The 144,179-nt window shown below is 32.2% G+C and overlaps 1 protein-coding gene across 6 annotated transcripts; it reads right to left on the bottom strand.

The window, feature by feature from the left end:
• Positions 1-25,711: 25,711 nt before the first annotated feature.
• Positions 25,712-140,388, bottom strand: LOC131852242 (homeotic protein distal-less-like). Of its 6 annotated transcripts, none has more exons than XM_059202889.1 (9): positions 139,672-140,388; positions 117,412-117,903; positions 102,733-102,920; positions 32,326-32,455; positions 31,062-31,252; positions 30,484-30,567; positions 29,833-29,922; positions 28,220-28,370; positions 25,712-27,218 (listed from the first exon to the last, which is right to left on the bottom strand). In XM_059202889.1, exons 2-9 carry the CDS (start codon positions 117,743-117,745, stop codon positions 27,175-27,177), a joined length of 1,212 nt encoding a protein of 403 aa, XP_059058872.1. In that variant the 5' UTR covers positions 117,746-117,903; positions 139,672-140,388; the 3' UTR covers positions 25,712-27,174. The 6 variants fall into 6 exon arrangements, with proteins under 6 accessions (XP_059058872.1, XP_059058875.1, XP_059058873.1 ...); XM_059202892.1 differs by having other exon boundaries at positions 28,234-28,370; XM_059202890.1 differs by having other exon boundaries at positions 31,071-31,252.
• Positions 140,389-144,179: the final 3,791 nt, after the last annotated feature.

Raw genomic sequence — 144,179 nt, 5'->3', positions numbered from 1 at the left:
TATTCGCCGTAGAAAAAGACAGATATACATTTTTTTACTCTCGGATTTTAAAAATGACATCATGTTCTTTTAAAAAAGTTAAGTACATTATATTGGCGGTGACACGAAGGTTTGGTTTCGGGGAAATGTTGAAATGATTGGTATGAAAACGTTAGGGAAAATTGCGGTTCGCTGTTGTGAGGTACCTATAGAGCTTTTTATGTGACGGTAAGTGACAATCACCACGCCATCACGTTATCATGTCACACTTAATGTCACTCCACGTCCTGTAATTTCATTGTCACATCTCATCTCTCAGTCGAAAAAGATTAAAGTTAATGATTTCTGAAATTCTCCTTATGAATTTGGTGGCAAAATTAAAGAAACGTTGACAGCGTGGTGGCTTAGTGGTTTGGTACCTTGAATTAAACTCAAGAGGTCGTGGATTCAAGACCGATACAGCCTCTGATCTGGCTCTTATCTAGAAATTTCACTTTCATTGCCTTGTCAAACAAGGCATACTATAACCATAACACAGTTTACAAAGTAAGCTGCTTGGAGACTGAAATGGGTGAGGCTGAGGTACCCACGCTGACGTTTTTGAATAAATTCAGAATCTAGTAAAAATATACTAATATGTACCTATATTTACAAAATCACTCCTATACACTACAGTCATATTAGTATTTGTTGTTTTTTTTTATTTGTTACGAACTTCTTAATATTGTATGGATTCACCAGGCGGGTGCTGGGTCCATCAGGTTGCAGATAGAGAAACTTCGAACAATTCTCGGGACTTGTGACCCGGGTGTAGGTTTATTTCTTATTTACCCACATACGTCAACACTCACCTTCACCGCTTATGTGGGTGTAAATATAATAAAATTAGTCGTAGATTTAGATTCCTTTTATTTACATCATTTTACAAATAAAAGTAATTTATAATTAAATTGCGTACATTAAATCATATAGCGGAGCAAGAGAAGTATTCAGGGAAGAAAACAGATCTATATCTGTTTTCTTCTCTGAATGAATTCACGAAGATCGCTTAATCTATTATAATCTACAACAAATTAAAAAAAATAATGTTTGCTACACTATAGTATTAGGCTAAGACCAGTGAAAAAATAAAAATAAAAAGAAACTTAGATGCAGTGAAAATCTGAATGCTAATGTTTTTTTCTTCAGTTATATTAGTTTAATTATTTTAGATTTAACATATTTTGTTATTTTCCTTTATGATTAAGTACATATTTGTCTTATTCCAAAGTTACAATTAAGTTATGTAGATAGAGTTTACGTGTATTGAACAATCTAATTGTTTCTAACACTCGCCGATAGATGGCGCTAGTTGTCTATTATGATTATAGTTTTGTCCGATTTGCAGAAAGGAGGTGGTTTTGTCTTTAAATTTTGAATTTAAACGATTTCAGAATATCAAAGTACTTTAAAATAAAATACTATTTCGCTATATAAAACCTAGGGGTATAAAAGTATTAATGTAAAACAATATAACGAATATTTTTGTAGAATATTGTTTCCTTAATGTAGGTATGATTTCCGCCTGCGCTAACGTTTTACGCTTGCGGGATGCTAGATAATAAGATCAGATCTGTTAGCCCATCGTGATAAATTTCACAATGGTTTCCAGATGAAACCGTGTGGAGGTCAACCTGATATCATATACTGTTAGCAATGGAGTTATAGTTATATATACATAGATATATATATAGTCCACATTACTAACAATCCTTTTTCCCATGTTGAATATATTAAACTGAATTATTATATAATACTCTTTCACGCAAAAATATACTAATGGTATTTTAATGAAACTTTAGAGTAATATAGCTTTATACATCACAATAACACATTGGATATAAATTTCACAAGACTGAAACTGAGGCACAGCTAGTTAAGTTATAATTTCTTGCTAACATAAGTAATTCTTTGTATTTTGAACATGCTATAGACATGTGTATTTTGTAAATGATTAAATACTGGGCTGTTATCCTGAACTTGGCCGCTTTATTGTGATAAAAGTTAGCCTTTCCTTTTACATGATACAATCTACTTCTCTGAATCTTCGTTTAAATTACTGTAATATTTGCTTAGCCGTTTACGCAGTTGTCAATGCGACAGAAAGACAGACATATGCACTTATAATTGTAGTAAGTATGTATTTTTATTAATTTGTGAAAAGAATTCTCAATAATATTAGGTACCTATGTTTGATATGAAATTACTATAATCTTCTTATAACAAAAACAATTTATATGGTGGGACATATATATATATATTACTTAAATAATTATTTAAATAAGTATATTAATGAATTATCGTTATATTTAAATGTATATTACAATAATATATAAATGATCAAATGGAAATAAACTATATATGGCGATAAAAATTAATATTAATCAACAATAATACGCGATACAGAATATGGACTGATTGCAGACTTTCTATTCGTTTCACAATTATCCCACGGGAATTTTTAATTTCTTCTTTATTGCTGTATCTGAATATGTAGCTTAATAGGGAGACATCTTCTGTATTTTCTATTGCATATATCCCGGAGAGTGTTCTTAATTCCGGGGAGTTGTTCGTATTAATACTAACTGCTGAATTTCACCACCTGAAACTAAAATACCATCCTGATCATGTATGGGTATGTAATGCATAGGAATGAAGATAATATTTTAAGGAAGGTATTACATATGAATGTGGATGGTTATAAGGGCAGAGGAAGGCCGTAAAAGAGATGGATGGATTGTGAGATGATATGGCAAGAAAGAGAGTAAATAACAAGATGACTACGAACAAGGATGAATAGAAAAGAAAAACAGATTACGCCGACCAAATAAATGGGATAAGGAAGAAACGGTGATGAATCATCGGGATGAAACTTTTTGCTACGCACAACCACATTGTGGAATCACCTTCCAGCAATGATATTCTCGAACTGATACGATATTGAAACCTTCAAGAAAAGATCTTATTCCTTCTTAAAAGGCCGGCAAACCCCTTGCAATTGCCCTGGTGTTGCGGGTGATCATGGGCGGCGGTAATTACTTACCATCAGATGAGCTGCAAGCTCGTTTGTCCCCTATGCTATAAAAAAAGATACGGTCTCGGTGGTCTAGCGGTTTAACTCGCCGCTTTACTGCCGATGGTCGTCGGTTAGATTCCTCGCACAGTCAAAGTGCTTAATATAAGGAATTTTTACATGATTCCTATTTGTTATATCGAGGTTGCACTGTAGGTACGATTTATAATAAGATGAACTAGTTGTTACATTTTATATTTGTCGTCGTTATACAATGTATCTTTATGTCAAATTTCATTAAGATCTGTTCAGCCGTTTAGTAGAGAAAATGTAACAGAGAAACACACACTTTCGCAATAAAAATCATCCGAAAATCTCAAACAATACCACAGATAGTTAATGGCGTTTTTTATCACAACATCTTATATTAATCAATTTGATTTGTTACCGCTCTGCACCCCTTTTCCTGTATTAGAGGTCAAACTTTACGTTTCAACTATCAAACAATTATCTACTTTATTATTATAAAAGATTAGTGATCAAAATCCAATATCAAACTTTACACTTCTACATTCACATTAGAGGAATAACATGACAAGTACCGTGCAAAGTGACAAATCAATTTTGACTCTGTTCCTAAAGGCATAAGAATAATATTTCTTTGTTGGTATGTAATAAAATTCAAGTGCAGTATTGAAAGGAAGAGTCAATTACTACCAATTCAGTTGAATTAGAGATGTTGAGGATTTTCGGTAGATATGGCCTCCAAGTAGATCTGTTGAATGGATGATAATGGAATGGTGCACGCGTCTGCGCTAACGGTATACGCTGGCGGGGCACCAGTGGAGCATGAGGTCAGGTCAATTAGCCCATAGTGGCATATTCACCAAGAATATATCATGATTGTTTCCAGAAGGAACCACGTAGACGTCAATTTAACATAATATATTGCTAGCAATGAGGTTATTAGTCCACTTACTAAGAATCCCTTTCCCCCTAGAAGGTCAGGTCATTTAGCCCATAGTGGAATATTCTCCAGGAATAAATTGTTTCCAGGTGGAACCGCGTGGAGGTCAACCAAATAGAGGATGCAATTACTGAGACGGGGATTGTTAGTAACGAGTATGTCAGCTTGAGCTCCATGAGGTTCCACCTGGAAATCAACATAATGAATTCATGGTGGGTTTGTCACGATGGGCTAACTGACCGGTCTTCATGCTCAATTTATCATTATCCACTGATGCCTCATCATCGTAAACCGTTAGCGCAGGAGAGTGTACCACTCTATTGTATTCTTAAAAAAGATATTCCTCATTGGGGGAAGGGAATTGTTAGCAATGTGTACCAATAAACACATTACTAGCAATGTACCATGTTAGGTTAACCGAGCCACAACACGAGCTCTTTGAAGCTCGTGTTGTGGCTCGTTCGTGGCCCTGGTCCCCACCAATATGCTGCCCACCTTCATGAAGGAGGACTACTGGCCGAAGGGGGTGGTCTATCGGCGCTACCGTGGCAGATTGCCGTTGTCAGTGCCGTGACCGTAGAGACAATTTTATTTTTCATATTTTATTATTATTTCTTATGTATGTTAGTCTATAAGGTATTTATAATATGGGCCATGTAGCCTGAATTAAATAAATAAATAAACTCCACGCGGTTCCCCTGGAAACCAACATCATAAATTTTTGGTGAATTTATCTGACCTCATGCTGCCTGCTGTCTGCAACTGATAATAAATAATTATTTACTTTTTATTGTAAATACATCTCACTAATATTATAAACGCGGAAGTTTGTGAGTATGGATGGATGAATGGGACTCTTTCTGCAAAAACTACTGCCTGAATTTTAATTAAACTTTACAATAATATAGCTTATACATCAGAATAACACATATGCTATAAATTTGACGCAGAAATTACGGAGACATTTGAAAATACGGAGACCAATGCAAACTATCCTATTTATGGACACAACAGTTTGTACCGTGCGAGGAATCGAACCCGCGACCATCGGAAGTATTGCAGTGTGTTAAACCGCTAGACCACCGAGGTCAACCAATTGACATCAAGCGACCAATTCATACACATATACCACTATTTAATTATCGTATTTATTGTATATTTGAAAGAATTAAAACTCAATAGAGCACTCCAGTTGAAACTTCAAGGGCTTTCAATGTCAACATGTGAACGTTACAACGAATTTACACTCTACACATAATAGGAACAAAGTTGAATATTATTTGTTGCATAAAAATTATTGGCAATTTGAAGTAATATTAATTTAAAGGAATTCAAATCTTATGGTAAGGGAGTAAAGGTGAGGGTGTGTGTAAAAGTGTTTGTTTCAGTGGCATGTTGTAAAGAGTGCTTGAGTGAAGTATCGAATTGAGATGCTTGATACTTGTTCGTGCATCTGTTACGAATATACCAATGTTTTGAAATATTTATTATGTTGTTCGATTATAATGAGTAAATTAATATAATTATTTCACGGCCTCAGTTCAGTACACAGTAAGACTGTCGCGGATTCGATTCCATGCACGGTGTATCATTTGCACACAGATTGCACCTTGCAAGGAATCGTATCTGCGATCATCGGAAATAAATCGGTGTGCTAAATAGCTGGACCACCGAGGCCGTCAAATAAAATTGATTATGTTGTAATATCCATCACTAGACTGCTAACTGTTTGGACGTGAAATTGTCTTCATACTGAAATTCAATTCTTTTATACATATAGGAGTTTTGCCCAGACATATAGTCATTTCGCTATACCATGTGTTTAAGATAGTTACAAATGTATATAATATTAGTTTACTCCGTGCAAACTAGATGGCGCCACATGCAAATGTAAATGGCGCTAATGAGATGTTTTTGGTTGTAATGACTGAAGGTTATAGTATTTTTTTTTTAAATCTTATCCCTATCGAATGGTAGTTTTAATTGAGACCCTCAATAGCAACTTTATGACCTCACTGTACCTATTTGTTCACCATGCATGTCTCAGGATACTCGTAGAGTTGGCGTCCCTGGTTTATAAGTGTGTATAATTCATTATTATTATTCTTATTTTATTTTTTCAGTCAAGATCTTAATCATCAAACATTCGTGTTGTCACTTTGGTCTACACAGAGTAACAATGCTGGTACATTGTTTTTTCGGACTACTCTAATGCTGTTGCCTGTAGCTCGCCAGCTTCACCAGATGATAGGGGGCGGGATGGCACTACGCGGAAGGACTTTTGGAGCGGCTGAAGACCAACTCCCGCCTGACGGATACGACTTTAGTCTGAGGGCACCACTAGAGATTCGAACCTCGGCTCAGGCCGTCGTAATTTAGATCTTCGCTTGAATTGGACGGGGGATCGATCGGAAGCCCTGTTACAGCTTATGAGCTCTGATAACTGTGACTGATTTATTTTGTTACTTATGAAACTGTTTATTTGTGTCATCTTTGCTATTTGGCAGTTTGTATTCACAGACAATTCTTTAAAATATGATTGTGAATACATTTATTAGCAACACGTTTGCTCATTCTTCTTGTGATGAGTCTGCGTTATGAACGAGTGGTAGAATAAAACAGATGACTATTGAAAAGTTATATTAAGTCTATTTGAATGAAGATTATTTCTATTCTATTCTATTATATGTTGAGTGTGAGCCGAAGTGCCAAATAATAAAGTACTATAATTTTATGCAGTTATATTTTAATTTTATAAATATATGTTATTAGTTGAGAATATATTTCTTACTCTTTTCTTTCTTACTAATTCAGTTTTCAGTGGCCCTATTTATTGATAGTACAATATATCGACTACGATGTAGGCTCTTTTCCGGACCGTATTTTGAACCCATCTAAATTTACAAAATATTTGTGCATTTTCGATGAATGGACATTGGGTATTGTTTCCTTTCAAGTGTGCATTTGGGTATGAAACACACGAGGTGATATTTCGTTACTTCATATAGGTGGTAATAAAACATCATAATCATTTCCATTATATTAATATAATATATTTTATAGATACGTTCATCAAATTATTATAAACATTCTTGACTTGGTACAAATTCCATTCATATATAGGTAGAATAGAATAGAATAGAATAGAAAATCATTTATTCAAATAAATTTACATTGAAGCACCTTTGAATAGTCATCACATTTTTTTAATCTACTGTTCATTCAGAACAAGAAATAAATGGCTTTTAATAAGAATAATTTTATGGTAAATAAAGGAATTCACATCTTTCGACTAGGTGGCATTATCCGTGATCATAAACTGACTGAAAGGTAAATACATTTATTTATCATAAAACTATTCGTTTTAAACCCGTTTAACTGCATTAATAACTGGTAAGAAAATTGTGTTTTACTGAATTGTACATGGTTTTTATTCTCTTATGTATAAAATTCTCGTATCACAATGCTAGTAAGTCCTACTCCTTGACTGATATTTATGAAATTTTATATGCATATTCAGTAGGTCTAAGATCGGCTATCTATTTTACATACCCCTAATTAACATGGGTTGTCCACCCCTAACATGTTTGTTTACCATTTTATAATTTTACATTAAAAAATACATAAACCCCTAAATTTTAACCCTTCTATCACCATACCCTATGTTCAATTTATATAGCAACGTTTGCGGGGTAAGTTGTTATACTCGTATAATAGTAAGTACAGTAAAATAGCACCCCGTGTGTGACCACAGCGCAGGTAGCAAACGTACGGACAGCAACACAATCGCTGCGCAGCCGAGCGCTATACTGCTATTGTTCACATATCATTTTGTAGTCTACCCACTGTACTACGCTTATAATATAATGTACAGATACAACACACAAGTGTTTGCAGCCATACTAGTATAAATTTGAAAGTTTGTCTGTCATTCTGTTTTGAACCCGCTTATACTCCTTATACTCCTTACGGTTGACTATGCACTGAGGGGAAATACCCTTACGTGACAACGCCGCCCGAGACACGTTCTTATTAACCCAGACTACCTGGGGGAATGTGGAATGATGATCTCATTGCTAGCAATACCATGTCAGGTTGACCTCCACGCGGTTCCCCCTGGAAACCATCGTGATGAATTCCTGGTGAATTTGTTACGATGGGCTAACTGACCTAACCTCATGTTCATCCTATCATCCTCCACTGGTGCCCCGCCAGCGTAAACCGTTAGCGCAGGCGGTGGCACCATTCCATTGTCATCCACTAAAAAAAAAACCCAGACTACCTTACAACAACAGCAAATCTCCATAGGGTTCCATCCATTTCGTTCATATCCTGCTACGATACTAATACACGACACCGTCATCGCCGGCGAAGACGATGACCCCAACCGCACCATCCAGCGCAATCAACCGGCGCCAGTACGCGCCAGGTCGCTCAACATCTGTGTCCCTAGCCCTCATTTATCCTCAATCCAATTCATACGGGAATCGAAATTACAACAGTCTGAGCTGTGGTTAGAGCTTATAGCGGTGAGACTCAGACTAAAGTCGTATCTATCAGGAGTTGGCTTTCAGATGGTCCATAAGTTCTTCGTAGGTTTGGATGGCCATTTGCACTCGCTCTCTATTGCTTCGCCGTTTTGTGAAGTAGTAAAGGCTAGCTGCGGCCAACAGCATTAGAATAGTTCGAAAAAAGAAATGTCTAATTTCACACATACTAGGTAATGGAATTAAACAAAATAGTATTTAGCCGCCTATTGTTACCGCTATATTATAATTATGTTGATTTTTCATTTTATATTTGATGTACATATTAATTTAGGCCTATGTCCAGCAGTGGACGTCTTCCGGGCTGCGATGATGATGATGATGATGATTAATTTATGTAATTCTTATATATTTCTGTGAGAGGAACTATAAAGAGTTTTCATTGTCGTTTCGCCTTTCGTCGTCGTTTGGCTAAAGTTAGTATTGCGTAAGGTTTTACAATAAAATACCAGAGTCTGTTATAAATCTGCCAGAAAAAAGATTTAAATGTCAAATAAAACACTTCCTTTGCAAAAAATCTTATTATAAAATTGAAGAAATCGTTTACGATAATAATGTTTTTATAGAAAAACTTTAAATCCATAGCACTGACAATATTATCTGATTACACTAATAATGAGTGCGTAGCGATTTCTATGTTGATTATCGCATGCCTCTTACTTGTTATACTGTAATTATTTACATAAAAAACATCTATTAAAAAGAGCAACACACAAGTTTCTTGCTCATTCTTCTTGTGATAAATCTGCATTCCGAATGAGTGGTAGAATCAAAATATGACTATTCAAAAGTGCTTGTAATGAGTTTATATGAATAAAGATTATTTTTATTTCTATTTCTATTCATTCATTCATTCATTCATCGTATTCTAATGCTATTGCCGTAGCTGGCCTTTCAAACTTCACCATACAAAGATGTCAGGTAACACAAGTTGTACTCGATTGTACATATCAATAATACTGTTTACAAAATGGCCAGATTATGACAGATTTACGCGAAATATAAAGTAATGGAAATAAAATAATGCGAATAATGGGCATTGTGCGGCGAGGGTTGCTACCCCATGAATTTCCTTGCCCCAATAAAAGGGTTGCAAGTTAATAATTACGTTTATTTGTGATTTTATAGCAGATTATGCGCTGTATGAACACGGGTTAGCGTTTAACAACTGATGTAGCAAGTCGGACTGGATGGTAGGGGTGGTGGTAAAAAATATGACGTGTATGAGAGGTAGAAAGGTTCTTTATTGCACTTGTAATCTTTACATAGTATAGAAACAATGTCGCCGCCGCTCACTGTTCGCTTATATCTTTTAAATTACGCGATGGATTTTTTTTATTCATTTGATTTTTTTATATATTGTAACATTGTTGAAAAGCACTGAATAAATATTTTTTCTTTCTTTCTTTCTAATGCAGTTTTCAGCAATAGATATATATAATCTTAAATATAAAATTCTCGTGTCAATGTCTCTCAGAAACGGCTTGACGATTTTTATGAAATTTTATATGAGTGAAAAGCTGTCCACATGAAAAAGTCAGACTGATAGAAATTATCATACTCATAAATACAAATATTTGCACCGTACGAAGAATCGAACCTGTGACCATCAGAAGTAAAGCGGTGTGCTAAACCGCTAGATCACCTAAGCCATCAATCACGGATTTAATTAAAAATCTCGGTTGCTGAATACCTACCGTTGTTTATTCGTATCTCCTTTTTTATCAACCGACACCTTGATGGGGGAATTTGATTGTTAGTAATGTGGATTGATAACCCCATTGCTAGTAATGTACCATGTCAGGTCGACCTCCACGCGGTTCCCCCTGGAAACCATCGTGATAATATTTGAATTTGTCACGATGGGCTACGAAGCTCATCTTATCATCCTCCACTGGTGCCCCGCCAGCGTAAACCGTTAGCGCAGGCGGGTGCACCATTCCATTATCATCCACAAGAAAAAAAACTGACACCTTGAGAATTTAGTAATGTTTTATAAAAAAACACGAATATGCCGTACTTTGTTCGTTTTGTCTCTAGAATTAAGTTCGGATGTTACTTGTTCTTTCACGCAAAAACTACGGATTTTGATGACACTTTACAGTAATATAGCTTATGCATCAAAATAACATTATTATAGGCTATATTTTTTTATTGAAATTTAATGGGGGTTAACCGCGGACATAGCTAGTAATAAACAAATTATTCACATTGCATGGGTGGTAACAAAACGTCAATGTCAAATAATGTTAATATTGTTAATTGTCAAATCAGCGAATCGATGTTTGTTTGTGTGCTGTTACCAAAGTAATATATGTATATATAATAATATGCGAAGCAAGTCTTTGAGAATAGAACCTTAATAATGTTCAAACTTGTGATATAAATTAATTATGGTCGAATTTCGACCACTGGGCAACCACTACTACTTATTAATTTATTAAGATAAGCATACTGAATGTGATATTTTGAGTTGGGACGTCGGGTTCTCGCTCTCAGACTGGAAGTAGAAAAAACACATTTTTGTATGAAAAGATCCATCAAAATCAAATTAATGGACGCAGAAGGTACCGGAAAGATTTCGCCTTTTTTATTTTATCTCGCTTAGGGTTGGATTGTCAAATATATGACTTCTCATAATCAACTAACATTATACGGCGACGCTGCCCGCTTGCAATACATATTGCAATATATGTTACTCACTGGAATTTATCCATATCATATTTTATATATAAAATATTTATCTATTTAAAAACTGACTCTATATATTAGAAATTAAAAAAATATTTTTATTATCTTCCAAGTTCTGATTTAGAAAACAATCAAACGATATATATATATAATTAATACTTTGGGTAGGTACCTAATACTGTATAAAAAAATTGAGAAGTCTTGTATGTTTCGTATAATTTATAAGATTAGTACAATATATGTAATTTTTTTTTATCAGTCTCATATTTTATTGAGCTTATCTATTAGAAATTGAATATAAAATTCTCCTCCACATCTTTCTCCTAAATTTCATTTAGAAAAAAAAAATTGAAACGATACGACTACAATTAATGTAGGTAGGTAGGTACTGTGTACCTAATAATATTAAAAAAACTAGAATTCGTATACGTTAGATGACATTTGTAAACTAAATACCAATTTGTCAAAAAAATATTGGATCACTTACCACCATCACCATCTGATGGTCAACTCTGCGCACTCATTGGTCAAAACAAACAGCGCGCACTTGCCTATCTTCCTTTTATTGGCTACTTTACACGAAATCTGGACACAATTGCAGGAAAAAAGATATTACATATCAATTATATTATTATACAGAACCACTATTACAGAAGCATAAACTCTAGTCCACACTCGCCAAAAAGACCAGTCAAGTTCGGGTCGCGATTAGGACGCGGCCACAATGAGACAGCGGGGCGCCGCTTATCAGCTTACTACTAATGTACCCAGCGGGCGACGTGTGAACATGGCTTTATTTACGTGGTACAAGTCACTAACTGCAGCGGATCGACGTTCCAATCCTCTGATATCGACCATCGTCACATTCAAACGGAGATTGAAATTATGACGACCTGAGCCAAGGACCGAAACTCTAGTGGTGCCCTCAGATTGAAGTGCTATCTGTCAGGAAGGATGGCCTTCAGCCGCTCCATAAGTCCATCCACCGGTTCGAAGTGCTATCTGCACTCGCCCCCTTTCGTCTGGTGAAACTCTAAAGGCCGGGTGCGGCCAATAGCATTAGAGTAGTACGAATAAAAAAATGTACCAAGTCGTCTGATTGTCTGTCTCACCTATTCCTGTCGCTAAATAGCTTACTTGATGATCTGTATTTTAGTTGAAAGATAAGGCAGTCAAATTAACAGTAACATCCTGAAATTGCATTTTATGAGTGTCCACATGGATATCACATAACGGCCTCAAACCGTGGTGATGTTCATGAATATAAGCGACGGTTATATCTTACCATCAGGGTGACAATTACCTTTCTTGCTATTCCAATTACATAAAAAAATATTGGCATTGTTACAATAAAAGGGGGTGAGTGTAAATGACACTCCAAACCGGTGGATGGACTTATGGAGCGGCTGAAAGCCAAATCCCGCGTGAAGGATATGACTTTAGTCTGAGGGCACTGCCAGGGATTCGAAACTCTCCTCAGAATGTCGTAATTTAGATCTACGTTTGAATAAGACGGGGGATCAATTAGAGGGGATGACTTGGTACAAAATCTACTTTGATATAACTTACCTGTACTAAGAGAAAAGACAAATATAATTCGCTCTCGCTGCCGCTTATAACTTAATACACATTAAGGCCGACGGTTGATCTTTTTGTATACACAGCTTTATAATGCGGTGGCACTAATGTTTTATTGCGTCCCACTGTGTTACAAAGGTGTTTATTGTTATGTATGTGTGTATATCCCTTTATTATATGAGTTCGATAAAAAAGAATTTTATTAATATTTAATACAAAAATTATGATACGGAAGTACCGTTACTTGTAGGTCACGGTCTTAGCTTGATACAATTGAGGTTACGGATTCGAGTTCGATTGATGCTATAAGTTTCTTAATTTTTTTAACGAAATTTTATAGTTTATTAATATAAACATGAACGTTTGTGATTATGGATGTTTGTTACTCTTTCATGCAAAAACTACTAGACGGATTTTGAAGAAACTTTAAAGTAATATAGCTGATATAGCAGAATAAAATATAGGCTATAAATTTAATGTGAAACCGCTGCACTTAAGGAATATTTTATTGAATGGAATTTTTAATTTTGTTTGTTATTAGATATTTACCTCAAATCCTACGCTAGATACAATGACAAACAGTCATACTAATGAATAATGTAGGTAGGGAGGGATATGTTAATCTTCCCTGGAAAAGAACGTTGTTTTTTTTAATGGATGATAATGGAATGGTGCACCCGTCTGCGCTAACGGTTTACGCTGGCGGGGCACCAGTGGAGGATAAGATGAGTAAGAGATCAAGTCAGTTGTCGTGATAAATTTACCAGGAACTTTACATAATGGTTTACAAGGGAACCGCTAGGAGGTCAAACTGACAAGTACAATTTTCTTTTTTTATTAAAAAAAAGACTACCCTATCTAGATTTATAGCCATAAAAGTATATATATTTTATTTATTTATAGTCTTTATTGCACCAAATATAGAAAATAATTTAAATAGTAAATATACATTATAAAAGTATATATACTGATATAAAAGGCGATCTTATCGCTAAACAATTTCTTGCAGAGTACCTTTACTGAGTTATTTTGAAATTGGACGTTTTTCAAACTTTTTTTTATTTTTTCATCCCTTTCCGGTCAACTTAAATATTTTTTTTCTGAATGTTATTATTCACGTATTTGCGGATTTCTTTTTATATGTTGTGCCAAAACTGGTCACATTATGGTTTAAATTAAAATTGTATTGACTATTTTGGGTGGATAGAGAAAGTGAAGATAAGAAAAGGGTATATGGTGCACATAATGAATTAGTATTTCGCGGATTTCTCTATTAGCAATGGGTTGAAAATATACATATAACTCGAGATATAAACGCGAAATTCTCTATAACAAGCTCCGGTCACAGAATACTTTTTTTCTTGACCACACCCCCGTTTTTGTTGACTGTACTATATGGGGTACGGTGCACAAAAAAGAAGGAAGAGAGGTATAATGTTTCGTATTGTGTTTTGTTTGTTATTGTGTTGGTTTCTGAATGAACGTATAGAAATGTGGAGTGTACATTTTCTTGATATTGAGAGTAAACGACTTGATAGAATAACTGAATAACAAGTTTAGTGATAAATAAATTATTTGAATTTAAATGAATCTGTATTATTGTAAACATGTACAACATTTATTTAAAAAAAAGAGCTGAGTTTCTTGTAAGTTCTTCTCATTTCGAAGTCATTCCGAACTGACGGTAGATTTGACATATCATAAGAGTCTGTAATAGACCTACATGAATAAAGATATTTTGAATTTGAATATAACTAGCTGTGCACGCAGTTTCACCAATTTTTTTTTTCACAAATTTATAGCCTATATGTTATTCTGATGTATAAGCTATATTCCTGTAAAGTTTCATCAAAATCCGTTCAGTAATTTTTGCGTGAAAGAGTCACAAACATCCATACATATTCACAAACTTTCGCGTTCATAATATTATTAAAATTTATTGCACAATATGCAGCATGTGTGTGATTACAATAAAAATGTATCTAACTATTTATATCTGTTGTCTAGTACCATAACAGAAGCTCTGCTTAGCGTGGGACTAGATGGCGCTGAGAATTGTCGTGAGATATTATTATTAATCGATATCTTCAGATAATCTTTTTGTGAATGATATGTGATATGAGTGAGATATATTATTTATTTGTCAAACAAGAAGTGAATTCAGTTTAAAATCAAATAAAAAAAACTTAATTCATTGTAATTTTTCTAAGTATATTCGACTATAACTAATTAAAATAAATCTTACTTACATTCTCCAAAACAATCTTTACTTCTCCACGCTAATAATAGATTACATACATTTTCGAATTAAGAACAAGAAAAGTTACCAATTAATTTGAATGTTCCAATTTTAAATGAATCCATATTTCATCACTTTACTTCTCCACGCGACTCGATTACATACATTTTCAAATTAAGAACACGAAAAGTTATCGAATAATTTAAATGTTGCTATTCTTACAATAATCCCTATTTCTCCACGAGAGTGGATTGTGCCAATTTATTGCCCCAAATAAAATAAACATCAATACTATTTAATACACCCGGCACGCTTCGTACAAGCGCTCATTATATGAAATACAATACCATCAAATTAAGGTGACTATATCGCACTACAATACAGTACAGTGGTTCTCAAAGTTTTTCCCACAAGACACTTGAGTTATTTATTCTTATCAGTAGGACAAAGTTTTAAAATAACACTTTCTCATCTACTCTAATATTATAAAGAGGGAGAGTTAGGGAGAGAGGATTTTGTTACGAAGAAAGTAAACTCTGGAAATACACTGAAGACAAACTGTATCAAAGGTACAGGCCATCTTTTGTCTTAAACTATAATCTAGAATAGGGTGAAATAAGGGATGAAACTCTGGCCAAAGTAATCGGTATATATTGGTAATAATTAGTATTAGAATACAGCTTCAGCGGACCATTGGACGGATCACAGTTTGAGAACCACTGGTATCTAGGGACCGCTGTACTTCAGCACGCGTCAACATCTGATACTTAAATTACTAGCCGTTAAATATGTTTTTTAATCTTTTTGTTGCGCGAAACGACATTTTTTTTTAACAACCTGATATAAATTATATATATAGATCTATTATTATTCCACTGTAAGTCAAGAGAAGTAGGTTTTTTTAGTGGATGATAATGGAATGGTGCACCCGCCTGCGCTAACGGTTTACGCTGGCGGGGCACCAGTGGAGGATGATAAGATGAGCATGAGGTCAGATCAGTTAGCCCTGACAAATGCCCATGACAAATTCACCGGGAATATATCATCACGGTGGTTTCCAGGGAGAACCGCGTGGTGGTCGACCTGAATGGCCTAATGATCCCCCAGTAGTTACCTACTTATAGATTATTATGATTACGCTTAGTCCTACTACGTAATATTATCTTATCTGTGGTCCTACTAAAATTTGCAGATTTTGCAAAGCTGAACAGGAAACGTTACTACACATCCTATGTGGTTGTAGCCCACTCATGCATAAATAAAATATCTCCTTTGGAAAATACACACTCTACTCTAATCCTGAGAAGATAAAAACCATCGCTACTAAGAATATCGTTCAATTCTTGACCCCCAGGGTCAAGAATTAAATGATAGTCTAATTGTCTAAGTAGCAAACTATGAAAAATGTCGAATTCAATAGCCCAAATTCCCATTAAAAAAAATTGCCTAACTATTATAATATTATATGGTGATGGTTGTTTGTTACTACGAAAAAACTACTGAACTGATTTTGATGATGTTGCACTAATAAAGCTCATACATCACAATAACACATAGGCCTTTACAGCTTGACCGAACGATAGGCTGCGAGTGCAGATGGCTCTCCAAACCCGTGGAAGGACTTATGGAGCGGCTGAAGGCCATCTCCCGTCTGACGGATACGACTTTAGGCTGACGGCACCGCAGATTCGAACCTCAAGCTATCGTAATCGACCAGACCGACACATTTCGTTTTCATATTAGTATATATATGGATGGTGTGTAAGAGGAGGGGAGACTAAGGGACATTGAAGCTTTAAATCATAAAACAACAAGGCTTAAAGCGAAATGAGGCGAGGCTTATGGAAGTCCTGTATCATCACGCCATAACGACCAGGTGTTGGGCAGCGCTGTAGCGAGTAATTTCAGAGCACAGGCAGAAAGTATGAAATTTATTGTGTACTCGGAGTTAGTGGCCACTAAAGTTACGTTGAAGTACTAATCCATGGACAGTGCAGTTTAATATTTCACACACTAAATATCAGATGCTATACTTTAAAGTGTATGTATTACTATTAAAAATTAATACTAACTAACAGGTGGGAAAAGGACTGTTAGTAATGTGGATTGATAACCCCATTGCTAGCAATGTACCATGTCAGGTTGACCTCCACGCCGTTCCCCCTGGAAAACATCGTGATAAATTCTTGGTGAATTTGTCACGATGGGCTAACTGACTTAACCTCATGCACATTCTATCATCATCCACTGGTGCCCCGCCAGCGTAAACCGTTAGCGCAGGCAGGTGCACCATTCTATTATCATCCATAAAAAAAATACTAACACTATTAAGCTAAAACTAAAAAACCTTAAAATATATAATATAATAATTAAAATATATTTTTAAAATGAATCTTTAGGGATGGTTCCATTTTGCTATACTCTTATATTTCAAAAGTTTTGTTACGTCTTTACATTATACGATGGCGTTGGTGGTCCAGCGGTTTAGCAGAGCGCTTTATTTCCGATGATCACGGATTCTGTTCCACGCACGGTATTATTTGTATCGGTATGGGTAGTTTTTATCTACATTATGTATGTATTTACGAAAAAAATGTATATCTATGTATTTGTATCATCTAGTACCCATAACGCAAGCTTTAGCTAGTTTTACTTGGGTCTAGATGGCGCTGTGTGAATTGTCCTGAGATTATTATTATTATTATATAATCTCCCGTTTTCCCTGGACTATTCATTGTTGATATTTATTTGGATTTCTTTCTTAATTTTATTATATTTATACCTACTTCCTTTTATTATTTTATTTCATTTTATATACTTAGTTAAATTGCACTGTCAACTAATCTCTGTTTGCCCTATGGTAGACTGGGAGAAAACGCCTTATGGTGTTAAGTCCGCCATATGCACAGTATTTTTTTATTTATTCATTAAAGTTTTATTTTTAAATAAATAATAAACAACCTTACACAATTAATACAGCGCCATCTAGTCCCATGGTAAGCAGAGCTTGTGTTATGCGTACTACACAAGTGATCTAAATACTTAAATGATTTTTTTTTGTAAATACATATTTAATGTATATAGAAAACACTCAGAGCGATACTAAACATTCATACTCGTGAATACAAATGTTTGCACCTTGCGAGGAATCAAACCTGCGACCATCGGAAGTAAAGTGGTGTGTTAAACTGTTAGACTACTGAGGTCGTCAAATAAATAATATGGATTTTATCCGAAATAAATAAATGCGACCTCTATACTACATTGGTAGCTCGGTGTTTTTCAATGTCGGTGCTCTCTTTGTGCTCGCCGCGGTCATCCACAGTATGCTTCGGGATTTTTTTTACTACAAAAATGGCTTCTTGCGTCGTCCGCGTCTTGAGCTGAAGTATTCCCTTTTTGTCCCCAAAGGAATGCCGGTATTGTTTTGATGGGGCGGACGCGTGAGATTTTCTTGTTTCGTGTGTGAATTTGCTTTTGATTTGTCGAGGAAGTGCGCGAATTACGATCTGTTTGTTTGTTTGTATCTTTTTATACGTACTGTTTGTTCGAAGTTATTGATTTATATATATATTTAATAACTTTTAAATAAAATAATAATAATCATAATAATCTCAGGACAATTCACACAGCGCCATCTTGACCCAAGTTAAGCTAGCTAAAGCTTGTGTTATGGGTACTAGATAACTGATACAAATACATAGATATTTTTTTCGTAAATACATACATATTATACATAGAAAATACTCAGACCGATACAATAAATCAAACTCATGAATACAAATGTTTGTGCCGTGCGAGGAATCGAACCCGCGACCATCGGATGTAAAGCGGTGTGCTAGACCGCTATACCACCGAGGTCGTCGTCTCTAATGCATAAGTATAAATATAAAGGTACATATGGCGGACTTAACACCATTACTTTATGTATTTGTATCAGTCGTCTAGTACCCATAACACAAGCCCGGCTTAGTTTGGAACTAGATGGCGTAGTGTGAAATGTCCAGGGCTTTAATATTATTATATATCACACATATTTCTTTAATAATTTAATATATTCAATATCTACTTCCTTATTGTATTAAAAACCCATGTTGCATATGCTCCATACCATCACGCCTACTTCTCGTAAAGTGTCGTGTGTTTTAATAAAAAAAATCGTAAAAAGAGAGCTGGCGGACCCCAAAAACTATAACTGAATAACACAACGGAAGTTAACGCCTACGGAACCCTTTTAAAAATAATAAAACAGACCTCTACAGTGTGAGGGGCTCGGGAAGGGCCTTGATACAATGGCAAGTAAAAAAAAAATGCTTTTTGCGCCAGACATCTGTTTTGAACCGGAGTAAATTTTAGCGTTTTTAATTCTTCATTGTACTTATTTGGCATTTTTGTAATGAAAATATGTTTCACTAGGTGTTACTCGCGACTTTGTCTTCTTTTTTTAGGTAAAAGATAGCATATGTCCTTCTTAATGATACATATAATAAAAGTGTATTCACATTCGTTCCGTCTTTTAGACGTGAAAGGAAAACAAATTATTATTTATTATATAAAACAAATATTATTAAAATTAAAACAATATTAAATTTGATATTTTTGTTTTAAGAAAACTAGCTTCTACCGGCGATTTTGACTATGGTATAATTATTGATCTGGATTAAAGGAGGATATGCCCTTTTACAATGCCCTTCCCCTGTTCCATTACAACGGGAACTGACATTACGACGACCCAGGCCTAGGTTCGAATCCCTATCGGTGCCCTCAGACTAAGGTCGTATCTGTGTGGCAGGAGTTGGCCTTCAGTCGCTCTATAGGAACTTCCTTTGGTTGGGAGTGCTATCTGCATTCGCCCCCTATCGTTCGGTGAAGCTGTAAAGGCCAGCTGCTGCCAACAGCATTAGACTATTTACATAAGGACTGTTTTAATATTTTGTATATCTATGCTAAATTTCATGATGAATTTGATTGTAAACTGACCTGAAACTTTTTATATTTTTATTGAATCTTAATTAATGTGGGCACTAGTGATAGATAATAAAATAATCTCATACATTATCATACTTGTGAACGGGTGTGTAGCGTTCTGGTCTGTTCTGGATAGGGCTGCCGATTAAATTATTTCTTTTTAATAAAAAAATAGTACAATAATAATGCAGTGACTACATTAAAGAAGACTGCCCATTGTTGCCATAATATATGTATATATATAATTTTCGTATATATTAAAACATGAATCTGTAAAAGAATAATTTTAATTAAAGAATTAAATAATTTATTTAAACCAAAAACAATACATTGGTTTATGAAAACTGTGTTGCAGTTATTTGCGTCCATCTCCAGAGCATTGTATACAATTAAAAATAAATGAATATTACTACTTAAGAACATTTCGAGAAATAAAAGCGGAGTTTCTTGTCAGTTGTTCTTAACTCGAAAGTACTCCATAAGTAACTGATGGTAGATTTGACATATTATTATCACAAGTGACCGAACCGTGATAGACCTATATAAATAAAAATATTTTGATTTGATTTGATTGATATACAAAAATAACATTGTTTGTATTATAATTTAATTTATTTTTAACTAGCTGACCCCGCAACTTCTTCTGCATAACACTTGACATTTATCATTAAATATCGCCCAATTTACATACTAGAGATCTGCTAACTCGTAATAAACATGACTCGATTTAATTCGAGTTGACTCGAGTTCCTGGAATAAAAAGTATTGTTTTTTAGTTTTTCGAACAATTCTAATGGTTTTGGGCGCAGCTGGCCTTGAAAGCTTCACCAAACTTTAGGGGGCGAGCAGAAATGGCACTTTAACGCCGCGGAAGAACTTATGGAACGCATAATCATTTTATTAATAACATAATCGGACAAATATGCGAAAAAAAAATTTACAGCACGAATTGGCAGAATTTAACTCGAGTTAACTCGAGTTGACACATCTCTACTACAGACCATCTTTTTAATTTGTAACCTACGTGTTATTCTGATATATAAGCTATATTACTGTAAAATTTCATTAAAATCCGTTCAGAAGTTTTTACGTGAAAGAGTAACAAACATCCATCTATACAGACAAACTTCCGCGTTTATAATATTAATAGGATATTACGATTATGTTTTCGAGGAAGTCAGTCACGCTACAGAGACGTTTTTACTAGGAATGAATGGCAATAATTTCCAAAGAAAACTCTGCGTAGATCAACCTGACATGATATACCGCTAACAATGGGGTCACAAGTCCCCATTACTAATTATCCCCTCTCCTCGAACAAGTTCTGTCAACGTTTACGAGGGCCATTCTAACTTCATTACTACTAAGTTAAAGATGTCAATTATACAAACAGTGGGTAGGTATCAATTTTTTTACCTTTTTAATGTAAATGTCGAACAACTTGAATACTAATGCCATGTCTGATAGTTTAGGGTTCCGTAGAAAATTGCGGGTTTTGTCACTTTTTTTTAATTAATGAATAAATTATTCTCATAATATTTTTGACTACTAAGGAATCTGGTACTACACAGGGTAAAAGAAAAAAGGCATATATTGAACACAATAGAAAATAGACGTGGAAAAATGTTAGGACACTTGATGCGGCACGATGATTTCATGAAAATTATTATTGAGGGGAAAATAGAAGGAAAGAGGGGGAGGGGAAGATCAAGGAATAGCTACATCAAACAAATTGAGGACAAAATGGGAGTCGTGTCGTATCAAGAATTAAAGAGCATGATGGAAGATCGCGGAAAGTGGCAAGAGCTCCACCGACAAGAGCGTAGCTCTTAAATTATGAATGAATGAAGGAATCTGATGGTAAATGTTTACCGTAGCCTATAGACGCCTGAAACACAAGGGGTGCCACGTGCCCCTTGCCGACCTTTAAGAGACCTTAATATACCCTAAACTTGTTTGCTTCTTTGCCATGTGGAATAAAAAAAAATAGTAAGTACGCAGACCGATACAAACAGTCATACTCATGAATACAAATGTTTGTTCCGTGCGAGGAATAGAACCCGCGACCATCGGGAAAAGCGGTGTCCTATACCGCTAGATCACCGAGGCCGTCACTCACAAAATGATTGAACGATAAGAACTTTCTTATTAAAATCATATTGTTATACGGAATCCGTATGTTTATAAAGCTCTCACACTGTTCAGTTGCAACTATGTTGCTTCAAATCGAAAACGAAGCGACTTTTTTATAATCATACAGACAGACAAATGAATGAATTTGTACTATGCCAACCTTTATGGCGCTGGTTAATTGACCTTGCAGTTTAATTGCATGTGTCTATGAAACTTGGTGAATTCTATTCCGTTGTAATAAAGTTGAAAATTGCTATTTTTTTATTTTGCTTGCTTTTGCTGTAGTTTTTGTTTACACTATGTGAAAATCGAGTAACGTGGTTTGTTAACCGACTGTCAAAAGGATGAGCTTTCTAATTCTACAGCATTATTCTTGTACGTATATTGACTAATACGAAACTGATTTTGATGATTCTTTTCAGTTTATTTATGTAATGTATAATTGTTATCGTAATTAGTTGGGAAGTTGATAAACATATCTCTATAAGCAATTTCTTAAAGACACCCTTAAAATATAATAGTAATAATATAGAAATACTTAAATATATATTTTTTGTAAATATATATATAATATATGTACAAAACACTCAGACCAATACAAACAATCATATTCAAATTTTTACATCGTGCGAGGAATCTAACTGTGCTAAACCGCTAGACTGCGGAATCCGTCATCATTATCATTACATAGTATAAAACAAAGTCGCTGTCACTGTCTGTCCGTCTCTATGTATATATATGTATGTTTAAATCTTTAAAACTACGCAACGGATTTTGAACGGTTTTTTTTTTGATAGAGCGATTCAAGAGGAAATGTATATATGTATAAACGGGCGAAGCCGGGGCGAGTAGTAATGCATAAAACACTTGATAATTGGAGATACGAAAAGATTTTTTACGCATCTGTCAAACGATTATTATTCAATAATGTAGGTATTTTCTACATGTTTTTAGAGTATCTACCCTCTATACTTTGACATTATAGACAAAATTCTAACATTGTCGTTCGGTACCCGAGCGACAGGGTTTCTCGAATTTCTCCGAAGAAATATTAATAATCCTGGGATTTGAAGTGTACTAGTGTGTGTGTTATATGTGTTTATGTCCTTAAGAGTAAGTTAAGTGTTTGTGAGACAGAAGAGCATCGGAGAAAAAAAAAGGTAATTGATTGAATCCTAAACTTACACAATTCTCTCTCCGATCGATTCCGCGTCCAATTTAAACGGGAATCAAAATTACCACTGAGCCGAGGTTCGAACCCCCGACGGTAGGGGGAAAGGGGGTTGTTAGTAATGCGGACTTAACAATTCCTTTACTACCAATGTACCATGTCAGGTTGACCTTTTCGTGGTTCCTCCTGGAAACCATCGTGATAAATTCATGGTGAATTTACCACGATGGGCTAACTTACCTGATCTCATGGTCATCTTACCATCTTCCACTGTTGCCCCGCCACTATAAATCGTAAGCGCAGACGGGTGCACCATTCCATAAAAAAAATCTTTAGTGGTGCCCTCAGACTGCAGACATATCCGTAAGGTAAGACTTGGCCTTCAGCCGCTCCATAACTCCTTCCGCGAGTTTGCAGCTGAAGCTGTAAAGGCTAGATTCGGCCATTAGAGTAGTCCAGAAAAAATGTACAACTACACACCTTTCTTTAACAGTCGGGTAATAAGGTTACAAACCTAGTTGCGTATTTTTTCCATCGTTAGCAACAATGACATTTTTTGTCCTCTCCATACAGCGGCGCGGCAAAAACAAACATCCCTTTGTGTTCACCGCCGTTTTAAAAACAGTGCCATGCTATTTGCAACGACGTTTCAATAAAGGTACAATAATTGGGGCCTGATCGCCATTTTAATTACGTACCGTGTTTTTCTCGGCGATCGTAGGGTGGATTTCCGTTTAGTGTATATATTGATTGGCAATAAATGAATTTTATTACTCATTCTTGAATTAAATGGTGGCTTGTGAATTTCTGAAGGATTTCTGTGTTAAGGATAGGTTAATTTTATTTATTTACTCACTGACCCGGTAAACGTTTTACCATATAAATTAATATCGCTATTAAAATAAATAGAGGATCGTAAAAGAGTGAAAAGTTAGGAATGTATATATTTTTTAATGCCACGTCATAAAAATACAAAATTTAGTCCATAAAATAAAAAAGTTTTTTAGAAATAGAAAAACTATTCTCAGACCAACCGAATATACATACAAAAATTAATCAATATTGGTCAAACTGTTTCGGAAAAATATGGCATCTAATACGACTTTTGACTAGAATTTTATATATTTAGAAATTGACTTAATTTTATAGGTAATTCATTTTCTTAGAATGGTAAAAGAGCTGACGGTCCACCTGATGGTAAACGGTAACCTCCTCCTATATATATACATATATGCCATATAAATAGCACGGACATCACGTTAACATGATGCGCCCGTGATATCACTCATGCTTTACCATACCAGAAGAATAAAATATCATTCCAGCAATTGAAATAGAAGTTTTTTTTTATAGCGCAATGGACAGCGAGCTTGCGACTCAACTGATGGTAAGTGATTACCGCCGCCCATGAGCACCCGAAACACCAGAGGAATGCAAATGCGTTGCCGGCCTTTTAAGAAGGAATAACCTCATTTTCCTGAAGGTTTCAATATCGTATCGGTTCGAAAATATCGTGATTGCGTGGCAGTTTCAAAATCTTTATTTTCAATAAAGATTACTTATTAGATTAAACATAAGAAACTTAATATACCTAAGCACTGTTGAATAGCCATATTTTTTTTATTCTACCACTCATTCGGAACGTAGACACATTACAAGAAGAACTAGCAAGAAACTTGCGTGTTGCTCTTTCAAATAAACATTGTTCAGAATAAATCGTTACCCGTACTTTGGAATTAGAATTAGTATTTCAGCATCAGATTTCCTTTTTTAAACTTATATCACTTGTTGTAAGTAGTACATTGGTAGGCCATGCCGCTCTCGTATTGGTTTATACAGCCATGAAAAGAGCTGTTCACGGACCATCATAAATCGTCTATAACAGACGCATATATATATATAAGTAGTACACTAGAAATCGCAGCGGATAGTTATATAGTGCCAAAATTCTTAGTTAGTAGTTTTTTTTTAAATGAAGCACTTAAACGTGACGAATTCTTTTGTTGGTTTAGATTATGTACACTTTTAAAGTTACCTGAAGTATTCGCAACGGATATTTATATATTGCCAAAGTCATTCTTAGTTAGTTGTTTTAAAAAGAAATCACTTAAAAATGACGAATCCTTCCGAAAAAAGTTTTTATTTTGTATTAAAATTGTAAATGAAAATATTACTTAATAAAAAAACAAAAAAAATGTATTCTAATGTTCATTATAAATAAGGTTTGGCAAATGATTAATAGGTTATTACTTAGTTAGTGGTATCAGCCAATAAATTTAAAATGTCCCGTTGTTGATAAAGGTTGCTGACCCCTGTGTTACACAAGTATAAAAGATAGGTATTTTTAAAAGAAAACACAAAAATATATCTTTTTCTCTTTTTATTTGACAAAAGAAATTAATTCACTTTTTTTAGATTCCGTTTTCCTTATAATACATTGTAGTTATAAAGTAATTACACTATCTACCTATATTTATATTTATAGTTTATTTTTCTATATATTACAAAATATATTTACAAAATGTACTTCCCGTAAAGACCCCACGATAGATTATTAGTTTTGATACTTTAGTCCATTCATAATAATATTAAAAAAAATACCATTCGGCATAATAAAATTATTGTTCTGTATAATAATTTATTAGGTATAAATATTATCATCAATAGCCCATAAGTATCTTTACAGGTAAAAAACAGATTGCAATTACAATAAAATATAGCTAAAAATATTATGCTTCCAAATTTTTGTAAGAAAAAAAACTCAATAAATATTTTAGCATTCATTAAAAACAATTTTTGTTCCTAAAGAAAAAAAAACTTAAAATTATTTATCACAACAGACTGGTTTGCATTCCCGTATGTTTTTTTAAAATTTAATTTAAACTAAATAAATAAAATATTTATTATTCATTAAAGCTTACATTTATGAATACAATTTCCAATTTAAAAATTGAACAGAAAATAAATGGATATTCAAATTATCTAATTATTTATATTATATATAATTGTAATGTCTTTATTTTTGTTCATTGACATACTATTAATATAAAAACAATTGTCATAAACAAAAATCAATAAGAAGCTAAAACACATTTCCTTCAAGAAAATGCTCATTAGAATATAAAGAAAAAATATTTTCATTTTAGGAAATTCATTTTTAAATCATAAAATTTGTATCAAATAACTTTTTGTATGGCTATTGAAACAGAAGAGTTCATTAATAATTATATTCGAAAATATATGAATGTATAAAAGTACAGTACGGGAATCTTGGTTACAAAAGAAACTCAATTAAACTAAAAAAAATAGCTTAAGAAATAAAGTAGTTTCGTCATTTTATTCAGTAAAATGACACAAGACATATTTCATTTGATTTTAGCTAGTTTGATTTAAAACGTGCTCTGATGTAATGTAGTTGAACAGTTGAAATCAGAAAAGAAAGTCAGCAAAAAAGCATGCTTTTTCTGAACACTACTGATTTCCATATCCCATTTATCATGTAACATTTACAATAATTATAAACAATTATGTCCTATTCATTATTTTAATTATAAAAATGTACAATGCTTTTTATTCTATTAAATAATTTCCTTAAAATTAATGTTGGTTGTGCCGATACAATGTCTTTCGTCATGAAAATTTGGCGCCAATTTGTGCGCGCCATTTTGTGTTTCGCCTTTTTAAAAGTGAATTTACATTTCGAACATTTCGTATAATACTGAATTAACTCAAGCTTACAAACTTGGAAAATCCACTCTAAGGATTTAGCTTTAAAGTCTAATTTCAAGGTTTGAATGTTTGTAGTTAAACCAGTATTATATTACGTATGTGGTTTATTCTTTATTAACATTATATGTCTCCTGTGCAATGGCTGTTAAACTGCTGGCCATACCCTGTTAACAAAAAAAAATTTGTATTAATTTTGATATTATATTTTATAAATATACAAGTCAAAATGTATTTATTATTAATTAAGGGTAAATTGGTATGTAAAAAATTACGATAATTTCTTAAAAGAAATTCTATTAATCTAATGTCGTTTGGGAATTTTGAATAATTGGGATTAGGCTTTTTAGGCGCTTTGGTGTCTTTTGTGTTGTCGATTTAAATATAATTTAAAAGTATCCAATCATTACTATTTTAGTAATAACATTAAATGAGAGAATAGATATGAGATGTATAACTTCGAAAATCTTACTAATAATTTGATAATAGGATATAGCTCTGAACACAAATTCATTACAAATTATATATTTTTGATGTAATAAAAAATGCAATGACATTCCACACGACGGTAAGTGGAAAACGTCCCCTATATACAGTACAGCATGACGTAGTACTATGCATATATATCATGTGTCGCTCATGATACTGTTCATTCGTTATTATTCTCGAGGAATATGACGTCGAGCCTGTAATTTTACCGCCTTATCTCCGTCTACCGAAATACAGCAAAGCAAGCTGCTTATCGACTAAAATAGGTGAGTTGTGAGTACTTGGTAACAAAACTGTACCTGCCTGTACTGTACCTACTTTGGTAATTATTTTAGGGTTATATTATATGATATATTATAGATATACCCTCTATAATTTTAGAGATAGTAAACTGATTATATGCAATTAAAAAATAGTGTTAGTGTTCTTCTGGTACCAGGAGTTCAGCAGCACGTCGTAGGTGCAAAATGAGTTTATATTATTTCAATTTTACTACAATTATAATAAGGTATACCTACTTATAATTTTATATACGTGCACCTACTTAAATTTTAGGATTAGTATATACTACTAAATGAGTTTATATTATTTTAATTTTTTCACTTTACATTTTGGATTATAATAAGGTATACCTACTACCTACAATTTTAGGGATACTGATTATATACAATTAGATTACATTTGTATACTGACGTCAAGAGTCCAGGGTTGGGGTCTGTCTGGTACCAGGAGTACTGCGGCACGTAGGGCGGGTGCGGCTGCGGCGCCCCCTGGTGGTGCAGTGCGTGCGCGTGAGCACCCTTCACGTCCCAGGGGCCGGGTGGCGCACCCTGAAACAATGGAGAACCTTGTTCAAATCACCAGTTCTTTCTTTTTTTATAATTGAATGGTGCATCGCCTGTACAGACAGTTTAAGATGACCAGGCACCAATGGATGAGCAGGAAGTCAGGTCAGTTAACCCTATGTGGTGTCTTCATAGCCGACATTGATTCTGTAATTTATCAGTTTTTTCTTCCAATTGCTGGTTCGATTCTCGTTCAATAAATAGTTAGAATAATAGGTAAAATGAATATGTTAATAAATTAAATACACTTAAATACAGTTAGATAAAAAAATGTATTTTGATATGATTTAATACTTACATATAAAGTATTTAATTCTATTCAAAATTTATGATGTTTGGTTAAACATACATACAAATATAAATGTTATTATAACATATATTTTAATCCTTAAAAAGTTTTATGACAGTATTCGAATTCTTCCGTGTTTTGAAAGAATTCGAGCTTGACTTGAAGCTTGACCGATTATTTTGTATATTATACATTTTTGGAATATTCGGTAGATCTGAAAATAGGTCGTTCTTTTAAGTACACCTATATGATAAGGGTCGTTCTGTCCAGATATAATTTATGTGGCAATATAACCTATATCCTCCCTGGTATATTTGTAATACTACACTAGTGACCTGTCTTGGCTTTGCATCAGTGTACAATAATAATAATCACACTCTTTTGTGCACTGAAAAATTATTATAAAAGGAAACTTAACACAAATAAGCTAAACGATATACGGACACAATTTCCCATTTGTATGTAGACATAGAAGTTAGGATATTGAGATTTCATTTAATAGGAAAAATTCCACTGCCCTAAATATTATTAAATTAATCAAGTTAAGCGATAGGTGCGGCAGGCACGCCTCCCATCCTAATATCGTAAAAGGAAATGTTGTATACATGTATGTTTATATTGTTTTGACACGCAACAAGTGGGACAATTACACGCAAATGTAAATCAGATAGAGACCAACTGCTTTTTTCTTCTTATGCTTCTAAACCCATAAAAACACTGATAACCCAAACGCTAATCAAGTTATTACAAAAGAGTTTATATTAGAAATTCTCCTAATGCTTCTAAGTCTATAAAAAACGCTGATAATCCAAATGCTAATCAACTTATTACAAAAAGAGTTTACAGTAGCAATTCTTCTAATGTTTCTAAATCATTAAAAAACGCTGATAATCCAAATGCTAATCAACTTATTACAAAAATAGTTTACTGTATTACTGGTCTGGGTGATTTCTGTGTATAATTATAATTGATAATAATATATAAATACATACATATCATACATCGACATATATACTACAACAACAATTTATTTTTAAATTATTTTACTAGTATTTAATAAAAATTTATATACTAGTAACAAACATTACTATAGATATAAATAAAATTAATCTAGAACCATTTACCATTCCTTCAGCGAGTTTTAACCCAAGTCCTTACCTTTAGCATCCAAGGCATGGGGCGCCCTCTGGCGGGGTCATCCTCACTGGTCGGCCCTTCTACACCCTCCGAGCGAGCGTAAAAACCCTCCTACGATAAAATTTCACCCCCCTTAAGATAGGTACAATATATATAAAGCTTTAGTTGTTTAATCCGAGAAATTGCGGTGGGATTGCCTCCTATTATGTTTGGATTCAAATATACAGAGCGAAATGTGGGCATATCAAGTGTTGCGTTCAACATTTGACAGTTGACAATGCTTCTATGTACCCCAGCTGTTATAACAGTCGTGGCGATATGTCTTTATTTATTTAGGTCATACTAAGTAACTCACGAGGCAGTTATTGAATGAATCTATGAGTCAGTGGTTCTCAAAGTATAAGGTACATTTATAATGCATAGTGATTTTAGAAATGTAATTTTTATAATTCTTAAATACACTGAATTTCATAAATTGCTATTGAAAATATTAAAATATTAATAATAATTTTATAAAATACAATTAGTTTTTTTTTAAATACATCTACTATAGTACTACTCGTAACTTCGTATTTTTTACATTACTGAGTATATTTATTCTCATGACAATGAAATTGTCAATGATCCAAAATTCGTTCCATTTAGCATAACATATTAAAATATTTTACTCACATATCCGACCCTGGGGTCCCAGGACTGTTGATGAGGAGGTTTCACATCACACGAGGTACCGTCCGGCGATCGACCCGCTGTTGGCTGTAACAAAAATGATTCAGTTGATAATCTAAGTTAAATGATATACGTGACATTCCTGCTGTCATAGAGTATAAAAAAGTATAGTATGGATTTGATGTTGGAAAATTTTGATTAAGCTTTTTGTATCTGAGATATTTTTTTAAATCGACCACCAATTTTATATATAATTTTATTTTATAAATAACTACAGTTAAGAAAAACAGATAGTTAGATGTTCTTCAATTAATATTTAATTTATAATATATATTCAAATTTATATAACAGGAGATAAATCAAATCAAATCAAAAATAATTTATTCATGTAGGACATTTTAGCCGTTTATGAACGTAAATGTTTTTTTAAATATGCTTTTTATTTACAGATAAATAGACGTAAATTGAGTTCCTCTGATAGTTTTTCTTATATAACTCCTATTACATACAGTAAACAGTTACATTTATAAAATATGTATGTATATACAGTTATATGAGACAATGTGCTTAAAATTTCTTACATATCCGACCTTTACGTCCCAGGACGGCTGTGGCGGTTGCTTCACGTCCCATGGCGTCCCAGTTGGGGAGAGACCGGGGGACAGCTCCGAGACGGGCGTGGAACTCGGCGTGGGCGAGTGGGCCTGCGTTGGGCCCCCACTCTGGTACGCCGACGGCGAATGTTGAGAACCACTGGAACTGCCGCCGCCTCCTGTTAACAATAAAGTTAGTTTAGAAATATTATTACTATGTAGATATTTGTTTTTAAACTATCGTATTTATTAAACATCTTACTAATATTATAAACGTGAAAGTTTGTGAGTATGGATGGATGGGTGTTTGTTTTTCACACAAAAACTATTTAACGGATTTTAATGAAACTTTATAGTAATATAGCTTATACATAAGAATAAGACATAGGCTATAATTTAAAAAGATATTATGTAAATTTGAAAAACATAATCTGTTTATCTAGCTATCTAATCCCAAAGTAAGTAGAGCTTGTGTTATGGGTACTAGCCAACTGATATAAATACGTAGATACATTTTTTTAAATACATACATAATATATATAGAAAACACCTGGACCGATACACACAATCATACTCACGAATACAAATGTTTGTACCGTGCGAGGAATCAAACCCGCAACCGTCGGAAGTAAAGCGGTGTGCTAAACCGCTAGACCACTGAGGCCGTCACCATGTGTAAACATAAAGATTATAGAATAGAATAGAAAATAATTTATTCAAATAAACTTACATTGAAGCACTTTTGAATAGTCATCACATTTTTTTTTTCAATAATTTTTTTTCAATACCGCTCATTCGTAAATCTTTCTTATCATAAGAGGAATGAGCGTGTAACAGAAGCGAGAAACTTTCGTGTTGCTCTTTTAAATAATTTAGTTGTTATTTTACATTTCTAAGTTTAAGTTTGTGACTACAAACTACCCAATAACGCTTATTCAATGAAATACTTAAATAGAGAAAATATTAAATATACAAACAACTGGTTGAGAACTATATAAGAGTAAATCAGTCGTAGTGTTATAAAAAATTCAACATTCATATAGGTCTATTGCAGACTCTTATGATATCTCAAATCTACCGTCGGATCGGTTCGGAATGATTTCGAGATGAGAAGAACTAACAATAAACTCAGATCGTATTTTTTTCAAATTAATATTATACATCTTTACTAATATAGGTTAATTTGTACTGTTTTTAATAATAGATTAATTTTTAATATCAAACTTGGGACTATATGTAATAATATACTTGCCATGTAGTAATTGGTTATTGTTAGGGGGGCTGCCTGGGGGTAGACCGAGGCTGGGGGGTGGTGCCCCCACTTGTGCAGCCTTCATCATCTTTTTGTACTTGCTCCTCCGGTTCTGGAACCATATCTTCACCTGGAACAAATAGGATGGAATTAGTCTCTGCGAAATGGGGAATTTATACGAACTAATGGACGGTTAGTGGTCGAAATTAGACCATAATTAACTTCATTGTCAAAATATTGCTTCATGTATCGTATATATAAAATTCTCGCGTCACAATGTCAGTTACCATACTCCTCCGAAACGGCTTGACCGACTTTTATGAAATTTTATATGCATATTCAGTAAGTCTGAGAATCGGCTACTATATATTTTTATACCCCTAAGTAGGGATAATCGACCCACCCCTAACATTTTTTTTATCTTTTGAACAAAATTTTCCCTAAATTTTCACCTTCTAAATAATCAAAGTCAATATCTCTAACTACTAAATATCTTATGTATAAAATATTTAAATCATATTTTCCTCTTTTTTAAAGTCTGTTGTCAAAGAAATATATTTCAATAATAACATTATTAATCATTAACAAAATAATGAAACATGGATGTATAATTATTTTAAAATAGAACGAAAACCGTTATTAAAATGCTGTGTCATTGTATGTATCATCCCACGCAACGCCGGGGGTGTTGGTTAGTACATAGGGTAGCGTGGTTGTAGGAGGGGCTATGGGGTGACTCGCCGTTACTTCACCGTTATTGGGCGGTAGGGATGCGACGCTGTCGATAAAATGTAGGTATCGCTAAAAATATTTAATTAGTATTATTTTAGTAATTTGATTTTTTTATTATTATAAGTATTGATATATGTTTAAAATAAACTGTAAACTCTATATTATTATGTAAGAATATTTAGATACCTCAACATATGTACCTCAATATACAATACATGGGGTATTTTATTGTTGGTTGTATTAATAACCACATAAATATTTTTACAATAAAATTATTGGTCTTCCTATTTATTGTATATATTATATTCTTGCTGTTATATATTTAAAAAATACTTATTGTCTTTGTAACACTACATTATGTTGTATACCTTTACATTTACTTCTATTTGTATCAATTTTTGTAAATAAAAAAATCCTCAATTATTTACATTAGTCATTCTAATCTATGTTTTTTAATTGTAAAGTGTAGTCCGTGACGATAATTTTCAAAGTTAAGACAATAATATAATTTAGGTAATAAACTGAAATACATACATACAGTACATACACCAAAATAACAATTTTTACTATTTTTGTCTGACTGTCTGTTTGTCTGTTTGTTCCGGCTAATTCTGAAATGGTTGGACCAATTTTGACGGCACTTTTTTGGCAGGTAGCTGATGTAATAAGGAGTAACTTAGGCTAATTTTAGTAAAATAAAGTTAAATTCCACGCGGACGAATTCGCGAGTACAGCTAGTTTATAATATATTTGAAACATAAACGTCAAGTTAATCAACTGAGCGCATGTATATCTACAATATCTACAGGCGCTAATAACTCTCAGCATATTTCAAGTCAGTCACCTTGACAACTCACATCATATTAAACAAGTGATCGCTTTATCAGCAGTGTTTAATATTACCAGTCCAGCAAGTAGTGATCATATTGACACCTGTTATAATTACTACAGTTTGCAGTTCAATCTCAATTTATTATGGTGCACTGAGTTGAGTTATATGTTATTGCGTTACAGTATATTGTACTGTAGTAATATATATACAGTATAATATCATAATAATATTATAAATGCAAAAGTTTGTAACTATGGATGTTTGCTACTATTTCACGTAAATCTACTGAACGGATTTTGATGAAACTTTACAGTAATATAGTTTATGTATCAGAATAACACAGACTATATTTTATATTGAAATATAACATATATTATTGACACGATTACTATATCCTAGACAATGGATAATGGTTGTCGACATTGGATATTTAAATATTTCATAGTGATTATATCGATGTCGATAAATTGTACGTAGGTTAATTCTGTACATCCCTAATCCCCACCTACAATTTCACCCCACTCCGATTAGTCGGGTCAGAGGGCGCGATATAACTTAACCCGGCGTACCTAACCCATTGTATTTTGTATTGTATTGGTATTTGAATTCAATTCACTCACTTAGCTCAGTAGCTCGGGTTTTATAGACACGTTTTTCTATTTTTTGTTGTGGGTTTATATTACTTTATAATATTATAAATGCGAAAGTGTGTATGTTTGTCACATTTTCACCAATGGTTGAATAAATTCAATTAAATTTTAAACCATGAGGAAGTGACATAAATGTAAAATACTAGCTGTACCTGCGGTTTTACTTGCGTGACTTTTTTAGCCCATATGTTATTCTGATGTATGAGCTATAATATTATAAAGTTTCAATAAAATGCATTCAGTACTTTTTCCGTGAAAGTCTAAATAAACATCCATCCATACATCCATACACACAAACTTCCACGTTTTTAATATTAGTGAGATAAATAAACTAGCTGACACGACAAACGTTCTTTTGAAATAGATCACCTGTATCTCAGACCTAATGACTCTTTGTATAGGTACCTACTCTATGCTTATACAGCAAAAAAGCAACACACAAGTTCTTTCTCATTCTTCTTTCCGAATGAGCGGTATATTAAAAAAAATGACATGACTACTCAAAAGTGCTTCAAGTTCATTTGAATAAATGATTTTATATTCTATCTAAATATATATAACTCAAAGGCGACTGACGCAGTGATCTATCAACGCACAGCCCAAACCACTGGACGGATCGGGTTGAAATTTGGTATGCAGGTAAATATTATGACGTAGGCTTCCGCTAAGAAATAATTTTGATTAATTCTACCCCCAAGGGGATAAAATAGGGGATGAAAGTTTATATGAAACTTTTTTAATTTTAAACTGATCGGGCTGAGATGCATTTGCATGCATATAGCTACTATGACGTAGGCATCCCCTAAGACAGGATTTTGATAAATTCCACCCCTAATGGATAAATTAATGCGAGCGAATCCACGGGCAAAAGCTAGTTCTGTATAAAATTTCGGTTAAGCCTTTCCGGAGAAGTATTGCAACTAATAATGTGACACGAGAATTTTATATATACAGACAAAAGACATTTCTGGCTACACACGAGGGAGTTCGTCACTTACTTACTTTGTGTGTTCTACCGTATATTCAACGGACTGTGTTCTGATGAATTGTTTGACATGATGCCTACAGCTACCTTTTACCATCGCACCGCTCGCCATAGACAGGTAATTCATTCCCACACGCTGGAACCAAAGTGGTTCGGACAGTGCGGTTCCAGAGGAGCTTCCTCCCGCGTACACTTAGATTGTGGAATGAACTACCTGTCGAGGTTTTCTCGAGAGATATAGCATGTGGTTCTTCACGAATCGTATATTAAGGTTTCTTAAGGGTCGGCAACGCGTATATGACGCCCCTGGTGTTTCAGGCGTCCATAGGCTGCGGTAACCGTTTACCATCAGATGGGCCGTATGCTAGTTTGCCACCTACGTGGTATAAAATAAAAAAAAAAAACTTACGATATGGAAACCGATTTTAGTTACCGTGTGTACATTTCCTATATATTTTTATTAAACTATGTGTCATTGAATAAAAAATGCAGTAGGTAGGTACCAAAATTTAAGTTCACAATAATGTATTGTTCATCAAAATATTGCTACGCTCCGTCGAACGAAATGATGATTTGTATTGTCAATACATACGTTTTAATATTTACAACGGCTTATTTTTTTGAGCCTTGGCAAGTATTTTTTTTACTATTGTAACAAACTATTGTATTTGTATAGTTTGGTAATATTACTGAAAATATATAATGTGGAAATGTTGCAAGAACATACTTTGTGTAATGTTAGAGGGGTTTCCATTTTGTAATAAGTAGTTACGTGGCCATACCTCTGCTCTGATGTTGTGGTTTTGCTTTATGTTCTTACCGGTTATTACCAACGAATTTGTTTATTATTTTTGAGATAAAAGATATATGTACATGCTTGTTATACAATTTACCTTCTTGTAAAAATTCGTCAAGATCCTTTGAGCAAGAAAAGATAAAAGACAGGTAAATATACTCTTGAATATATATATATATATATTCTTTATTGCACTTTTAAACAGAGTAAAAAACTTAATTATATACAAAGTGGGCATTATATTAGTATGAAGTAGCTACCAGTTGTAAGTAATATAATTAGTAAGTAGTGGGTATATGTTAATTATTATATATTTTTAATATTAATATTACTACGTTTTTTCTCATTTCTCTAGTCTATTCTTGTGCCACCTACGATTGCTTATGCGATTATTTCTCTAATTTATATTACAGGCAATTTTTATATATATAATATAATATATGAGATGTATATCACTTGCCAATCAGGCGACAAGTAACGTAATGAAGTGGGAAAGGAAGGAAACTATCAGAATATTATACATTCTCATAAAGTTAACAAATTTTAATAGTAATAGGGATTTGTTTGATACAAACAACAGTAAAATATATACAAACGGACAATAATTCTTGTAGCAATAATAAAAAAAAATATATTTTTGTGCAACAGTCGCGACATATGGTAGATACTGTGACCACAAATTATTTCCTCTTTTCGTATTGTCGGTCACGTAATGCATTTTTTTTGCCTGCGGTATTTTTGTAGTACAAATAAAATATTTTTTTTTAATATTTATTTTCGCATGGACTTTTAAAGGCCTTCTTTGCTATGGTAAGGCTACTTTGTTATGTTGACCTCGGCGGTTTAATGGTCATGTCTCACTCATTTTCTGATGGTCGCCGCTTCAATTCCGTTTATGATTCTAGTATACAGTTCAACATATAGCTGGGTGCTTGTCTATGTATGTATATAAAAAAGACTATATTTGAGTATGTTAATGATTTATTTGGTTCCTTTAATATAATATACACTATGTTTACTTAGTGTGAGTTGTGTAGTTTTATTCATTTATTTAAGTATTTTTGATTAATAAATAGATACTAATTTCAATTATTTTAAATAAAAAGATGTATTTTTTGTACAATAAAGTCTTAAACATCGTAACAAAAATAATACACCCTATAAAGCCCATCAATTGCAAAATATAAAGTCATACCGGTTCAGTGTTGACTACTATATGGTATACATCTCTTCCATTTTGAAGTCGGTTAAAAATCGTATTCACACAATTTATAAACAGTGTAATTACATTTAAAAACAGATAATAGTCTTGTTATAGTTACTAGTTTCAAATAATAAACATCAACTTAAATATATAACCCTTCATGACTTTGGCATTATCAATTGCAGGTCTTGAGCCTGTTACTGTATTAAAAAAAAACAATGGTCTATGTAACAAAGCTGAGATCACCTGCGTCATCCGTCAAGGTACAAATATGCACGTCCGCGCATGCGTGGTATTCGCAACCAGGCGGCGAGCACAAAGCGAATGGCCAGCATGGTACGAATAACATCGAGAACTTGGAAAACTATTTCGCCATATGAAAGAAGCGGTTTATTCAACATGGGATAATTAATTTGAGATAAACTAGCATTTGTTGGTTACGACTGTTCGTTTCAAGAATAAATCCTTTACGTATATAAAATGCGCGGGAAACGACTGGCCAATTCATGCACTATGCAGGTGCGCGTCACTAGCAACGAAATAGATTAAAAGAAAAAAAAAGTTTCCATAGATTAATTTTGTAAGATCGCGTCAATTAATACAAAACAATTTTTGTGTGAACCTGTGAATCCCTGTCTTTTCTAAAACTATTATAGGTTGTTGCATAGATAAATTTTTCTTACAATTATATTTTAACGGCGGTGCCAACTGTTACAGAACGTAGTGTAGATTTTTCACACGAATTCCAAATTCAAAAATTTTATTCAATCTCTTTTAAATAAAATTTGTTACACAAATCACCGGAGCCAGAACAAGATAAAAAAAATGTTGTTAAATTTTTGAATAAAGAATTTTATGGACAGTTTCTTTGTATTTATTTGTATATGCTTAAGATAAGAAACTATATGATGAAGCCATTTGTAAACAAACATATGGCGTTTTCGGCTCTTTAGATATAGACAGATATTTTATTAAGTATGGAATATTAATTATTAAGTTTAAAAAGTACTACAAGTCTTTTTATTTAACATATTAAGATACATATTTTATTATATATGCCTCACATAGATTGTGGTTAAATATACTCTAAAACAAAAACTGAAAATAATTCTTCGGGGGATAAATATTATCTACATATATTGTCTTGTAGAGTAAAGTGTAAGGTATAGAAACTTGTATTAAAGAGTCTCTCTTTTATAAAAATAACTATAAGTCTTTAATTAGTTATTAAAATTTATTTACAAGCTTTTAATGAAACAATACGTAATAAAATTAAGTTTAATTGGTAATCGCGGTTCGTAACACAAAGCATTTCAGTTTTTGTATGTTCCAATGATTTTTGCAATAAAAACTATCTTACTTTGTTGCTAACGCGCTTCGGTGAAGTTCACTATGTGATCCTATAGTTGGTGTATACATACTTTACAAACAATAAAAACAGACTCCCGCTCTATGAATTAGGAATAGAAATGGGTTGAGTTAGGAATTTTTATTTTCTACTAGTGATTTTTTTATCATGTAATTTGAATGGCATACAAGCTTACGACTGTATGGTATGGTAATCATCGCATATATACATGAACATCACTATGACATCACGTTATCATAAGACACTTGTGATATCACTCATACGTTGCCATTACAGAGTACTAAGAGGTCATGCCTCTTATTCCATAATTTCACTGCTTAATTGACCATACAATCGAAAACTTCTTATAAACCAAGCTGCTTAGCGACTGAAATAGGTGAGACTGACGTACTTTTTTACAGTATATTTATTTTATTTTATTTACTTAACTTCAATGCACATAATATAGTAAAGTACATTTGGCGGACTTAACACCATGCGGCATTTTCTACCAGTCAACCATAGGTGGTGCAGAGAATAGATGTTAGCGGTGCAAATATAATAAATGATAAATAAAATGCGACAAAATATAAATATAAAGTATATATAATCTATCAATGTATAACTTTGGTAAAAATTCAATAAATTACTCATATAATTACATATACGAGTATAAATGACTGAGATAAACAAAATAAACTTGCTAAAAATACCAACTTGTTCCCAGTTCCTGCAACTTAGTGCTTTGTCTATGAATATGTTAATGTATAATATAGTGTACGGTCTTCCTCGATAAATGTGCTAGATAAGACTAAAATGACCTTCAAAATAGGATCAATAATGCCGGAGATTATTCTGAACATCCAAACGTACGAACTTTACCTTTTTATAATATGTTAGTATAGATTAATTCAAAGTTTATAAAGCGTATATAAATATTTATATATTAACGTATCCACTTTTTTTATAAAAAGAGTTTTCATTCGATTCTATTTCATCTACTGTTCTGTAGGTCAAAGAATTTTTAAAAACTGGCCAGTATTTTTATAATTTATCTGTTCAAAAAAAAAACAAATATAATAATTAATATTCTCGATATTCACTAAAATGTATTTCATACAAAAAAGAACTTTTACAAAATACAGATACGGCTCCAATTGAAAAGTGAAAATCACTTGGAATCTTAACAAAGTAAAATTCGTTACGTTTGTGTGTAAATCGCATATTCTTGGAAACGTTCGATTTTTAAATATAATTAGAGCCCATCTCACATGACGACACACTCCTAGTATTTATTATTATTTATTTATTTGTAATTTGAATCCTTTAGAATTATAAAATTTTAAATACATAATCAACAAGATGTATGTATCTATTTAATGTATAATAATATTTACTTAAATTTTATTTATAACCAAATTTCCTTATTATCGCAATGATATTTGTACGTTAAAATCTACTACACGAAGAACCGGCAAGAAACACAATTGAATATTTTAAACAATTATATTGAATAGCAACCTCAAATGAATATAAAATTCGTACATACTATAAAATATAATTAATATTTGTCAACTACATATAGTACATTCATATGAATGTACTATATAACTGTACATTCTAGTTATGTACAACTACATATAGTACATTCATATTAATGTACTATATGTAGTTGAGAAATATCTAATTGAGAAATATTAATTTATAGTCGCAATCTTAACATCATTTATGAAGATAAACTCACTGTTTAAATATTATCAAAAGTCATACTGCATTATTTCTATGACTAAAGAATTTAAATTTGGTTTAAATTCTTTAGTCATAGGTTGGCATTCAAAAATCTCTTCATTAGTTCCTCAGATTCACTATAGTCATAGACTAAATAATAGATAAATGAAGTTGCAAATATTATTCTTTTATGTAACATATATAATCGTCTAATGCGCGAGAGACCTTACCATTTTATTTGAACACTTTCTTTACCGCGAATAGAAAAAACAAAGAGTCGCAAATAAGTGTAGAAAAAGATGCAACTATCACACAATATCAATCATTATGGACGACTCAATCTGTTTCCAGTATAAATAATTAATTAAAAATTATATTAATATTAATGCAATGCGCGATATCGCATAAAGCGGTTCTGTTGTTTAAAAAAAAACAGTAGCCGGTACAAGACCGCATGCTTCAACCGGACACTGAATGATGTGGAGTCACTTCTTACTCTTTTTTTTCGTTTTTTCAAATGTACTAACGCTGTTGCATTTTCCTTTACTTAGAGTTATGGTAAATGTTTTTTTTTATTGGACGGATTTTATTGTATAAGTCAATCGATTTAAAGGACATGTTTAAAACACTTTGCTTGGTAAAGTTAAAGGTAGTCTGACTTTAAATACCTAATTTAGCTAACTGATAGTTTTGATCGCCTAAAATAGGTTAAAAGTATACAATGCACGAAATTGAAACGAATTGCCACGTTGGATTTAAATATACCTAGTGAAATATGGGCAAGTTAAGTTTTGCACTCATTAAAGTACGTAAGTATGTAAAAAAATTGTATATATTTTTAATAAAGCAAAATTCGCCACATCATCATCACCACCCATGCAATATCAATCTGCAGGTATTATATACTTCATACCTTGTATTTTCTATGTTACAATATACCTGTTAGGCGCTACTTTATGTGTACAAATCTCTTATTTCATCATCCCCATTGAAATTATTTTTTGATATATGAGATAGCCTATGTCCGTCTTCATAGTCATTCTAGCATCTTATCTTATTAAATTAAGGTCTTTTCAGCCTACTATTTTTACTATTACAATATTATTATAAATTTGAATATCTATTTAAATTATAAAAAAGTAGCAAAGAAGTCTCTATAGCACTTTTAGACCCGAGTCAATAGTCGAGTGTCCATCTAAAACAGTTTCTCAGTCAGATAGTCACCATTCACTGTATACACCACCTTTTTATATCTTTCCAAATGGTAAATATGCCATCGGCCAAGCCTATGGAAAGTGGTCACAGTTGCTGTTTAACATGGTAAGGGCACGGAAATCATAAATAAAATATACTAAGAATATGCATTACAGTTTTATGGCCTCCTGTGTTGATGTCAAACCTTCCTAGAAAGAAATGAGGATATTATTAGTAACGAGAATTGGTGGTTCAATTATTAGATTTGCACTAAATCAGATCCTAATGGAAACCACAGTGCCAGTAATTATTACTAGTGAATTCACTACTACGGATTAACTGATCTGACTTCATGCTCATCCTATCATCCTCTCAATTGGGTACACTATTCTATATTAATTAAAAACACCTTACTTTGAAATGTTGTTTGATAAACACAAAAATATAACCGTTACTATTTACCGAGTCTATGCAAAAAAATAAATCGTTTCATTTCGATTATAAAAGAAAACAAAGAATGAATGTGTTAAGAAGGAAGAATTAATAAAAGAATGATATAGCTATGAAGAGGAGATTGGTAGGAAGGATCTGAGGAGGATCTCCTAAGTTACTGACATATGACTGATTGATCAACTGACCGACCAACGGGAATATATAATTAAAAAGACAGGATAGGTAAACTTCGGCACTGCAAACTGACTACATTAATATTTCTTAAATAAATTTACTACAAATATATTCTTAAGAACATTTACAATCAACAATTTACAACATCATTTTTAGGAATCATAACAAAAATAAAAGACGACTCCATGAAAAAATTATATCCTTATTATGTGCCAGTATCAAAAGAGGAGATAGCTATATTATGTAATCTTATCTGTGGTTATATATTATACCAGTAGGTTCACTCGAAAGTACAACGATGTATCAACAGATACACTATTTTACAGAAGATGAGTAAACTTTAGAAAATAGTAATAAATTAAACTGTATATAAAATACACTTTCGCTTCATGCCTGCTTGCATTCTAGTTTAGTCAGTTTTTATGAGAAAAACGCAACGTATGCATGCTACGGCGGTTGTAATAGCATTCCTCGTTGACAGAGATAATATATGTATCTATCTGTGGTAATTAATTCACATATTTCTCAAAACTAACACACTAATGATTATTACATAGTTTTTTATGTCACGTCATCATGTGACCGTGGTATCGCTCTAGCGTTGCCATTCCAAAGAACTAACATGTCATGCTTATGTACTAAGGTAAATAAATGTAAGGGTATAACATTGAGATGGGTCGCGGTGCCCTCAAACATTGAAGGCAACGAAAATGCTGACTAACTGGCAAAGTTAGGGGCAAAAACTGCCCAACAGGGCCCTAAACCCGTATGTGGTGTGGTTCGTTGCCTAAAACCGGGACATCTTAAAATAATAACAAAACGGGAAGCACTGAATCAATAGCAATAATAATATGCCAGGATCAGTATATTCAAAAGTCGTAATAATAGGCTACTCGAATCAATACTCCAATAGACTACTACTATTGAGTAAAAACAATATGCATCATGACTAGGGCCTCCTCACTGAATACTGCAAATTTAATAAACAAACCAAAATTAGGCCTTAGCTTAAAATCAGTCTGCAAATTTTGCCGAGCAAAAGAGGAAACACTACTACATATCCTATATGGTTATATATAGCCCACTCATAAACGAAATATCTCCTTTGGAAAGTATATACTCTATCCCGAGGAGTTAAAAACCAGCGCTTCAAAGAATATCCTTCAATTCTTGTGCCTCACGGGTCAAGGTAGCGAACTTTGAATAAGGGCGAGGGCAATAGATCTACACAGATCGCAGTGTTACAGGTCTTAGCACCTTTCAATAGCCCAAACCACTCAATAAAAAAAAGATGCTTATAATTTTATTGTAAATTATGATATCTTGTAATTTTATTATGTTACAAAGCAAGCTATTTGGTGGCTAAAATAGGTGAGGCAGAAGTATCCAAAGGTATACCTGATGACTCTTTGTGTGAGTTAAAGTAAATTAATTTTCAATGAATTTTAATGTATTTGTGTTGATATGTTTCGTACATCTCTCAAAGCAACCTAAAATAGCTGCATTTCAGCCGCCAACTAACTCTATCACCAGACAGAGATGTCCACACAGATAATTTGGTACAGAGTGACTGTACGCTGTAAAGTCTTTATTCAGTCAATCCTTATTCTACTAAACTTGATATAAGCACTTTTGAATAGTATATTTATTATACCATTCATTCGGAAAACAAACTCATCACAAGAGGAACGAAAATAAACTTGCGTGTTGCTCTTTTAAATAAATGATGTTCAGCATTATATTTTTCAATACTTTGTGTGATGTATTCACTGCCAAATAGCAAAATTGACAAAAGTTAATAAATAAATAATAACTTGAGTAACAAATAAAACCAGTCATAGTATCAGAGTATTTAAAAGAACAGTTTGAAGAAAATCAACGAAAATGTCCACTTTTCTCATACTGTAATGTTTCTTATATACGACGGTGGAAAGTCATGTGGTGTAAAAACCTAATTTTATTCAGACCTAAAGAACTACTTGAAATGTATATTAGGAATTCCTAACAGCCATTATTAGGGATGGCAAGCGGACGAGGATCATAGGTACAATACTTTTGGTTTACAGTACAAGTATATTTTCTTGTACGAGTTTTTATGAGATTTTGACTTACAGAAAGCAGTCAAAATAAAATGAATGTTTTAAACGTGAAGTAGATTGCTTTGTAAATAGTTTCTGTTGAAGGGTAAGGCAAAACAGAGGATGGTGAAATAAGGATGAAGAAAGGGTTAAAGCAGATAAATTACAGGATATTTGTATTTCTACACGTCTTAGTTCTCTGTTGGCCGCAGCTGGCCTTTACAGCTTCACCGGACAATAGGCGGCGAGTGCAGATGGCACTACAAACCCGCGGAAGGACTTATAGAGCGGCTGAAGGCCAACTCCCGCCTGACGGATACGACTTTAATCTAAGGACTTAAGGGGGGAGCTAGGGTTTGAACCTCAGATCAGGCCATCGTAATCCTCGTTTGAATTGGACGGGGAATCGCTCGGTTTTAATGAGACAAATTGATGAATATACGTCGTTTTTGATTGTGTACCATGCTAAATACTTTAATGTTGGCAACCCTGGCCATTACTAAGTAGGTTTATGTAGGATCGATGTCGATATATGTTTTTGTTGAGTACTAACGTCACTAGTGACTAACGCAATAAGATTAATGGTGTGATTTCTATGCGTATGCGCTCATTACGATTGAAAATGCTAAATGGTTAATATGTAACGACTGACTAAGTAGAACTAACTACACAACTAACTTTATGTGACAGATTTGTTGCATCCTTTTCTTGAAAGAATAATGAAGGTAAAATAATTATTACTTTTTAGTTATTTACAAGAGACACTGATACAAAATAGGATATATTAAAATATAATTAAATTTCAATAAACGAAAGTCCATATATAATAAACTTACTATGTATATATATAATAAAAAATAAACGATTTTTAAATATATATAGGCACTGAAGTCACTCAGCTTTTACGCAATTATTACTTTTACCTATATTGTATACTAGCTACCCACCCCAGCTTCGCACGGGTGTACATGTATAAACCTTCCTCGTGAATGACTCTATGTATTTAAAAATCAATATCAAAATCCGTTGCGTAGTTTTAAAGATTTAAACATACATAGGGACGGACAGACAGCGACTTTGTTTTATACTATGTAATGACTAAGATAAAAAATATTATATAATTTATATAATTTTAAATATAATAATAAGACTGGACAGGTCACACAGTGCCATCTAGTTTAAATCTAAGCAGAGTTCGTGCTATGGGTACGTACTAAACACCTGATACAAGTACTAGGAAATACCCAGTATAATACAAAAATCATACTAAAGAATACAAAGTTTGCTCTAAAAATCTTAGAGGAATCGAACCGCATTTATTGGAAGTACCTAATGCGGCTAAAGCGCTAGACCACTGAAACATTCAAAGTTGTCGAATTAACATGTATGTTTGTTACCCGTAAGTATTGAATACTTACCAAATGACATAAAGATCATAAATATTGTATTCTCCAGTTATTAAAAACACATAATAAATTGTCTGTATGTAAAAAAAGGATACAACTCGTGTAGAATTGGGAAAAATGTCATACTGCCAAATATTCAAGCGAAATGTCCAGCTGTCGGCAAAAACAGCATACGACTTTTTGCAGTCGGTGAAAGCCCGCTCGGTAGCTGCGAAATGTCTTTATCAAAGCCGACTGTGTTTTATACCGATGTAAGTTTTGTTTTTGCATGTAAAAATATATCGATGTTTTTATATCGATAAAAAATATTGGAGGAAATCACTTGGTAATAATAATAACTTATAAAGATCTTCCTTAATTAATATTTGATTTCATTCAGTATCGCATTTTAATTTTAATTTATACTAGCTGACAGCTACCAGCGTGAAATTTATAGCCTATGTGTTATTGTGATATAGAAGCTATATTACTGTAAAGTTTCATCAAAATCCGTTCAGTAGTTTTTGCGTGAAAGAGTAACAAACATCCATCCATCTATACATACTCACAAACTTTCGCGTTTATAATATTAATAAGATATATGCGTCCATATATTGTTTAAAGAAAACTGAGAAAATAGCCCCTAATAGTAGAGAATATATTGTAACAGAGATATATGTATTTGTTATTCAATAATGACAACGTTTAGAAATAGTACTTGGGGCGGGACGAATCTTCATTTATTATTTCAAATTCAAATTCAAAAATCATTTATTCATGTAGGACATTTTAGCCGCTTATGAACGTCAAGTTTTTACATTATATTTTTTTTCCCTACCGTTCGGTGTATAGATCCAATTGAGAAGAACTGGCAAGAAACTCAATTGATTTTTTATTTAAAGCTATTTTATTTACAATGTATAGGTATTTGTATAGGTGTCTATTTCTAACATTAAATGAAAATCCCGTACTTGAACAACTATTGCCATGCACGCTCGTCATTCAAGTAATCGTTTATTGCCTAATAGGCTTTGCTCAGTAAATATGAAACCCCGGCCAGGGAATGGGGCAACGTAGGAGCGATGCCACGTGACGCCTGCAGTACTCTTCATTATATAGGTGATGGTTACCGCGTACTATAATATATATAACTAAAAAAAAAAACAATTGAAAAGACAGAAAAAATTTAGAAGAGATTTTGATGAAACTTTACAGTAATATAACTTATACATCAGAATAACACATAGGTTATAAATTTCATGCGCTTGAAATCCTGGCTAGAGCTTTTAATAACATATCCCATGATTTCACCTTCATTTCTCCTGCCGTTTCTATTTTACACTTTAACACATAGACAGATTTTACTCCATCACGACCTTACCATGTTACATGTAAATATATGTAAATAAGATTATTAATATATATTTCCCAATATGTTTTTATGAGGCATTGTAAATTTCATTTGTCATTCGGTACCCCGATATGTGTACATAAAATTGGAAATATTCGGACATCCAACAGCAAGAAAATGGGGCAACGGAATTCATCTGCGGCAGCCTCTTGGGGACCAGTAAAATTATACGAAACATTGCTTTTTATCAAACCACATGGACACGCTTGTTCCGCGAAACACTGAATAATTCAACGTACGGACACCTTGGCAGTGTTTTTGTGTATGACGAATTAATTTTCTATATTTGTCTCGTATTGATGTATTATATTTATTATAATCATTGTACGTTTTCGTGTTTTCTTAAATCGATATCCATATTATACCATGTTTGGTGCCATGGACTTTGGAGTCCTAGATATCTTCGCTGTGACCTCTGACTTTTTATTTATACTAAGTGGTCGAAATTCGACCATAATTAATTTAACATACAGTAAGACTACATAAAAATAATATTAAAGATATTAAACAATATTAATCTATTCTCAATTTGACCACAGACTTTAACAATAAACAAAAGAGTATATATGCTTGTATGTGTAAAATACATGGTAGTGTGTAAGGTTTTTTTATTGATTTAATATATTTTTTATGCATAATTTAAAAATATATAATAATAGTAATTTGAGTGAAATATAATGATAAAATAGTAAATGCAAAGTTTAGCGAGCAGCTAGTGAATGATATACTCATAAATATAACCATAATCTTTTCTCTGAAATCAGTCTGTTGATGCTTGAAAACTGCATCAGTTCAATCAATTTTGAGATTCACGAACATACACAAACGTGACGGGTGAATTTGTTTTATATTACGAATATAAATCGTCTTTTAAACGGGAGAATAAGTTTAAAACTTTCATATTAATCGGTTTGTACGAAAGTCAAATTTGTTTCAGAGTAAAAACACTTAATTTACTCGCATAGGACTGATGTTAAAAATTGACAAATCAAAACTTTATAAATATATTAAGATAAATCAGATTAATCTAATATCAATAGAATAAACACAATAATAATTTGATTAGTGGGGGTCGCACTGTGAATGTAATGATAGGGCCGGCACAAACATAATGCCATAGTTAATTATAATTGCGTTGTTAGACGCGATTTTGGCAACCCTACTGAGAGGGCGTTGCTATGACAACGGGGGATCAGCTAATTTTAACATATGCGCTTCATTTTGATAAAATATGTCAAATTATCAGTCTATAGGTCAAACAGAAGTAATTAGGGCTAATTTATTATATTTATTACTAAACTATCTGAAATTTGTGTAGAATTTATAGAATTTGCAAACAGTCGTCTGCTATTTTGAACCCTAGCTGATTATGTCACATCTAAGTCCTCTAGAATACCTCTCATACCTAAATTCCAGAGGATTTAGATGTTATGGCAATTAACTTATAATTTACATGACTTTTCTGGACCCTACAGCCGAAAATACAGCTTACAAAGCAAGCTGCTTGACAAGTGAAGGTGTAGTCTCACCTAATTCACTTTGCTTTGTAAGCTGTGTTTCTGTTGTAAAGTGCAAATTAGTAATAGTGTAGTCAAATTACAAGATAAAAGCCATAACATCTTTAGTCCTTTAGACTAGCAACGCATGAGCCATGCCTATATGACATATGTTGTTTGTAGTACTGTTCATGTATAGTAATTGTATATATATGTGACGGTTACAAGCAGTAACCATCAGGTGGGCCGTGAGTTTATTGGCTCCCCTCTGATCGACCCCCATCAAATTCAGACGGGGATCGAAATTACGACAGCCAGAGCCGAAGTTCGAAACCCCTAGCGGTGCCCTCAGACTAAAGTTGTACCGTCAAGCAGGGGTGTGCCTTCAGCTGCTCCATATCCTTCCTTTGGTTTGGAGTGCTATCTACATTCGCGTCTATCGTCTGTTGAAGGTGTAAAGGCCAGCTGCGGCCAACAGCATTAGAGTAGTCCGAAAAATAGCTTATTTGCCATATACTAGTATGGTGGTAAACAAACTTACGGTAACATCTGATGATAAATGGTTACCATAGCCTATGAACGCTTCAAACAGCAGTAGTGTCACGTGCGCGTTGCCGACTTTTAAGAAACTTTAATATACCCTTCTTGCTAAACCGCCTGTTATTCCAGTTACATGAAAAAAATCTATCAATCTATAAAGTTTATTGGTATAAATATTACTTCTATTAAACTTGAAGTAACCCTAAAATGGTACGTATATAGAGACATAAATTCATACAAACAGTTCATTAAATGATCTTAACCCTTCGAATGGCATTAAACAAGCGTCAGTTTTCAAAATAATGAGCGGAATGCGATGCTGCTTACTTGTAATAATAGACTATTGATTGGGTACGAGAAGCCGGTTTTATCATTTTCATATCTTCTTTAGAATAAAGTCATCTGTCTGTACGCTTATTTAATTTATTTAATGCAGTTTGCAAAAATAGATAGACTGATTCAAGAGGAACGTTTATATGTATAACACATACGTATTTTAGTACAGAAAAGATGAGAATTTCAAAGATTTGTAATTCATTGCGAAGCCTGTGAAGGTCGTAGTCTTCTTTCTACAATATTCTGGGGTAAGTGCATTTAGATGCCATTGAAATGAAAGAAGAAAAAGAAGGTCGTAGTTATGGAATATAAACAGAATGTAATCTGTTGCATGTTTATGTTGTTTTTATGTTTATTTAAGTAACCTAGTTTTACATTAAACGTCATAATTTTGTATTAAAATCTTTAGTATTTTTTTTTAATTGAAACTTCTATATTTAATAGGAAATGATTATAAAAAATGTGAGAACTTTTATACAAAAATCTTTAAAAAAATATTAGATATATATTATAAACCTACTTTTGTACCTGCAATGAGAATTACTGGGAGTTTTATTTTAAATTACTGTCCTTAAAGTTTTTGTTTCCAATATTTTCACATTAAATTATAATTTAGAGTTACGTACGTTTCACGTTTAGTTTCCTTAATCAATCATTACAATAAAAACTTAATATTTTCCCAAAATCTTCAATTGCGTGGCCTTCTATGCACCGGACCGGTCTCACCGGCGCGGCACTCTGACTACCATCTTCCTCTGCACATACCAACAAACATACATTTACAGTTTAAATAATGGTAGCCAACGCAATTTTATATCCTAACATCTTGAAATAAGGTCCACAACAAATAAAAACGGAGAAAAGTAAGCGAAAAAAAACCGTCTTATTGTCTATGTAATACCTACATTGTATTTTTTTATTTTATTTTTTCCGTGGCATTGTTTCTATGTGGCACGCAACACAGCAATTGTGGTTTTTCTTCTGAGACGGAAGTCGTCCGCCATAATTATTTTCGAATTAGTCACAAACGTTAGATTTCGGTGTTGTCTGCGTTTTGAGCCGTGAGAAAAATCCGCGCCGAAAATTACTGTGGGTGACATTTTTTATTGTTTGTCTATGGTCCGTCCTGTCAAAATAACGTGTCGCAACATGTGATTTTAGGTTAATTACACATCTAAAAAGTTTTTCGGCCAACATGGGAGAATTCTTGTTTAAATGGACGGTCAATTCTTGTGAGATAATGAATCCGAATGCATTTAGCGGGCTTAAAAACAATGAATTGTATTTTATATAAATATCTATATTAATCATGTAATAAAAGTTAACATTAATTAATAACTATTTTATTACATGTTGAAAGGCTATGAAAAGTATACTAGAATATGAAAACGATTTTTCTACTATGTAATAAAAAATTAATGAAAATCTAATTAATATTTTAAACGTGAAAGTTTGTGAGTATGGATCGATAGATGGATGAATGGATGTTTGTTATTCTTTCACGCAAAAACTACTTAACAGATTTTGTTCAAATTTTACATTTAATATTGCTTATAGATTAGAATAACACATAGGCCATAAATTTCATTTGGGTGAAACCGCAGCACATCGAGTTAAAAGTAAGTTCATATTTTTTTTATATATTGGCAACGCAGATGTAAAGACCTACACATAGACAGTTTTATGTTATCTATTATATATTTTTTTAATTATTATAATACTCTTGGCCATGGCTATCTTTTACTGCTTTAGCGGACAAAAAAAGGGAGTGCAGATGGCAGTCCACACCAGCGGAAGGACTTATGGAGCGGCTGGGTATTGAGGAACTCTTTTAATAATAGTATATATAAGTTTACTTTTTGTATTCTGTAATCCAAAATAGAACAACACCATTAGAATATAAATCCATTGCAAATTATTGTACAACACTCAGGACAAATTCTTATGTGATGGAAACATAATATAGAGCTGTTTTTTCGTTTAAAAATATACTCAAATTTTTAGTACCTACTTTGATTGTGTTCTTTTAAACAAAAGTATTAAATTTCCAGGTTTCATTTTTTGATTGGGGTGATTTGGGCTATTACAGGTGCTAAGACCTGCATAGATCTATTGTGCTCGCCCTTTTTCAGAATTCGCCACATAGTCCCGTTAGGGACAAGAATTAGGATCTTAGGAGCGATGGTTTTTATCTCCTCAGAATATAGTGTATACTTTCAAAAGGATATTTCTTTTATGCACGAGAGGCTCATCCACATAGGATGTGTAGTGGCGTTTCCTCTTCTGCTTGCCAAAACCTGTGCTTATTCAATTTGCAGCATCCAGTGAGGGTTGAGGTTTTATAGTTAATAGTTATGTCTAAGTTTCATAACTATGTGATTAATAGCAACTAACTTATACTTCATTCAAGGAAGGTGACGGCAGGTGTGCAAACTGGTTCTTACAGGATTCTACATACAATAGAAAATAAAAAAACTACACGAAGTCGCTCAAGTCAAAGGCGCTGACATTTGACTGTTAACTGAGACGTGAAGAGGAAAATGGTGAGCAGTTAATGAATTTAATAATATATCATTTATTAAGGTTATGAGGAGTCCACCTTTATGTAACACAAACACAACATGGAGAAACAAACATTCCACTGTTTCTTCATTTTGTATTGATTTATATTTGCATATGAATGTGGATGTAAGGGCAGAGATAGGCCGAAAATAGAGATGGATAGAAAGGGAGTTTGAATTCATGAGTAAGATTGCATGTCTGGGTATTTATTATATATACTTATACAAGTATTTTTTCCTTTTATTATTTGCACTCCTGTGACCCACACACCACTTCCTGTGTCACGCTGTCTTGGGACTGGAAGAGATCTCTTTTAGAGATAAGTCCTCCTTTGCACACATACATAATTTCTAACATGTATTTGAAATGTATTTAAAATGCATTTTAAGTGCAATAAAGAAAATATATTATTGAATATTTACAGGGTAAAAATTTTACGTAGCTATTCGTATCAGGTGTTTTGTGCTTCTGCTTAGCTTGGGAATAGATTTGTGAATTCTCTGGGGTCATTTTTCTTATATATACATGTAATTTAAAAAGGTCGGTTTTTTTTTTAATTTTATACGACTGGGTAATAAATGATATAGCGTAGGTAAACTTAGCTAAAACAGCTATTGAATATATAAGTCGGATGCATTAGGTATGAAGTACTTACCCTTGAGAAGTCAACAGCGTGAATGGTAGGTATTAGATGGCTAATCAGATTTACCTGTTAATCATAGCTGTGACGCGCCACAAAGTGACACAATCTCAACTTGTTTTGTCTTTGTTATTCACAATAATATTACTAATATTATAAACACGAAAGTTTTGAGTATGGATGGATGTTTGTGACTCTTTCATGTAAAAACTACTGAATGGATTTTGGTGAAACTTTACAGTACTATAGCTTACACATCAGAATAACACATAGGCTATAATTTAATTTAATTTATATATAATGATTATAATATTTTAATAAACATACATTTGCACCCAACACACTTCCACACTTACATACACACACACACACACACACACACACACACACACACACACACACACACACACACACACACACACACGCACACAGTCTTTTACAGTAGAAACAAATTCTTAATATAATAATAAATAACCCTAGAAGAGCGTGATCTCCTATCACAAATATTTAATTATGCTTACAAGGAGATCCCAGCCCCGGCTTAAGGAAATATATAAATAAAAATATGTGATTGTTGATATGTAAAAAAAAAAAATTGTAAAACATCTATGTAATAAATTTATTTATTATTATTATAATTTAAAAAGATATTATGTTAATTTGGCGAAATATAATGATAAATATTAAGTAAGTTGACAGACGAAGTTGCGCGGGCCAGCTATTATTAATATAGTTATGAACGTAAGATATAGTGGCACCTTTTTATTGATCCCGACTCATAACGGCAGGAAACCTCCCTATAGATCCACTCGTTCCGTCCCTACCACGCTATCCCCCGTCCAATTCAAACGGGGATCCAAATTACGATAGCCTGAGCTGAGGTTCGAACTTCTAGCGGTGCCCTCAGACTAAAGACGTATCCGTCAGACGAGAGTTGGCTTTCAACCGTTACATAAGTCCTTCCGCGGGTTTGGAGTGTCATCTGTTCTCGCCCCCTATCGTCAGTGAAGCTGTAAAGCCAGCTGCGGCCAACAGCGTTAGAGTAGTCAGAAAAAGTGACAAGAAGTGACACATTCTCAACTTGTTTTATTATTGTTATTCACAATAATATTAATATATTTATGACCTATGCTATAGGTTCTTCGTATATGGCTTTATACACATTTAGTGAAAAGCTGTTAATTTGCAATTACAAACAGACAGTTCAATTATTATTACTTGTGTACATTGCCTTGTACTTACCACTAAGTTATTTTTTTAATACGTTCCTGAAAGCCTGGGATATGTTGTAACATTTGTAAATACAAGAAAAGACAGGAAGGGCAACACTAAGACATATCAAGCAGATTAAGGTAAAAGTTGGAGTCGTGTCATAATATTTGAAGAGAATGAGAATCTTACTAAGTGGCATAAGTTCCACCTATAAGAGCACAGTCCTTAAATAAATAATTGAACAAAAAATCAGCTTGTAGTCGAGTTAAAATTAAACATAGCTTTATTAATAGAACATGATATATGAATAAAAATAAGAAAAACAAAATACCATCAACCGTTAATGTCAAAACACCCAACTAGATGGCACTACTAAGGCTATTAACTTGCAACAAAGTAACTATTAAACGTAGATCTTCCAAAACGGTATTCCTAACCCCTCATAAATACAAATTATATAGAGGTAAGGGAGGTGAGGAAAGTCCATTTATATTGGTCAGCCGAAGGTAATTTATAATAGGATGATTCACCAAGGCCGCGAAATGATTGTATCTAACTCTTCGCATCTATGGGCGCCTAGTGCCACTGTTTGATTGATGAGTCCGTAGATAACGCTAGAAAATGCGTCTATGGGCTTCTTATGGGATTCGTAGTGCGGAAAATTAAATGTGAAGTGCTTGTTTGTTTTAATGGGTAATTAATGGAATTGTGAATTTATGGGAAGCTTTTTTTTAATGAAATAGTGCAACCGCATAAGTGCACTACGTTAACAATACCTCCGATCGATCCCCCGTCCAATTTAAACGGGGATCGAAATTACGACGGCCTGAGCCGAGTCTCAAATCCCTAGCGGTGCCCTCAGACTAAAGTCGTATCCGTCCGGTGAAACTGAAAAGCCAGCCGCGGCTAACAGCATTAGAGTAGTCCGAAAAAAAACTATGCTAACGGTATACGCTGGCGGGGCACTAGTGGAAGATGATAGGGTGAGGTCGTAGTAAGATCATCAGAAAGTAACCATGATGGTTAAGGGGAGATCTAGAAGGTGACTTCCACGTAGGAAGGCAACTATATTGGGTATATTGCTAGTAATGAGGCCACTGGTTCTCATTACTTCCCCATTGAGGTTTTCTTTAAATGTCCATAGATAGATAGATAAAATCTTTATGACTGAATGGATTTTTAGCGATCTTATATAGCGTTACCCCTTTAGCATGTTCATTGTTATATGTTTTGTTCTTTTTATACATAATTGTACATCTCTGTGTTTATCTTAGAGGAAATAAATAGCTTTCATTCATAATTTGATACTTTAGTGATGAAAAGGAGTAGTGACGCTTTGTATTCTCACTCCGTCACTACGTAGACCTTGTTTTAAAGAAGTCATTGGATATAAATATGTATGGTACAGAAATAACACGACTGAATAAATGGACCGTGTAAAGTATGATATACATAAAAGGAGAGTAAGCTCAGATATGATGGTTGATAGATGACGAATGGAAGATGATGACGTATTGCGTCGACTCCGATTGAATAGCACTATCTTATAAATACATTTATCAAGAAGCCTTCGCATAATGTAAGCTAGATAACTGTATACGAATCCGTTCCGTTGCCTTATTATAGTTTAAAAAAATAAGAATCTATTTTCAACATATTTCCCGCCATCAATGCAATGTCCACTACAAGGGCACGTTTGCAAAGCGACGTAACCATATTTTTTTACTTTTTCAAATCATAATATTTTTTCTTATTGCGTTTTGTAGAAGACTCAGAATTGAAGGTGAGTTTATTAATGTCACTGTAAACGTGGCATGGTATTCGCTTGCGGTATTTTTGCCTCACGTAGCGTGGTCTCGGCTTGACTTGAGATCTGTCATTATTCTGATAATACTGTCTGTCTGTACGTGCCAGAGAAACGTCCAGTCCCATAATAGTGATGGAGTTGTGTCGACAACCTTTATTTATAGTTATCGATAATATACACTATCTAAACATATTATAAAAGATTTTTTTATAAATATTAAGGTATTAGACAACGTTTATAAAGATATATTATGGTCTGTATCTTATGTAGAAAAATAAGTTATCTCTGTAATAATTGTATCCGATTGCTAGACCCGGTGGTTAGCTTTTCTATAAAAAGGCTAGTTACACTATAAAAAGCATATATAACATCAAGCTATGTGATATTATATAAAACTAGCTGATTGAGCAATTTTGTTTGCATCACAGATTGTAGATGCAGACAAAATTGCGTGGATCAGCTAGTATTTAATAACTACCTTATTTATTTTTGTATTTTATCTCACTCTAAACATTACAATAAAATAGCAATAGTAATTTCAATTTTGATACGAACATTACCTACCGATTCTTACAGAATTAAAATCTATTCACATTACTTTAAAACTACTAAATCTCGATAAGTATGTACAAATAATGAAATCGATATATCATTGTAACATCACTATTTAGCTTTACGTGCCCTGTACACTTACAGCTATAGATATAGCGTCGGTGTTTGTAAACATATAATTACTTGGTAGGTCGATGCATATCAGGCCCTGGTTAATGTGTGCGTGGTACTTCCATACATCTTGCAGCTTGTTGTAGTGACGTTATTTTTATAACGGATTTAGATATAGTGATGGAAAAAACGGTTAAAATATCTGTACTTTCATTAATAGAATATTATTTACTAGGGATTGATGTAAAATCTTAACGAATTATACACCTAAACCTCCATGGGATATTGTTCTATTATAGGATGAAAATGCTAGAAACTCGACCACAATTAATTTAACATTATATAAGACTATAGACAAATAATATTAAAGATAAACATTATAAATCTATACCCAATGTAACCATAGACTTTAACAATAAACAAAAGAGTATATATGCGTGTATATTGAATACATGGTAATGTGTGTAATGAATTTTTACTGATTCAATGTATTTTTTCTGTATAATAAAAAAAAAATATTAGTATTCTGCACTCCTTCTCTAAATGAAGTGTTAAATTTCATATTCATACGTCAACGCAATTTTTGTAAAAATGGATACAAAGTTTTTGCCTCATGTGTTAATATATCGATTATGGGATCATAATAGTCCGAGTTCCCACCGACATGCTGACAACAAAAATATATTTTTTTAATTATTTTAATATCATATATATGTATATCAGTCTTTAGGGTATAATATGGGCCATTAGTATGAAATTAATTAAATAAATAATAAAAAATATTAATTTATGAAATTCAGTACTTATAAAGTACAAGTACCGTCCGAGCAGAGTACAACTCTAGTACTTATATTTGCATGTGTGAGTTGAAACTAGTTTCGCGAGAATATGAGCAATTGTAGGGCATATTAATTTGCCGACCACACAAGTACTGTGTTAAATTAATTAAATTATTTATTGTTCTCTACTTCGATAATATAGTCATTAAATATAATATAATATCCCTGGACACACAACGCCATCTAGTCCCAAGCTAAGTAGAGCTTGTGTTATGGGTACTGGAGACGACTGATACATATACTTAGATTTTTTTTGTAAATACATAAAAAAACACCCAGATCAATCATACACACGTGTGCACCATGCTAGATATCGAACCCGGGACTATCGGAAGCAAAGCGATGATAATATAATGGTGCACCCGCCTGCGCGAACGGTATCGTACAGCGGGATACCAGTAGAGGATGATAAGATGAGCATGAGGTCAGGTCAGTCATCCTCTTGTCAAATTCACAAGGAATTTATTACGATAGTTTTGAGTACATTGCTAGCAGTGGACACACAAGTTTCTTGCTCATTCTTCTTGTGATGAATCTGCATTCCAAATGAGTGGTAGAATCAAAATATGACTATTCAAATGTACTTGTAACGAATTTATTGCTTTGTAAAGATTATTTCAATTTCTATTTCTAATTCCCTTTCCTCTAACACTATAATATTGCAATATGCTGGGAGGGATTGTTAGTAATGGAAAGTTTTTGAGGGCTGAGTGCTGATGTCACTCAAAACCAAAGCAGAACCTATAGAGCTAGTGAAGGCCAACTCTTGCTTGATATGACTTTAGTCTGATGGCACCGCTAGGTTCGAACCTCGGCTCAGGCAGTTGTTATTTCGATCCCCGTTTGAATGGCATAGAGCATTGATAACAGAGTGTGTTCAGCATGTTTATCTTTCTAGTTACGTAAAGAAATTAAGAAAAAAAACAAATGTAATACAAAAACAAACTTTAGTCTGAAGGCACTTCAAGGTTCGAACTTCGGCACAGGTTATTGTAGGGATATCGTTATATCGTTAGTGTTATTTCGATCCCCGTATGAATGACATAGAGCAGTGATTCTCAAAGTGGGACAGGGGACTCCCAGGGGTCTATGACAAACTGCAAGGGGTCTACAACAGCGGTCATCTTGTTGATTTTACTTTATGTTTTTAACACTAAACTTTACTACAGTTAGAAATTTACAAAAAATCAATTCCAGGTAATTGGTCTACCCAAAACCGAAACTATGGCAAGGGGTCTACGACACAAAAAAATTGGGAACCTCTGGCATAGGGCATCAATAACAGAGTGTCTTCCGCTTGTTTGTTTTTGTTTATTCCAGTTACATTAAGAAATTAAAAATATATATATAAATTAGTGTAAACGTCATGAGGTAATAACACACTGTCATTAAAACTCTCGACAAATGTTAAATCGTTTCATTAGATTTTTATCACACTTTAACTGTGGTGCTGAGCTAAAATGTCAGTTTAATAGTGTTTAGTCAATTTTTGCATAGTCAACGAGCCGTGTAATGGCGGCTACGTTTGCGTTTGTGTAATAAATAGTATATTGTTTATGAAAATTAATTCTAATTTAATTGTTATAATCCAGAGTTATGTTGCTTTGCTCATGAGGTTTTTATGGTGTATAATTATGATTATTACATTGTTGTTTCTGTCTCATTTTGTACACTAAAAACTAAATAACTAAATTATTTGATTTACTCTACATAAATAAGCTGTAGTAATAATAAAGTTATTCATTATTTTAATCAAAATATTTAGCAATAAAAAGCAGCAAAGAACAGCGTGCTGTTACTAGCCATGCTTCTTCGATAAATAGACTATCCAAAAATATATTTTTTTAAATTTACACTGGTAATTTCTATAACCAAAGAAACAAACTATACAGCTTTATAATATTAGTACACATTATTAATATTTCCTTCTAATAAACTAAGCAGGTTTAAATTTATTTTTGTGTTTATAACTCTTTTTATTACAATATACTTTATTATAAATTAAAATTAAAACTCAAGTCATTTAAATTAATTTCTAGTGTAGTTACTTTGCGTTTATAATAGAGTAAATTTAACTACGCCGTTAATGGATTACATTTGAATTAATCAACGTTATAACTATGCAAAAAATATTTTATTATACCAAATTAAATACAGCACATGAGTATGTATTTTAAGTCTTTATTTATGTATATTTTGTTCAAAGTTTGTATGGGTGTGGAAGTCTCGCCTATTTTTGCCGCAAGCAGCTTGCTACAAAGCAAGCTGTCTTTTGGTTTGAAACTTAGGAAATGACAATAAAATTACCGTATACTGCAGATGTATGACATCTTAGTCCTCTAGAATGGCAACTATTAGAGCAAACATGGCATCACGTGCCATACATATGATGATAACCACTTAATATTTACATTACATGGGCAATCAGATATATGCCATCCAAATTGAAACTAACTCATACTTAGAAACTGACTTCATGCTCAGTCTATCATTCACTGGTGTCCCGCCATGTATTCCATTAACGCAGGCCGGTGCCATACAATTGTCATACATTAAAATAAAATAAAAGTATTGTTCAGATCAAACTAAAAGATCATTAATGCCAACGGACGTTCACATTACATTTTTGAATAAAACACTAAAAGGTTATTTAATAAAAAAAATATTTTGTTTCATAAAAAAAAAAAATTACTGATATTCGCAAATTTGTCTGCATTAAACTTACTGGACAGTTTTTTATATTTCGCCCAAAATTAAAAATACAAATACAAAATCAGTTCAGTAGTTTTGATCAATAAATTCAAAAAAAGAACGTCGTTGTAATACTAATTTCAAATTTGAAAAGAGAACAATTTCCGTCATTTTCTTTTAGAATCTTAAAAAAAGAACGCGTTGTCTCACATTGCACATTTTTACATACTCGTTAACTGTACAAGACATTTGACCTCCGAATGTTCGGCGCACGCTCGCCCTCGACGAGCGGACGCGGTTCCGCGCGGTGCTTTTATAATTGATGTGCATAAACACGCCGCCTTATACAGGATGATGGAAATATTAGTTGCAGCTATAAAATCAAATTACAACTTGAACAAAGTAATTTACCTGACTTACAACTAGGTAGGTCGTGAATTCAAATCTGAATGTCCTAAAAAAAGTTTTGTGTCAATTTATAAAATACAAAATAGCTGGTCAACCAAAGAAAAATTTTTATTCATATAGGTCTACTTAGGTCGTAGGTCTCTTACTGCCTGTTATGATATGGAAAATCTATAGTCAGTGCGAAGTGCTTTCGAGTAATTTTTGAATTCAAATTAGGTACAATAGAGTTACCACCAGCATGTGCTATTGCATTTTTGTCAAAATTTGTTCAGCCGTTTTTGAATGAAAAAGTAACAAACATCCATCCAACCAATGAAAATGTTAGGGGTGGACAACCCTTATCACTTAGGGGTATGAAAAATAGATATTAGCCGATTCTCAGACCTACTGAATATGCATATAAAATTCGGAAGAGTATGGTAACTAACATTGTGACACGAAAATTTTATATATCCGAGAAATATTATAAGCGGGAAAGTTTTCTCTTAACGCAAAACTAAAACTAACTTTCTGTTAACTCTTTCACGCAAAAACTACGTTACTAACTACGTTACGTTTCGTCAACGGATTTTGATGAAACTTTACAGTAATATAGCTTATCCATCAGAATAACATAGGATATGATTTAAAAAGATATGTAAATTGGGAGAAATATAATGCTAAGTGTGATGCAGACGGAGTTGCATGGGTCAGCTAGTGAGATATATATATATGTCTTACTGACTGTTGTCTCGTTGTTAATTATTATATGCCTCGTACAAACATAAGAAAGTAAGCGACATCTGAACAACGGATGGAGCAATTTTCACAGGAGCGGCCAACTGACGTGGGAAAGTAGAAATGTGTGGTTATTATTGAACGAAACTAGCTTCATACCGCGGCATTGCACGATTATAATTTCGTTGACAATATATAAAAAAAGTAGATAAAAGTTTTACTAATATTAGTCTATACTAATATTATAAAACTGAAGAGTTTGTTTGTTTGAATCTCGCACTAATCTCAGGAACTACTAGTTCGAATTGGAAAATTCTTTTAGTGTTGGACAGCCCTCAGTTGTCGAGGTAGGCTTTAAGCTATGTAACATTACGCTACAACCAATAGACACGAAGCATCAGATAAATGTCGCAAAAACGGGGAAAATTATTAATATATGAGGGTTTGATAACCACGCGAATGAAGTCGCGGGCATAGCTAGTTAGTAATAATTGTTTTTGATGAGGTTTAAATTTAATGTATGTAATGAATTTAGACGCTATAACGGAGCTAACATGTTCACTATTGTGATCTTAAGCTCCTAAATAAATAAACAGAAAAAATTAAGTGATAGAAATTCTTAATTCGGTCAAGTATTTTGTTAGTTTTTATATACCTACGTTATAAACAAACATACAAAATCTGAAGTTTCCACCATATATTATTAGTATAGACAGTATTGTTGATAAAATTGCATTCAATATTAATTAGCTACTCAAGGGATTCTTTTTTCTTGTTTGAATGGATATTTTATTATTCGTTTCGTCGTTATTTTACAGTATTGGCTACATACGATCAATTATTGTAGATATCTCTTAATAATTTGAACATTAATATAGACCATATTAAGTTATTAATAACAGAGCTTGCTACAGATGATTTTTTAAATAATTTAAATATATTTTATATTACATCTTGTATAAACAAAAAATAAAACAATCTTTGCTCTTTAAATAATATTATTTTAGACAACAAACCACACCCTATATGTCATTAATCTTAGAAAGTATTCAAATACACGTAATTAATCAATCATAAACGCCTTCACGAACATCCTATATTCCACGGCGCACACACACACATCGTTCACATGCACATATAGCGTCACACACACAGACACGGCAGCGCGACCAGCAGTGCGTAAATATATTTTGTATGGACAAAACTGTTATTTTAAAATAATAATTGATGTGCACTCACATTGTGTTTGTGGTCGCATCTACCAATTGTCAATGGTTATTTTTTTTTCTTTTGTACCGCGGGCGCTATTATCTTTGTAGGCTCTATGCATAGAGGGACACGGTAAATATGGGGGACGTAATTAATTTCCCATTTTATAATAGTCGGTTGCCAAGGTTAGAAACTATTGCTGTGATAAAAGAGTGGTTACGTTGAGGATTTCACCGTGGAAACTGCATTGTTTGTTATTTCAAATTGGAATCATAGACAAGTTGTATTTCAAGAGAGTTCGTATTTTCAAATATTGAATCTACATTCTAAAGTATTCAATTTAGGATAGATTGGTTGCCAAGGTTAGAAACTATTGCTGTGATAAAAGAGTGGGTACGTTGAGGATTTCACCGTGGAAACTTTATTGTTTGTTATTTCAAATTGGAATCATAGACAAGTTGTATTTTAAGAGAGTTTGTATTTTCAAATATTGAATCTACATTCTAAAGTATTCAATTTAGGATAGATTGGTTGCCAAGGTTAGAAACTATTGCTGTGATAAAAGAATGGTTACGTTGAGGATTTCACCGTGGAAACTTTATTGTTTGTTATTTCAAATTGGAATCATAGACAAGTTGTATTTTAAGTGAGTTCGTATTCTAAAATATTGAATCATAATATATCGAGTACATTCTAAAGTATTTTAAAAGTATTATTAAAAATAGGAATGAAAAGGTTACTAATATACATTAATAGCACTATGGACGTCACATGATGACGTTTTTTGAGTTTTTTTTATAGCACCGGGGACAAACCAGCCTTCAGCGCAACAGGGGATTGCAAGTGCGTTGCCGGCCTTTTAAAAAGGAATAAGCTCTTTAAGATTTCAATATTGTATCAGTTCAGAAATACCATTGCTGGAAGGTGATTGTAATGTATTTAATGGATTTGTAATACCTATTTTATTTTGTTTAATTCTGTTACAGTTAGCATGTGTGAGACTACAAATATTCAGTGCGGAAACTTGACTACCGTTACAACCTTCTCTAATGGTGATCAAATTCCGACCGTTATTGAGTCTACACTCATATTGCGACACGTGTTTCGTCTCTGAACTAGGCATCATCAGGCATTGAATAGAGTTCGGATATAGCTTGGAAACATAGTGTTGACTGTTGCGCGACCACACCGTAACATTTTGCGTTGCCATACAGTAAAACTATAGTGGGATGCTGTAGTATTTTCCCTGTAATTTTAATAACTGATAACAATCTTCCAATTGAAACAGCTTACAAAGCAAGCTGCTTGGCCGTAGAAATAGGTGAAACTGAGGTACACACGCAGACAACTTTTTATAGTCTACCTCGGGTACATTTATAGTGTATGATCTCTTCTTAAAATAATGAAACACAATTTTTTAATGAATGATAATAGAATGGTGCACTTGCTTGCGCTAACGGTTTACGCTGGCGGGGCATCAGTGGAGGATAATAAGAGGAATATGGGATCAGATCAGCTATCTGATTGTGACAAATTCACAAGGAATTTATCATGATGGTTTCGAGAGGGAACCGCTTGGAGGTCAATCTAACATGGTAAAATGATAGCAATAGGATCATCAGTAACGACGTGGCACGGGAGAAGAATGATAGGAATAGTATAAGCATCCTACATCATTCTTTTTCTATCATATCATTCTTCTCCGGTGCTATCATTCTTCTCCCCGCTAGTGTATACCGTTAGTACAGGTGGGTACATCATTCCATTATTGTCCAGTAAAAAAAAATAATGACCGTAAATTTAACACCATAATCAAGTGCATCGTATAAATACTTGAACATATAGAATCGATCTGCTTTTAATTCAAGGCTCATTCATTCACAAACTAGTTAGATATTCATTGCATTGCATTACATTACATTGATGCAACTTTGTATTTAAATCGGTTTAATACATAAAAAAAGTTGACTCAAGAAAAAGTACCTTTATGGCCACGACCGACATTTTTATTGGTGTTCTTAATTCAAAACTATTTAAACTGCGAACGTTTCTCGTTCGAATTTCAATTTGGACACATAAACCAGAGGCAGATGTGACATTCTTAAAAAGCACTGGCAGTAACAAATTATTCACTGCGAAAAAAAAATAAACGAATAAATTCTTTTTTATATCTATTTAACCTTTATTGAAGTTTCATCATGTTTTATGGGGTCCCCAGTTACCCTGCTATGGTAATTGTAAAGTGAAGCGGAACAGAAAAAAAATGTGTTGCCATAACATAGTAAATTACAATTAATATATGATTTTGATGTATTTGTTTACTATTTTATTAATCCGATCGAATTCATACGGTTTTAATTTCGACTCTATTAACCAACTTTAAAAGGAGGGACAAAATTAATTTTCTTTTGTACATTAATATAGGTTTTTTTTCAATCGATATTGTTTTTTTATTTATACATAACAGTTTAACGTATTTATGATTGAAGTCAGTATTTATAGAAATATAAAATGTGACTTAGCTTGAATAATTTCGCTGATCAAAAATGTATTTCTTTTTTTACTGGTTAGTCTATTACTTCCGCATAGCTGTAAACTGGATGGGGGCTACCGTTGTAGTCATTAAAACCCCATAAATAAAGCGAGAGTCGCTTACATTCAAATCGACATCTGTTGCCGGCATCGACAGGCGGCCCTTGTAATATAAATACGTAACACACGAACTGCTTGACGATTCACGCTTGACAGTATAAAAACAAGACATTTAAAACTTTATCGTTTCTTTCCTTTGCCGAACTCGAAACTGACAAATCAGCGGTGATAAAATTATCTTTGGTTGAACGGTATTTTAAGTATAGAAATTACGTAAGTCTTGAAATAAGACATTATTCAAAACGGAATTTAATACAATAAATCATTGTTAAACGATATAATATAGTAGAATAAATATAATTACTTATAAAGATTGCAATTGGCCAATAATCTACTATTAACAATTTTGAACTTATTGACAAAAAGATAAGCTATACAGCTATTATACATTTTCCTTTGCTCTGTTTGTATCTAGATAACATTTATAACAAATATTACAAGCTAATATTTATGTTACAATTAAACAAATATATTTTAAAACAAAAATATTTTTTTGTTCTATTTTCAAATAGCGAAGTACCAACGAGTAGCAATTAATAAAAAGAAGCTAAGTATCTATAATTAGCTAGAATACGTAAATACCCAGTTACTCAAAAGTAATTTCAAACCTGAGGCCAAGTTTACTACGGATGCATCTAAGGCCGATGTACATTTAAGATAAAAGGTACATTAACGTGTTTGTCGCCCGTGACGACGCCATTTTATCTATTAACTACAGCGTAGCTTAATAGTGGGAAAACTATGGCGAAATATCAAAATTGGTTTCGTATTTTGGACGATTCATTCTTGTTATGCGTGTATGAATTGTGCTGGATTTTTGTTTTAGATGCCTATTTAGTATATTTTTATGTATAATTAAAATGATATGCAAGTGGTAAAGTAAATTTAAAGATAGTAAAAATGAAGACATGCCTAAGTTATATGAATACTTTATTAAGCAAATAATCACTTCGTTTTGAAAACGACACTAAAACTGAATCTATGCAAATATTGAAGCATGTAAATTAAAATAATGTCCAATATGTCAAAAAATGATAATTTATGTAAGACCATTGGTGTTGAGATTTAAAGAAACATGTCCTGCTTTAATCTGCATTTTTTTCCCAGTTGTAGTCCTTGTTGTCCTACTACGTGTAGGAGTCGGATAAACCTACTTTAAATATACATCAACTTACTCGTAATAATTATTATAGCACGAAGTTATGTAGCCGTTAGAGTCTAGAAATGTACCTGTAACAAAATTTAAAAAATATTTAGCACACAAACATCGAAAAAAATCAAATTTAGTCATAACTGCTGTGGTAGAAGGTATTATTAGTAAAAATAATAAATTTCTTTGTTTTATCGATAATTATGTTGAAACTGTTTTAAAATTTGCATATAAATGTACATGTACTAAACCAGAAGCATTTGAATAATGCATTTCTGTCTAGGTACCATTGTAGCTGTCGCTGTTTAGGTAGCTATACAGATTTTGGCAATGCCCTACTCCCCACACTATTATGACCTGTAATGTAATGGAGGCAAGTAGTATTACAACCTTTATAGAATCTCCCTTAGAAATCATTGTGGTTAATGGATGGTGATTTCACAAAGATGGACTAACTGACTTAACTTCATCCTCATCCTAATGTCCACCATTGCACCGCCAATGTATACCAATAGTCCAAACAGGTGCATCATTTTATTATTTATTAAAAAAAAGTGCCAACTGCTAAGTTTATTATATACGTTGGTAACATCGTATAAGTACATGAAATACTTAGAACTTTAAGTATGTTATTAGTAGTGTTAATAATATCTACTTATTTTATGTCTATTCACATAAGAATATCAACCAATTTTGTAGCTATATCAATCTCATTGGGTTTCAAGTTAGCTGTCAGCTAAAATCGTTCTAATGTGTCCGATATTCTAATGTCATAAATGTAAATAAACTGTGTAATGTGTTAATATTAGATACCTATTATGAAGTACATAAGTACTGTTGCTAGTAGGTAAAACGGTATGTATGAGACATGGCACGATGAATAAGGAAACAACAGAAAATTCCGTTCTACTAAGTCAGTACTAACAGTATTCCCGTGCAGTTACTTGAATTGAAATTAAAAAAGTGACATTTGGCGCCAAAACCGACGCCGCCGCCATAAATCCACGTCCAATAAAAAAGCAATTTAAACATTCAAATTTGAAAAGAGAACTAGGTACTCGAAAAACCGATGGAACGTCCACTTTACTTTGAGCCTTGAATACTTTAAATTAATCGTTAATTCCAGTTTACTCTTGTGGATAAGAAGGATCAAGATATACTTGTCACGTGAGCGGAGCCACGCGAGCGTGACGTCACCGTTCGGTGACCACGCTCAGCAGTCGGCACAGACTATATAACTCCACTATCGTAAGATTATCGATGGTACTGTTGTATTTTGCAAATAAAATACCAATTTTATTTATGGCTCGGAATACGATTAATCCATTCATTTAATTTTACTGCTATAATTATTATGCGTTTATAATATAAGTCTTACTAATACCATCAGATCAATCTACTGCAAGATTCTATGCATATAAGTACATAGACACTTTAGTTACAAAATGCGCACTTTATTTAAAGTATGTGAAATAAAAAAAAATAGAAATCTATACCAATATTATAATGCGAAAGTGTCAGTCTGTCTGTTTGTATGGATCTTAAATAAATTTAATAAGTATAGAGATTGTGCTATGAGGACGATCATAGACTATCGTAAATTATTTTTTAACTTTTTCATTTACACGTCAAGGTTGTCATTTACACAGACTCTGTTAAAATAAACTATCAAATTTAATTTACTTAACATTAGAATTGTAATGTATTAATAATTAATATGTACATTAAGCTCTATATAATAATTATATTTATGATTTTCTCTTCTGAAATTATCATTATTACCATCGTTAATTCCTGGTGATTGACTTTTGATGATGCACATCAGGTCCAAAAGACCATCATCCTATCAAGATCCATTAAAAAAAATCTTCATTACTATCTAGAAAAAAAGTCAATAAATAAATTAAAGCTAAGTTACAGATATAGAGTTTTTCATACCACTTTCAAGCATTTGGTGTGGCATCTTTATTTTACGTAATAAACGGAATTTAAAAAAATATATAGTTATCATAACTGAAGAACATCACGCGAACTTTAAAAAAATAACGTTTTGACGTTTCCGGTTCCTAAAACTGACGGACAAAACGTAAATACCACATCGTATGCAATCGTAAGGTCTTCAAGAAGTCGTAAGTATATAGGCATAAAGTTTAAACTTGAACAACAATGCAGAAAACGATCGTAAAGTATTGTTCATTTCACAAAGCGCCGTCTTTATTTTGATTTGGGTCCTGTTATTATAACAGAAAGAAATTAAAAAGCTGTCATGTAACAGTTGTTCTAAAATAACTGTAGTAATATTTAGGTATAACATGTTGCAACTCCATTTTTATTATTACAACTAATATTATTATTCATACATCAAAATTACTGATTTATATTAACTTTATAGATTGTTATTTTAGATTAGGTACTCATACGGACATGAGAACAGAGAATTCGTCACAGATAATAAATAAAAATAAAATGATACTTTGAACAATAAAAAGTTAATTTTGGCAGAATAAACGTATACCCAAACCCAATAGACTTCTTACAAAAAAAAGACAAAAGCCTATGACCCCGCGGTATTCAAATTTCGAATTATGAATGGTTGTAGCGTTTCGGGTGAGCCGGTGTTTTTTTCACTCACTCATTTACAATTCTTTTTTCAAATAGAGAATGATTGATAGCTGAGTTGATGTCTTTTTTGTTGGTTGCGTCATTAGTAGTTAATTAGTTGTGAACTAGTTCATTTGTAACCTTGTAAGTCGATAGATCGAGATTGTAACTACTGTGGAGTTGCCACTTTTTTATCTGATGTTTATTTAAAAAGAAATTGTGTACGGGGGTGAAGTTTTTTGTTCGCCATTCTTTATTCAGTGGACGTTTGTTTTAATATTGTTGATTATAGCGACCTTTACGGAAGAGAATCATCTATTATTGAGTTCTAAAGCATAGGGAGAAACTTCAGAAGTGTCAAGTAAGTGTTTATATTAAATTAATACTTATGATCATTACCTTTAATTCCACACTAAGAAGATATGCTTTTAAGACGTTTAACATAGCAGAATACAGTGATAGAAGCGACATTCAAATATGGGAACGAATATACAAAACTGCGAATGAATCTCATTGTAGATCTAACAATTTATTACAATACAAATTAATAAATTTACAATAATTAATAGATAGTGAAATATGTTATTTTAAGATTTTTGTTACATGTATTCTTACCAAATAAAGAACTTAACTTGACAAGTATTTCGAAATATACTTTGATTAGAAAGATTATTTTCTTTAGAAAAAGCTATGTATATTCCGATAAAAATGGGCTACACTAACACTAATTGCACTTGTGAGACGTCGGACTGATTTCAATATATAATTTATAAAATATATATCACATAATATGTAACTAAATCTTTATAGGATGCTGGCAGCATTATCTCCCTAGAGGGCTGCTCTCATTTTTGTGTCAACTCATTGATTTTTGTTCTTGTATCTATGATTTACGAATAGAGTAAATTCATAATTACATTGACAGAACCGAGAACTAAAAACAAAAGAACTTCATCAATCTCTATGGTTCCAAAACCATAGATAAATAGATTTAATCAATCTACAAAAACAATTAGGCAGTATATCAACGAATACCAAATAACTGTACTTTTAAATTTGTAAAAACATTTTCATAAATTTCGCACAACCTTTTTATGACGTATAGATATGTAAGTTCAAATAATTTGATTGACTCAATATAAAAATTACCACCATCGAGCGGCACACCGCAGGTGTTTAGCGGTTAATGTACGATTTTGATTTATGATAGCACTAAAACAAATCGTTAGTTGTAATTGGATCAATTCTTATGTCGATCGTTGCATAATATTTTAAATTTTAAACCTCACTTCAAATTGGCAAAAATACGCGCGATTGTGAATCTTAATACTGGTTAGTTAGAATTTAATATATCAGAAAAATATTTTACATTCTACAAAATTGTGATCATTTTAAAGGATTTAAGATTTCAGGCCACCGTATCCTGTACTTTCACTGTCCAATCTCACACTTCAACCGACAACCTTACAGATAAACCTACTTACTATAGAGTCTGAAACAAAGTATTCTTTAGTTTATAAAGTAGTTTTATAAATGATAAAAACTACGAAGAATATAACACATAGGTACTAAAACAAGGCAGTATCGTGGCGCATCTTAGCCTGTTCTAATAGACGAATAAATAAAAAAAAATATGCGTGTATTTTCCACTTTAGTTACGCACACGTCGCGTGTTAAAAATGGCGGCGTAGTTCCAAAATCAAATTTGAAATTGGAACAAATCTCAGTGCGGTGCGCTCGCAGGTCCATAAGTAGGAAGTCCCTATTAGCCCGTAATGTGCTCAAGTGACGTTGTTAACCTACCACCAGTTTATTATGGACCTTGTCCCCTCTCTCTTCTCCTACAATTGCGGACGTTCAAGGAGAACAGTCTTGCTTATCAGGGGTCACATTGTACTGGTAAACATATTGGCTCGATTGGTCCACCGGATGCTTGCTCAAGACGGTTGCCGTGTCGTTCCTAGTACTGTTTTGTCGGTACTTTTGAGGACGATAGATTTACAGTATTAATCGTATATGACCTAGATTATAAGTAAAACTTAGGCAAAAGACAAAATATATTTTACATTTGATTCTGACAAGAAGAATTGAAGTAAAAAGTGTTTTTTTTTTAAATTGGAATTGCAAACAACCTGACGGTCCACCAGAAGCTAAATAACCGTCGGAAGGTAACCGTCATCTATATATATCAACAGAACCAAGGACATCACGTTATCACGTGACGTCCGTGATTCCACTAATGTATTGACATTCCAGAGCACTAAGATATCATGCTATTATCGCTGCCTTTTCTTACTCTACAACCGAAATACAGCTTACAAAGCAAGCTACTTGTTGGTTGAAATAGGTGAGACCGAGGTAACAGATTACTTTTTACCTCAATCATACCTATCCCTATAAAACAAATATTTATATTTTACTTTTTAAGTGCAGACCATAACTTTTAAAACAATGTCAAAGGAAATACACTAAAAATCTATAATACATATTGCAATCTTAATTTCTTTTTCTTAACATAAATCTGGTCTGTAGACTTCTAGAAAGTACGAGCTAGAGTAAATATAATGTATAAATTCACTATTAAAAAAAATTCTACATTCCAGTTTTAATTTCAAATTCACAGATAGCATTTCAGATTGTCTTTGCATCACGAAGAAAAAAAAATGACCATAAATAAGTAGATGTCATTATGTAAGCGGCACTACTAATGAGTTCACAAAAATTTAAGTAATTCAAGTTAACCTCAATTATAATATCAAAGGTTACGGTTTTCCGCAATCCTGCTGACCCCAAAAATTTGAAAGGTCGCTTGCTCTGATAAAAAATGTAATAATATAACTTACTCTCATTCAACTAGGTTTATTGCAAAGAAGTTTAATCTGAGTTCATTTGCCCTTGATGCATTTTTTAAAAAAAGTTAACATCCATGCTAAAATGTTTGTATGTGTGTCTACGTTTGTCACCTTTTCACGCCTATCTGCTAAACCGATTTCAATAAATTTAGACATGCCGATAGATTGCATATTATCCTACAACGGATGTAGGCTATCTTTCATGAAAAACTCCAATAAAATAAATAATTATTAATAGGTAAGTATAGTATTTTCTATACAACACCAGAAATTTTGTATTAAAAAAAACCATTTATCGTCTTATAGAACAAAACAATTTATGTATAAAATTGTGTAAGCACTTAAAAATTGCTGACCCGCTCGACTTTTCATTGTTACTCCGCTCGTATTGATGGTAGCATAATGTTATATAGCCTATAGTTTTCCCCGATACAAGTGCTATCCAAAACTAAAGTAAAATAAAACAAAATAGGATCAGTAGTACCGGAGATTCAAACATTCAAACTCACAAACTTTAGCCCTTTATTATATTACTATAGATAAAATTTAACACTATAGGTGGTTTTATAGATTCATTTTAGATTTCGTCTTCATACGGACAGTGCCTACTAAAAGAACGCAGTGATTATTTGCTCAATAAAAAAAAATAAGAACCATAAACTATAGAACGGGTTAAAATTGAATACACGTTCCATGTCCCTTGTGTTGTTCCCAATTACAAATTAGAGCCCGCACACGTTGTTGATTAAAATGCTATATAAAGTCATTATCTAGCAACATAAAAGGGATAATAAAGTTTGTGTTGACGTGGTGTGGATGTAAGTTTTCTTATCGATATATACCTATATAAGTATCGATACGATACGATAAGTATCGATATATACCGATATAAGTTCGAATTACGATGTGATATACCAGATCGTCACTATATATCAAAAAATTTTGTATGATTCTGTGATTCAAGTTTTTTAGTAAGATGTATTTGTGAGCAATTGTTTGCGTAGATTCATTTCGAATGTTTTGTACTGAATATGCAAGTCCGCCTGAAATATAACGTAAGAATTCTTCTGTGAAACTGTGCAAATCATTAGTCCATTACTGATGGAGATATTCAGTGGATATACAGCAGTAAATATAATTTAATCTTGTATTCATCATAGTTGCACATTACACATAACTGTTGCTTAGCAACAAGAACACTAATTTTAAATGCGATAGATTATACTTTTTATTTCTCAATCAATGTGCCTAATAATTACAAATTGTTACATAGATTCAATTTTTGTTTAATTCTCATAAAATCATGAACTTCTCGAATACACTTTGTGTTTATATACATCTATTTTATTTTCTAAACTAGAAGATTATACATTGATTCGAAATTCAAAATTTCCCGCGTATTGTAAGAATCGAATATTGCAGTCATTTTATTTCGGCTTTGCATTTCGATGATTGTGCCGTGTTGTCTGTAACTTCATTATTTATATTGTATTCAACGGATTTCCAAGTCTTTAGCAGTATATAGGGTGTGTTGGTCCTTAATTATCTCATAAAACAAACCTAGACGAGTTCTTTTGACGTTCATTTGACGGTGACACAGCTGCGCCCACAGAGCACCTTTCATAATTTCATATGAATTTATCAATCATATAATCTACCTATTAACATCGTACATATAATAAAAAATATAGATTATAACGCAATAAATATAGCATTATGAAAATCGAACCTATAATTCATAACTTGTCAAACCGGTCCCTAAGACATTGCAAAAACATAGTACTTTGTCCTTTATTACATACCTAGTATGAATATAAAACAATAAAAAATACCAATTAAATACTAAATGAAAAAATACCAACATGATGTTAGACAATCATAACTTGAGCTACCCCGTCCCCCTTTGTGGGTATTATAGATGACGATAGAACTGCATTAGGAATATCAATTGCATGTCTATATAAAATTGTTGCATACAAAATGTCGTTAGTGTTTTAAAGCCCTAGTATTATAAGTAAGTTAATGGTTTATGTCCATTGTTAACCGATAAAATTCAAGCAGAGTTTGTTGAAGGACGTGATTTTTTTTTCTTATTCACACAGTACCATCTAGACCCAAGTTAAGCTAGCTAAAGCTTGTGTTATGGTTACTAGATAACTGATACTGATACATATACATAGATATGTAGTTTATTGTAAATACATACATATTATATATAGAAAACACCCAGACCGATACAAACAATCATACTCTTGAATACAAATGTTTGTGCCGTGCAAGGAATCGAACCCGCGACCATTTGTCGTAAAGCGGTGTGCAAGACCGCTAGACCACCGAGGTCGTCATTGTTAGTAATTTGTAAACCAAAAAAATATTTATTTATTGCATTAAACGCAGATACATTAGAAAAATATATCGATTAATATAAAACTGAAATACAGTTGTTTGTTGTAATTATATAATGTATGTAATGTCAAGTTTCTTGCTATTCTTCTTGTGATAAATCTGCGTTCCGAATAAGCAGTAGAATAAAAATACTTGACTATTCAAAAGTGCTTAATATAATTCAATTTATTTGAATAAAGATTATTTCTATTTCAATTTCTGTAGGTAGTCTCTATAAATGATTTTGTATACCCTGTTCCGTTAAGATGACAGATGACCTAACCTTCTGGAGCGCAGTTGTCATCATCATTACATAGTTTAAAACCAAGTCGCTGTCGCTGTCTGTCCGTCCCTATGTATGCTTAAATCTTTAAAACTACGCACCAGATTTTGGAGTGGTTTTTTTAATAGATCGAGTGTTTCTAGAGGAAGGTATATATGTATAATATAAGGTTTACATGTACACCTGGGCGAAGCCGGGGCGAGTAGCTAGCTTATTATATTATAAAGAAAGGTATTTTGTAAGTTTGGATGGTCTAAGTATTCTCCGGTACTACTGGTCCTATTTTGAAAATGATTTTAGTGTGGAATAGCCCATTTATCGAGGAAGGCTATAGACTATATAACATAATGCTATGACCAATAAAAGCTACAAAGAAAAATGTTACTAAACGGAGAAAATGTGACTCATTTTGTAAATATATTTTCATGTACATATTGTTTTTAGCAGCAATGGATTGAACCGTAGATTTATCTGTGCTAGTTAGAATAATACGTTATTATACCGTATCGTGTCGTACAATGGACACGGTGCCATCGTACCACGTGTCTGTCCAATGCGGGTTTCCTAGTACGCATTTTTTATTGAATACTCGGTACCTACCTACCTACACATTCTATGTACATTGTATTACAATATGACAACATATTGCAATGTACGTTAATACGTAGATACCAATCGATTATTCTAGATCTAGTTTTTATTGTATCATATAATTTAAAAGGGTCATAATATTACAGTGTTTTTTTTTTAAGTTAATTATAATATAATGCAAGAGGGAAACGCCACTACACATCCTATGTGGCTAGATCAGGTTTAATTCTTAGACGATACAAATATTTGTATTTATGAGTATGATTGTCTATATACAGTTTTCTGTAATAGATAAAGTGATTTAAAAGGAAGGTTTATATATATAATACGGACGGCTAGTATATATACAAGAAGTATTATTATTATTACAGTAACCCTCTATTTTTTTATTAGGAAGTTTGGGCTATTGTCAGGTGCTTGGACCTGTAGCACTACGACCTACATAGATCTACTGTGCTCGCCCTTTTTCAGAGTTCGCTACCTAGACCCGTCAGGGATAAGAATTGAATGATATTCTTAGGTGCAATGCTTTTTATCTCCTGAGGATAGAGTGTAAACTTTCCAAAGTGAGAACTTTCAAAAATGAGTGGACTACAACCACTTAGGACGTGTAGTGGCAATATCCCTTGCAGTGTATTATATATAATTTGCTATAAAAATAGCTGTACACAGTCATCATTACATAGTATAAAACAAAGTCACTGTCGCTGACAGTCCGTCCCTATGTATGCTTAAATCTTTAAAAATACACAACTGATTTTGAAGCGACTTTTTAATAGATAGAGTGATTCAAGAGGAAGGTTTATGTACATATATAATACATGTACACCCGTGCGAAGCCAGGGCAAGTAGGTAGTTAAATATAAAATGAAACAGAACTTAAATATTGTTGAGTACAATCGCATTTCGAGGGAAAGTGATATATTTTTCATATGTGGGGTAACACAACCTGTTACCGGCAATGACTTTTAATTGACATTGAATAACGTTTATTGCGTACACTCGAGACCTTATTGCTCCTTATTTTGATCTTATATTCACATTTTTATGGAAACCGTCCAGTGACATAATAGGTTTATATGTATACTAGCTGTACTCGCGACTTCGTCTGCATGGAATTTAACTTCATTTTCTATAATAAAGTTACTCCTTATTACATCAGCTACCTGCCAAAAAAAGTCCCGTAAATCAGTCCAGCCATTTCAGAGATTAGCCGGAACAAACAGACAGACAGACAAACAAAATAGGAAAAAATTATTTTGGTGCATGTACCGTATTTATATTCATATGCATGTAGTAAAAAACGTTTTTTTCAATACACACAGACACTCCAAAATTATTTATAAGTAAAGATGTATAGATTAGGAAACACCCATACCAAAACATATCGTGTAAGACACAATGATAATGAGAATAATAACCATGGACAAGTCACAGAGCGCCATCTAGTCCTAAACAAACGGTACGAACATTTGTAATTATACTCATGAATACAAAAGCTTGTGTCTTGCGAGGAATTGAACGCGCGATCATTGGAAGCGAGGCGGTGTTATCGACAAAGTAATGTATAATAAGTTAATACAATATTAATACTTATAAAATATTAATAATAAATGTTCACATTTTTATCGAAATACGAACTAAAATAATATAATATATTCCAATACAAACTTCAGTTTGAATATTCAAATTAAGAACTTTTTTGTATGTTCTAGAAAAATTGTTCATTTGCTATTTGCATTGTATACAGTTTAAAAATATATTGTATACATATATACAATAAAGTTCATGTTTAATTTACAATATAACAGTATATAAACTACGCATAGACTTGTTTCCCTGACGGTACTCGCGATATCGGGGCCACGGAGCCCGCCTGCTCCATTCATTGAAGCGATATATATTTGTATACTCTGTATATAACATATGCATTCAGTAAAACATATTGAGGTTATAACGAATTTACGGAACAGTTTGAAAATCGAATACATACTTTTTCCCACATTTATTTCTTTTCCAATGATGAAACAGGCAAAGACCCTTAGACCGTACAGCCTAGTCTAGTAAGCTGTAACACTCGCTTATTTTTTATTTCTATTTTATGTAATTGTAATGGCATACAATGCCTACCTGATGGTAAGGTATAACCATCGCCAATTTTTTTTAAATTTATTTACTTCAAGCTCCTTAATATTGTTATATAATATGCACCTAAAAGACTAACATATATAGAAAATAATAAATTCGTCCATCTCTTTCTCAATGATAGAACAAGCAAAGATGATTAGACCGTACAGTCTAGTTTACTTTTATTTTTTTTAATTTAAACTTTTTATTATATTATGCTGTCATACTGTACGAAACATATAGTTTTTAATGGATAATTATGAAATTTTGCACTTGCCTGCGCTAACGGTATCTGCATTGTGGCGGGTGAGCAGTGGAAAATAGAATGAACATGAAGTCAGGTCAGTTAGCCAGGAAATTATAACAATAGTTTTTACAGGTGTGGCGGTCGACATAATAGGGTACATTAACAATTCCTTCCCAAAACGATTTAATTAGGCTATAATAATGTATAAAAGGAAAATTTATATTGATTTCATTTACGTTTCCTCTAAAGTTACTGATCTTTTAAACGTGCGACGATTACAACTTTCCATTCGAGGATGGCCAACTTATTGACATTCCAGATACATAAAAAAATGGTTGCCATAAGGATTGTCGATTGATAACCACACATCCTTTATAGCAAATGAAATTAATCGAAATGAAGTAATTAATATTTCTGACTTACTAAAAAAGTATTCGCTACGGTCGACATACCGCGTGTTGCGTTGCGGACGCAAAAACATACGATTCTGTTGATATGGACAGATAAAAAATATAGCGGTACTCGATGGTTGGTACAACACGAAATAATGTAGGGATATAAAGCGCGGGAACTGTACGGATTTTTATTTGTCGCCATTAAATTGTGGCATGGGATTTATATGCGTACAGCTATAAATATTATTATCAAAAATGGTGACAGTACAATTTTTTCTCTGTACGTCAATAAGATAACCGAATATTAAAATACATATATTCACTATTTGAATGATATTTTTTATTTCCTAAGATTTCTGTCATATCAAGATACAAATATTTGTACCGTGCGAGGAATCGAACCTGCGAACATCGGAAGTAAGGTAACGTACTAAACCGCTAGACTACCGAGGCCGTCATTCTTTATACTAACTTTAATTACATACGTATCATTGCGAAATCTGGTAAAAACGTCAAAACAAGTTCGTGAAATGGAGTAAAAATAAAAAAAAATGATTGCGATGAAAACCAAAAACAAACTTGCATAAACGACTTTTAAATCGACACCAACAGAATGACACGCTTGAACTGTGAACTTTACCGGTCGAGGTTATATAGTAAGTATTTCGACTTAAAGTTTTTTTTATCATCGAAAAACGAACGCCAGATTTTATGTAATTGGAATGGCACACAATGGCCACTTGATTTTAAGCTATAACCGTAGCTTATTTTTTTTATTTATGTAATTAGAATAACATGCAATGGCCGCCTGATGGTAAACTGTTACCCTCGCCTATTTTTTTTATTAATTTTGTTTTATTTTCCGTAATTGGAATGGAACAGAACGGCCACGTGTTGGTAAATTGTAACTGTCGCCTAATTTCAAGCTTCTTAATATTTTTTATATGACAATATTAGCCCATATTACATACACCTAAAAGAGTAACATATATAGAAAATAATAAAATATAAGATCAAATAATAATATTGTCTTTTTGGTCACCACAATCACTATGACAATCTGCCACGGTAGCGATGATACACCACTCCCTTCGGCCAGTAGTACTCCTTCATGAAGGTGGACAGCATGTTGTTAGGGACCCGGGCCACAAACGCTTTGATGCTCACATTGAACAGTACTACATCACGTTATCATGTAACACCCGTGATATCACTCATGCGTTGCCATCCCAGAGGACTAAGTCCATGCCCTTATCCTGTAATTTCATTGCCAGATTTCACATATGGAAAGTTTATTTTTTCCTTTCGAATGAAGAGATTTTAATAAATATACTGACCACACCCTGTTATTCAAGGCTTAAATTACACCGTAATGTAATAAATGATATAAAAGTAATAATATAAATATAAATATTAAATAAGAGAAGGAACAAATTCATAGAAAATTAAGTTTTATTTAATCTAATCTATCAAATTACGATTTAGAAAATATTTTTTTATTTACTTTAGAAAAACAACTTTGTTTATTTGTAAATGTAAAGAGTCGTGTAATAATTATGTTTTAAATTTACACATATTTACATATATCTATATTTATCAATTTATTTATGTAGCATGCTGTTAAATGGAACTTTAACTTAAAAAATTTGCTATTAAAACTAATGAATGTTTTACGTTTCGTTGCTTTGCCATTAAAATATTTTTTTTAACAAATGAAATAACACCATTTTATTAAAAATCCATTAAATAATAAATTTATTCGTATACTTTAAAATTTAATAACTTATATTTTTGTCTCCGATATAGCATTGATTTTATTACTATATTTTTTTTCTTTATATATATAACTTAGAACTATAATTAAAATATCTAAAAAAGAAAATATGTATACATACAATTTTTTTTAAGAAACGAATTAAATCGAATAAAGAATTCTTTTTTTTTAATCTATTCGTATAGTATATATAGTATAGTTATAGTGAAAGGAGAAACTCTTTTCTATATATGAAATTACACTGCGGTGTGACATCCAAACTACATGGGTGTGAATATGTCTGTAAGTATACGATCATGAGATGCGAAAATTAATAAATAAATGCGGCCGCCCACTCGCCGCGAGATTTCATTATTTATCGCGCGTGTATTTGTTATGTTTGATTAAAAATACCATCAATGATTTCATATCCCTACCCATTAACTCGGATTGTAATAATTAAATCGATTTAATTAAATTAAACATATAATTTAGATTCTATACTTACATTTGGATGAATAATTATAACTTGTTATACGTGATAAGTAAATTAAATAAACTTCTGATATTTCAACAATAATCTAGAACATTCAAATTATATACAAATCGACGACTAATCTACTAATTACTAATAAATTCTTTGAGATCAAATAAAAAAAAACAGGAATTTTGAATGAAGATTAAATTGACCAACAAATTTTAGTAATAAGCACTAAATATTGGTTAGTATTTACTGAGAAACTGTAATGGAGAAACTATTTCTAACTCAAATAGTTTGGCAATTAAATTTAGTTCCATTTTTCTGTATTATTATTATATTAATTGCATTGATATGAAAATTTGAAGAAAATATTACTAAATTTTAGTAATATGCACTTAAGTATCGGTAAGTTAGTGAGAAATGTGAGGGACTAATTAGTTGTAGTGGTAACTGAAATAGTTTCGCTATTTATTTTGTTAAGTTTTATTTGTTTCTTATTAAAGTTTGGTTATTTATAATGTAACTCAAGTAATTTAGTTAATATTAATATTATTACAGTGTACTTGGGATAGAACAATATAAATATAATTTAAAATGGTATAAAATATACTATACATATATGTGTTTTATATACCTTAATAGCAAATGCTGACGAACCACAGAATGGAAAATATTAACTGTTACACATTACTATAATTACGTCATCATTTGAGACCGTGGTGTTCCAATGTTGCCATTCCAGAGGAAAGAAATATGTTTACCTTGTAATTTCACTGCCATATCTCATCATTCTAAAACAGTTTACAAAACAAGATGCTTGACGGCAGAAATAGGTGACCACAGACGACTTTGTAATAAAGTTTACCTTGGTAACTCTATATAGGGCCGAAGAATCAAAAACCATCATAAAATTTCCCATGGATGGGAAGTACAAGAAAAAAAAGGACAATGCATTTTTCCTCTACAAAAGGACGTTAATACAGCCGCGGTACCAGGAGAACATGAGCATGAAAGAAGTCGCGTCAAATACTTGGAAATCAAGAAAACAGTAGCAACTCAGCCGCGAGGACACACTGTGCAAAGTACACACTGTGTCAGCTCGCTAACTGTGAACCGACACGGTGTTGACCATTTGGAAAACGGATAGTAAGTAAACGTTGATTGCCTTGACGCTCGCCGAACGTGCGCCGTCTCACTCTCACTTGGGTATTCGCGTTATTGGTGTCCTTATCACGATATTACGCAAAAGACAAGGCTTTTAAGAATGCTGGAACGTGTTTATGGATTGATGGTTAAGCGTTTTCTAATATTATGCATTTTGATGTCTGCATTAATAAATAATATTGCTAATTCTGTTTTTTTTTATTTTCAGTCGAGGTTAAAGGGCTATACTGATACAGTTTTTACTATCTCTACTATAATGAATGATACAAGATATATAAACACTTTTGATTAGAGAACGCCATAGCCCAGTGGTTTACGGTCCAGTCTTCCACTCAGGAGCTTCAAATTTGGCTCATACAAAACAAAAATTGTGGCTATTTATATTTGTAAATTTCTGTGAAACAGGAATATTCATCCAAACTAATAGATTCGAGACTTGTCATGTTGAATTCGAATATATCCAGCAAAATGTGGACATGTCAAGTTTTAGGTTTACTGTAACGTCGACTATTGACATTTACAGTAACTTTGACTACCATTCTGGTATAAAAGTCGTAATAACATTTAAACAACGTTTTCATTTATTTCACTGTTATATTCCGATTGTAGATTGAGAAATAAAAAATAAACTTGGCGGGTGTTCTTTTCAAGCAAATGCGCAACTTTCCCATGTTTAGCGATAGTCTAGTGATTTAGCATACCAGGAGTTCCGATGATCGCGGGTTTGATTCCTTTCACGACAGAAATATGTTTACGAGTGCGATTATTTATATAATTTATTTTCTATGAGACTTTTCTATATATATGTAATCTATGAATAATCAATAAATATTATTTTTTATCTATATTTAAGTATATACATTACTATATAGTATATCTGTGTATATATAGTATAATAGTACTATATTTTATATATGTACATATATATATTTTGGTATTTTTATCAGTTGACCAAACACAAATAGAATATTTTAGAAGTCTATACAGGTACACTACAGACACAGATAACATAATATTCTACAGATATCCAATGATTTAATTTCATTGAAATATTACTACCAGTTTTCACTTGCAATTTAGCAATCGAGTTCCCGAGATTTGTCACTGTCGCATTAGACATTCAAATTGATCTAGAATAATATTTTACTACCAAAGCTCATGGTGTAACACCAGTTAGAGAAGTCGGACTACTCTAATACTGCCGCAGTTGGCCTTTACAGCTTCACCGGACGATAGGGGGTGCCATCTGCACTCCAAACCAAAGGAAGGACTTATGGAGCGGCCGACGGCCATCTCCCGCCTGACGTATACGACTTTAGTCTGAGGGCATGAGAATAAAGTCATCATCACGATGGTTTCCTGGGGATGGACCGCATGGAAGTCTACCCCAAGCTAGCAATATATAATATTTGACGGCCTGGTGGTCTACAGCACACAGCCTTACTTTCCGATGGTGGCGGGTTCGATTCCTCGCACGGTACAAACGTTTTTATTCATGCTTATTACTGTTTGTATTGGTTTGGATGTTTTCTATGTATATTATGTATGTATTTAAAAAAAAATATATATCCATGTATTTACATCAGTTGTCTTGTCCTCATATCACAAGTTCTGCTTATTTTCGAACTAGATGGCGCTGTGTGAAATGTCCTGAGATATTATATGTTATTTTATTAATATAGCACTAGTCACTAACAATAATTGTAAGTTCCGTGCGAAACCGGGGCGCGCCACTAGTCATTTATAAAAAAACATCCATGTAGATCTATTATCTATGGTGACAGTTGTAAATATCACCCAGTTAGCAGTAATGGACGTTTCTACAAGAATTATTATAAATACAAGCAAAGATAAGTATTACTATAATAAACTGTGTACGGCCGCCTGTATATCTGGCAACACTTGTAAGAAAACTCGTATATTATAAGACGCATTTAATTACAGGAAACTAAACGCATTTGTACGTGTGCATGTATATATACACGCACACCAGACAAAACGTGATAAGTCACCGTTGCGGAGTAGAGTTCACAAAAAAAAAATATATTTACGAATTAAATATCATAATATTCTTATACTTTCATAGATTTATAAGATCTGGGTATTTCTACCAATAACACAAGCACTGGGCTCTGGCAAGTCTTATAGATAAAAAACATCCAGATTGATACAAACAATCATATTCATGAATACAAATGTTTGTACCGAGCGAGGAATCGACACTGCGATTAACTGAGATATTTGTACTGTGAGGAATCGAACCAGCGACCATAGGAAAATAAAGTTACATGTTAAACCCACTAGACCACCGAGGTCGTCGAGAATTTTACATTCAGCAGATGAATTATGGACCCTGTTGGGTTTAATAATAACAAAAGAATGAGGACGGGTTTATTATTTATACTGTAATTATATCTAAACCATAATATAAAACAAAATAATTTATAATACAACATAAAAAAAAATATATTATTTGATTAATTATTACAAAATATAAATGTTAGACTATTATTATATAATATAACTTCACGATTGATATCACATATGGTATCTTCATTTCTTACTTTTAGATATATATTGAATCCCAAGTCACAAAGTACGAACCTATTGTTGTCTCTCCGACTACGTATTTTTTTGTTATACTGACGAATTAGTCAGGGCTATAAATTAACAGACAAAGATTTGTATCAGCGAGATTTGAAGGCACGACCTTTGAGAAAGAAAGCCAATAAGTTACAGTACTCTGGTTTTCTATATTTTTCGAGGTAGAAATAGAAATAATCTTTATTCAAATAAACTTAATAAAGCACTTTTGGATATGCACATTTTTTTATTCTATAACTCAGTCGGAACGCAGACTCATCACAAGAAGAATGAGCAAGAAACTTGTATAGATTTTATATAATATAAATTGATATACGTGACCCTATCTTACCTATTTCTATTTCCATTCAGTCCGCTAGCTTGCAGCCATTCAATTTAATAAATATTAATTAATTAATTATATTTAATAATTAATTGATTACGACTGTTTTGCTGTCGTTACAATTTGCGTATAATAAAATGCGTTTAGATTAAAGTCAACGTTAAGAGATGCAAAATGAGTCAGTGCCGTGATAAAGTCATAAAATGCATTGGATCACTCCACCAACTGTACATATAAATATATATAAATATGTATAAACACATTATATTGTAATAAATATGTACCATGTTAATACAATATAGAATACACGATTATCAAATGTTAATTTCCACAAGAACAATTAAATTTCTTATTTACTGTAAATTGTAAATAAACTGACGTGATATAGATAGTACTAACTATATACGTTCACGGCTGTAATTCTATGTGGGGTAGTCAGAAGTATTGCCAATTTTATACGTACTTAATGGTGAACGCAACATTGCATAGTCTTTTTTTATAAAATCATATAAAATATTTTATACAACAATAATATATGGTTAATTCAATATTATTATGTATGTAAAAGCACCAAGAGTATATATTGTAACACTCCAAAAATAAGATTCGTACATACATATATTTTATATTGTGACATTCCTATAAATATTAAATTATAATATATAAAAGTCTCTAAAGTAAGAAAAAAAATACATATTTAGTTAACTATGTTTATTATTATTATTAACTAACTATACATATTTAGTTAAAACTATACTTTTTCCTTTTTTTTTGGCCTACTCTAATTCTGTAGGCCTCAGCTAGCCTTTACAGCTTCACCGGACGATAGGCGAGTGTAGATGGCACTCCAAACCAAAGGAAGGACTTATGGAGCGGCTGAAGGCCAACTCCCGCCTGACGTATACGACTTCAGCTGAGGGCACCACTAGGAATTCGAACCTCGGCTCAGGCCGTCGTAATTTCGATACCCGTTGGAATCGGAGGGGAAAACTATACTCCATAATATGTCAATATAAATAAAAGAACTTTGTAACATAGAAAATTTGTAACATATCTGTATTAATTTAAAAATATATACATTTAAAAATGTATATAAAATACATTACACTATATTACACATTTTTTTAAATGTAGCATAAAAATATATATAATCTATGCATGTAACAAAGAATCCTTAATACAATATAACCTGTAATAGGTTTTTCCCATTGTCTTACGTAAGTCTCAAGCAACATAAGTAGCAGAGCATCTGTACATGTGATGTTAACTCCAGCAGTATTTATTTGAGACTGAGATAAATACTCAGCGTTAATGAGTATTTACTATTTACGAGTACATTTGACGCTCTCTGTGGTTTAGCGGTATAGCACGTAACCTTACTTACCTATGGTCGCTGGTTCGATTCCTCACACAGTACAAATATTTGTAATTGTTTGTATTTATCAGGGTGCTTAGTTATGTATGTATTTATAATATTTGTCTAGTAACGCAAGCTTTGCTTAGTTTGGGCTTGATGGTGATTTGACGATGACTAAAAATATAAGGGGAAAGGGATTGTTAGTAATGGGAACAAGTGATTCCATTGCAAGCAATTAACCGTGTCACATCGACCTCCACGCGGTCCGCACTAGAAACTATCGTGCTTAATTAGTACATTCGACATGATGGGCTAACTGAGTTGATTTTATATTCATACTGCCAGCATACACTGATGCCCTGTACACGTATACTGTTAGCGTAAAGGCAATATTCCATTATCATTATAAAAAAATCCCATACAGGCTGTTGCAAAATTGACTTATACAGTACGTTCACATAAGTAACATTTATACAGTGTGTCCACAAAATAACATTTCCAAAAAGAATGCAATTAAAAGTTTTCCTTTCTTCCAACGTCTCAAATTATTCAAATACTTTGAATACAACATGAAAGTGGAATGTTTTGACTTGGAGCCATCGGTGCGTTTAGTTTTTTGCACCTACAGTGTTTCCGGCATCGTATGATATGACTAAGTAATATTATACGATGTACACGATACCACGGTCGCCAGATTGGTGCGACGATAATCACGATAATTTATTTATTCGTTAAATATTTTGGGTATAAGTTCAAGTTTGGGTTACAGGTCTTAGCACCTGAAAATTAGCCAAACCCCCAATAAAAAAAAACAAGTTTTGGGTACAAGAAATAGAAATAGAAATAATCTTGAATCAAATAAATTTACAAGCACTTTTGAATAGTCACATTTTTTTTTATTCTACCACTCATTCGGAACGCAGATTCATCACAAGAAAAATGAGCAAGAAACTTGTGTGTTGCTCTTTTAAGATATTATTATATCCATATGGATGTGGATGGTTATAAAGGCATAAGAAGGCCTTTATAAGGAAGGAAGGGAAAAAGAGATGGATGGACTGTGTAAGATGATAAGAAAGGGAGTAAATAACGAGATTACTGCGAACAGAGATGAATGGAAGAGAAAAACATATTACGCCGACCACAAATAAATGGAATAAGGAAGAAACAGATGATGATGATGGCAAAATGTTAAGGAAAACATGGCTCTTATAAAATCTGCTTATCTGCTTATAGAATCAATATGAACCACAACTCAGCATAATAATGGAAACATAGTTAGCAGTGCTGATTTTTAGTTGAGCTCATAGTACGGACGCACACAAATAACATATTTACGTATAGTAAAAATATAAATAAAATATGTAAGAAAATAATTGTATATATATAAAAAAAATCACGGTAAATCCATGGAATGCCATGAAGTTCATTACTACTTATTGTTTGTTGCAACCCTAATGTTATATCATCGTATCACTAATTTAATCAAATTCATTAAGATATATTATAAGACAAATCTTTAAACCGTAATCACATGTATACACTTTCAATCATGGTAAGTTTAACATGCGTTATTTAATAAAACGCTCTATTACATTATGATAAAGTTGAAATTAATAATGACTTGTGAATATCAGATAAACCTTCGTACCGTTTAGCCTCACACGCTATAAAATCAGATATTTTAAAGTGAATTTTAAATATTAACTAAATATTATACGGAACTGTTTTATAATAAAGTAGAATAATTCACACAGCGCCATCTAGTCCCAAACTAAGCAGAACTTGTGTTATGGGTACTAACTAACAGATACAATACTTAGATACTTTTTTTGTACACAGAAATCATCAAGATCGATACAAATAATCATACTCATGAATACAATTGTTTGTATCGTGCGAAGAATTGAACCCGCGACCATTGGAAGTAAGGCGATGTGCTAAACTACTAGACCACCGAGTCCGTCGAGGTATTAAACTTTAATTAAAATCCTGAGCTGAGCTGTTTAGTCGTCAAAAGATCAAATCAAATCAGAATATCTTCATTCATGTAGGTCTATTACAGACTCTTATGATATGTCTATATGTATATTCTATTCTATTCTATCAAATCTACCGTCAGTTCGGAGTGCTTGAGCTGAGAAGAAGTGACAAGAGACTCAGCTCTTACTCTTTTTAAATGAGCTTGCACATGTTTATAACAATACAGATTCATTTTTAAATTCAAATTTGGGAAAATAGAGCCATCAGTATATACTATTGCATTTCTGTCAAAATTAAATAGTCTAATCAGTGGCCATAACTCGAACAGACCGGTCCCTACAGATCCCGTTCACGAGTATGACGTATACATTAGATATGATATGAGACTTCAGGAAATAGTCTAATCAGTGTCCAGACCGGTAACCCGAGACAGGTCTCCGCAAGCAACACGCGTTCACGAGTATGACGGATAGATTAGATCATAGATATGTAAGGTTTTTAACTGTGCAATTAGTTGGTAGTGGAGTTATAAAAAGAATTAAATACATTCGGAGTCGCGCCATAGGAAGGCAATGATAAATAGATAAACTCAAGGACGTGTGAGGTGTACCGCTGTACGCCATTGTATGGTAATCTCTAGCGGTGTGGTGACCATCTTTATTTATATTGCTGGATATTCCTAAAAAAAATATGCATATATGTATTTGTTTTAAAGAAAATTAGTAGATATGTAATATATATTAACGAAAGAATATATAAAGCAGACCTGGCAAACAAAAATATTTGCTTAAATATTTATTGGATAGGGTCAACAGGGGTGTAAAGAATAACTAACAATCTAGAAAAAAGTTTTGTACAAATGTAACATGGAGAACCGTTAAATATAATCAGTAGGAGTATAAAATAATACTAAATACCTAGAAACAATGCACATTTGAGGACCACCGTTCTTCAGGATACTATTTAAATTTACTAAAAATATATATAATGTATATATATATAAACGAAAGAAAATATATACATATGTATATATACTAGCTAACACGGCTACTGTTTTGCCATGTAAATTGCTCTTGGGTCTACTAGGTGTATACATACATAGGTCTACTAGGAGTATGAAAAATTGTTTACGACCTGACAAAAATTTCATCCTCATTCAATGGTTGTTCACTGCTGCCCTGCCAGGGTAAAATATTTCTCGAGAAATGGAAAAATGCACGATGGAGTACGACCGCCATATTTTCCGCCATTTATTTATTATCATTGATTTAAATAACTGTATTGTAGGTTAGAGGAATCAAAACGACTGGCCCACCACGCCGCCGCCACAAGATTGAAAATAGCGATCATGACTGTTCCAAGTTACTGTACTAAGTTATTTATTGTATTTATAGTACAGTACTTGCAGCATAATCTGTATCAATCACTAAATTTATTTATGTAATAAAAATTTGGCAAAGAAGCTTATGGCCAATCTCATGGGAAATGGTAACTGCTAAATTTATACATGAATGTCATGTTATCATGAACTCCTTCCACCTCTCATGCGCCGCCATTCGAGGGACTAAGCCGCTTTACCTTTTACCTTACTTTACCTTTTACCCTAGATGTTTACTGCCTTACCTCACCTTTCAACCAAAACCACATCTTACAAAGTAATTTTGTAACAAGAAAATAGCTAGCATTTTCAAGATTATTACAAATAATTTTTTCATACTTTTGAGTGTAATTGTCTTAGGTTTCTTTAGTCTATATATAAACCTACATTTAACAACATAAACTTTGAATTTTTTACTAAATCGGTTAGTCATTTCTACTTGAAACCTTAATTGGAGTATTGAAAATATTAACAAAGATAACTATTGCGTCCCTTTCTCTTAGTTTTCTTTGTTCAATGATATTTAACAATATATCCTGTGAAAATTTTATTCAAATTCCTTTAGTCATGTTTACGTGATTTTAATACACAAATCTACAAACAAACAGTCATTGCGTCGTACAATTTACCATTTTATTATATGCAATGAAAATAAGCACCAGTTCAGAATTCATTTCTATATACATACGAACAAAAAACTGTAGAGAAACGTCTTTTTAGGTTAACAATTTTCTTATAAGGTAATGACTCTCCGGTTTAGAGAACCAGTTGACAATCTTTTCTTTCTGTCTGTCCCGTAAGTCACCATATGTAAAAATAAAGACAGCGAGACGGTTTGCATTTTTTCCCTGGCCGCATGGTCACAAGGGCGGTCTCGGTGCATGAATTACTGGGTAAGAAAGCTTATAAAAACCGACCGTGCAACTCCGTGTGCCAAGGGAAAATGCAATACATGAGTGTACCTAGGTACCTACTTATTACTTATTCTCACTGGCGTATGCATGAATAATTATTCAAGTATCGTTAAGCTAAGTCTCTCACGGGGTAAGCAGAGGAGGCACAAGGAAGAGTCTATACATTAATACGTGAAGCAAAAACTTTGTACCCCTTTTTACGAAAATTGTGCATGTAGAGGAGTATGAAATTTCGCCCACTTATAGTTCATATGGAGGAGTGCAGAATGCAATTTTTTTAAGATAACACACACTATATGTATTATACACAAACACGCATATATACTCTTTTGTTTATCGTTAAAGTTTGTGGTCAAATTGGAATAGATTAAGCTTGTTTGTGTATAGTCTTATTGAATGTTAAATTAATTATGGTCTAATTTTGACCACTGGATGACCATTAGTAATAATAAGTGAACAAGTCACAAAGCGCCATCTAGTCGCAAGCTAAGCAGAATTTATTATAGGTACTAGACATCTGATAGAAATAATTAAACACATTTTTGTTTATTAAATACATACATAATATACATAGAACTAGATCATTGTATTGATTGACAAACGTACCCGTGAATACATAGACATTTCGTCCGAGAAATCGAATCCGCGACTTGTCCTCTAGATTGGCAAGGCATGGTGTCATAGGCGGTACATGATAACGTGATGTCCGTAGTTCATATATATATATATAGGCAACGGTTACAACTTACCATAAAGTAGGTAAGTACCATAAGCTTGTTTACTATTAAAATTATGTAGAGAAGACACGATGTCTATGGTACAAACCTCTCATGCGTTGCCATCATAAAAAAATAAACTTGTCCCAAGAATAATAACTATACGTCATGTGACATAAAAACTGTGTTTATTTGCATTTTTATTGAAAACTCAGTCATCGCAGATACATCATCTAATGAAACAGTATCTAAGATTAAAAACATACAATTTTAAACCTTATTACGAACTAAATAGAGCAGATATTGTAATGAACGTTACAGATATCGTGATAAGAGCGATCTGAGTGAAGCAATTAATAAACATGTACTTTTTGAATCAACTCTGAAGAAGAATATTCTTCATTTAGTCGATATTATATTCGATAGTTGTTATTCGGGAATTCGTCTGCACAAACTTTCATCCCTTATTTCAACCCCTTGCAGATTATTTTGTGCGATAAAATATATCCATTCTCTTGATACGAGTATAATTTTCATTAAGATTTGTTCAATCGTTTAGTCATAACAAACGGATATACAGACGTACGAATATTTACTTTCGCATTTATAATATTAGTAGACGTCCATCCAGGAATTGTGTTTTTTGACACACGATACTTTGAACCGATTTTTATGATTATTTTATTTGGGATTATTCTCTTTATGATACCGTATACTAATGCTCTATATATGTTCTAATTTTATTTAATTCGATACTATTAATATCTTTATGTCAAGTTCTTTATGGGGTAAGCAGAGAAATCTGAATACTATTTACTTTAGTATTGAATTTGGATATTCCAGAGCACAGTGAACTATTTTACCGAGCTGACGTGAAATACAGTCATCCATCCATCTAGTTTCCTGTAAATGACGTTCAAGTCATACTGGTTCGGGGTTCGATTCCAGTGGAACCTGATTTTCGATTGAAAACATTGATAGCAAAGAAACCTACATCCATAATTATTACCTGTCGTCTAATGGTCAACTAGTTAAAGTATTGACATAGTTTAGGATCTTAATTCACAAAACAGATAAATGAAGATTACGGTTTCGATTTATATACCTACTAGCTGTACCCGCGACTTCGTTCGCATGGTTATCAAAAATACTTTTATTTATTTACCAAAATTGTTTCAATACAATCACAATAGCATTGATTCCTACACTAGGCTGGGCCTGTCCTGTAGGAACCAGAATACGAAATTATCTTGTAAAAATTTTAAGTCTAAAAGTTCAGACAATTTGCTAAGCTAAAATGTCTAAAACCATCCAGCAAAGCTAATATAAAACTAATAATAATGTGTGGGGTGGTAAGTGAGTACGTGTGAGTGTAAGGTGGTGCAAGAATATGGTTGGTAACACTTCATACTTTTAATAATTTTTTTGGATAACTTGAACCATTCCCACAGCGCACGCAACGGAAGACCTCAAATATGAACAATTTTCACCGTTTTTGCAATATTTTTCACTGATGCTTTGCTTCTATTGGTAGTAACTTAAAGTTATATAGCTTAAAGCCTTCCTCAACAAATGGACTCCAATTTTTCAATTCGAACCAGTAGTAGTAGTTCCTAAGATTAGCGCGTTCAAACATACAAACTAAACTATTGGTATAAATATACTAATTATTATAAATGCGAAAGTAACTCTGTCTGTCGCGCTTTCACTCCAAAACTACTAAACCGATATAAATTTAATTTGGTACACAGACAGTCTAGACTATGAGAAAGGACATGGGCTACTTTTGAATTGAAAAACCTTTCATCTCGAGATGCATAGATGTATCACCATTTTTAAAGCTAATTTGTTTAGGTTGTTGATTAAATATAAATATACACCAGAATAAAACATAGGCTGTAAATTAAATGAAGGTGAAACGACGGGCACCGCTAGTATATATATGTAAAATCAAAGTACTTCTGGAGGTACTTCGATAAATGTTTTTATTTGTTTTGAATGTACAAAGTTTCTGACTAAATTGACTACTTATAAAATTTTAGAAATTGTCATAAAATACAGAAGTTCAATAATGATTGCTCTTAAAAATTCATGACAAAACTAAAGGACACGGGTTCTATTCTCACGCAAGTTCCCGAGTTAATTACTTTAGTTTTAATTAAAAAGTGACGTTGAAGAATTTTAAATTACTCAGCTACGCTCAGATTTTATTTAGAGATATCTTAGCGTTGGTTTGTTTGTCAACTTGTAATTACTTGAAACTGGTTCTTTATCATAACCAGTAGTTATGACAATCTTCCCTGCTGTACAGTTTATAAATATATTGTTTAGTGTAAAAGAATACAAATACAATAAATTCAAATTCAAAAATCATTTATTCATGTAGGACATTTTAGCCGCTTATGAACGGCAAACTTTTTACATTATAATTTTAATTTTTTCCCTACCGTCCAGTTCGGTATATAGATCCAATTAAGAAGAATGGGCAAGAAACTCATTTGCATTACTTTTTTTTTAAAGCCAATTTATTTACAATGTATATTTATATAGGTGTCTATGTCTAACATTAAATGACAATCCAGTGCATGAACAACTATTGCCATGCACGCTTGTTATTCAAGTATAAATGTAAAGATATTAAATTTAACTTTACTATCGAGACTTTATTCAAAGTCGTCTGCGTGGATACCTCAAACTCACCTATTTCAGCAGTCAAACAGCTTGCTTTGTAAGCTGTGTTTCGACTGTAGGGTGCAGATATCTTACATAGATATTTGACGGCCTCAGTGATCTAGCGGTTTAGCACACCGCTTTACTTCCGATGGTCGCGGGTTGGATTCCTCGCACGGCACAAACATTTGTATTCACGAGTATGATTGTTTGTATCGGTCTGGGTGTTTTCAATGTATATTACGTTATTTACAAAAAAAATATCAAAGTTTATATATCAGTTGTCTAGTATCTATAAAACAAGCTCTGCTTACCGTGGGACTAGATGGCGATGTATTTTTTGTCCAGGCTTATTTATTTATTATCATTTATATACAAAAAAAATCTTTTTAAAATTATACCAATTCAAATGAAAAAGCTAGTCAATAACCTAATGCCCAGTAGCTTTCTATATAGTCAGTAGCATTTACATGCACAGCTAGATATAACGTACCCGGCGCCACCTGCCCGAAGCTCGTTAGTACTAGTGATGTGAACGGCTATATCGTATCCGTAATGATATCCGACAATTGTAACCAACTAATGTTCGAAAATTATTTAATTTTATTATTTTTATCATTAGAATTAGAACATAATTAATTTTACTTCTAACTTTGAACACTATTAAGGCTCTATTGTTAAACACTATACTTCTATGAGAGTCTGTGTTAAGTACATGGTATTGTGTAAAATGTTTTATTAATTTAATGTATTATAATGGATAATTTAAAACAATATTTCCATTCTGCACTACTTTTCTATACAAACTATAAATGTATAAGTGTTTCACGTATTAATGTTTTTAAAAACACAAGGGTTAAAAATTGAGTGTATTTTTATTGTGATTTCATGCCTTTACTTATTAACCAATGATCATAAAAATACTCAAATTAATATTATATGAAATTGTCAATAAAAAAATAAAACCTCATAAAAAATATGTAACTATTACATTCTTTTGTTGTTCTTGTTTAAATTATGAAAACAACTCTAACAAAAAGTTATAATATAGTCAAAACACTTTTATGTCAACTATCATTTTAGATTATTTTTAGTGTTTCCAACTCAAATATTAACTTATTATAAACTTTATCAAATTGCATTGTATCTTCGATTCTATTCAAAGTCATTTGTTAATTTATTTGAAAATGGCAAAATAACTTAATATACTGTTATGGATATTATAGTATCCGTAACATGGATTCGACTTCGCCCATCCCTATCAATCGTCCTTTATTGCAAACTGGATCAGTACAGCCACGCACAAAAGTACCACACTCGATTTATGCAATTTACCACGACGTTTAATGACATTATATTCTTATCGTATACAGTTTGTAATTATGAAATGTAATGTAATGTAATTTTAAATGGCATTTATGATGTACTTAATGTTATGGATATTAACGGTAATCCAAGTAGGTGCATTAATATCAAAACATTTTGAGTTTAATCGCAAAAATGTTAACTGAAAATAAATTGCTGCACTAAACTTTTTTTACTAGAATGGTGGTAATCTTACATACGGCGAATCTGATGGTAAACGGTTATCGTAATCTATGGACGCCTGAAACACTAAAGTAACTACACTAATATTATAAATACTGAAATGTATCTGTCAGTTTGTTTGTTATTTTTCATGTTAAATAACTGAATAATTGAACAGATGTTAAAATTCCTTTTTTTTTATTTCCTTTGCGACAGTCAGTGCCTGTCATTATAGCAGTATAGTCATTAACAATAACCTTAATATTCAAACTTATAATTTTAATTATAGTCTAACTTCGAGCATCTAGAGACCGCTAGATACTATAAATAGGTTTCTATAAGATATATATACTCTCGATAGGTTAACTATTGATAATAATCTCAACAAAGGCCATTCATAGAATTAGCAGTGGCAATTAAAATGATTAAAGGCTACTATTTCACTATATTATAATGAGTTGGTTCTACTATAATATAATTACTATGTGTGGATCGCCTGTCACCTCGCTACTGAATCTGATCTATTCTGATGTTGCTCTACATTAATAACCATTCACCATCAGATGGGCCGTATGCTAGGCAATCTAGCAAACGGTGCAACTGTTGGTGAATGGTATAAAGCAATATAGGAATAGGACCTTTGTGGTATAAAATAAATAGATTAATAATACTGTTTATCGATGCAGACTTTATACAAATTCTTTTCCATTATTGACAAACGTGCATGGCATTTTTTTTATTTATATAAGTTTAATGCAATTATAAAAAAGTAACAGTACATTTGGCGGATTTAACATTTTGCGGTATTTTCTATCAGTCATCGGTCGGTAGTAACTAGTATTCTATATGCAAGATTTTGATTTTTGCGATACTACACTAAATAAACTTATTTTTTTTTCTTAACTTAATAAAGACATTTGTAATTTAATATATATATATATATATATATATATCGTTTGTGGTAATAGAAATAAAAAAATTAGGTGTATATATCACCATTTTTGTGGTAATCATCATCATCATTTCTTCCTTGTCCCATTTATTTGTGGTCGGCGTAATATGTACTTCTCATCCATTCATCCCTGTTCGCAGTCACTTCGTTATTTACTCTCTTTCTTATCATATCGTCTTTCACACAGTCCATCTCTTTTATGGTAATAAACTTATTAATATTATAAACACGGAGTTGTAGAATGAAAAATAATTCAAAAAACATTCACAAACATTCAAAAACATTCACAAACATTCAAAAAACATTCACAAACATTTAAAAATATTCATGCAAAACTACTGAATGGATTTTATTGAAACTTTACAGTAATATAGCTTATTAATAACATATAGGCTATAAATTTCAGGCAGATAAAATCGCGGGCAGAGGTAATTAGTTACTTTTAAAGAAGTATTAGACACTTTTCTCTGTTACATTACCCACGTTTCTTGTTTACGAATCCCGATGTAGTTTAACCGTCGTGATAGAATGATATTCATCCATTCTACTCGTAATACATCATTATAAAACTGCCAAGTTTGGATTAGTCATTTAATTATTGTTATGGCAACGGGTACTTGTTATAAAATATAAACAAACCTGGAAATTCCTATACCTTTAGTAGGTAGACTTCTGTAAAAAGTCGCCTATTTAGACACCATATTTTTTTATTGACGCGTTTGGGCTGTTGCAATTTGGCAACTTGGCAACTTGGCCGTAGCCTACAGGTCTTTGTTTATGGATGATAATGTAGTGGTGCACCAGTTATAATAGAGCATTATTGAAGTATGATAAAATGAGAATGATGTCAGACCAGTTAGCCCAACATGAAATCACTTGGTTTCCAGAAGGAACTGCGTGGTTTAAATTGCGCGATGGATTTTGATGCAGTTTTTAGCAATAGATAGAGTAATTGAAGAGGAAGGTTTATATGTATAACACATGTACACCCGTCCAAAGCTAAGACCGGTAGCATGTTAATAATAAATCTCGAATTTTAACACTAATATTACGAAATACACATTTCCTAAGATATCTTATTGATTAACTCTAAAGCTTGGAGCGTGGTCTACTATCTACTCCAACCTACATATGTGAAGTACTATGAGTTTCAATAGAATTGAAATTTTTACAATTTTATTGCTCTCAGTTTATCTATCCCACTGAGTCACAAAACTAGAATGGATTCGACCCGAATTCTTTACAAATTGTCAATAATTGTCAAAGCATGCTATCTTTATCCAAATAATTGGTTGAATGTTAACGTTTAAATTGAATTTAATTGTGAACAATTGATGATAATTTTCCAATTGGGTTTTCACATTTATTTATGGACTTGGCCCTGTTTTTTGGGATCTGACATCGTAGTCTTGAAGGTTAACTGAGAGATGCGAATTGTAACTGTTTGAGATTTGCTACATTTTAATAAAAGACGATTTGTTGGATAAATATTTATAGATTTTATTTGTTTAATTAACAATTTGGGGCATTTTCATTGCCCTCAGATATTATGATTTTTGTTCTTAGGGAAAATGAACTGACAGATATGTAAAGTTCACATCACTGGACTTTCTACAACTGAATCTTCGACCGCCGTCAAATCATTCGAGACAATGATAAAAAATAATACTCGATACTGACGGGCGTCAATGATTCACAAAGACCATACGCCGACCGAACAAAACGACAGAAGCTGCCACTTTAACGGAAGCCGATATGTTTTTTTTTTATTTTATCATCCCGCCGTTTTTTCACGACAATTGTCTATAACCGCAAGTCATGACATTTGACGAGCCCCTATTGGTTGATGGCTGGGGTTTGACAGCCAATCACGGTCGTGATTTCAAAATTCGAAAGTCATCTTTCTTAACATTCGAGATGGTGACTAGCGTTTTCCGTTGTCTGCCAGCCAGTATTATTGGTTAGAACTCCTTTATGTTATATACTCTATGGACATAGGTGTACTAACATATAGAACAGAATATATATTGTTTTTTAATAGATCAAAATGGAATCATATGCGTTAAATAGTATACGCTACCAACGAAGGATGATAGGATGCTCATGATATTAGGTCAGTTATTTTACAGAATTCACAGGTATTAACCACGATGGTTTCTAGGGGAAGGCCATATAGTAATCCACCTATAATTGCAAGCAAACAGCTTATCCCGCTCAAACGAATGATGTTTTCATCTTTTTTCTCTTCTTCTGACTCCGGCGACTTGTGTTACCATTATACATAATTTTTTTTATTGATTAGATATAAAATATGTCTTAAATACAGGAACCGTTGGGTTCACTTTGTCTAAACTAATGTTACAATATAAATAGACTAAATTTCAGCGTTTATTATATAAAGGCTTATAAAATAAATTCTGAAAATGTAGTCTATTTAAAAATTTGTTAAGTTTGCTTTATTATATGGATAATAAAGCTTACTTAATATTTTTTTTAATATGCGCAGTGTTAAGGCGACGGTTCCAAATAATACAAAACCTATAATATTAACACGTCCATTAAAATAAAACAAAGAATAATTATCACCACCGCACCACTACAATAATCTAATCTACATCCATCGAAAAAAATGATAAATTGTTTTCATATGTCTAATGACCAAACTTGAAATCAAAGCTCAGTACAATTGGAAATCCACTTATTTTTAATTCCAATACAGTAGCAGCCATATATAATATATATCTATTTGATTCGTCACACGGCAATGCAGTAATTCGTAATACACTAAAGCATCATCCATCATCATTTCGTTCTGTCTCGACGATTCGACGATGTTTTTCGACTGGCCAGTAACATTGACGTTCTGTTTTTAAATAAGTTACATTGTCTATGCTTCTCTGTGCATTAATTTAAAAACTAACTTAATAAATACAACGTAGGGCTATTAACTTACATATGTTAATCTAATGGTTTATAAAAAATTGCCACATTTTATTATCTATAATAGCATTAAACTTTAAAATCCATGATCACCATTTTCGAGCAATTTCAAAATTTTACCCGTTCCTTTCCATTGTACAGTTTCATTTCCTGTATATTAATGGCACAATAGGCAAAAGATACTAGCCTTTTGCGAAACAGAAAAAAAATAGCACGGTATAAAAGTCGATGCTGAAAAAGTTTTGTCATAGTTTCATAATACAAATATTTTATTCTATATATATGCGTTACTTTTGAGGACGAAAACTATAAAATTACGTAAATAATCAATTTCTAACAATGCAATAATAAAACAAGTGGATGCATTACACATAAAATTGATTTTGTTTGAAATGCGACTTGAGTAGATACTATAGCATCCATAGAGCAATTAACACTACGCTTTGTAAGAGCTGGTACCGCCCTTATGGGAATTGAACCAATTTGTATCTAATAGTTCTAAAACAGAACAACTTGCAATTTCACACAACATTTTCATTTTAAGTGACATATCTACCACATTGAGACGAATCGTTTAAAATTAATATATGCAATGCAGTATATATTTGCAAATTGCAAATATGACGTGCTAAAAAATGGTATCCCAGTTACGTACATAAAATATTTTGTATCTAGTGATAAGACTACCACTAATAGAATACCTTTGCATCTGAGATATAACCACAGAGTATTTCTCGTTCTAAATTTGAAATTAAATAATCGAGACTCTATTACACTTTCATTATACTTTTCTACATGTATAATAAATTTAAAAAATCATAGAGATAACGTCAATTAGTATTGGTGTGGATAATATTGTGATCTATTGATTAGGCTTCATTACGATACGAAAGAGGCGTGACTGATTTCGAGGTTATGTGGGAATGACACGGTTAATCGTTAGGTTCGATTTTAGAATCGAATAGCTGTCATCGAATAGATTTGGTACGCGCCCAGTGTGATGAGTCGATGTGCTCAGAAACTTGTTCTAAAAGGTAGATATATCAAAACAACTGTATATTTTATTATTTATGGCGTATATTAATATCGATTACCATATTAGACTTAAAGTTAACTTTAAAAATTTGAAGAAAAATTTATATGACGAAAATTTCTCATATTTAGTTTCGAGTTTTTTGTAAAAAATTGTAGTGTTCATTTATAATACAACCTTCTAGGTATATAAATTGTGTATGTTTGTTTCTAATGGACAAACTCAATCATACTTGACTGATATAAAAATTCATCCACCTACAGAAAACTAGTTAAATAATGTAATGTGTAAAAGTTACCTACGTACAGGCAGCGCCGGGGGTTATTGCAAGTAAGGTATCAAATAGATTATGAAAACTTCATTAAAAGAAAATATTATCTGACCTTTACAAGCTTAATCTCGATGAATAGTAAAAAAACAAATAACATACTAAGAAAACGCAATCTTGGAATGAGGAAAACAATAGCTCGTAAGCAGCACCTAAAGACAAATGCCTTGATTTATTATCTGTGGCAAAAAACATGGATACAAAACTACAATAAACATGCACCTTAATGCGCCGTAATAGGTTACACAATTGAATAGCTTCTTTGTTTCAACTAATGAAGTTCTAGGTATGCCAACTGACGTTTATTGTCCGTTTTTGTTAGAAAGAGATAGGAGCATTGAGTTGTATTCCGCTTTTCGAATCATGCCGTCGATAGTAGAGTGGTCCTCACATGTTCTAATTATCGATAATTTATCATAGATATTTTAATCTATGAAGTTATTTTTTTTATTATGGTTTTATTTGTTTTCTTAATGAAATGAAATGAATAGAAAATTCTTTATTTTTCTCCTTCAGAATACCGACACACATTTATATACACTATTAACATATAAATATGAATATATATATAAGTATTAATATAAATATATTTTTAAGATAAAACATATGTAATAAATTTAACTGTAAAAAATTCATGATAAATCATATGAGAACTCGTTGTATTATTGTATGAACTTAATTTAGTAGTAAGTAAATGTTTGTTAGGAAAAAAAGGCGGGAAACGTAAACTTGGCGGTGGCATAATAGGCAACAAAGCCTCCTGACAAACGAAAAAAAAAGTAAATGTTTATGAATCGATAAATGAAAAACATCGACAAGCTAAAATTGTCTATGCGTTGTGAAGTCTCTAGTGATATCGACGCGGGTTCATCAAAGTGCTTCGTATAGACAATAACTGAGAAATATTAAATTATAATAAAATTAACTCGACCTTGCTTTTTGTACCGTTACCGGCTTCCAGACATATAAATATTTAGAATGTACGTAATGTTAGAGATACTTCTATTTATTGTGTAATGTAGAAAAATGTTAGATATTATACACAATTATGTCTATGTATAAACTATTTTAATGAACTAAGTATAATAAGTCAAACACAAAAAAAAGTTTTTTAAAGTTTTTTTTCTTCTTTTATGTCCGGTGTTGTGTACATTAAAATAGAAAATGGCTAATATGTAAATGTTAGATATTAGCCATTTTCCTATAGGATATTTTTATGTTTAGTTGTTTATTATAGTGATGTAACAGATAGACTGTTTCTGGTGGAAACAGTCTATCTGTTACATCACTATAATGCCTAAAAAGTAGATTTGGATTACGATCTTTATTTTTGCATTCTAATAAAGAAAAGTAAAATTACATATCTTGTAATTAGGCAAATTAAAACAAATTATGTTATTAGCATATTAGTCATGAAAATATTAAATTAAAAAAATACGGTTTTGATATCACCGCTTCAAAATTGTCTATTGTTATCAAAACCATAGATCATAATGGCTATTAAACTTTAAATAGTACACTTAATATTTACTACTCTTAATATATACCTATATATTCATTTTATTTTATTTATACACAATAATAAGATGCATATGGCAGAGTTTGAGGAAATGTATTAATATTTTATATTAGTGTAAAATGTAATTTTTGATGACACAACATAGTTACGTTACCTACATAAGCCATTTTGTGACCAAAACACATTAATGTTATTTCGTCATAGACAACTCTACGCCTTCTACAATCAACGGCATCCCACGGATGCACTTCATTCGATGTACGATGACGATTATTCATTCTGCACGGTGACACATAACGAATCAATCTGATACGAATCAAATCGAATCGATGCATCGTATTCGAACATGTTGCCACACTGCTTGCTCCGAAAAAATGTATTCATAGAGTAATGTAAGGATTACGCGGGAAATTTGTTCGAAATTTAAACTTTCTGTCAAATAACAAAAACAAAAGCTAATTTAATATGAACGTATACAGTCATAATGATAGTATCATAGTCATAAGAGGTCGGTAATATTAATAGAAAGTTACATAGTACGTACCTACGTGTATGATTTTTATAATATAATATTTAAGTATCTATATTATAATATTTAAATACTTATTCTAATTCAGTAAGGAATGTAGTGACACGAAAGTATTGCGATACATTACAATTGATATAATTAGATTTGATGTTTTATTTTTTATACTTAAATATAATATGCCGAGTATAGAAATATAATTACTGGCTATGAAACGACAGTGCACTATCCGCGACCGATATTAAAAAAGTTTCGCTTTTTAATTATATGCTCTATAATCTATGGTCTAAGATAGAATGTTATTTTACTTTTTCTTCTATTTTCTTTTATTTAAAGTCTATTTTTAAGTGTACAGTGATTTGTAGATAAAAAAATAAGTCGTACAACGTACACATGCGGTGTAATTATAAGGTTGTGACATAATTACTATGTGCCGATAAGTGTTGTCTATGGCACCGGTTTTTTTTTTAATTTCGGTGTAAAAAGACGGATATCTAACAAAAACTGTTCTACTTAATATACGTTTTGTTTCTATAGTTTTTGTTTTCTTGACAATTGCAGTCTTACCAGTTAGTTTTAGTTAATTTATTTTCTCCTATTGTATTTATATATTCGCTCATTTAGTAGTGTAATAGAATGGAGTAACAAATATTTATTATGTGTGAAATCATACACTTTTATACATTTTTTTTTTGTAACTTCATCTCTTTCGGGTAAAGGCAAACATAAAAACCGTAAGTCATACGTCCTTATCTGCAGACCTTTCACATTCATTTTTATATATATTATTTTTACGGCTTTAGAATACTCGAGATAGATATTTTTTTATGACTTAGGAAATATTCACAAACAGCTATAGGTACTAACCTGCGTTTGAGTTAACCCTAAACTCGCGGCCAGTTCCGCCCTCTCGGGGAGAGCGAGGTATTGCGTCCTTTGAAACCTCCTGTTCAATTGCTGAAGCTGTAGACTGGAATATATCGTCCTGGGTTTCCTCATCTTCTTTCCTTTGCCATTCACTCGAAGTCCTGGATCGTCAGATAGACCGCACTTCTCTGAAACAAAGTTGGTAATGAAGTAAACGTACAGAAATTTGCGTGACTTGTCAGTCGCATTGGAAGGCACGGAGGCATAACGCCTTAGACCTCACGAATAAAACGGAATAAGAGTTATCACGGGCATCACATGATGACGTGATGTACATGATATTCTTGTAATATAATATAAGGCTGAGAGCCTTATATTATATTATGGGAAATATATTTGAAAACTTATTTGTAAGGTGACTTCTTCACAAGTTGAAAAGTTAATGAGACATTGAAATATGTTATTTCCGTCTACTATATTTAGGATTTTTCTTCTCAGTTCTTCTTAATTGAATCTTCTATAGATTCAATTGAGTAGAACTTCAGTGAACTGGACGGTAAGGAAAAAAATACATAAATTGAAGACAAGAAATTTCGATTCAACATACACATGTTTGAACCTATGAATACTTATATTTCATTGTCTTTCTCATTTTTAGAATTTAACTGTCAAATATTGTATCTAATTAATTTATCCATTAATCAAATAACTACTCCAATAGTAGTATTATATCACAATTACCACAGTATAACTCTATACCAGTAGTTCACGCGAAAAGGCGAAATCTATAAGTGAACCTAAAACATCCAAGCAGCCGACACCCCCTCAGTAAATCAACACACACAAAACAGCGCAATAAATCTACAATATAAATATTCAAGCCATACGATGCCCCGTGAATGTTCGCCATCCATTTTGTAAAATATATGAAAGCCAGTCGCTACTTGATAATAGTCAGTGGTAACTTGTAATTACTGCCTTTATATCGCCCCATCGGATCGCCGCGAGACCAACAACCCGACACCCAGCTTTTTGGCGGTAAGAATGCGTGTGCTCTTGTTGATACACAACTCGGAATATTCAAATTTCGAACGCTTCTCGATCTCTTTAAAATTTAATTTTGGAACGTTGAAGAGGCATTTTAAAAATATTATGTAATTTTTGACGTCCACTTTCGTAATTTTTGATTTATCGCCACTGATTATACTTAAACGGGTTCATATAACGTACTGATTTTGTCAGCACCTAGTGTTACTTGTGTTTAAAACAGTATGTGCACATTGCACATATTATAAAAGCAAATTGTCATTATATAAAATCGGTAATTTTATATATTTTTTCAATTTGACAACTAAAATTTACAGGTCAGTTAGAATTTCTTTACAGATCTTCACAGATCACAGAACCAGTAACATTTTTTTTAATTATTTGACGCAACAAATTTTACGCATTCTATTTTCAAATCTTTTTTTAATTCCTGATTGTTTATAATTGTATTACAGATCTATGTTTTTTATTTCGTTTATTTATTGTTATTATTATTTATGATTATTATTAGTTTTTAAGTTTATTTGAATTTCTCATGCATTTTATATCCACAACGTTGCGTTGGGTGGAGTGTACAGGGAGTATTACCTAGTATAGAATGTCTCTGTGAGTGGTTTGATATATGGGGCTCGCTTGGCAAACTGTTATGCATATCTAGATGGATCGTAACACACGGGACGGTTCGAGTTTCCATTCCTAGATGCTATTATCATTTTCAAATTCCCGCTTCTCTATTTTTAATTTATGAAACGGATACGGCTATAAATCTGTCGGTTTATTTACAAGAACTGCAACGTTCTTTTTATAATATATTGGTTCACTTTGTATATGTGCTTGTACTTGTAAGACTGATATTTAATGAATGAACGATTAATGACTTTGCCGAAGTAGACTTTGTTAAAAGTCGTCTGTGTGAATCTCTGCTTCGCCTATTGCAGATTTTTTACCACATACAACCAGATTGTGGAATTACAAGCAATAGTATTTCCGAACCATTGCGATATTGAAACATTCAAGAAAAGAGCTCGTTCCTTCTTAAAAGGCCGGCAACGCACTTGCAATTCCCCTAGAGTTACGGGTGCTGAAAGCATCATTACACTGAATTACACTAACGGCCTTGTAGTAAATATACATGTGTTCTTTAATATATTGTTTATATCTTTTCTTTACTGAATATTACAATTATATTCTGTCTATCTATCTATCTACTAAACGTCTATACCACGACAGTCTGAAGTGGTATGATAATAAATTATTACAGAAATTAGTAAAAATGTCTTTCACCTATAACAAGTGATAATAAGATTTGAACAAGTACTAAAAATATTCCCATGTCTTCAATACAAATTTGTATTGTATTATATATACGTGTATGTGTGTACGTCCGTCAAACAGACGGACAAAACAATGCAGCGGGCCCCGAGGTACGGACACACCCCCGGACGGTAGTGACGTCGCCGCATCGTTAACTCATCGACATCGATAATAGTGATGGATCGTTTTAATTAATCGATATATTTGCATTTTTATTAATTCGACTAAAACATCAGTCTTTCCTCACGATAAGATACTATTATAATTTCGTTTCTTATATTTCTTATCTTTATTATTAATATATAGTATATTGCCTTGCTATATCTATACCTATATGAAATATATTTGTAGAAACTTGTTAGTAAAGTATATATGTCTAGTCATACTATAATAATACTATAATAATCAATAATAATACTCTTTATTGTGCATAAAAAACAAAGTATATTTACAAAAAAAGGAACTTAATATAAACCTAACAAAAGGCGCGCAAAGCAATCTATTAGAGAATAAAATATATATCAGACATATCGTAGTAAAAACTTAGATTAGTTTTATACTAGACTGATAAAATAAATAAACAAAGCAAGCCATCCACATGACTACTTTTTTAATTTTGTGACAACAAATTTACGAAAACTAAATTTTTATACATTCAAATATTCACAGACTATCATAAAATCAATAAAAAGTCTTATAAAAACAGATAAAATTTCTCTACAAACGTCATTGGGAAAACACACAAGTTTCTTGCTCGCTCTTCTTCTTCTTATTGCTAGTAACACATAACTATTTTATGTCTATGGTAACACACAAGAGCTACAGGATGGCACCATTGATTGATTCTCTCTGGTTTTGTCCACGATTCACATACCATATGTTGTGTAATTTATAAGTACTAATTTCTAATAAGTTTGGTCCAAAAAAGGTAGCTATAATAAATTACAGTCCAAGCTCCCAACATTGTGGTCCTTCGAGCCGGATATGAACTAGCGACTTATAGACCTATTCAAAAGTGTTTAAATCTAGCTTTATTTGTATTGTATCTGGCTAATCGGAAATGTATTGTTTCGTTCTAAATTTGTATTTAAATTTATAGGTCTTTAATTGTACATTCTTATTTATACTTCACTGTCAAAGCGACAACCGTTTCCTAATATATATCTCCGTATTCCAAGTCTTTTCCTATATTTTCTTTTTACCTATATACATGTAAAATAAAACTATAATAATTTGAATAAATAATTTCTATTCTATTCTATTCTATTATGATAAAAAATACTTAATATTATTAATACTAATAATATAATTGAAAATCATCGTAGTGTAGAGTCGGTCGCGCCGGCACGCATGCGCTCAAACGCTCCCCGCCCATTCGAAGCCGCCTACCGAAAAACCGAGCATAAAATATATATATAAAAAAAGAAACTAAAACCATACCAAAAACAATAAAACCCTTTTCCTTCACCTTCAACAAAAAAGATTTTTTAAAACCACAGGGCGAGTAGACGCGAGACTATTCGACGATCAATATATCGCTGCTGTATTGAATAATTGAAATTTAATTTTTATTGTATTTATTATTAACTTAGCTGTTGATGATGCTCGCTTTGAAATTTGCGTTGAAATATCAGAAGCTCTTAATAAAATTATAGAGGTAAATATCTCAATTATATAATACTAGCGACCCATCCCGGCTGCGCTCGCATGCATTGCAAATCTTTGAATTTCTCGGCTGACTTTATTTTATACTAATTAAAGATGTACAATATATTGTAGAGTCATTTTAGTTTGTCATTTGTATTATTTATTTACTGAAGACAAATACCCCATTAACAAAAATTATATGCTCTGTTCCAACTTGCCATATATATTATTATTATTTTATAATATATATATAGATTATTTCCCACATAACTTATATTGAATTTATGTTTTAATATATGACTAGTTTTTAAGTTAGGCGAATTAATAACTTTTTCAAATTTAGAGCATCAGGCAAAATTTTGGAATACTTATTCAAAATGTCAGTTAGTAAATAATTTCACGAAATTTATTTTTAATTTATTTAGAAACTGCCAGTTATATCAACTTTATTGTGTACCGTGTACTTGGTCACCAAGTGAGCGAAACTGCCTCGTTGCCGGTTCCACAATAAAGAAAACTAAAAAACTAAGTGATGTACCCATAACGCGGTTTTTATTACGGAATAGTTCGTATGGGAATCGAATTATGATTTTTAATTACTTTCACTTTTTAATTTTTATTATATAAGTAGATAATTAATATCCTATTATGCATGGCCAGTATCTTGATGTATTTATTTTACGAGACAAACTTTTTTGCAATTTATATAAGATTGTTATATTATTTACAACGTTAAATTAGTATATGTACCTATTAAATCATTTTAATTACTAAAGTGTTTAATGGTTTATCCGAAAAAAGTAAAAATATTATGCTTTAAATTATATTTCTACTTCTAATGATAAATAACCTCTACTTGGACACAATGTCATCAGGTATACCTTTGGATACTTCTGCCTCATCTACTTCAGCCACCATACAGCTTGCTTTGGAACACAATAAGGATTTGCACTATTGTCAGGTGCTAAAACCTATAACACTGCGATCTGTATAGATCCATTGTCCTCGCCCTTGTTCTAAGTTCGCTACTTAGAGCCGTAAGGGACAAGAATTGAAGAATATTCTTAGGAACGATGGTTCTCATCTCCTCAGGATATAGTGTATACTTACCAAAGCGGATATTTTGTTTATGCATGAGAGGGCTACAACCACATAGGATGTGTAGTGGCGTTTCTTCTTCTGCTTGGTAAAATTTGCAGATTGATGTTAAGCTAAGGCCTAATTTCGCCATGTGCTTATTCAGCTTGCAATGTCCAGTGAGGGCCTTAGTCATGACGCATATAAAAGGCCATCTTAGTCCTCCACAATGGTAATATATGAGTAGTGCCATGAGCGTCGTAGTAACGTGAGGTCCGTGGTGCTATTGATGTACCATATAGGAAACAGTTACCACTTATCAAGCATACCTTCAGCTTGTTCGCAATTTCAGTTATATAAAGAGTGTGGTGTATCGGCGCTACCGTGTCAGATTGTTTTCGTCAGTGCCGTGACCATACAGACAATATCAAGATATTAGTTTTATAATATTAATTCATATGTATATTAGTCTAGAAGGTATTTATAACATAGGCCTAGTTGCCTAAATTTAATAAATAAAAATAAAATATGACTCATCCACTCCTAACCAAGGACCAAGACATTGTCAACTACATACGAACCAGGAGTAATCTGACATTGAGGGTGGCGCTGGAGTCGAGTCACAACGCGAGTTTTTAGGCGTTTGTGGCCGGAGTCCTCACCAACATGCTGCCCACCTTCATGAAAGAGGACTACTGGGTGAAGGGTGTGGTGTATCGGCGCTATCGTGGCAGATTATATAAATATATATTTTTTTATTATTTCATATATATGTTAGTCAATAACCTATTTATAATACATATAATAATAATTTTATGCTTTTGAATGTAGATGGTAATTTTTTTTATAACACAGGGGCAACTAGCATGCGTCTCACCTCATAGTAAGTGAATATTGTTATTTTTTATATTTGCACCGCCAACAATTATTCTCTGCACCACCCATGGTTGACTGGTAGATAATGCCGCATGGTGTTAAGTCCGCCATATGTACTTTCAATTATGTGCATTAAAGTTTTAATAAATAAATAAAAATAAATATTGCTGAACACCTTATTAATTATTATGTAAGGTCTACTCTGTGCAATTACCAGTATTATGTAAATAAATAAACACTCATATAGACAATTAGTAGACTAAATTGAGTAAATAAATTAAATACATGTAAGTGTCAAAATATTTTAAACTAATCGTAAAGAGTTTAGTGAGAGCTTGACTCGAAGGCGGGCCCAACGTATCGTGATAAAAGTTATAGTACGGGGTGTGCCCAACACTTCGCCTTGAGGAACCCTCCGCGTATCTTGTTTAGATCTCTCTCGTTTTGGGACCGTCGGTAACAAAAGTTTTTTTTTAACATTTATTATCAAGTAGAGGGAAGATGATGACGTAGGTACTGCGTTGACTTCAAATAAAAGGATTAAGGAAGGAAGGCAACGTTGATTTATCAATTTTATTATTTGCCCACTAGCCCCGCAAACTCCATTCCGCCTCAAAATTAAATATTAAAGGTTTTTTTTGGTTTGACACGTATGGATAAATAAAATTATTGTCTTTATTATTTTACACACATTTCGTCTTAATTGATATTATAAATAGGAAAAATTTTATTTATTTCTTTATTATGTGAAAAAGAATGAATTTATATAAAAAATGCTTAACCGATTTAAAAAAATGTTAAACGTATGAAGAGGCATATTTTTTTTTATGTGTTACTAGCGACCCGTCCCGGTTTTGTACGGATGCATTACAAATCTTTGAATTTCTCGGCTTGTTCTATATTACGATATGCATGTATTATACATATAAACCTTCCTCTTGAATCACTCTATCTATTGCTAAAAACTGCATTAAAATCCGTTGCGTAATTTTGAAGATATAAGTGGACAGACAGCGACGGCGACTTTGACTTATACTATATAAAGATTATTAAATTATGATTTCAAAAAATTACCTAATTGGGTTGCAATTTGAAAATATAATTCCTGATATGAATTAAACGATTATGAATAAACAAAAATTCACATTAAAGTAATAAATTTCATGTTGCAACGCCAACAATGTCAACTGGCTTAATTAACGACCACAGAGCGCGTTATGTGCATATTTTTTTTAATAACTAGTTAATAAGTTCATACAGACAGGTTAGAGACAGGTGCTCGTTTCAAACCACATTTTTCATGTGCAAAATCAAAATATTAAATGTTGAATAATGAAATGCAGATGTACGTAGTTTTTATACGGAGGTCATCGTAAATTGACGGCCGGAATGACAAGGATGCACGTTCTGACTTTTGATAATTATTTACTCTTTATTGTAATTTTGAATGGGTGCTTGTAGGGACTGGCCGGCTCTATGATAATAACTATGATTGATTTCTTTTGTTACTCAACTAACTATTAATTTACGTCAACTTTGCTATTTGGTAGTTTGTACATACAAAATTCTAGGCTGTACGTTTTTATTTTTGTTTATTATAATATAATTTTTATTGCACTGTGAACGGAATTATTAATAACTGATTTATTTTGTTTTTCAAGTAATTATATATTTATATAAACTTTTATAATACTTTTAATTCTTAAAAAAAATATTCTGAATGACATTTATTTAGAAGAGCTACACGCAAGTTTCTAACTCATTCTTCTAATAATGAGTCTGCGTACCAAATAAGTGGTAGAAAAAATGTGACTATTCAAAAGTACTTATATTAAGTTTATTTGAACAAAGATTATTTCTCTTAATACTTATATATATTATAATATAACATAGATATGAAAAACATAAAGGTGGGTTTTATCTCTGAAAAAGATCTCTGCCATCCAACTTAACACTGTAATAGTGGTAGTAAGTACTTAGCGTTCTAAATACATGAACAGAAAAGTACTATAATTAATGGTTAAATAAAAAAAACATACATATATATATACATCGTACAATTAACATATATTAATGAGAAAAGGTAAATAACTCTACATATTAAAATATAGAAAAAATACTATATTAAATTTTATATATATTTTTGTTCAACCAGATGTGTTTTGCAAGAAAGTAACAGCTTGTTCAATCCACGAAAAGACATTAATCGCATTATTAAGGATTACTTAAAAACTACTGGACAGATCTTGATCAAATTTATATTGGACCACACGGGAAGTATCGGCTTTTGAAAAATAATTGTCAAACTCGATTGACGTAGAACAAAGTTCTGTAGTAAAAAGAAAACATATAGGCTGAATTATTTGTAATAAAAAAAATTACGGCTGAATTGAGAATTACCTTTGGCTCCCTTTGGGAATCGATTGATAAGATACATAATACATATTTCAGTAGTAATTTATGTCTATGTCATTCCTTAAAAAAATAGGTACATATGATAAAAAGAAGACAAGTGGGTTTAAAAAAATATATGAACTTATTAACTAAAATCAATGAATCTGTAAATCAAATATCGCATAGCTTAAATATGAGAAAGCACAGTCGCAAAGAAAGGCTGCGTGTTATTAAAAAAAATTGTATAACTAATAATTAAAGTAAATAAATGCATATATATTAATGTATATATACCTTAAACAATTTAATATAGAGCACTTCTCCATTCGATTGTACTAAACACGTGCTGAATGCCTGAAGGGAGTTTTTCTTTGAAAAACGTTAAAAATTAAGGTAAAGTAATAATTAAAAGGTACGACGCTAGTTGAAGCGTGTTATTAAAGTTTTTGTGCGTGTCGCCGACGGCGGTAGAGACAGTTGGGATACGAGTTTGATTCCTGTTCATAGAACGTGAATGTACTAAATAGATTATGTTGATAATCTACTTTATAATAGGCTGTTACTGAGCAACAGCTTGCAGGGTTGTTAAAAAAATAGCAATGTGTAGAGACGCTTATTCTAACGTGTCTTTTTCTAATGTTCAAATATAAACATCTTTATTTAGCCTGAAAAGTGATTTGCATGATGGTTTTTTCAGACTACTCTAATGCTGACCGCAGCTGGCCTTTACAGCTTCACCGGACGATAAGGGGCGAGTGCAGATAGCACGCCAAACCAAAGTAAGGACTTATGGAGCGGCTGAAGGGCAACTGTGATACCCATGGCACCACTCATGCGTTGCCATTCCAGAGGCCTAAGTTGACATGCCTCTTAATCTGTAACTTAACTCCTTTATATTATACCCTTTAACCAAAACATGTAACAAAGAAATCTGCTGCTGTGAGATATATGGAGATGATTTGGTACTAAATCTACTTGAGTAAAATTTCAATAAAATATACCACAAAAATAATATCTGATAACCAACTTTAAAAAAAGATGATTGGTGAATGTTTCTAACGAAATGTTGGCTCCGAGCGAGGTCGGTGCCCGCCCACGCACGCAACGCGATGTGTGCTCTAGCCAGTATTAATAAATTAAAAAATAAAATACTTTTTTTCTTTTAAAATATATGCACCATAGTTTCTTCGAGGCAAAGACTTAATGTTGTAAGGTTTTATTATTATCAAGTTATTTTGAGGGTGTCGTGGATTAGTGATTTACTAATCTAAATTACGCGCAAAAGGTCGTGAGTTCAAATCTGGCTAACGACAAATAAATATTGCAAAGGTATGTCAAGTTATATTTCCGATAGACTCTCCTGTGATGGAAACACAGATATAAAACCAAAAATTATCTGCGAGACAGCAGTAGGCTTTTTATTAGTAGTTATTAGTATTCACCAAAATATCAACTTGATCTATCGATCGAATTTGTATTCCCACATAATTTTAAAAATGTAATATTGAACAAAATTTCTTATTTAAAATAGCAACACGAAAATTTCTTGCTCATTATTTTTGTTATAAGTCTCCTTTCCGAAAGAGTGGTAGTATAAACAATGTTATTATTATTATTTGAGTATAAATATATAAAATATATGCATAGGTACACCACGTACTAATAATCATAACTGTACTAAATATATTTCAATATATATTACGTACATATATATATATATATGTATATAAAACGCCAGTACTAGCAAATAAGTAGGTAGTAATAAGTCCTAATATAAATATAAGTAATATAAATGAATTAGCTGTCAAAAGCTAATTGTAATAAACCAGTAGATCAAATGATGGCGCTCATTACACAATTAACTCAGTTATTTACAAACAGTTGTTATTTAATACGGTCCCCTTAGTTACCAAGATTTATAGCCTCTCCTATTACAGCACACACGCGATAATACACCTTAATGCGACGGATTACAGCTCAACTCGTATACTAATTAGTCAAATCATTAACCAATTTGCGTTGACCTTTGGTTAGCAACAAAAAGTAGCGTGGCGAGGTATCAATTTAAATTATACATACGATGCTAGATGGAAATTTATAGATGTTGCCACTAAAATTTGTACTAATTTGTTTTATTTAGAGAATTTATTTGTGTGTGTGTTTGTAATGTTAATTAAATTGTTTAGTGCACGTCGATTCATTGTTGACTTAATCGTTTTGTAGTTTAGATTAAATCTGCGTTAATTAAATAAACTTGATAATATATGATATAGTAATCATTTTTTTTCATAAAATATTGGTACTTATTTATACAATATTAAATCCAAATAGTTTGTTGGTTTGGTCGCCCTAACCTCTGTAAATACCAGCCGTAGTTAAAATATTATTTTTGCAATTAATACAGAAATAAAATATCAGTATTATATCGTTATTTAATATCACGATAAAAATTTCAAGAATATATAGCAAGAAAAAGAATATATATATGTATATGAGCAGTAAATCAGAAGGAACGCTATTCGAGAGTAATTACGAGGGATAAAGCTAGTGTTTTATATTTTAAAATATACATGTACTCTTATAATTACATAAGTGGGCAAATATCATAAAACCGTATACGTTATTGTCTGAGTCTCAATAGTTAGATGAAAACAAAACTAAAACAAGATGGCCTCGAAACGGCGGGAAAGCCGTTAGAAATCAAGACATATTTGGGAAACTCTTGCAACGGATACTCGACCTTCAGAGAGGAAGAGCAGCGTCGGAAGTCGATAATTTTACCGCCAATATCCTTGCTTAGCGCGGAATTTAAAAAGAAGTGTCTATAGGATTTCCGATGTTTCGTTTGCACGTCCAAAGAATGTATTTTTTTTGATTGACTTGTTTCGTTTAAGGTTCGATTTCAATCTTCGTTAAAAACGATATTCTTAATTGGTCTTTATTTTTTACGTCTGTAACACAAATTTCTATTTTCACCTATTCCGATCCGATTATAATGATTGTTTTTGTAATTTATTTATTTATATAACTTTAATGTACGTAATACAAAGATAAAAGTAGGTATCTGTCTTGGAGTACATTTTCTCAATCAAAGGTTGTACAGAAAGTAGTTGAAATCGAATGTAGGTTTTATTTCTATTTTATATTTAAGGTTTTAAGTGTAATAAAAGGTAAACTTATTAGGGTTTTTATGATGATAGTTCTGAACTATGTACATACCATGATTTTCGGTCTGACTGCTAATTATCTATGTGTGTTTTTTACACAGACCAACACATATATATAGGCTGAACAATATTTAATTACTTACTACAGCCATTGTTCTACGTCATATTAGAATTAGATAGTGTTGTTTTTTAATAAAAACATATAAACGGTTATGGTCTATTGATTTGATTTATTTTATACCAATTACTTCAGTTGCTTTAATAAAAAATATAATTCCACATACGAGTATTCGTAATGTAACAAGTTCATTTCCTGTACAGTTCAATTATTTTACAATTCTCACATATTAACCGATTCTCTATAGTGTTAAAGGAAATTATTACTTAAATTAATACTAGCTATTTTTAATAGTTATATGTTACATTTTTTCTGTATAATCGAAATGGCAACAAGCTTACCGCCGATCTGATGGTAGGTGGTCACTTTTGCTATACTCATAAACAGCATCAAAGACAAATAAAAAAAAGCATTATGATGCCCGTTACACCACTTAAATATTTCAGAGGACTAAGATGTCATGACTTAAGGGAACACAAATTTTACATTACAAGTTACTTTATGACTGAAACAAATGAGGCAAAAGTACTCACGCAGACGTCTTTGTACAAAGTCTATTTTAGTGATGTATATAAAATATATATTTGAATTACAAGTATGAACTTATAGATTTTAAATCCGAATTAAATAATTCCTTTGCCTAATGTAATTGTTCTATATCTGAATATAATAAAAAATACAATAGCCGCTTTCCCGCTTTTCGAAATTCAAACTCGACATTCAACTTCCAATCGTCATCAATATTTCATAGGCCGAACCGTTAGGTGGTCGTCTAAAAAATTCACAACGGGCTAAATTGTAGTGGTATAAGAGACATAGTTAAATATTTATTGTACAATGTCGTACTATCCTACTAAATATGTCAGGCACTGTTTTGACGTGGACGAAAGGATCGTTTACATGCTACGATTTTGTTTGTGAAAAATTTTTGTATCTAACATTATTTATTTATAGGAATGTAATAAAAGTAGATATACGTAGTAATTTATCTTTTTTTTTTATACTATTTTATCTTTCTAATGCCGAAAACTGTGTTTATTTAAATTATTACAGACTATAGTTGACATCGTAATATTGCTTTTTTAATTATTCTTTATACATTTAAAAATAATTCTAGTATATAATCAAGATTTTATTACATATTCGATTTGTATAGGCTTATGTTATATGTGGAAATATAAAAAATAATATATATCTATCATTTATTTAGTAACCTAATAGTAGACTGCTTAGTTAATGAGCAGATTAGTGGTGTGATAAATATTAATAATAATTGTCTGTATGAAGGAATCAAAATTCTTTAGTACTTGCATACAATACAGAACAATAAAAGTAATGTCACTAAAATACTACCGTGTAAACGCCGCTTTCTTTCACCAAATAAAGTGTCATTAATAAAATACATAGACAAACTTTTTTTTCTTTTTCGACTATAATCAGTTCGCAATATAACAATAAGTTTGACGCCTCCGTAATACTGGCTATTTGTAATTTCCAACGATCATAACACCTCTCACCGATAATGTTAGGTTAGAAAAAATAATTTTAAAAAGAAAAAAAAATGCTAAATAGCTACTTATCATGGCGTAAGTAATTGTTGGGTTAAACTAATAGATAATCGAGTATTGTAGGTGTGGAAATGTTAATATTCATATTAAATGGGCACTTATAAATTGTATGACATATTTTTTTGGTATTTATAAGTAATAGATAGATAGATAAAAATTTTATTTACGTTAAAGGCACACACACACACAAAAGGCACTGTAATAATAAGAACAAAAATAAAACAGATATACACATTACATTAGTGAAGTCAAACAAAATACAATACACAACAATTATACAGATAAAATAAAATGCAATACAGATAACAAAAAACGGTATGAGTAACGTAGTGTGTGTGCATAGCCCATACGTAAAAAGGCAGCACCTCAGTGTATTGTTTGCAGCATACAAGCAGCAAACCACTGATATTCAGGCACTGCCCAGAGACATACGCGAGGACGCGTGTAACAAACCACAGCTGTAATCAGTATTACATTATCATAAATATTAATATATTAAAAAAGAAAAAAAAAAAAAAAACTATATTAAAACAAGAAATAGGTATAACATATAGGCATAAAATATATAGGAAATTATTATCAATTCATATAATAAAATAAATATGAAAAACAAAAGAGAAAATAGAATTATTGCATAAGAGTGTGAAGTGTTTAAAAGGAGTGTTGAGTGTTGAGTGTTGAGTGTTGAGTGTTGAGTGTTGAGTGTTGAGTGTTACCACTATCAAGCAACCAAAACCACTAATCAAATATTGGGGAAAATGAAGAAATATATGTACATTATATGTATAACGGTTACAAAGACAAATCAACGTACGTAATAAGTACTTAGATGTCGATATGTTGGTTCATCATATTTTATAGTTAACTAGCAGACTCGGTTAAGCGTTGCTTTGGCTAAGGTTCTTGAATAAAATAATATTGCGACTATAAATTGAGATTATCTTTCAAGTTGGATCAAATTGCACACAATATGCAAATCAAATTTGCAATCGATTCAGTAGTTTAGGAGTCCATCGCGGACAAACAACATGACACGTAATTTTTATTTATAAAGATTTTTATTTCTATGAAGAATTATGTTTTTTTATATAAGTTATAACCAAAGTTCACTAATAAGTTCTTAGTAACGTAGTGTTAAGTAAAACAAAATAAGTTAAAATCGATAAATAATTTTTTAAGTTGTTTTAATATTTTTTTATCTACGCAACTTTGAGTATAGCATTTTCCCCGTTTTTGCAACATTTATTATTGCAGCTCCGCTCCTATTGGTCGTAGCGTGATATTATACACCCTTATAGCCTTTCTCAATAAATGAAATACAAAAAGTATTTTTTAAATCTGTTCAGTAGTATCAGAGATTATTTCGAACATCTAAACTCACAAACTTTACCTCTTTATAATATTAGTATATATAAATTATTGTAGAATTAACTTCAAATTAATTTATTAAAAAAATCATATGATCACTTACCGTCTTTAGGCGGACTTGCACACTGAGGAGCGTATGAACTTAAATGATACCCATAAGTGTTCTGATGCATAGGAGGGAAGGGATACCCTAACGACCTTGGGCTTGGAAACCCTGACGCTTCATGAGGATTCTGCTGACCCCCAGGACTCCCAAAATGGTGGGGATGCTGATAACCCCCCTTGAAGGGACCATATCCATGCTGCTGCAGCTCTATGAACGCAGACTTTGATGATACATTACTTGGGGTAGAGTTTGCTGAATTGGATATATCGTGGGGAGTCTGCGAGCCCCCTAAATGGTGATGCTGGTGGTCTAACGCGTCCTGGGTGGTCATAGCTGGTTGGGGGGTCGATGGGCCCCCCCCGTCCGAGGACTGGGGAGGCCCGAAGGGATCTGAGAAACTCAGCGTGCTGGGTTTGTTTTTTGGGGATTGAATTCGGGTAATTTTGAGAGATTTACGCTCCTCGTTTGGTATTTCGCCGCTTGTTCAGCCTGAAACAAAAAGAATAACATCATTTTAGTTTATTTTTAAACGGATTATCAAAAAAAAGAGGTTAGTAGGTCGATTGTTTTCTTATTTAGTAGTTTTAATTGTCCTTTATAATGGTATTGAAATCAAAATGCACGTTCGAGCCATGGTATAATTAGTTCTATGGTCTAAAATCTTGTAAATTAAAAAATGTTGTAAGTATATTGTTTGACTTGTCGACAAAAATTTTGCGAAAAAGACAGTATAATTGTGTGTCCAAAGCCCATACATACACAGAAAAAGAAAACAAAAAAAGTAATTATAATAATTTTAATTGATGGCCTATGTCTAGAGGGTGAATATTTGCATCCCTTCTATAACTCGTACCTACATATCATGCACTCAATTAGGTCGTCATTAGATTAGACTATACTTTCCTTATATATCCTATACACAACAGACATATATTTCATCAACATTTCTATTTCATCATCAATCGACGCCATCTTTGTAACAATTCCAAATTCAAACAAAATAGCGGGGCGTAATAGACAAATAACACAGATAAAACAAAAATATTTTCGAACGCACGTCTCCGATGAAGCGTAACGGTTTTTAAAAACTGTTTTTTTAATGCTCAACTCCCACGAGGTCAATGGAGGTTATTCTGGCTTTTCTTAACAATTTAGTTGCGACATGCTCAATTGAACCAATGAAGCGGACACGATAACATACCCCGATACGGCTGTATAAGGAAATTCCTGATGATTTGCCATCTTACTTGATAAAATACTGGTTCCAATCAGAGCAAGGTTAATAGCTGCGAAACGGTGTTTGCTAATGAGGTTCCTCTGCCTGCGTTATGATTATCACTCACAGCATATCTATTTCAATATTTATGGTTTTATTAAAAAAAAGTATTTTTTTTTAAGTTTTCGTAATCGCAGTTAAGCAGCTATAATTATGTATTAAACATGTTTGATTTACTATCGCATTAGATTTTTAATTAAACGTTACATTTTGTAATATAATTAGCATATTAAATAATAATTAACTGTATCATTTTAATATATCAAATTCAGCTAAATTTGTATATAAATAAAATGAGAATAAACCTTAATAATTGCAAATATTATAATAATATAGTAGTGTATACATATTGTACACAAATAGATATAACTTTAAATTTAAAAAAAAATGAGTTGAATGACTACCTATATTCTAAAAAACCTAATTACAAGTACATAGCAGTAATTCTCTAAATACATAAAAATAACTATTGTTGAATGTATGTAAGCAGATCACTATCGATTGCCTGCATCTATTTGATCAATTATTTTTTAACGATTTTCCTGTTTTTTTGAAAATGTCAGAAGTAAGGGTTTGAGAAATTACGGAAGAAAGAAAATCTCTCACATTAACATGTAGTTAGTATGTTCTTAAGTTTCTTACATTGTCTTTCTACTTTAATTGATTAAGTAACTGGTAAGAGCAGGGGAATACACTTTATAGCTGCGCTCTGACTTTTTTATCTGTAAACCAATAACAAAACTAAACAATTAAACTTTACACAAACGTTAAACTTGCAGTTTATCCCGATACATTATTTAAAATGTCACCAAAATCGTTAAAAGCATTTTGTGATGGAGACAAATATTCTGACAATAATTGTTTAGTGTTCCATTTATTTATATATAATCTTTATTGTATCAAATATATGCAATAGTAAATATAAGTTAACTGATACAAAAGGCGATCTTATCACTCGTCTGAAAGAGGTTATCATTCAGACTAGCTATGGGTGGATAGAGAAAATAAAGACAAGAAAAGTATTTCTGGTTCTAATACATTTATAAAGTCTACGAATAACAGTTTTTATCATATATCTTTGATGTACAGACGGTGATCAGTTACATTTTTATGATACATGTGTACAGATTAAAATGTTTATAGCTTATGACAGCTTATGGTGCGTTAACAATAAATATGACCTACTCCATGCATAGCCAATAAAAATAATTGTATATTTTAATGATGTCATTATTATAGTCATTTACGATCATTTATAATAATTCTCTTCATTTTAGAATAATTTCCTATTACGTCCATGAACTTAGCAATAGATATGCAACTGAAAAACGTATATTAAATCATAGTCATAAGTCTTAAGAACAGTTTTATAAATTTACTACTAGACCCGGCTTCACATGAGTGCTATGTTATCACATCATATTACAAATCTTTGAATTTTTCGGCTTTTCTCTACTGTAATATGTTTATAGTATACCTATGAATCCTCCCCTTGAATCACTGCATATATTACTGAAAACTGAATTGAAATCTGTTGGGTAGTATCAAAGATCTAAGCGAACAGACAGCGGAAGTGAATTTATTTTATAATGTAACCTAAAAATTAGAATAACCTAAAAATAAATCTTACAAGTAAATTAAATATAAACACTTTAGGATAGTGGCTTTTTCTACCGCTTAGTTTCTTGGAATGGCAAACAAGCTGACCATCTACCTGTTAGTTAGAGGCTACCGTTACCGTCACCAAGTGACGAATGAAGTTGACACGACGCTTTGTCATTCCCGAGGATTATGAAGCAAATTTCAGTGTACAATAAAATGACAAAATCTTTATAATACTTGGTTTATATTTCTTGGTCTATGATTTCCAAATTTCAGGAAATATATTATTCAATTACAAAATATAGGCAGGTAATTTTGTTTTTTTTTTTATTTAAATATGGTTTCGAAGTAAAAGTTCGAAGTGTGTCTCATTAATAGCTACACAATCTTACACGATACAAAAAACTAATTGGCTCTCGGCCATCCGTAGTTCAACATTTACAATCCCATTTCTCACAACCTCAAGAGATCTTTGGGCACAGGGTTACCAACCAATCAGAGTGCTAACTTTAATTTTTGATTTCCTAGTATTATGGAGTTCAAATTTCTCGTATATTTGCACCACAATCTCGTAGTACGTCGCTATATTAGCCACTAGAAGGTGTATATATCACCTAAAAACTATTATAATACAGGGTTATCGACTAATTATGGCACCAACTTAAATTTTTGATTTCCTAGTACAATGAGGCTTATATTTCTCGTATATTTGCATATATATTTATATTATATATATTTGATTTCCTGATACGAGAAACTTGAACTCCATATCAAGTTTCTCGTATATTTGCACCACAACCTGTTAGCAATTATATTAATAATTATATTAGCGATAGATATACTTTGAAATGTAGTGTAATGAAAACTAAATTCATAAATTTACATATGTCATAATCTCGTACAATGATTATGATGACCTCTGTAACTCGTGCATGGCGTGAATACTAAAAATCTTGTAAAGAAGGTGCGATACGAGATTTTTGGAAAAGGCTTGTACTGGCAGCCCTGTTTGGGCATTAAAACAAATGATCCGAAGAAATATAAAGAAAAAAAATCACCCTTTTCGGCAAGCTCTTTGTGTTAATTACCGCATTTGCTATCTTTTTCCCACTTGTAAAACTATACGTAAGAGGTTCCTTGTCGCACGTTTTACTCTCCCGTCTCTCGCCGGCGCCTACAAAGGTCGGGTCAAATCGTTTTGTTTTTTTTAATGTTTGTTTGTTTGTGTGCGCGTTGATTGCTCATGTCGGTAATAATAATGTTTAGGGCCAACTAATTGGTGTAAATTTTTATTGAAAATTATTGCCCGTTACGATGTGTCATTTGTTCGGCTTGAGGAGTTAATTTTACGTGTGAATATGGTATAATTTATATTCTATAATCAGTAATAATTTAACAAGTGACTATTTATATATTATTTGTGTCATTACGTGTACCACCTACTCTTTCTCTCATATCTTTATATTCTACCCAAAGATTGTCTGGAAGAAGTTGTTTACCAATAAAACGGCCTTTTGTATTAGTTTATTTAAAATTTTAAAGTCAAATCAAAAATATCTTTATTCATGAAGGTTTATTACAGGCTTTTATGATTTCTATGTTCATTCATTCATAATTTAAGAGCTACGCTCTTGTCGGTGGAGCTCTTGCTACTTTCTGCGATCTTCCATCATGCTCTTTAATTATTGATACGACACGACTCCCATTTTGTCCTCAATTTGTTTGATGTAGATATGCCTTGGTCTGATTGATGAGCCTTAGCTATGATTTCTATGTATGGTGCATTTAATGCATAAAATTGTACAATTTGGCCAACTTAATACCATATGGCATTCTCTACAATTAGGTAAATTCTTACCTAATTGTTAGCTGATAGAGAAAGCGGTTACTGGGCTGTGGGGGGAAATTAACCCATTATTTTACCTAACATATATACCTATAAGTATTATATATTGTTATTATTATTTGTAATAATCGATAAGAGATGTTAGAAAAAAGTAAAAATATTGTTTATTCGTAATGGGAAACTTAAGGATTGGAAAATTACAAACTCGTTAATTATATTCATGTTTATACATAGGTAACATATAAGGTAGATTTGATATTAGACTCCTGCCACGATGGATTCAAATATGATCTGAAAATGTGGGTATATCTAGTATTGGGTTTACTATGACTTTGCGAATCAGAAACTCCTCTGACAAACCATCATACAATACAATACACTAGTGTAAGTAGTTTTTCTTGATTTAATTTTCATAGATTACCTTTTAGTAGGTCTGTCTGTCTTAAATACCCGACTTATTAAGAGATTTTTAACCAAATTACTGTCTTGATCATCTGGATAAATAACGGTCTAGTTCTCCACCGTGCATTTTTCCAGAAACTCTTTAACACGCATTATGTGGAATCACCCTCCGCAATGGTATTTTCGAACCGATACAATATTGAAACATTCAAGAAGAGAGCTTATTCCTTCTTAAAGCAACACCCCTGGTGTTGTGAGTGCTCAGGCGACAGTAATCACTTATCAGATAAATCGCAAGTTTGTCCTCTATGATATAAAAAAAAATCTATTGCATTCTTACAAGGGACAAAGACTAATATAATATGCCAACTTGGCCAGTCAACCATCACTGGCGCTGTCTTTAATGAGAACTTAATGGTATTTTATGGGGCTCCAATTATTTATGGAGTTTTTAATATGTTCCCATGGCTCCCTTCGATTTGCCTCAGTGGGCAGACGTGCGTCACAATGCTGGTTGGCGATCGTTAGGAAATGCAATAACATTCACTTGTAATCGCTACAAACTATAAATCTTTTATCAATACATTCTATATATTATTATTTGTATTAGTGGTCGCCCAGTGGTCGAAATTCGATCTTAATTAATCAGAATTATAAGTTTGAACATTATTAAGTTTTAATTGACAAAAACTTGCTTCACATATATACATTTTTTTTTGGTTTATTTATCCTTATAGGAAAGGTAAAGAGTCTAAGCCCATACAGCCGTTGTCTTCCGTATTATTGAATTATATATCCTCATTTTTGTTTATTAATTCATTACACTTTCTTCAGATATTCTCTACTGTAGAAATAATATATTCATAAATTTCTTAGTTTTTCAGTAAAGTCTGAATAGTGCGCGATATATTCAGATCCTTATAAATGCACATTAAATTGTTAATTAGAGCTAAACGTTGTAAATTAAATTTTTGACAATCTAAGAGTAGATGCAGTGTCTGTACTTCTCCAATTCAACAATAATTACACATTGGACTAGAAATCATTTTCATTCTGTTCATATATTCATTGAATCTTCCGTGTCCAATTAATAAGCGATTTAATATCGCTTTCAATCTTTAATATATAGATTACTGAACAGCACAGAAACAAACTCGATTCACTGAAATTACAGACTACAAGGGCCTGATACCTTAGTCCTCAGAATTGGCAACCCGTTAGACATACCATTGGCATCAAGTGACGATGTCCGTAGTGCTGTTCATGTAGGTATATAGGCGAACATTTGTCACGTAACATCAAGTGGGCAGTCTTATTGCTTATCCAGTTACATCAAAATATATCAATAAAAAAAACACGGGAACAAAATGTCAATTAATACCTTAAGATGACAGCTACAAATGTTAGTCTAGACCACAGACTACACAATACGAAGGGGAAATGGCGGGAAACTGGCTTGAATTGTTTTTGTGCCAGTAACAATTTCTCAATGTACGTATAAGTACTTACATATAGTTAGCAAATGGATGCAGTTTTGAGGGGCAACCAGTTAATATGGACTGATCTAATATATAAAGGTTGATATTGTAAAAAATGGCTTAGTTCCAATTAAAAATTGTACATGTCGGACAGCAAAAACTTATTACACTGTCAGTTTAATATTTTAGAGTTCGGTATAGAAATAATAAAACGTAACCAATTGTGAAATTATAATTAACAAACTATCTCTTTATAAATTCATCTACCTTTGATTTGTTTGTAATAAATAGAATTAATTTAATTTGTTAATACCAAACACACGAAAAGTTGTCGATCAATTACATAAAAGAAAAGAATAAAAACTGCGTTAGAGTTATAATGTGTGAGATGTCTATTCTTTAGAGCATAGACATCTCACACATTATTTAAACATAAACGTGTTTAACAATAAATAAAGATATACATATATATACATAATTTAATTATACAACAATGAACCTAAAATTAAAAACCTTAAAAAAGATAATATAACTAAAATATATTATTAAGGAGTCCCTTTAGGCAAGGTTAGGAAGATAGTGGCAGTGTTCCCCCTTTGAATTGTTAAATAATTTATTTTTCATTATTAATTTTTACAATGCTTAAGAATATTTTACGAACTGAGTAGACTGAGTAGACTTGACATATCACATGAGTCTGTAATAGACCTGACCTAAAAGTATATAGCCTATGGTTCCAAAGTTTACTTGTCTTATATAAAACCAACTCTCTCTCTCTCTCTCTATCTTTATAATATTAGTACGTATTGTAGAGATATACTCCGGAACCTTGACTATCAAAAGATAATCCCACTTAACAATTTCTTAATCCAAACCGAATAAGTTTTTTCTTGCCATTGCTCATACAATCCGATTTTCTAATAGACAGAATAAAAACGTACACATATATAGCTACCAGGTTTAATAATGCAATTAAAACGCTAATCCCATATTCCTATAAGTCTTTTTGCATTTACGTATCTTTTTTCTTTATCTTATTAAAATTATAAACACGGATATATATAATTTGTGAGTATGGTTTGTTACTCTTTCACGCAAAAACTACTAAATGAATTTTGTTGAGATTTTACAGTATATTTATCAGTTTATAGCCTATATGTTATTCTGATGTATAAACTACATATACATCAGAATGACATATAGGCTATAAATTTCACGCAAGTTATACCGCGGGCACAGCTAGTAGATTATATATGCCCTGAAAATATGATTAATTGAGTATCTCTAGAAATAATCAAACTTATATACCAAAAATATATATAACCAAAGTAAAATAAATAAACAACATAAAATTATGCTAAATCAACAACCAACAATTTTAGTCAGTAGGTACCTACTACTGACTAAAATAGTTTGGCTGTGTAACTAGTTCAACTGGTTCATCCATCACTATTTTTCAGCAAATACTAATCAATATTTTGGTGTTTATTACTGAAGTATCGCGCTCAAATTGTGTAATAAAAAAGTTTTGTGGTCACTTCTTCTTTCTTTTTCAGTGTCGCTAGGAAGAAAATAAATATTTTTATCAGAGACTGTAAAAAGACTTCTAGATACATCAGTCTCATCTATTTCCGCCGCCAAGCTGCTTGTTTTGTAAGCTGTATTTCGGTTGTAGGATACGATTATGTAGTGAAATTACAGGATAAGAAGCATGGTAACTTAGTACTCTGGAATGGCAATAAGTACTCATGTTTAGAAGCGACGGGTACTGCTTACCATAAGGTAACTTGATGATAAAGGTAGAAAATCTGACTAGCCTTTTTTGCAATCCCATTACATATAAAACGAAGTAAAACATAGGCGAAATTAAAAAAATACGAATGAAGTAGCAACATGCATCTAGTAAGTTGACCATCAGATGGGTTGTATGCTAGCTTGCCACCATCGTAGTATAAAAAAATAGAATAAAAAAACAATCGGATACACTTCCAAAGAACATTCTAGTACAAACGAAGTAGAGACGCGAAAACAAACAACGAAAAATCGTGTCAAACAAAGTTGCAGAATCACGATAGAGTCGGCAAAAGAAAAAACATGGAGTCGTGTTTTAATTATTGAAGACAATAAAACTTGAAGAATAATAATCAGGTGATCGCGTGCTGGAGTTTTTACGATCGAAAATAGTGAATTAGACATGGTTATAAGATATACGAATTTAATAGTACCGCTAGAAGCAGGTTTTGTGTTTTTTTTCACTCCGTTTGCTTGTAAATTGGTAAAACATGTATCCGAAATAATGTGTTTGGACAAAACGGTCGAATGAATTTGTGTGGTTTTGATGAACGTAGGCAATATCGGTACTTTTTAATTAAGTTTTATATATTTTTATTTGTTTATTATCTTCATTTTAATTTGAAAGTAGACAGATGTAAAGGGAGAGGATGTCGTGACGAAAAGATGTATAGACGGTGTCAAAGATTATATCGGTCGACAACGCGCAAGTGATATCTTTGATAATTAAGACGTCTATAGGTAACTGTTTACCATCAGATGGGCCGTATGCTTCATTGCTACATTCGTGGCATATAACCCAAACAATGAAATAAAGGCTTCATATCATCATTGCTTTGGATGATGATTTCCTTACTAGTTTCTCCCCGCGAATTCATCTATATGTTAATGATTGGCTTAGATAAAAAGTGCTATACATCATTTACATTTCTATCCACTATATTTGATAGATTTTAATAATTCTTATTAGAATTGATGTGTCTGACTTTTGTATTTGTGATGTAGTTAGAATTTTTAAATTGCCCAAAACAAAGCAGGAGCTGTACGAATTTAAGGGTTTTAAAGACCCTCATGGGTTGCCATTCAAGAGAACTAAGATATCTCTGTACCAAGTTATTTCACTATCTTATCTCACCCTTCCACTAAAACAGACAAACAGACTGAGATACCTACAAAGCTAATATTTTACAGTCATACCTCTATAAAATATTACACTATATTTAAAAAAGTATATATTCTGCTACTCATGACGTTATTTGTATAGTTTTACCCCGCGAACTCCATTCCGGCTCAGAATTAAAGGACTATTGAAGTTTAGTTACGCAGAGAATTTCTGAACGCCCCCTGTTTGACATTTATTATGGGAAAATAAAATTGTTGTTATTACTATTCTCTATGCAATTTCTTCATATTTTAAAATTAGCCAAATTGGTTCAGCCATTCTCGAGTTTTAGCGAGACTAACGAATAGTAATTCATTTTATATATATAGATTCCATATCAAGAATCAATCTACCTATACCTATATGGAACCATCCTAGAAAAACAAAGAAATTTGCTTGTCAGGTGAAATAAATAAGAGGTATATATTGACGATTTGGTTTAAAATCCTTCTTATCCTTATTGAATAACCTCTTATCCTGTAATTTTAAGACTGTACAATACGTCTCTGATCAGCCGTCAGCATTGTACATCGCTCTGCATCCATATAACTCCCACAAACACCATTTTCCCTTCAGTACACCCAAATACACACAAGCTAGCATCAGAATATCCTAAGATCGAACTAGAGTTTGTAAAGAACTAAGTTGTTTACTCGACATGCAATCGGTTCAAGGCGATATTATGCGTCACACAGCGCTACAGTAGAATGTAACGTTTTCTATAGTTATCTATATTGTAAGCACGTGACTCTGTCTACATAATTATTGATAATAATCGAATCAACGAATAATCGAATTTAAAGTCCAGTAGGGTTAATAAAACTTTACTTGTCTCTGTCACTTCGAATAGCAAACCTCTTCTAGCGATTTTAAAAATAAAGATGTTTAAAGCATATCCTTTTATTCAATTCCATAAAATTATTCATAAAAATCTCTGAAAAATAAAAATTGTAAACCGGAGCGTTTAATTTTTAATTTTACTAACATAGAAAACGATAACTATCAATTTAATTTGAAAATGGAATCCTACTAAGACATAGACAAAATCACAGATTTAAAAAAAAGTACGTCTGCTGTAGGTGTACCTATTATTTGTGTATTGACTTCTTGAGGACCATAGTGTTTTGCTTTAGTACCTATTTCATATCAGTGTTATCACCAACATTAAAGTTATAATTTTTAATGACTGACTTTATCTCAAAGTAGTCTATTGATGCTAAACTCCACGACTATATTAAATAGGTACTCAGTATGGGCAATGCCTGTCGCCTGTCCAAATTGGACTAATTTTAAAACAACAACAATTAAATAGGTATTATAATTATTTATTAGTATAAGACTAATAAATAATTAAAGACCATTGCAAATTTTCCATGACGCTTATTTTATTGAGGTAGATACATACTTAATTTATTCGATAATCGTCAAATGAAATGTCGTTTCGTGGAAACGGACTAGTTGATATCAATGAGTAAATGCAGAAAATCGGTAAACACTCCACCGTGTCGCGTGCTGTCATTCGGCCATTTTGAATTACTATTGACAGTTGCATAATGGCGGTCCGATTAAGGTAAATTGCCGCCAAAAATATTAAGTGCCAATTATTGAGTATTTTATGTTAGACACTTATTTCGAGGTTTAGTAATGTTACAATATATTACAAAGTATATTATAATTTAAGTAAGTAAGTACTGGTTACCCATATATTGTACATTTTCTAATAGTGATAATATAAATTTTACACTTTGTGCTTGCTGTTACATTTTGCACTTACCTAATAAGTAAGTAGGTAGGTTGTTTTTTAAATTTTTAGATTTTACTTAATACCAGTCACAGATTTCATAAAGGCAATGGACGACGTTTTTTTTAAATTTAAAGTAATCTAATTATATATTCTGCACACAATATAGCAAATACCTACATAATTCATCATTTTAAAAACTTCGAAAGTAGTAGATTCATCCTTGTCTCTTAAAAAAATATAAATACATAAAAAAACCCTCTCACAGATATTTTGTTTTATTATTCTACCGGCATATATAGAATGCAGAATCGATTAGAAACTATTATTACTGTTTTATTAGAATATTTCTAGTTACAATATTTTATTGTTTAAACAAATGTGGTTAGAAATATAATTGTTCCTTTAAAACGGTTCAAATAACTACTTAACTATACAATTATACACAAATTAGTAGAAAGGGTAATCATTAACAACTGTAGAATGCCACTAAATCATCACATAACACCTTACGTGAAATAAAAATTCCATTTACTGTCAATACACTTGTTAAACGACAATCCATAGACTAATTTGTCCCTGATCGGACTTTACAGATCGCTTACCATACATATGTATTTATAATTAACTCGAACCTTTTTATATACCATGTTACACGCATACCTATTAAGTACTAGAAATGCAGCTGTCGTGTGCAATAAAAATTAAAACTATGGCTACATTGTCTATGGTAATTTTATATGCTACTTTACTCTATGATCTTTTCCGTCGACATAATGACAATTACAGTTGGAGATTCCTCAGTTAAATGGACATTCGGAGTCTTGTAATTACCTATTTAGGTATATTGATCTGTTTTTATTTTATTTTTTAACTATTTCATAGTATGTATGTACGCATTACCACTTTGGTAGTTCTAGGCATTTACAAACTATTTATATATAGGTATATATTATATAGAGCTTATAACCACATGAACAAAGTTATAGTCAGACGTTAGTATACGATGTATAAAAATATTTCTGATACATTTACTAAAACGATAATTAAATCAACATTTTTACTTTCGTAAATCGAATTAAATGAAATCGATTTCGTAGCAAGTCGACTATAACCGTAACTAAATCGTTACTCTATGTATCTACTATTATGGTCAAAGAAAAATAAATTGTAGGTAAACCATAGATGAAAAACCTTTTTATTGCGAAAAGAATTATTAATATCATTTAACATAATAAACAGAAAAAATATCGTAATAGTTTTATAGTCGTTTACAAAACTGATTTTACTAGAGTATTTTGTAGAAGATGTGCTCGCGGTTTCGTCTGCATGAAATTTATAAACTATGTGTTATTCTTATATATAATCTAGGTATATTATTGTGAACTTTCATTCAAATCTATTAAGTAGTTTTTGCGTAAAAGAATAACAAACATCCATCCATACTCACAAACTTCTGCGTTCAAAATATTAGTAAGAAGTAAGACAAAAGTAGAAAATTAGTTTACTGCTCGCCGCCACAAATGATGGCGTGAATATATGTCTTATCGTTAGATCTTATCAACACAATCGTCAACCGTAAGTTCGCATTATTTATTTACGACACAATGAAAAGATACCAATCAGTATACTCGGACAAGTAATGTAGCAATTAAAATTCTGTTATTACTGTTGATTGCCAACTCACTACAATTCCTTTAGTTTTCCTTTATAACTTTATCTGCACTTTCATGAACCTGTATTACTGTAGAAAAAAAATAAAACTCACATAATTAAAAAAAAATTTTTTTGTTCTTTTTTTCAAATTTCTCATTTGATCACCAAATTTCTTGTTTTAAATTTCGAACAATAACATGTAACGATACCTAACTTTAAGGAATAGGAAGAATAACACAAGGTTTTTTGTACTTTTTGATTGTAATGATTTAGAAGTCTTCTTTTAAAACATTTATATTCATATATTCATTGTCTTTGCTCCGTGTTTTCTTTTCGTATGAATAGCTATCATTTACGTCTAAGGTTTGCACCGGACGGCTCTGTGTGATATGTCCAGAGTTAGTTATTATTATTTTTTTCTGTCTATAAAACAAGAATTTACATTATTTTCTGTTGATGTTAGTTTATACACACATAATATATTTGACTCATAGACCTAACTCGTTGTTGGACATACAACTAGTGATTGCATAATTCACGGCGACTGTACCGGCTGGCGTGAGTAGATTCGCGTGAGATAGCTGAATAGACAGACCGACAAAAAACGTGTTTCTTCATAGCTAGCTCTGAGTTAGCTGATTCGTGTCGCCCGTCGAGGTTTTCAGTTGCGTAATGTTGAAACTTGAGGGAAATTTGCAACGAAATTTGGGCGCCATTGTGATTGAGAGATTGAGAGGTTGAGAATGATTACACTACCTACTACAAGAGAGCCAATTTTTATTTATGTAATTCGTATTGAAAATTGTTAGAAAGATCGTAAGCAATAAACAAAGAAAGAGCTTGGCTTGGCTTGAAAAATTTAGAGTTTTATTTTTATTTTATTTTATTTTATTTATTTATATTTTAAGATACAAAATCTCTAACTTTTTCCAGCCATTATTATCAATAAAAAACAAGCTGATGGCCAATATGTTAACAATACTATAGATATCACGTTATCATATGACGCCCATGATACCACTCGTGCATGAGGACTGAGTTGTCATGCCTCTCATCATCCTAAACTGAAACACAACTTACTTTTCACTTAGGTATATATTTGCATGGATCTTTAGTTCATGGTTTTAGATTCATTTTTCATGTTAAAGAAGTCTATTAGTACTAAATAAATAAATAAAAAATTCTCGAATTTGACATTTACTGTATTTATTAAATACGTAAGCCTACCTTATCTGTCGACTTATCTCTATTTATTATAATAGCCTTTAAAATATCATTAAATGATTGCCATTTTAAAAGTTCATTTAAAAAACTAGAAGTTAATTCCTTTGCCTTCTTTTGTTTTTAAGGACAAATATAATTTCTCATTGCCGGGGATTAATATTAATTTATGGTTATGAAAAGCTGATGTTTGTATAATAAATTTAATGTTCGAATACAGTTTTTACGAGTACCTAAAAAGTGATAATGGAATAGACACATTATTTAACACTAACTGTACATACGGTTTCATTCGCGTGAAGTTTATAGCCTATGTGTTATTCTGATGTATAACCTATATTGCTGTAAAGTTTCAATAAAATCAGTTCTCTTTGATTTATGCATCTATACTTACAAACTTTCGGATTTATAATTTTAGTAACAAGTGAGTAAAAATAAACAAAACATGTGGGGTAACCTTATATCAATAGTTTTTGCGTGAAAGAGTAACAAACATCCATCAATCTATACTCACAAAGTTTCGTGTTTATAATATTAGTAAGAAGCGAGTGAAAATAGGCAATTATAAAAAAGTGGGGTAAAGGGAGAAGAATACTAAACATTATATTCCGCATGTTTTGACTAACCAATCGATTTCTAAACACAACACTAGTACGTCATGTCCATTGACAAAATAACGGATCAATTTAGTATCTGTGCCGCCTGTTTGTTCCCGCCGTTTTGACGCGCCTAAAGGAGACATCAAGTGGCAATCATTTACAATAGATACACATCTCCCACGTCAGTCATTGTCATTCAATATCAGCCAATAAATATTGTCATTTCACTTGTCGACTAGATGTAGACGATAATGTTTTCTATTTTTGAAATGTTCATAGTTTTTTTTTTTCGATGTAACTAACAATATGTCAGGGCGATTAAGCCTATTTTACTTATGTAATATTGCTGTTGGACTTCAAATTGTCATCATATATAGAATAGTAAGTGTTTATTTAGAAATTAGTAATTTTGGGGTTTTTCTTTTAGTAATATATAAAATGAAATTTATTAAAAATTCCTTTTATGGATGATAATGGAATGGTGAATCCGCCTGCGCTAACCTTTTATTATTTTATTAAATTACAACTACATTAATTAAAAGAGAAACACGCCAGTTTAGTACTCCATCTTGTGATGAGACAGTTTTCCTAATAAACGGTAGATTAAAAAAATAAGTAATGCCAATTCAAAAGTGCTTAAATGTAAGTTTATTTGAATAAAGAATTTTCTATTTTATATCTAAAATAATCTTATATCTATAAGGGACTGAAATGAGGTATGAAAGTTTGTACAGACAATGTCGCGGGTGAGAGTTAGTAACAAGTAAATATATACCCTACAATAACGGGCAGCTAAGCAAGTTATCGACAAAAACAACTATTATAACTCACTTATATTATTAACGATATAAAGGGTCACACGGCGACTTTAATCATTAATTTAATGGAATCAACCCCTTGACAAATTTCATGTTTTACTTTTCAAATAAACTTTGTTTAGGACGTATTAAGCGAGTTACTGTCAACGGTCAAGATTTAGTTTTTTTAAGTTGTGTTTCAAACGATTAATGATATAAAGTAGTGAAATTACAGTGTACGGAGGCATGAGATCCTAGTCTTCCTGAAGTGCAAGTTTTGAGTATATATATTACGGGAGATACGTGATAAGGTTTTTTTTTATAGCACAGGGGATGAACGAGCTTGCGGCTAACCTGGTGGTAAATGATTACAGCTGCCCCTGGTAGAGCACTCGCAATAACAGGGGAATTGCATGTGTGTTGCTAGTCTTAAGAATGAATAAGCTCGTTTCTTGAAGGTTTCAATTTTATTCACACTCTCATTTCTCATATCTCTCTCTCTCTCTCTCTCTGAAAGCTCTCAAAAGTCTCATTACAAAAAGAACAAGCGAGAAACTTTGTGTTACTCTTTTAAATATTTTTATTAACTTTACATTTTTAAGTTGAAATATGACCACATACTACCATGGGCTAACTGACCTGACTTCATGCTCGTTTTATTATCCTCCACTGGTCCCGCCAGAGCATAGCGTTAGCGCAGGCGGTTGTATCTTCCATTATCAACCATAAAAAGAACCTCAGATTGAGTTTGTCTATAGTCTAGAATATGGTAGAAAAAGAAATCCTGATTTCAATATGGTTTCAGCTACCATACTTTTATTTCAAACCATGTATTCTCTATCCCTTTGTGTTCAGCGACTTACATGAAAGAAGACCTGAAAGCGACAGATTGTGCCGTTGTAGTTCCCAATTTCTGGTCAAATCATATTTTAGTCTACCATCATGTGCTTCCTTATCCTATTTAATTGTGGTTGTCGTAATATGTTCTTCTCTTTCATTCATCCCTGTTCGCAGATCATCTCGATTTTTACTCAATTTCTTGCCATTTTCTCTTCTATTCATCCCTGTTCACAATCTCGTTATTTACCCCCTTTCTTGCCATATCTTTAAATCACACGATACAGACTTTCATGTCTAGTGTGTGATTCATCATAATGTAAAACTATTTTATTGGCTAATAAATATTATTATTATCGTATCTTTCACAGTCCATTCATCTCTTTTTCGGCCTTCCTCTTATAACAATATGTAACACCTTTAAAATTTAACACAAAAAAGCTACCACCAAAGTAAACGTGACCAAAACGATAGTAATCACTTAATTATAAATGCTATCTATAAAGTTACAAGTACCCACACTATCTCCAAAAATACAACGTCGATGAATATTGAAACGTATCAGTTCCGTGTACCCACTGAACGTTATGAATCTTTAATTTGTATTGATTTGTGTACTATTACTACAGTTTTAGTCGAAATACTACGTTTTATGAACTAATTGGTGTCATAACGATCATGATTACTTGTATAAATATTTAATTTACTTGTAATAAAAGAGACTTAAACTGCAACTATGTAGTATCCCATTAAAATATAAAGTTGTATCAAAGAAAGGCTAACAAAATATATTAAGCAGGTAGGTACTGCCATTTAATTTGAATAATGATGTATAGATTGCCAAAAGAAATAGCCGATTTATCAATTTTGAAATTTAGTAGAACTTTAAGCCATCTTTTGAAAATAATCAATTTTATATCATTCATGAATATATGTCAAAGTCAAATATAAAATTATCTTAATGTTAATATTTACTATTTTACAAGCTAAATGACCTGTTTTACATGGCAAATAAATAAATCTGAAATCTAAAAGTTTTCTTATTTCCAAAGTAAAAGGCAGTATGTTTGTTTATTAAAATGTGGTAATTTCGTTCCAATCAAATCAAATAAAATTTATTTGAGATAAACATAAGCTCAATTTGGTTGTCATTGTAGAATATAATGATTTAGAGTTTCGTTGATTTTGAGTAACTACTATTTTATAACAATTTTGCTAGTATTGAGTCTATTTTGAAATATTTAGTCATTTTAATATCCATCAATAATTTTTCAATATCATACTCGGTTTTTCAAACGACTTCAAGAAAGGAAGACGTTTTCAATTAAACAAAATTTTATGGTTTTAGGTTTTTTCTAGATACATCGATTTTTAATTGAAAGCTGATGCTGAACGTGTAGTCTTATACAAATTTGATCAAAATCTGACCAGTAGTTTTTGAGTTATCATCGATTCATATCGATTTATTCGTGGTGTCGAATTTCTCGCTCTGTGGTATTGAGACTTAAAAATAAATAAAAAAAGTAAGTTGTAACTCAATATATCAAGCCCGCGTCACTTATAACGAAATATGTTTTATATTAAACTGTGTAACCACGATTTTTAGAATAATATTGCAACACTGCTCGTGATTGGATAGATTCAATTTTGTTTAGGTTCTCATTATAAAATACCGACTCTTGAAACGCAGTTCTTATTTACTCTGTGTACAATATTTTAAACTGACTATATATTTTTTAAGAATATCGATGTAATATAGGCAAAGATCGCATGACCATAATGCCTATTAGTATTTCCACAAAGCTTTTAATACCCATATAGTAGAGGCCCGCTTCAAACCGCTCTAGGCTGTGTTCGAATTCCATGGTCTGGCATTGAGCTCAAGTGAACGCGACTCTATTACATCGTAAATGTAACAATAATAAAATTAATTTTATCCGTAATAAAGCGAATAATTTGTTTTACTACCTACATGGTTAGCGGTGAATACTATATATATAAAATAAGTATAACGGCAGAGGAATACCGAAAAAAGATGGATGGACTATGTGAAAGATGATATTATAAGAAAGGCAGTAAATAACGAGATGACTTACGCCGATCACAAATTAATGAAATAAGGAAGAAGCATATGATGATGACGGTGAATACGTTACTATGGCTTTCAAGATTCGATTCTTAGTTATGTTAATATAATTAAACTTTTATTTCAGTAAATGGATTAGCGAAAACAAATAAAAGTCGATCTTACGGAAAGAAGTTACTATTACCAATGTAAAATGAATAGAACCACGGATATCATCATGAGACCCTCATGCGTTATCATTCCGGAAGACTTAATTGTCATGTCTCCGTACCCAGGAATTTCTCTGCCATATCTCATATTTCAACCGAAACACAGCTTACAGAGCAAGTATAGCGGATGAAATAGGTGAGTCAGAGATGCCCACGCAGACGAGTTGTTCTAATGTTCATGCTATGATTTCTCACATACCTACCTAATATTGTATTTTAGATTATCAAATTCTATGTTTCACTTTGTCTATGACAATTTTTATATTTTTATCACCCGACGCGCAATTTCCTCTGCATCACATTTTGGCCATATAACTATAGCCATGTGTTCTTTGCCTATATAAACTGAATATTGTTAGAAAAGAAAAAAATATTCTTTATTCAAATAAATTAATTTAAGCATTTTTGAATAGTCAAAGTTATTTTTTTTAATATACCGCTCATTCGGAAAGCTGTGTCATCACAAGAAGAACGTGCAAGAAATTCGCGTGTCGCTTAACAAAAACTATATTGTTAGTTTAAAATATCCTACTGGTCGTATCGTAAAGGTATAAAGTCCATAACTATTATTAGTTAAAATAGCTATCCAACACTATAAGGATTATTTTATTTGACATTTGGAGTTATTTTAACATCAGCGCATATAACCAACCAAAATATTCAGTTTTATATACATATATACTAATTACCCGTCCCGGCTTCGCACGGGTGTACATGCTTTATACATATAAACCTTCCTCTTGAATAACTCTATCTATAGCTACAAACTGGATTGAATTCGTTGCGTAGTTTAAAAGATATAAGTAAAAAGACAACGGAAGCCACTTCATTTTAAATTATACAATGTAAACATACATTTTTATATTAAAGAGGATGAACCCCAGAGGAATTGCAGTGCGTTGCTGGCCATTTAAGAAGGAATAAGCTCGTCTCTTGAAGGTTTCAATATCATTTTGGTTCGGTAATATTTAGATAGCTATTTAGAGTGTATAAATTTTAATTTAATAGCAGTTGTAGAGATAGTTTTGATCTTATTTTATCAGTATTCTAGTTGTCTCTTGTTATATGTTTGAGGGTTTCATGTAGGATTTCATGTAGGTTATAATTTAAAAAATATATACCTATAGATAACAGCTTATCAATCTGGAATCATGTCACATTTCAAAGATGAAAATAATATCACAAATTGGTATAGTGCTTTCACTGTTTTTTTATACTACGATGGTGGCAAACAAGCATACGACCCAACTGATGGTAAAATCCCTTCCTCATAATAATATCCGCTCTCTGTATATTAGTATGTACTATAGATTAATTTATTTAAATAGAAGTAAATGAAATAGGTAACTAATTTTATTAGGGAGTTTAAAATAAACCTGTTTATTTAATAAGTGATTATAATAAAAGTTTACAATATCTAAATAAAAATCAAATGAAATCATTTATACATGTAGGATATGCCTTTTTTATGAACATTTGATTACGATCGTAAAGTTTTTTGTATCACATTTTTCCCTACCGTCCATTTAAGATTCAAAGATTCAATTCAGAATAACTGACAATAAACTCAACTGAATTTCTTTTTTTTTATTATTAGGTTATCAGTACGATGTTTTAGTCACTTATACAAGTCCAGGTTTTGGTATTCATATTTTGTAATATTAATTAAAACGGCCCAGTTAAATGAAGGATGTGGGTAAGGATTAAGGGCGTTGGCACTTGGTTACTTAAATTTGTAATACCTAATAATAATCTCATAGATTTAGCATACTTTCATACTCAATGTTGATTTATTACTTAAGTTTATAAAGTATTGACGGTCTCGGTGGTTTAGGGATTAGCATATCACTGTAGCGAGTTTGATTCTTCACACTTGTCATAACATTATTTTATTACACGTTATTCTCATTAGTTCCCATATAAAGATATAGGGTCAAGCAATACCAATGTATATAATTTAAAATTATTGAACAATTCATTAAGTATATCCATTACTCGTAATTTATTTATTTTAAAATATTTTTTTATATATTTTCATATTTTATTTCAAACACAGGGCAATTACAACTACTTACGTTTTATAAGAATTGGGACCGGCCTTAAGAAAATTGGATCTATGTAACAACCTGTATTCGTTCTTAAAAAGGTGAGCTTGCATAATTAACACTAAAAGGTTGGGTTGTAATTTAGACTGGTTTGTATTTACAGATAAAAAACTCAAATTGAATCTGTGCAAACAATTTCTTGCAAATATTAGTGCACTAGCACGAATATTAGCATCTAATAATAGTGGTATCATCGATTCATACAAAATTATTTTATTTGGCTGAAAGAGAATTTCCAGGGCCTTAAAACTACTTATTAAAAAAAATGAAATTAATTCGTTCCTAGTGACAAGTCTTCTACAAAGTAGATATTGAAATAATTTTGAACTAACGTAGGTACTGGCAGCTTACATTTTTGTTTTATTAAATATTTTTTTAAACTTTGTTCCAATATTGAACTGGTCATTTGCACCAATTCTAATTGGAATATAAGGAAATCTAAAAATGCCGCTTTACACTACTGATAGAATAGTAGATTTGAAGTACCTAATTCGCTTAAAACTATAGTTTTTAATACTACTTTTACATTATGAGAGGCCTATTGCAATCGGGGCATTATAAAAAGCAAATCGTCCTATATTTGATTTTTGTGAATAGTTATTATAACGCGAAGTAAATTTATTATTAGATCAATTAGAATTGTTCTATATTAAAAATTATTTCTTTTTCCAGTAGGTCTCTTAGTTAGTATAGATTGAGATAGACTTTGAAGGTAGTCGTGTCTGTGGATAACATAGTAATTATGTCTCACCGTATTAATACTATATCTCACATCTTTCAAACATCAAACAGATTAGGTACTTAGTGAGAAGTTTAGTAAAGCAGTGAAATTACAAAGTACGAGCCATGACTTAGTCTTCCAGAATGGTAATTCATGCGTTCGTTGTGGCGAACGTGATGTCCATAATAGGTACTGTTTGTGCAGATTTATAGGGCACGGTTACCACTTACCATCAGGTGGTCCAACAGCCTATTAGCCAAGTTCTAGACTATTCTGTTATAGGGTCAGGCTTTGGTATTGTCAATAGTATATAAAAAAATTAACTTAGTACATACAAAAATTAACTTATATGAATTATCTAATGTGGTCTTTGAATAGGTAAGGTTAGAGTTAAAGTTAACTAACTAATAATGAACCAACTTTGTATTGTATTTTGAATAGATATGTGCTTAGTTTTTTAGTTGGTAGAGTCTGACAATTAGTCACTTACTAAAAAATATTTTTCCCCTATATAACGTAAGATTTATGAATACAGAATTAAAAAAATAAGTAGAGCCATAAGTAGGTACTACAGAGACTTAACTCCTTTTTTGTATTTTTTTACTCCACTCGTAAATTTCTTTTATAAACCAAAATTAAATCTTCAAGACAATAAATTAAACAGATAATTTACGAATAGTATACCTAAGACAAGTAATAAAAAGTAATTTAAAGAGTAGAGTACTTACGGTTTAGTGCAAGTCAAGCGATCAAACACAGCATCACTTTGTCACAAATATTTTTTAGAACACAATAAATAGTCACAGCACTTTTAGTCTTGTAAACGCACTCTTCTGCCGCAATCACAGTCGTGGAAAATTAAAAAACTTGTGTTCGATTTTTTAAATATTTTTTTAAAACGTACTTTTTCGGTTGATATCTTTTAAAATCTTATTGGCTTGTTAAATAAATGTATTAATTAGCACTAGTGACGTAGCGCAATCGAAATTATTGTTGCTGGCAATTAGAAAGAACGGGACAGGAATATAATTGCCGATCAATTAACGAACCATGCATTACGATTCACAATTACAGAGCACGTGGATCATTTTTCGATTTTACTTTTGCCTTTCCGTCACGTATCGCGATTTTGGCCGCGTTCAATATATTTTTCGTCACGTAACCGATGTCATTTTCGTCACTCCCGGTTTACGTGTCTAATCTATTGTCATATACGATAACCACTAAGTTTAACGGGCAATCGAATCACACACGATCACTGCACACTAAACACGGCTGATAACAGTCATCAAGTTTCGAAAAAACCGAATCGTCACTGGTCGAGAGTGAAAAAAAACAGCGCACGAACGCACACAAGCACAAAATTCTGTCCAATTAAAGATAATGTTTGTGGATATTTTAATAGCGTTCCCCTCCGTCGAAACTCGACACAACCAACTCCCGTAGAATTTAAACACTTAATGATCGGTTGGGGGAAATTGTCCGAGAAACGAACGGCCCAGCGTATCGCCCTCTCTTTCTATTTAGTACGGATCTATGCCACTTGTATGGGAGTTGTGGCGCTAGTGTGCGCCAATGGGCGTTACAGATTTAAAGGTGGAATGATTTAGGGGCGGAGCTTCCAGCTGATTGGTTAGCGTTTGTGGCGCGATTTTTTTCGTGTGTACGTGAGGAGAGCGCGGGTTGGCACTGAAGCATCGATCGCCGGCGCCAGGGTAACCATTATATGTTTTTTATGGGTATTTTTTGGCGGTGCTCTCTTCTGTAGTAACCTGTTATAAGAAGCCACGCCCAGCTGGCTTAGTACGTGCCAGAAGACGGGCAGAGGCTATCAATCCAGACCCAGGCCGTAGGCTTTTCGAGTTTTTTTTTATCGGAGTGCGTTCTTTTTTTAAATTTCTCGTGACGGTAACTTTGATTTGTGTGTGGTGTCAGTTACGCGGTATCAAGTTCCAACAAAGGAAAGGTCGTCGAACTCATATATTGTCACCGTGTTTTTATACAAGCTACGTTTGACCTGTTGATGTGTTTGTACAGTCAGGTGCAAAGATTTCTTAGTGCGATAACAAAATTCAATTTTATGTACCTACTATATAAGGGATATATTTTATAATGAAATTTATTCAAGTAACAAATTGTGTGACATCTGCACCTGTAGCCACTATGTAGAGCGACGTGACTCTACCCCGACTTACGGTAGTGAGTTCAAATCTAGCCGACACAAAAAAATACTGTTAATTTATATTTCTGACTAACTTTCTACTGAAGTAAACATCGTTAACAGCCCAAAAAATAATAACAAATTAAATTACACTTAACACCTGCCACCTAGCAATATGTGGGCATATCAAGTATTGCATTGAACATGAAGTCTACAATTGACAATGCTTCTGACTACCTCATATATAATAACAGCCGTGACGTTATCTTCTTAATCATCATCTGCCTCTTCCTTATCCCATCTATTTGTGGTCGGCGTAATATGTTTTTCTCTTTCATTCATCTCTGTTCGCAGTCATCTCGTTATTGACGGTATACTTACCTGTTTATTTATATATTTAGATTTTGTTACTGGAACCCGATGACTAGTCAGAACTACCTTAAGAGACGATGATTCTACTGGGAATCACACTCTACCCACGACGTAACTACCACATCTGTTCATAGTCTTCTACTAATTCAGAAAAATTAATAATACAGAAAAAGAATACACCTGTAACGGATATTTTGAAAATTAGCTAGTTTGTTACAGTAACTTTGTCCAGTTTGGTTTCTTTATAGTGTAATATACGAATAGGGTTGTATAAAATTATATTACATTACATTATGAGCATGATCACTGAATATTACATGAGTTACACTGTAACATTAAAGTTTTAATATTAGATGCCTATACGATTTTATCTGATACGGCAAACGTTATTATGCTATATAAATTATTGGATAGAATTTGGGTAGAAGTTGAAGGACCACCCTCTTCAACTAGTGGTATTAAAAATATAAGAAATAATAATATAAAAACTATCTTAACTTAACTTTATTATTTATACTTATCTTAATATAAAAACGACCTGTTCTCAAAAGAGATTGTTGGTAATGTGGACTAATAACTCCATTGCTATCAATGTACCATATCAGGTTGACTTCCACGCGGTTCCCCCTGGAAACCATCATGATTCATGGAGAATTTACCATGATGTGCTAACTGACGTGATCTCATACTCATCTTATCATCCTTCACTGGTGCCCCGCCAGCATAAACCATTAGCACAACCGGGTGCGCCACTCTATTATCATCTATAAGACCTAACCTCAGATTTATATAAATATATAATTAAATTGATAGAGTTATTTTGTAATTGTTTTCAAATTCAAATTCAAATTAAAAAATCTATTATTCATGTAGGACATTTTAGCCGCTTATGAACGTTTTATATTATATTATATATTTTTCCCTACCATCCAGTTCAGTACCTATTAGATCCAATTGAGAAGAACTGGCAAGAAACTCAATTGAATTACTTTGTTTTTAAAAGCCGGTTTATTTACAATGTATATTTATATAGGTGTCTATGTCTAACATGCATGAAGAACTGTTGCCATGCACGCTCGTCATTCAAGTAGGTAATCGTTTAGACTTTGTTTATATAAAAGAAATCATGTTAGGCGCAATTTCTTTATAAGCCTATGTTACATGGACATGATGTCTAGATCTTTTTAATATTATTTTCTTCAAATTTTTTTTTATACTACGATATTGGCAATCTAGCATACGGCCCACCTGATGGTAAATATTTACCGTAACCTATGAACGCCTGAAACACCAGGGGATTCACGTGCGCTCATTATTTTTTTAATTATATAATTTAAATAGCTTTTGCCCGCGGCTTCGCTCGCGTTAATTTATACCTTTAGGGGTGGAATTTATCAAAATCCTTTCTTAGGGGATGCCTACGTCATCGTAGCTTTATGCATGCAAAGTCTCAGCCCGATCGGTTTAAAATGGACAGAGTTTCATATAAACATTCATTCCCTATTTTATCCCTATGGGGGTAGAATTAATCAAAATCCTTTCTTAGTGGATGCCTACGTCATAACATCTACCTGCATGCCAAATTTCAGCCCGATCCTTCCAGTGGTTTTGGCTGTGCGTTGATAGATCACTATATCAGTCACCTTTGAGTTATATATATTTAGATAATAATAATCACAAATTTTACTGAGATAGACTTTTGAAAGTCTAAGTATAGTTACGCTAAAATATTTAAAGATTTTGAATATTTTAGTTGCCAAGCAGCTTGCAATGAAGATATTTCCGTTAAAGTGTGAGATAATTATTTAGCTATTCATTTATTGCATCATTTGCCTCGTATATAGGTATGTTATATTCTATAGTATGTATTAATTATTACCTAGTCCTCATACATATGATAATTATAGATAACTCATTATAACAATTATTAACTAAAATTAATAACAATTATACAAATTAAGGACCAAAAGTGGTAAAATAAACCTACCTGGGCATTTTTATTGTGACACGGCAGTTAAATTAAAAGGTATGGCAGGATAATACCCAAGTTATGTTATTCCAGAGGTCTAATTTCATGCCTCTTATAGTTTTATTTCACTAACTTTCCTGCACCCTACATACTTTACAGAACAAGCCGCTTGGCTGAAATAGGTGAGACTGAGGTACACACGTAAACGACTTTTTAGTCGACCTTAGGTCGTTATATATTACCTAGATATACATTCACGACTATTATCTCAACTGGGGTTAACAGAGGCATTATCAACTGTCGATATCATGGTGAACTGACACTTGAAACTACTCTACTTGCATTTCTCTCGCTTATGTTTGAGTTTTACGTGGCGTTCGATTGTTATCGGTGTTTCCATTACCGGAAGTTTAATTAAAAATGTTATTGAGACTACTACGTTTTTCGGTGTCAGTCAGAATTGAACTCACTACCTTTTTTAGCAGCCTATTAATGCTGCAAGTATGTACCTACTATTAAGATTATAAACACTGCTACATATTAAGATATTTACATAGAAAATGGTGTAACAATATCTATACATTTCCCAAGCTTTGAACAACAACTTAAGTTTCGCTACTCGTCGCTATACCCAATAATTATAAATGAAATAATTATTGCTCTATGCGAAGTTAATTTTAGAATATTTACATAACAAACACCTCATAAAACCTCCTGCCTATATAATAATTCAC

This window comes from Achroia grisella, unplaced genomic scaffold (assembly GCF_030625045.1).
Source record: "Achroia grisella isolate CSIRO2021 unplaced genomic scaffold, CSIRO_AGI_Agris_v1 utg841, whole genome shotgun sequence".
Classification (NCBI taxonomy): Eukaryota; Metazoa; Arthropoda; class Insecta; order Lepidoptera; family Pyralidae; genus Achroia; species Achroia grisella.
This window is presented reverse-complemented; position numbering and strand designations above follow the sequence as displayed.

Coding starts and splice junctions, on each gene's coding strand:
- LOC131852242 (XM_059202889.1), bottom strand. CDS start 117,745: ATGACCACCCAGGACGCGTTAGACCACCAGCATCACCATTTAGGGGGC. Junction 31,253..32,325: donor CAATAACCAATTACTACATG/GCAAGTATATTA, acceptor TATTGTTAACAG/GAGGCGGCGGCAGTTCCAGT. Junction 28,371..29,832: donor CCATGCCTTGGATGCTAAAG/GTAAGGACTTGG, acceptor CCATTGTTTCAG/GGTGCGCCACCCGGCCCCTG.